Here is a 144,179-nt window from a genome sequence, read left to right on the forward strand (position 1 = left end):
ATCCTTGACAGGTTAGTGTAAAAGCAACACTCTTCCCCTAAGAAGGTGCAAAGTCCTCCTTTCTCACCAGTGAGGAGGTCTAGGCCTCAGTGGTTTTGGAGAGTCAATGCTGCCCAACAGTTTATTTGGGATTGTAGAGTAAGAATAGATTTTGTTATTTCTTGCAAACTGTCTGAGAAATCCTTTGAGAATGTGTGGAGGTAGGATAGTGAAGTGGACAGTTCCTGTAGTAGTGACCATTGTATGGCCCTGCACTGATGGACTTGAGCTTTGAGGAGCACTGATAGGGTCTGATTTCCTGTGGCAATGTCAATCTTGGGACTTAGGAAGACTAAGGCGCCAGTGCCTGTCCAGTTGGTGGGGAGGCAGATATTGGTTGAAGTTCCACATAAGAAGAATATGCCTCGATTAGGTAAACAGAACTGGTTGTGTATGTTAAAAAGGTGTGTGAGTTTGTTGTTTTCATTTTACCATACTCCTAGAGTAGTTGCCAAAGTAGCTCTGGTGAGCAGATGGAAAGGAATGTTGGGCACAAAATGAGTGGCTCCAAGTGTTCTATTTTCCCATTGGAGAAGAAACATTTTGTATCTACTAGAAACCATTCAAGAGAATAATTAAAAGAGGGGATGAGAAGGCACTCACTAGTGGTGGGGGTGTTGCTGCAGAGGGTCCAGGGGAGAATGGTTATGCAGTGACTATGTTTGCCATTACAAAACCTGGATGTTTGCTAAGCAGGGAGGAGGTGATGATTTTTGGGGGCCCTGAGAAGCAGACAAGCCATCTGAATGGAGCTGTATAACAGGCCGTGTTGGGTGCATAAAGGGACTTGGAAAGTTAAACTTGTGTCACGTCCTGTTAGGCTATTTTTGGTCCAATCAGAGTTGAGGAAGAAGCCCAAATCTGGGAATTATTTCATGAATTGGGACTTTAACTACTTCCTAAGCCTTCTCTGTCTTGCAGGGGAAGGCTTCTATCCAATTTGTAAAGGTATCAACACAGACCAACAATTATTGAAATCCCCTTGACTTAGGCATATGGGTGAAGTCTAACTGCCAGTCCTCTCTGGGATAGTGACCTATTTTTGTTCCCCCAGTGGGGCCTTATGATGGACCAAGGGATTATTCCTTTGGCACACCTCACAGGCTTTGACTACTTGTCGGATGGTCCGGAGGAGATTTGGCCCTGTAAATAGGAATTTGGCCATTTGATGAGTGTTCTCAATGCCCATATGAAAAGTTTGGTGAAGGGTCTTAAGTATTTTCCACTGGCTGGCTTTGGGTATGAGTACCTTTCCCTCTTCTGTCATTAACCACCATGAGGGGAAAAACTATGCCCCCATGAAAGTCTCCAATCTGTTTCAGTCAGGGAATACTGGAGCTTAATCTCTTGGAGAGGGTTGTTACATACCAAGGGTCCTTCCATAGGTATTTCTAATGGGAGGTTCCACCTGGCAGCAATTCTGGACTCAGCACGTCTGCCTGATGGATTCCTTCTGCCTTTTCTCCTTCACCTTTTTGATGGCTTTTTGACTGCTTCCTCCTTGGGTTTTTGCACTGTGTGCAGTAACTCCATGATTTCCTTGTGGTATTTAATGGGGGTTCCCCTAGAGGTTAGGAAGTCCCTTTCTTTCCATATGGCAGCATGGGCATGTAGGTAAACATACTTGCTATCTGTATACACATTCATTCTTATTCCCTTTCCCAGTTCTAAGGTTCGGGTAAATGCCACTAGTTCTGCTAACTGGGTGCTGGTCCCTGGGGGAAGAGGCTTACTTTCAAGTACTGTTACATCACTAACTATGGCATAACCTGCCCTTTATATCCTATTCTCCACAAATGACCTTCCATCAGTATATAGGTTAAGGTCAGGATTAGTTAAGGTGACTTCTAAGAGATCCTCTCAGGTGGCATAAGTCTGAGCTAAAATTTGTTGGCAGTCATGCTCAATTCATTCCCCATCCTCAGGGAGAAAAGTGGCAAGGTTGAGGGCTGCACATGTGCATATTTGAAGCACCAATCCCCCAAGGAGTAGCCCCTGGTATCTAAGCAGGTGGTTGTCTGATAGCCATAAGCTTCCTTTCTCACCTAGTATGCCATTTACATCATGAGTAGTCCAGATGGTGAGATCCTTTCTTTGTATTATTTTGATAGCCTCTGATACTAAGTTGGCCACCACGGCAACTACCCATAAACAGTGGAGCCAGCCTTTTGCTACTACATCAATTTCCTTACTTAGGTATGCCACTGGTTGTGGGATTGTCCCACAAGCCTAAGGACTCCAAAAGCTATTCCCTCTCTCTCTGTGATGTGTAAAGAGAAGTTCTGTCCTTTGGGAAGGCTTAAGGCTGGAGCTTGTACTAGGGCCTGCTTTAAGGTATTGAAGGCTGTTTCTGCCTCTGGTTCCCATTCTGTTAGATGAGTATTTGCCCTCTGGGTCTCCTTGATTAGAGTACAGAGTGGCCTGGCTATTTCACTGTATCTGGGGATCTATAGTCAGCAAAAGCCAGTGATTCCAAGGAACCCCCACAGCTGTTTTATTGTCTTAGGGTGAGGACAAACCAATATAAGCTGTATTCATTCTTTGCTGAGGGCCCTGATTCCTCTGGCTAAGATTAGGCCTAGATATTTGACTTGTTGTAAGCAGAGCTGGGCCTTCAATTTAGACACCTTGTACCCTTGATTAGCTAGAAAGTTCAAGAGATCTAGAGTAACCTGCTGGCATGAGGCTTCTGAACTGGTAGCCAAAAGTAAATCATCCACATACTGAAGGACCAGAATACCTGGACTTGAGAAGTGGCCTAGATCTTGGGCCTGTGCCTGACCAAAGAGATGAGGGCTATCCCCAAACCCTTGAGGCAAGACCATCCACGTAAGTTGAAACATGTAGTCCGTGGGATCCTCAAAGGCAAAGAAAAACTGGGAGTCACAGTGCAGGGGAATGCAGAAGAAGCCATACTTGAGGTCCAGAACTGTGAACCATTCTGCTTCCTCTGGGATTTGAGAGAGCAGGTTATAGGGATTGGGTACAACTGGATATAGAGGAATTACTGCCTCATTGATGAGTCTAAGATCTTGCACTAGTCTCTAGTAACCATTCAGTTTTGTACTTCTAGAATTGGGGTGTTGCAGGAACTGTTGCATTTTCTTACTAAGCCTTGAACTTTTAAATGTCTAACAGTATCCTGTAATCCTTTATGAGCTTCAGGCCTTAAGGGGTCTTTTAGCCTGATTTGGACAGGGTGGGCATTTTTTCCCCTTCTGAATTGTCCTTCCAATGCCCAGACTTCAGGATTGATTCCCTCCTTAGGCAGAGGACAACAAATGGGTAACTTGTTCCTCATATTCATGTAGATAATAGCTCCAGCTATGGCTAATATATCCCTCCCTAATAAGGGTGTGGGATTTTCATACATAACAAGGAAGGAATGTGAAAACAGCAACATCTCCCAATTTCAACTGAGGAGGTGAGCAGAACCCTCAGAATTACATTGCCCAAGTGAGAGTCAACCATCTATCCTATCTATCCTGACCCTTGCCTCCAGGGTCCTAAAACCTGTCAGACAAACTTCCTCCCATCTCTCTTCTCCAAGTTTAGTCCCACTTCTAAATACCACTCCCTGTCCCTGTGTTCTTCTAGTTTCTCCTATAAGAATGATTTCTAGTATAAATTTTGGGACTCTGTTCTCTTCTTTAGGCACATGGGCTCACCAATCAGAAAGACATAATTTTTGCCCAAAGCCCCAGCACAGGGGGTAGTGGGGTCGGTGGACTATCTGGAATTTTAGGATACCTCCTCAGTCTAGCAGGCCTAACAAAGGCTATTCCTGAAGCTAGGATATGGGGAGCCTCAGAAATTATAGACTCCCAAATTAGGAGAATATCCTTCCTATTCATATGATGAGAAGTGAGGACAAAAGGCATCACTCTTCCAACCCTGGAGATCCATTCCCTCCCTCAGGGTATGGCCCTCCACTCCATTTTGAGGCATATCATCTTTATAGCACAAGGATAAGGTCCCAATATCAACAGGAGAAAATGCTTAGGACTCTAACAGGTTTTTGAGAATGCATTGGTAAGGGCCACTAAATCCAATTTTTCTCAGTCCTCTTTGTGGTCTAAGAAGAAAGGCAGGGGTGCAGGTTTTCAAGAATGCATTGGTAAGGGTCACTAAATCCAGTCTTCCTCAGTCCCCTTTGTGGTCTAAGAGGAAAACTAGTGCCTGGTGTTTAGCCCCTGAATTCTAAGGAAAAATAGGACAGAATAGCAAGTAACAGGAGTCCAATGGTACTTGCCACATGGCGATATCCTGGACAAGCCCCTAAGAAGTGTCTGGACTTGGTTCCTGCTGGTGGGTTCACGGTCTTGCTGACCTCAAGAATGGAGCTGTGTACCTTCACAGTGAGTGTTACAGGTCTTAAAGGTGGCACGGATCCAAAGAGTGAGCAGCAGCAAGATTTATTGTGAAGAGTGAAAGAACAAAGCTTCCACAGCGTGGAAAGGGACCTGAGAGGGTTGCCCCAATTTATTATTAATTAGAACTAGATTGATACAAATTTAGGATGTTAACTGTCATCTCCATGGTAACCACTAAGAAGGTAACAAAAAAATACTGAAAAGTAAATAAAGAGGGAATCAAATGTGGTACACCAAAAAAAAAAAATCGAAAACAAAAGAAGACAGTATTAAAATAATTGAGGGACAAAAAGATATATACACTTATATACACACACACACACACACACACACAAACATATATATGTATAATAGCATAATGGCAAAAATAAGTTCTTCATTATTAGTAATCTGGTTAAATATGAACGGATTAAACTCACCAGTTAAAAGTCCATAATTGGCAGATTGTAGTTTAAAACACAAATAGGTGTGAAAGGAAGAAAAATATCCATGTAAATATTAAACAAAAGACGACCTCCTCTTACTTAAAAAGTCAATCCTCCTATCTCCCTCCTTCTCATAAAGAAATAAAGTATCACTTTTTAAAAAATTTCCCCTTCTCTTTATTTCTTCCTGATTTTTCCCCTGTTGTTCACCTTTCTAGGATATGGCCCCAGCCCCTGTTCACTGCTCTGATGGTCAGAATCTTCTGTGATCTGTGGCAGGTCTTGGGGAATGTACTGATGGCTGGTTTTCAAAAAGCAGCATTAAGGCTTAAGGGTGATAATAGAAGAATGTAGAGCTATCAGCAATTTTTATTTCCTTGACAGAGCCAGGGACTTCCTATATGTTTCTGGCCACCACCTACTGAGAAGAAGTACTTTGTATGGGTATTCATTCCATTTTAATGTTTAAACCACAGCAACTCCATCTTGAACAGGGGCTGGGTACAATAAGGCTAAGACCTGCTGTGCTGCATTCCCAGTGAGTTAAGGCATTCTAAGTCACAGGATGAGCTAGGAGGTTGGCACAAGATGATACAGGTCATAAAGACCTTGCCGATAAAATAGGTAGCAGTAAAGAAGCTGGCTAAAACCCATCAAAACCAAGATGACAATGAGAGTGACCTCTGGTTTTCCTCACTGCTACACTCTCACCAGCACCATGACAGTTTACAAATACCATGGCAATGTCAGGAAGTTACCCTATATGGTCTAAAAAGTGGAAACATGAATAATCCACCCTTGTTGAGTATATAATCAAATAATCATAAAAATGGGTAACTAGCAGCCCTTAGGGCTGATCTGCCTATGGAGTAGCCATTCTTTTATTTCTTTACTTTCTTAATAAACTTGCTTTCACTTTACTGTATGCACTTGTCCTGAATTCTTTCTTGTCCAAAATCCAAGAACCTTCTTTTGGGGTCTGGATTGGGACCTCTTTCTGGTATCATCTTTTTGGTGACTACTGAAGAGACAATACTGAGGAAACTCCTGACCCAGAGGCTAACTTTGGTTAAGTGGTAGAGTCCGGTAACATCTGTCTGGTGAACCCTGAAGGGCAAAACTGAGGAGACCCCCTAACCCCAAGAGTAATTATCTGTGTGCACCAATTGGCTGACTTTGGGTAAGTGGGGTGCATAAACTTGGGTAAAGGATAGGGCTGAGTTACAGGCCCAACTTAGGTGAGATAGATTCCTTCTTAAGACAGGGAGGGTTAAGGGCTCCTCTTAATAAAAGGCAAAAACGCTTGATGAAACTTGGACTCAAGGCCTAACTTATGAAGGTTAGAGTGCTTCCTAAGATTTAGGGGGTTGGAGGCCCCTCTCAGTAAAGTCCTTCTCAACTAAGAATGGTTTTGGCACTACAGGATATTAACTACTATTCTGTTTGGATTAATCTGCCTTGCACTTTTTGCTTATGGCTATGAGTAATGGAATTAGGCATATACAGGACCATAGGACATGGTTTGCTTTTTCCTCCCCAAAAAGGGAAACTTGAGAATTAATGGAACTGCTGGAAAAGATCCCTTCGCTAGTGATAAGTGGCCACCTGAACTTTTCAGTGTTGCTGCAATGGATGGGTCTTTCTCTGGCCTCCCTGAGCTCTTTGCCTTCCCTACCCTGCCACAGGCAATGCTTTTCTCTCTCTTCTCCCCATTTCCTATCTTTTATGTTATTCAGGACAACCATCTTGCCCAGAGACCACATGTTGAAACTCCTGGTAGGAAGTTGGTTTAACGATGATGGGGCCCAACTGGGGGCAAGTTTGAGTCTTGCCAGTTTGATTTTGGGTGCTAAGCAGAGTGGCTAATGTCTATGTTTTATCCAATATATTTTGCTCTGGCCAGAACAGGAAAAGATAATATTCTTTTGTGTTGGGTCCTGGCCCCTAGGGCTATGGTGCAGCCAGCTAAGTCACTAGGGCCACTCAGAGAAAGGTAACCCAGAAGCCTGGCATGCTGGCAAAATGGTAAGAATTTCTTACTAGTCAGACTTCTGGCCTATCTCTCTGTGCAAACTGCTTGAATGAATGGTAAAAAAATCACTTTTTATCTACTCTGCAAGGTTTTGATTAATAGAAAAAAGGATTCATGAAGCTAATCTTAAGCTTTAGTGAATCTGGTGTGCTTTCTGTGTCTTTCGGTATTGTTGTCATAAAGAGGGATACCTTAGGACAAAATGTGGGCCTAGGATCCCATAAGCCTGGTGTTCAAGATGGCCCAGCCAAGTGGTCACTTACAAACTTTGCTACAGGTCCCCCTGCACCACCCGCCCCTAAAAGAAAAAAAACTGGTTGAAGTTTCCCTCTTGTCTTGTATGTCTTTGGGAGCTTGACCTTGTAATCATGTGGCAATACTTTGTCTTGGTCTCCACCATCACAATGGCAGCGCAGGTTCAGGGTTCAATTCTCGGCTTAGGAAATGAGTCCTTTACCTTCTGTGTGTGTATTTATATGTGTTGTGTGTGTGATATAAAAAAGCTTTAATTGGTTTAAAATAATAAGTGCTTAAATTAAATATTTTGTCAGAAAAGTAAAAAGTGTAATGTCTTTTGATTCACTTAAGTAATCTTTGGGAAACAAAAACAGTTTTAAAGATTATTGGTAAAATAAAAATATATTCAAAAATGTAAACATTTGGTCTAAATTATGCAGGTCAAATATTAAGTTTGCTAAATGCTTAAAAGGTCATAAACTGCTCCTTTAACTTTTGAAAATTGTTCAATTGACCTACTTTGGAGCATTAGGTTTTAGGTAAGGCCCAGAAACATGTGGTGTTAGCCATACCCATAGCAATACTGGAAAAAGTTGTACATATCTGGTTTCCTAAGCTCTGCACCTAGTACATAATTATAATCCCTTACTTATCAAGGTTTTCACCAAAAGTAAAAGTTGCTAACAGTTAACAGTGTAATATATGTAATTGAAACTACTGAAGAAACAGTTTTACATGTAACACTTGTAAGGAAAGTGAAATGTGTTTTTGGTGAAAGATTATAAGAAGTCATGGAAATGTGGATGTTCTTGGCCATATTAAAAGTTAAAAAGTTGGTTTTAAGTTAGATAGAATAAAGCTGAAGCTTTAAGCAAGTTGTGGAAGGTGTGTAAAAAATTAATCTTGTAAAAAATTATTGGCTAAAGTTAAAGGGTTATTATTCAGTTTTTCCTTAAATTAAACATTGGAATAAAAGCATAAAAGATTTTTCTTTAGCAAAAACCTGCTTATGATCTGCTTTTTAACAAAGATTTGTAAAGGTTTATAAAAGGTTTATGAGAAACTTACCTTATGGTCAACAATTAAAATAAAAATATTATAGATATGTTTATAAGGTTTTATTAAGAATTGGGTTTGATATCAATAATGTACAAATGCAACAGTGAAATTTGGCTCATTTAGTATGAAAATCACCTAGGAAACATTGTCAAATATAAAATGGTGTTTGGCTTTCTTTGGGCTGTGTTATATAAATATGTTATTAGCATCTGTTCCAAAATTATGTAAAACTCCTATAATCCTGATATAACTTAGTGTATGTTATTAAAAGTTGTAATTGTTAGGTACAATTGTTGTATGCCACAGAAGTAAACAAAATTTTCTTGTCAATTGTGGCTTTAAGAGTGGCTGTCCTGTGACTTTTTTTTTTTTTTTTTATCATCCACAGACAAATGTTGTCTGGTTTTTTTCCTCTTCAAATTGTGGTTGATAGTCAGCTATGGGGCTTTGATAGGTGTTCTTAAATGCAGGTTTTTGATAACTTTGGAGATTGTAACATTAGCATAGGGAAAAACCTTTCAGGACTCTCATGGAGTGCTGAAATGTTCATGAATATCAAACAGAACAGGAGTTAACTGAGTGGACTAAACTAATAGAAGACTGAAATAATCTTTGTGATGCTTTTTTTTTTATTGTACTTTAAGTTCTAGGGTACATGTGCACAATGTGCAGATTTGTTACATAGGTATACATGTGCCATGTTGGTTTACTGCACCTATCAACTCGTCATTTACATTGGGTATTTCCCCTAAAGCTATCCCTCGCCCAGCCCCCCACCCCTGACAGGCCCCCTTGTGTGATGTTCCCCACCCTGTGTCCATGTGTTCTCATTGGTCAACTGCCACCTATGAGTGAGAACATGCGGTGTTTGGTTTTCTGTCCCTGTGACAGTTTGCTTCGAATATGGTTTCCAGCTTCATCCATGTCCCTGTAAAGGACATGAACCCCTCCTTTTTTATGGCTGCATAGTATTCCATGGTGTATATGTGCCACATTTTCGTATATCATTGATGGACATTTGGGTTGGTTCTAAGTCTGTGCTATTGTGAATAGTGCTTCAGTAAACATATATGTGCATGTGTCTTTATAGTAGCATGATTAATAATCCTTTGGGTATATACCCAGTAATGGGATTGCTGGGTCAAATGGTATTTCTTGTTCTAGATCCTTGAGGTATTGCCAAACTGTCTTCCAAAATGGTTGAACTAATTTACACTCCCATCAACAGTGTAAAAGTTTCTATTTCTCCACATCCATTCCAGCATCTGTTGTTTCCTGACTTTTTAATGATAGCCATTCTAACTGGTATGAGATGGTATCTCACTGTGTTTTTGATTTGCATTTCTCTGACGACCAGTGATGATGAGTATTTTTTCATATGTTTGTTGCCCGCATAAATGTCTTCTTTTGAGAAATGTCTGTTCATATACTTTGCCCACTTTTTTGATAAGGTTGTTTGTTTTTTCTTGCAAATTTGTTTAAGTTCTTTGTAGATTCTGGATATTAGCCCTTTGTCAGATGGGTAGATTGCAAAGATTTCCTTCCATTCTGTAGGTTGCCTGTTCACTCTGATGATAGTTTCTTTTGCTGTGCAGAAGCTCTTTAGTTTAATTAGATCCCATTTGTCGACTTTGGCTTTTGTTGCTATTGCTTTTGGGTTTTAGTCATGCAGTCTTTGCACATTCCTATGTCCTGAATGGTATTGCCTAGGTTTTCTTCTAGGGTTTTTATGGTGTTAGGTCTTACATTTAAGTCTTTAATCCATCTTGAATTAATTTTTGTATAAGGTGTAAGGAAGGGATCCAGTTTCAGCTTTCTACATATGGCTAGCCAGTTTTCCCGACACCATTTATTAAATTGGGAATCCTTTCCCCATTGCTTGTTTTTGTCAAGTTTGTCAAACATAAGATGATTGTAGATGTGTGGTGTTATTTCTGAGGCCTCTGTTCTGCTCCATTGGTCTATATATCTGTTTTGGTACCAGTACCATGTTGTTTGGGTTACTATAGCCTTGTAGTATAGCTTGAAGTCAGGTAGCATGATGCCACCAGATTTGTTCTTTTTGCTTAGGATTGTATTGGTTATGTGGGCTCTATTTTGGTTCCATATGAACTTTCAAGTAGTTTTTTTCCAATTCTGTGAGAAATGTCAGTGGTAGATTGATGGGGAATAGCACTGAATCTATAAATTACCTTGGGCAGTATGGCCATTTTCATGATATTGATTCTTTCTATCCATGAGCATGTAATGTTCTTCCATTTGTTTGTGTCCTCTTTTATTTCCTTGAGCAGTGGTTTGTAGATGTCCTTGAAGAGGTCCTTCACATCCTTGTAAGTTGAATTCCTAGGTAATTTATTCTCTTTGTAGTAATTGTGAATGGGAGTTCACTCATGATTTGGCTCTTTGTTTGTCTATCATTTGTGTATAGGAATGCATATGATTTTTGCACATTGATTTTGTATCCTGAGACTTTGTTGAAGTTGCTTAACAGATTAAGGAGATTTGGGGATGAGATGATGAGGTTTTCTAAATATACATTTGTGTCATCTGCGACAGAAAAAGTTTGACTTCCTCTTTTCCTAATTGAATACACTTTATTTCTTTCTCTTGCCTGATTGCCCTAGCCAGAACTTCCAAAACTATGTTGAATAGGAGTGGTGAGAGAGGGCATCCTTGTCTTGGGCCAGTTTTCAAAGGGAATGCTTCCAGTTTTTGCCCATTCAGTATGATATTAGCTGTGGGTTTGTCATAAATAGCTCTTGTTATTTTGAGATACGTTCCATCAATACCTAGCATATTGAGAATGTTTCCATTTCTTATAGATTTTCTAGTTTCTTTGTGTAGAGGTATTTATAGTATTCTCTGATGGCAGTTTATTTCTGTGGGATTGGTGGTGATATTCTCTTGAATTTTGTTGAAGGCCTTTTCTGCATCTATTGAGGTGTGGTTTTTGTCATTGGTTCTGTTTATGTGATATATTACATTTATTGATTTGCGTATGTTGAACCAGCCTTGCTTCCCCAGGATGAAGCTGACTTGAACATGGTGGATAAGCTTTTTGATTTGCTGCTGGATTCAGTTTGCCAGTATTTTTTTTTCTTTTTTTTTGTGATGGAGTCTCACTCTGTCACCCAGGCTGGAGTGCAGTGGCCCAATCCCAGCTCACTGCAAGCTCCTTCTCCTGAGTTCCTGCCATTCTCCTGCCTCATCCTCCAGAGTAGCAGGGACTGCAGGTGCCCACCACCACACCTGGCTAATTTTTTGTATTTTTAGTAGAGACAGGTTTTCACTGCATTAGCCAGGATGATCTCGATATTTTGACCTTGTGATCTGCCAGCCTCGGCCTCCCAAAGTGCTGGGATTACAGGCCTGAGCCACCATGCCCTGCAGCCAGTATTTTATTGAGGATTTAAGTGTCAATGTTCATCAGGGATATTGGCCTAAATTTCTCTTTTTTTGGTTGTGTCTCTACCAGGCTTTGGTATCAGGATGATGCTAGCCTTATAAAATGAGTTAGGGAGGATTTTCTCTTTTTCTATTGATTGAAATCATTTCCAAAGGAATAGTACCAGCTCCTGTTTGTACCTCTAATTGAATTTGGCTGTGAATCCGACTGGTCCTGGACTTTTTTTGGTTGGTAGGCTATTAATTATTGCCTCAATTTCAGAAACTGTTATTGGTCTATTCAGAGATTCAACTTCTTCCTTGTTTAGTCTTGGGATGGTGTATTTGTCCAGGAATTTTTCCATTTCTTATAGATTTTCTAGTTTCTTTGTGTAGAGGTATTTATAGTATTCTCTGATGGTAGTTTGTATTTCTGTGGGATCGGTGGTGATATTCCCTTTATCATTTTTTATTGCATCTATTTGATTCTTCTCTTCTTTCTTCTTTATTAGTATTGCTATTGGCCTATTTTGTTGATCTTTTCAAAAAACCAGCTCCTGGATTCATTGATTTTTTTGAAGGGTTTTTTGGGTCTCTGTCTCTTTCAATTCTGCTCTGATTTTAGTTATTTCTTGCCTTCTGCTAGCTTTGGAATTTCTTTGCTCTTGCTTCTCTAGTTCTTTTAATTGTGATGTTAGGGTGTCGATTTTAGATCTTTCTTGCTTTCTCTTGTGGGCATTTAGTTCTATAAATTTCCCACTACACAGTGCTCTAAATGTGTCCCAGAGTTTCTTGTGCATTGTGTCTTTATTCTCATTGGTTTCAAAGAACATCTTTATTTCACCTTCATTGCATTATTTACCCAGTAGTCTTTCAGGAGCATGTTGTTCAGTTTCCATGTAGTTGTGCAGTTTTGAGTGAGTTTCTTAATCCTCACTTCTAATTTGATTGCACTGTGGTCTGAGAGGCAGTTTATTGTGATTTCTGTTCTTTTACATTTGCTGGGGAGTGTTTTACTACCAACTATGTGGTCAATTTTGAATAAGTGTGACATGGTGTTGAGAAGAATATATATTCTGTTGATTTGGGGTGTAGAGTTCTATAGATGTCTATTAGGTCCACTTGGTCCAGAGCTGAGTTCAATTCCTGGATATCCTTGTTAGCCTTCTGTCTCATTGATTTGTCTAATATTGACAGCGGGGTGTTAAAGTTTCCCATTATTATTGTGTGGGAGTCTAAGTCTCTTTGTAGGTCTCTAAGGACTTGCTTTATGAATCTGGGTGCTCCTGTATTGGGTGCATATATATTTAGAATAGTTAACTCTTCTTGGTTAATTGATCACTTTACCATTATGTAGTGGCCTTTTTTGTCTCTTTTGGTCTGTGTTGGCTTTAAGTCTGTTTTATCAGAGACTAGGATTGTGACCCCTGCTTTTTTTTTGCTTTCAATTTGCTTGGTAGATCTTCCTCCATTCCTTTATTTTGAGCCTATGTGCATCTTTGCACTTGAGATTGGTCTCCTGAATACAGCACACCAATGGGTCTTGACTCTTTATCAAATTTGCCAGTCTGTGTCTTTTAATTGGGGCATTTAGCCCATTTACATTTGAAGTTAATATTGTTGTGTTTGAATTTGATCCTTTCATTATGATTTTAGCTGGTTATTTTGCCCATTAATTGATGCAGTTTCTTCATAATGTCGATGGTCTTTACCATTTGGTATGTTTTTGCAGCAGCTGGTACTGGTTCTTTCTTTCCATGTTTAGTGCTTCCTTCAGAAGCTCTTGTAAAGCAGTCCTAGTGTTGACAAAATCTCTCAGCATTTGCCTGTCTGTAAAGTATTTTATTTCTACTTCCCTTATGAAGCTTAGTTTGGCTGGATATGAGATCCTGGGTTGAAAATTCTTTTCTTTAATAATGTTGAATATTGGTCCCCACTCTCTTCTGGCATGTAGGGTTTCTGCCAAGAGATCTGCTGTTAGTCTGATGGGCTTTGCTTTGTGGGTAACTCGACCTTTCCCTCTGGATGCCCTTAACATTTTTTCTTTCATTTCAACCTTGGTGAATCTGACAATTATGTGTCTCAGGGTTGCTCTTCTTGAGGACTGTCTTTGTGGTGTTCCCTGCATTTCCTGAATTTGAATGTGGCCTGCCTTGCTAGGTTAGAGAATTTCTCCTGGATAATATCCTCAAGAGTGTTTTCTAACTTGCTTCCATTCTCCCCATCACTTTCCAGTCCACCAATCAGAAGTAGATTTGGTCTTTTCACATAGTCCCATATTTCTTGGAGGCTTTGTTTGTTTCTTTTCACTCTTTTTTCTCTAATCTTATCTTCTGTCTTTATTTCATTAATTTGATCTTTAATCACTGGTAACCTTTCTTCCACTTGATTGAATTGGCTATTGACGCTTGTGCATGTGTCACAAAGTTCTTGTGCCATGGTTTTCAGCCCCATCAGGTCATTTAGATCTTCTGTACACTGTTTATTCTAGTTAGTCATTCATCTAACCTTTTTTCTTTTTTTTTTTTTTTTTTTTTTTTTTAGCATGAGTATATATACATTTCTTTATTTTCTCAGGTAGACATGTAGGAAATAAATTGCTGGGTCACATGCTAAATTTATGTTTAACTTTTTAAGATATTGTCAAAGTGGCTGCACCTTTTCACATTCTTGTGGTAATGTGCAGTCCAGTTCCCCCATACATATGCATTCCAGTTTCTCCACATCTCCTATATTGCTATAGTCAGTCAAACAGTGATATTTCATTATGACTTTTAATTTATATTTCCCAAACCAAAGATGTTGAGGATCTTTTCATATGTTCATTAGCCATTCATATAGCTTTTTTGTGTGAAGTATCTGTCAAATCTTCTGCCCATTTGTTAATAGGGTAATTTGTCTTATTAGTTATAAGTGTTTTTTTTTTACTCTTGATACAAGTGTTTCATCAGATATATGATTTGCAAATATCTTCTTTTAGTCTGTAGCTTGTTTTGTTTTTTGTTATTGTTGTTCATTTTTTGTTTGTTTGTTTTGTTTTTTTAAGACAGAATCTTGCTCTGTCCCCCAGGCTGGAGTGCAGTGGCTCAATCTCGGCTCACTGCAACCTCCGCCTCCCAGCTTCAAGCAATTCTTGTGCCTCAGCCTCCTAGGTAATTAGGATTACCACCACGCCTGGGTAATTTTTCGTATTTTTGGTAGAGACAAGGTTTCGCCATGTTGGTCAAGCTGGTCTCGAATTCCTGGCCTTGAGTGACCCACCCACCTCAGCCTTCCAAAGTGCTGGGATTACAGGTGTGAGCCACCATGCCTGGCCATCTTTTCCTTCTGTTGTTGAGATGGAGTCTCACTCTGGTGCCCAGGCTGGAGTGCAGTGACGCTATCTCAGCTCACTGCAACCTCCGCCTCCCAGGTTCAAGCGATTCTCCTGCCCCAGCCTCCCGAGTAGCTGGTATTACAGGTGCACACCACCACATCTGGCTAATTTTTGTATTTTTTTTTTAATAGAGATAGGGTTTCACCACAAGTGATCTGCCCGCTTCAGCCTCCCAAAGTGCTGGGATTACAGGCATGAACCATAGCCCCGGCCTTGTTTTTTTATTCTCTTAATTGTACCTTTTGAAAAGCAAAGGTTTTTAATTTTGATGAATTCACATTTATCAGTTTTTCTTTTATAGATTTGCTTTTGGTGTTGTAACCCTTTTTGTTCTTTTTCTTTTTCTTTTTTTGCTTTATGTTTTTTCTTAATAGTTTTATACCGTCATTTTTTTATTTCTTGCATCTATATTTATGCCTAAGTTAAACTAAATCCACATTTCAAAACAAAATGTTTATCTGATTGTTCCCCTCTTTCATAAAATTACTTGTAAAAAGAACCTCACTGGGTATTTTTTAAGTGAGGTGGACCCATTTAATGGTTTCAGTAAATATTATGTTGCCCCATAGGCCAAGATAATAATAGCTATTTATCAAGGGCATACTGTTTTTCAGGCACTGTTTTAAACTCTTTGCTGGTATTAATTCATTTTGTTCTTTTTTTTTTTTTTTTTTTGAGATGGAGTCAGGCTCAGTTGCCCAGGCTGGAGTGCAGTGGTGCGATCTCGGCTCACTGCAACCTCCGCCTCCTAAGTTCAAGCGATTTCCTGCTTCAACTTCCCGAGTAGCTGGGATTACAGGCACACACCACCATGCCCAGCTAATTTTTGTATTTTTAGTAGAGACAGCGTTTCACTATGCTGGCCAGGCTGGTCTCAAACTCCTACTTCGTGATCCAACCACCTCCGCCTCCCAAAGTACTGGGATTACAGGTGTGGGCCACTGCACCCGGCATAATTCACTTAGTTCTAATGCTCTCAGGTAGTAGGTACTACTATTATCACTACTCTAGAGGTATGCAAACAGATACACAAAATACTTCAGTAGATTGCCCAGGAAGTAGCAGAGCTGGTATTTGAACTCAGGCAATCTAGCTCTAAAGTATGCATACTCTTAGCCACTATGCTAGACTATGCCAAAGCAATTTCCCCTACAAAATAACTCCCCAGAGAAGATCTGTTTCTGTGAAGGTATGTGGCGGGTGTCCCATAGTGTCACCCCAGCCCCTCTTCTCTGAAACTGCCTAGTTTGCCCACAAGGAAGGTTCCTGTTTCTTTTGTGTGAACTTCCCATGGGACCTCACCCTGCCCCTCCCCATAACACAGCCATTGCTGAGTAAGCCAACAGTGAACAATAATCTAAGATGAACATATCATATTCTCATTCTTACTTGAGGTTTGAGAAACACTGGGATTGGAAATCAAGTCGGATCATTGGATGGTCAGAGGCTGGGGCCTCCATCAACTGCCACTGCAGTCCCAGGACTTTCCTTCGTTCCATCCTTCCTGAGGCCTGGCCATTCAATAATTCCATCATTTCCTGAGATACCTCTGCATTTTTCTTTCTTTTTTTTTTCTTTTTATTATTATTATTATTATTATTATACTTTAGGCTCTATGGTACATGTGCGCAATGTGCAGGTAAGTTACATATGTATACATGGGCCATGCTGGTGCGCTGCCCCCACCAACTCGTCATCTAGCATTAGGTATATCTCCCAATGCTGTCCCTCCCCCCTCCCCCCATCCCACAACAGTCCACGAAGTGTGATGTTCCCCTTCCTGTGACCATGTGTTCTCATTGTTCAATTCCCACCTATGAGTGAGAATATGCGGTGTTTGGTTTTTTGTTCTTGCGATAGTTTACTGAGAATGATGATTTCCAATTTCATCCATGTCCCTACAAAGGACATGAACTCATCATTTTTTATGGCTGCATAGTATTCCATGGTGTATATGTGCCACATTTTCTTAATCCAGTCTATCATTGTTGGACATTTGGGTTGGTTCCAAGTCTTTGCTATTGTGAATAATGCTGCAATAAACATACGTGTGCATGTGTCTTTATAGCAGCATGATTTATAGTCCTTTGGGTATATACCCAGTAATGGGATGGCTGGGTCAAATGGAATTTGTAGTTCTAGATCCCTGAGGAATCGCCACACTGACTTCCACAAGGGTTGAACTAGTTTACAGTCCCACCAACAGTGTATAAGTGTTCCTATTTCTCCACATCCTCTCCAGCACCTGTTGTTTCCTGACTTTTTAATGATTGCCATTCTAACTGGTGTGAGATGGTATCTCATTGTGGTTTTGATTTGCATTTCTGTGATGGCCAGTGATGGTGAGCATTTTTTCATGTGTTTTTTGGCTGCATAAATGTCTTCTTTTGAGAAGTGTCTGTTCATGTCCTTCGCCCACTTTTTGATGGGGTTGTTTGTTTTTTTCTTGTAAATTTGATGGAGTTCATTGTAGATTCTGGATATTAGCCCTTTGTCAGATGAGTAGGTTGCGAAAATTTTCTCCCATTTTGTAGGTTGCCTGTTCACTCTGATGGTAGTTTCCTTTGCTGTGCAGAAGCTCTTTAGTTTAATTAGATCCCATTTGACAATTTTGGCTTTTGTTGCCATTGCTTTTGGTGTTTCAGACATGAAGTCCTTGCCCATGCCTATGTCCTGAATGGTAATGCCTAGGTTTTCTTCTAGGGTTTTTATGGTTTTAGGTCTAACATTTAAGTCTTTAATCCATCTTGAATTGATTTTTGTATAAGATGTAAGGAAGGGATCCAGTTTCAGCTTTCTACATATGGCTAGCCAGTTTTCCCAGCACCATTTATTGACTAGGGAATCCTTTCCCCATTTCTTGTTTTTGTCAGGTTTGACAAAGATCAGATAGTTGTAGATATATGGCATTATTTCTGACGGCTCTGTTCTATTCCATTGATCTATATCTCTGTTTTGGTACCAGTACCATGCTGTTTTGGTTACTGTAGCCTTGTAGTATAGTTTGAAGTCAGGTAGTGTGATGCCTCCAGCTTTGTTCTTTCGGCTTAGGATTGACTTGGTGATGCGGGCTCTTTTTTGGTTCCATATAAACTTTAAAGTAGTTTTTTCCAATTCTGTGAAGAAAGTCATTGGTAACTTGATGGGGATGGCATTGAATCTATAAATTACCTTGGGAAGGATGGCCATTCTCATGATATTGATTCTTCCTACCCATGAGCATGGAATATTCTTCCATTTGTTTGTATCCTCTTTTATTTCCTTGAGTAGTGGTTTGTAGTTCTCCTTGAAGAGGTCCTTCACATCCCTTGTAAGTTGGATTCCTAGGTATTTTATTCTCTTTGAAGCAATTGTGAATGGGAGTTCACTCATGATTTGGCTCTCTGTTTGTCTGTTATTGATGTATAAGAATGCTTGTGATTTTTGTACATTGATTTTGTATCCTGAGACTTTGCTGAAGTTGCTTATCAGCTTAAGGAGATTTTGGGCTGAGACAATGGGGTTTTCTAGATATACTATCATGTCATCTGCAAACAGGGACAATTTGACTTCCTCTTTTCCTACTTGATTACCCTTGATTTCCTTCTCCTGCCTAATTGCCCTGGCCAGAACTTCCAACACTATGTTGAATAGAAGTGGTGAGAGAGGGCATCCCTGTCTTGTGCCAGTTTTCAAAGGGAATGCTTCCAGTTTTTGCCCATTCAGTATGATATTGGCTGTGGGTTTGTCATAAATAGCTCTTATTATTTTGAGATACGTCCCATCAATACCTAATTTATTGAGAGTTTTTAGCATGAAGGGTTGTTGAATTTTGTCAAAGGCCTTTTCTGCATCTATTGAGATAATCATGTGGTTTTTGTCTTTGGTTCTGTTTATATGCTGGATTACATTTATTGATTTGCGTATATAGAACCAGCCTTGCATCCCAGGGATGAAGCCCACTTGATCATGGTGGATAAGCTTTTTGATGTGCTGCTGGATTCTGTTTGCCAGTATTTTATTGAGGATTTTTGCATCAATGTTCATCAGGGATATTGGTCTAAAATTCTCTTTTTTTGTTGTGTCTCTGCCAGGCTTTGGTATCAGGATGATGCTGGCCTCATAAAATGAGTTAGGGAGGATTCCCTCTTTTTCTATTGATTGGAATAGTTTCAGAAGGAATGGTACCAGCTCCTCCTTGTACCTCTGGTAGAATTCGGCTGTGAACCCATCTGGTCCTGGACTTTTTTTGGTTGGTAAGCTATTGATTATTGACACAATTTCAGCTCCTGTTATTGGTCTATTCAGAGATTCAACTTCTTCCTGGTTTAGTCTTGGGAGGGTGTATGTGTTGAGGAATTTATCCATTTCTTCTAGATTTTCTAGTTTATTTGCATAGAGGTGTTTGTAATATTCTCTGATGGTAGTTTGTATTTCTGTGGGATCGGTGGTGATATCCCCTTTATCATTTTTTATTGCATCTATTTGATTCTTCTCTCTTTTTTTCTTTATTAATCTTGCTAGCGGTCTATCAATTTTGTTGATCCTTTCAAAAAACCAGCTCCTGGATTCATTTATTTTTTGAAGGGTTTTTTGTGTCTCTATTTCCTTCAGTTGTGCTCTGATTTTAGTTATTTCTTGCCTTCTGCTAGCTTTTGAATGTGTTTGCTCTTGCTTTTCTAGTTCTTTTAATTGTGATGTTAGGGTGTCAATTTTCGATCTTTCCTGCTTTCTCTTGTGGGCATTTAGTGCTATAAATTTCCCTCTACACACTGCTTTGAATGCATCCCAGAGATTCTGGTATGTTGTGTCTTGGTTCTCGTTGGTTTCAAAGAACATCTTTATTTCTGCCTTCATTTCGTGATGTACCCAGTAGTCATTCAGGAGCAGGTTGTTCAGTTTCCATGTAGTTGAGCAGTTTTGAGTGAGATTCTTAATCCTGAGTTCTAGCTTGATTGCACTGTGATCTGAGAGATAGTTTGTTATAATTTCTGTTCTTTTACATTTATTGAGGAGACCTTTACTTCCAAGTATATGGTCAATTTTGGAATAGGTGTGGTGTGGTGCTGAAAAAAATGTATATTCTGTTGACTTGGGGTGGAGAGTTCTGTAGATGTCTATTAGGTCTGCTTGGTGCAGAGCTGAGTTCAATTCCTGGGTATCCTTGTTGACTTTCTGTCTCGTTGATCTGTCTAATGTTGACAGTGGGGTGTTAAAGTCTCCCATTATTAATGTGTGGGAGTCTAAGTCTCTTTGTAGGTCACTCAGGACTTGCTTTATGAATCTGGGTGCTCCTGTATTGGGTGCATATATATTTAGGATAGTTAGCTCTTCTTGTTGAATTAATCCCTTTACCATTATGTAATGGCCTTCTTTGTCTCTTTTGATCTTTGTTGGTTTAAAGTCTGTTTTATCAGAGACTAGGATTGCAACCCCTGCCTTTTTTTGTTTTCCATTTGCTTGGTAGATCTTCCTCCATCCTTTTATTTTGAGCCTATGTGTGTCTCTGCATGTGAGATGGGTTTCCTGAATACAGCACACTGATGGGTCTTGAGTCTTTATCCAATTTGCCAGTCTGTGTCTTTTAATTGGAGCATTTAGTCCATTTACATTTAAAGTTAATATTGTTATGTGTGAATCTGATCGTGTCATTATGATGTTAGCTGGTTATTTTGCTCGTTAGTTGATGCAGTCTGTTCCTAGTCTCGATGGTCTTTACTTTTCGTTATGATTTTGCAGTGGCTGGTACCAGTTGTGCCTTTCCATGTTTAGCGCTTCCTTCAGGAGCTCTTTTAGGGCAGGCCTGGTGGTGACAAAATCTCTCAGCATTTGCTTGTCTGTAAAGTATTTTATTTCTCCTTCACTTATGAAGCTTAGTTTGGCAGGATATGAAATTCTGGGTTGAAAATTCTTTTCTTTAAGAATGTTGAATATTGGCCCCCACTCTCTTCTGGCTTGTAGGGTTTCTGCCGAGAGATCCGCTGTTAGTCTGATGGGCTTCCCTTTGATGGTAACCCGACCTTTCTCTCTGGCTGCCCTTAACATTTTTTCCTTCATTTCAACTTTGGTGAATCTGACAATTATGTGTCTTGGAGTTGCTCTTCTCGAGGAGTATCTTTGTGGCGTTCTCTGTATTTCCTGAATCTGAATGTTGGCCTGCCTTGCTAGATTGGGGAAGTTCTCCTGGATAATATCCTGCAGAGTGTTTTCCAACTTGTTTCCATTCTCCCCGTCACTTTCAGGTACACCAATCAGACGTAGATTTGGTCTTTTCACATAGTCCCACATTTCTTGGAGGCTTTGCTCGTTTCTTTTTATTCTTTTTTCTCTAAACTTCCCTTCTCACTTCATTTCATTCATTTCGTCTTCCAGGGCTGATACCCTTTCTTCCATTTGATCGCATCGGCTCCTGAGGCTTCTGCATTCTTCATGTAATTCTCGAGCCTTGGTTTTCAGCTCCATCAGCTCCTTTAAGCACTTCTCTGTATTGGTTATTCTAGTTATACATTCTTCTAAATTTTTTTCAAAGTTTTCAACTTCTTTGCCTTTGGTTTGAATATCCTCCCGTAGCTCGGAGTAATTTGATCGTCTGAAGCCTTCTTCTCTCAGCTCATCAAAGTCATTCTCCGTCCAGCTTTGTTCCATTGCTGGTGAGGAACTGCATTCCTTTGGAAGAGGAGAGGTACTCTGCTTTTTAGAGTTTCCAGTTTTTCTGCTCTATTTTTTCCCCATCTTTGTGGTTTTATCTCCTTTTGGTCTTTGATGATGGTGATGTACAGATGGGTTTTTGGTGTGGGTGTCCTTTCTCTTAGTTTTCCTTCTAACAGAGAGGACTCTCAGCTGCAGGTCTGTTGGAGTACCTGGCAGGCCGTGTGAGGTGTCAGTCTGCCCCTGCTGGGGGGTGCCTCCCAGTTAGGCTGCTCGGGGGTCAGGGGTCAGGGACCCACTTGAGGAGGCAGTCAGCCTGTTCTCAGATCTCCAGCTGCGTGCTGGGAGAACCACTGCTCTCCTCAAAGCTGTCAGACAGGGACATTTAAGTCTGCAGAGGTTACTGTTGTCTTTTTGTTTGTCTGTGCCCTGCCCCCACAGGTGGAGCCTACAGAGGCAGGCAGGCCTCCTTGAGCTGTGGTAGGCTCCACCCAGTTCAAGCTTCCTGGCTGCTTTGTTTACCTAAGCGAGCCTGGGCAATGGCGGGCGCCCCTCCCCCAGCCTCGCTGCTGACTTGCTGTTTGATCTCAGACTGCTGTGCTAGCAATCAGTGAGACTCCGTGGGCGTAGGACCCTCTGAACCAGGTGTGGGCTATATTCTCCTGGGGCACTGTTTCCTAAGCCTGTCGGAAAAGCACAGTATTCGGGTGGGAGTGGCCTGATTTTCCAGGTGCCGTTTGTCACCCCTGGAAAGGGAACTCCCTGACCCCTTGCTCTTCCCGAGTGAGGCAATGCCTCGCCCCTGCTTTGGCTGGTGCACGGTGCACTCACCCACTGACCTGCGCCCACTCTCTGGCACTCCCTAGTGAGATGAACACGGTACCTCAGATGGAAATGCAGAAATCAACCGTCTTCTGCGTGGCTCGCACTGGGAGCTGTAGACTGGAGCTGTTCCTATTCGGCCATCTTCTAACCTTTTTTCAAAAGGGGTTAGAACATGCTCCTTTACCTTGGAGAAGTTTGTTATTACAGACCTTCTGAAGCCTACTTCTGTCAACTTGTCAAACTCATTCTCTGTCCAGTTTTGTTCCCTTGCTGGCAAAGAGTTGCAATCCTTTGGAGGAGAAGAGGTGTTCTGTTTTTTGGAAGTTTCAGCTTTTCTGCTCCGGTTTCTCTCCATCTTTGTGGCTTTATCTACCTTTGGTCTTTGGTATTGGTGACCTACGGATGTCCTTTTGGTGTGGGAGTACTTTTTGTTGATGTTCATGCTATTCCTTTCTGTTTGTTAGTTTTCCTTCTAACAGTCAGACCCCTCAGCTGTAGGTCTGTTCAAGTTTGCTGGAGGTCCACTGCAGACCCTGTTTGCCTGGGTATCACTGGCGGAGGCTGTAGAACAGCAAATATTGTTGCCTGATCCTTCTTCTGGAAGCTTCATCCCAGAGGGGCATCCGTCTGTTTGAGGTGTTTGTTGACCCCTACTGGGGAGGTGTTTTCCAGTCAGGCTACATGGGGGTTAGGGACTGGCTTGAGGAGGCAGTCTGTCTGTTCTTCAATCTCAAACGCTGTGCTGAGAGAACCACTGCTCTCTTCAGAGCTGTCAGTCAGGGATGTTTCAATCTGCAGAAGCTTTCTGCTGCCTTTTGTTCTACTATGCCCTGTCCCCAGAGGTAGAATTTATAGAAGCTCTAGGCCTTGCTAAGCTGTTGTGGGCTCCATGCAGTTCATGCTTCCTGGCCTCTTTGTTTATGCTGTGAGCTACTCAAGCCTGAGCAATGGCGGATGCCCCTCCCTGCACCAATCTGCAGCATCACAGGTTGATCTCAGACTGCTGCGCTAGCTGTGAGCAAGGCTCCATGGGCATGGGACTCACCGAGCCAGGCATTGGGGAATATCTCCTGGTCTGCTGGTTGCTAAGACTGTGGGAAAAGCACAGTAATTGGTCAAGAGTGTACCGTTTCTCCGGGTACAGTCTGTCACAGCTTCCGTTGGCTAGCAAAGGGAAATCCCCTGACCCCTTGCACTTCCTGGATTAGGCAATGCCACACCCTGCTTCACCTCACCCTCCATGGGCTGCACCCACTGTCCAACCAGTCAGTGAGATGAACCAGGTACCTCAGTTGGAAATGCAGAAATCACCCATGTTCTGCGTTGATCTTGCCGGGAGCTGTAGACTGGAGCTCTTCCTATGCGGCCATCTCAGACACATCCACTTTGACCCTTCTGATAATGTTGCTGATCCTTTGTTTTTCAGAGTAGAAGAAACTTTTTTTTTTTAGCTATTTACAGCTTTTAACAATTGAGTAAAGTATATTCCTGTAAAGAATATTTGGAGCATATTTATTTATTTCTACCTGATTTCTCCAGAATTTGGAAACTAGTTGTGAGTATTCTTCATTTATGGCAATATAATTATTTGTATAAGTGCAATAAGAATTGTTTTTTTCAACAGAACACAATTGGAGAAACTGGTTATTTTCCCAAGGCTTTGGCTGGAATGCTGTGCTTTCCTTTAAAAAAATCAAACTTTACTTGTAAAGCCAATAAAAGCCCTTTGGGAAAACCGGCCTCATGCCTTATCTACACAGTCCATGTACAGGGTTTCTGACCTGTGATAAGTAAAGAATGTCACGAAATGGCACTTTATGACAGGCCTAGGAGCCCAAGTTATTTTGGGACCTCAAGAGCAGAGGAATTTACACAACTCATAGTTATTTGAGGGTACAAACCCATGGCTGGGTTCACCTTTAAATAAAAAGTCTTATTTGAGATTCCTTATGGAACAGAGTTCCATCAAAGCCAATTTTAAAATCTATGTGAAAAGTAATTATTTTTGATGAACTTTATACAAATAATCAGGCCAAGTATCATAAAGAAAATCAGTCTTACCATGATTTATCTTTAGCAAAAATGGGAAACTGTAGAGAGAAATTACGTTTCAAGAACTATGGTACACTTGTTATTAGAGTCTAGTCTCATCAGTTGTTTTTGAGTTTTTTCCTGAAATTTAGGTTGACCTTGCTTATTCCTGTAAACCAATCAGTGATCTCTGGCTTCTGCTCAAAAGAAGCAAAAAAGATGGGTAATGTAAAAATCTGGAGTCAATATTCTAATTATGGGAACATTGGAATCAGCTAGCAACCCCATATCAGCATGATTCCAACCATTACCCAGTTCATGGAAAGCCTTCAAATTCAGTTACCTTGGGATAATTTCTCATGTGGGATATATTGCTGCTGTACTCTTTGTGTAGGAATGCAGAATAAGCTTACTCAACATTTTCTTAAATTGAACATATTAATCTTTCAGATATCAAACTTTTATTGGAACTCAGGAGTTCTGAATAGCCCTTGACATACCAATGCTTTCTGACCGGCTCCTCTCTACCCCAAATACAACAGACCCTCATAGTTAGGCAGAAATATCATTGCCCCTGTTCAGCTTAAAGAAGTTACAGAAGATGGATCTTCATCCCTCTGCAATGCTTAGGTTTACCGGTTCTCTTATAAAAGGGAGAGGTAAAATGCCAGAGGCATTTGAACCACAGCAACTCCATCTTGAATAGTGGCTGGGTAAAATGAGGCTGAGATCTACTGGGCTGCATTTTCAGATAGTTAAGGTATTCTAAGTCACAGAACGAGATAGGAGATTGGCACAAGATATGGGTAATAAAGACCTTGCTGATAAAACAGGTAGCAGTAAAGAAGCCAGGTAAAACCCAACAAAACCAAGATGGCAACAAGAGAGGCCTCTGGTGATCCTCACAGCTATACACCCACCAGCACCATGATAGTTTACAAATGTCATCGCAACATCAGGAAATTACTCTCTGTGGTCTAAAAGGGGGAGGCATGAATAATCCGCCCCTTGTTTAGCATATAATCAAGAAATAACCATAAAAATGGGCAACCAGCAGCCCTCAGGGCTGTTCTGCCTGTAGAGTAGCCATTCTTTTATTTCTTTACTTTCTTAATAAACTTGCCTTCACTTTGCTATATGGATTTGCCTCAAATTCTTTCTTGTGTGAAATCCAAGAACCCTCTCTTGAGTTCTGGATCCAGACCCCTTTCTGGTAATATCTTTCTGGTGACCACTAAAGGGACAATACTGAGGAAACCCCCAATCCAAAGGCTAACTTTGGGTATGTGGTGGGGTCTGGTAACAACTATGGATGCTCTTTTTTTGTAGAAGAAACATCTGAGACTCTCTGTTGCTTCTGACCACTGTGTTCTCTACAACATATCACCTAGTGGCATTAATATTAATGTAATTTTTCTCATTCACAAAACTTGTAAAAAAAAGTATCATATTCTTTTCTTTGTAAATGTCTCAATACCTACAAAATTACCTTTTATAAAATACCCCATATTTCATCAGTTCTATGATGCCATTTTTTTCAAAGTTTACCATCTTAAAATTGTGAAATTTCATTTGCCCAACTTACCAGCATGTTTTCTTTTTTTCTTAGTGGCACATAAAATATTAAAGTATGTTATAATTGTTATACTGTAAACTTGATAAAGTAGGTAGACAGTAATATTATTATAGATGAATAAGTTAATGAGTATGTTCTATAAGTATATAGGAAGGAAACCCTAGGAGAATAGAAAAGTATTGATATACATATGAATATAAATATAGATATAGAAAATCATTGATATAAATATATCTCAACCACTTAACACTTAGAAATAATGGATGGGAATGAAACTTTTTCACCTTTTAAAGAAGAAAGCAAATTTCTTTCTTTATTTGCAGTGGATGATGGGTCCGAATTTCACTGAGGGTCTGATATTTGGAGTATGTTGTTTCAAGCTTAATAAACAGTCAGTAGTCCACTTCAGAAATTCCCATTTCAAGGGTGGTCAGCTGGGGTTTAATCTCAAGAACAGAGTTGGCTATTTTAATTGTTTCAACTTTATTTATCTCCATCAATACTAGAAGATTTGCAAATGCTGTAATGGATGCTAGCAACAGGTTCTTGAAATTAGTTGTATCCAATATATATTCATTATAAACAGGACATACAAATACAGTAAACTTTGTAGTTTTAAATTGCATTGTAAATTTGTTCTCTAAACATTTCTGGTCAAGATGTTGCTTTGAAGATTTTTGTGGTCATTTTATTCTGACAAACAGCTAATTTATGTTTCTGAAATATTATCTATGATAGTTTCATCTGCTTATAAATAAAGGTTTGTACATGCAGCTAAAATTTGATTTATACATTTCTTTCATTACAATCTTCTATGAAGTAAGTAGTGCTTAATGTGCATAATATTCATTTAGTTCCTACTGGTGGCTTCAGAAATCTATCAAAAATAATCTCTAAGTCTTGAGCATCCGAACTTGACTTATCACAGGTCACAACGAATATGAAGGTATATATATGTATGTGTATACCTACATATTCTTCTCTATTTATGCTGATATTTAATGAGAAGAAGAGCACAAAATAAGTACAAGGGAGTCAGAAACTGCTGTGGGTTAAATGTGAGTCTCCTTCAAAATTTATGTTGAATCTTTATCCTGATTTTGGTGTTATTAAGTGGTAGGCCCATTTGGGAAGTGATTAAATCATAAGGGTCTCTGCTCTCATGAATGGATTAATGCCCTTATAAAAGAGGCTACAAGGGGAGTTTGCCCTCTTTCCTTTTCATCCTTCCACCGTGTGAGATCACAGCAATAAGGCATCATCATAGAAACAGAGAGACTGGCTGGGACCTTACTAGACCCTGAACTTGGCAGCATTTTGATCTTAGACTTCCAGCCTGCCCAACTATGAGAAAGCAATTTCTATGGTTTATAACTAATCTGTGGTATTTTGTTATAGTTGCATAAACAGATTAAGACAGAAACAAAAACTGAAACACAATTTTATAGATTGCATTTTTGCTCTTTCTTTGTAGTCTAGGAGATGAGAGAAGAGCAAAGTATGTGGCTTGGCAAGACTCATAGTGAAACTTGCTTGCAATTGACTATAATTTGGTTCCTTGCAGCACAACTATGAAGGTTACTGGCGTGAGTGTTGGCCATGGGTCTGAGCACTCCACTTTCAGAATGTTCAGTAAGGGACCCCTCAGACAACTCATTGGGGATCTTGTCCTTACAAAGTTGTATCTGCATGAACCCCCAAGTCATTTATTTTGTACTTTAGAGTACTCTAAGTGCTTGTTAAAATACAGCTTTGTAGACCCTAGTTTCAAAGGTTTTGCATTAGTGTGGCTAAGGTGACATTTAGAAATCTTTATTCTAAGCACCTACACTCCACGGTTTCGTGGCAGTGGTCTGGGCTCACATTTGAAGTGCTGTCTTTACCTGTTTAGGTATTATTTATTCTGATTAGTACAAAGGTCTATATATGAAATGACTACTTCTTACTGTGGTAGTGCACACTGTAGTCACAGAAGAGTATAAAACTGTGGGGCTTTAGGGCCTTTGAAATTTCAGATGCCCTAAAGCCATAATTGGTGTACCCTGAAAGACTTGACTCTAAGGTGAGAAGAGTAGAGTAGGTAAGAGAAGAGTGTTAGTTACAAAAGCCTCCAGTTCTGAAAGCATGTTGACTGGCACTTAGCAGATAATAAATATTAATTTCCTTCCTTACTCCTCAGAAATGATTAATGGCTCTTTATTTGTAAACAAATTCACTTCAAACTACCAAATGAATAAATTTCAAACCTCTTATCTTGATCATTTCAGAGAAGAAATGTCTCTATTTGGGAGTGTTGGCTGTTTGGCATGTTCATCCTGCCCCCTCTGCCCAGTCTGTCCCCTCTGTCTCCCTCTGGAAAACACTGCTTCTCCTTGACATAAAATGCTTGTTATGCAAATGGAAGCTAGTTGAACTGAGAGAGGACTAAAAACAATTGTATGATGGGAAAAAGGTTTTTTTTTAAAATGATATTAACTCTACTAAAAATGTCGTTTTCAAGCTTTACTTGCAATATTACATTGAGTACCCCCCTTGAGCTGGCAGATGTCATGAGTCTAACAAATTCTCATTATGTTGGTGTCAGAGCTGGCTGGCACTGCCCTTTTTATGTTATCCAGAAAACCCAGTGAGACAGCTGCTACTAAGTAGGGTATCTTGGTTAAAAACTTTTTGGTAAATAACAACAAAAATTAACATAAAATAGGTTAAAAATGAGTAATAATGGCATCTCATTACACTTTGAGCACTCTCTTGTGCTGAATTTACATCTAGTTTTTTAGTCAGTATTTTCAATTTTCATCAAATGTTCATTTTTATTTAAGAAATTCTTTATTTCATATAAACTCTGAAGTGGTTGCGCATCAGAATCACCTTTGGAGATTTATTTAAAAAGATATGTACCTGATCTTGTCAGCAACTGAACTAAGCACTGAGGATGAAAAAAATAAAATCATCCTAGGTCCTTACCATCAAGAAGTTAAAAATCTCTCTGAGAAGCAAAACTATATAAAATAAGCTAGAAGGCAACATAAAACATATTAACAGCATGAATATGGTGCCATAGAAACAGAAAAAAGAGAACAAATGAGTTTGAGTGGGAGTATCAATGAAGGCTTCAATATGAATATAACATTTAACCTGAACCTAGAAGATGAGAAGTATTTCATCAGTCAGAGAAAGGAGTAGTGAGTGGCTTCTTAGAATAGATAAACTCTTATGAGCATCTTATTTTCCACCTGTAATTTAGTAAAAACTACCATGTAAAATGTGAAAGAATAATAATTTGGGGTAATTTCTTTTACTATTGTCAGATTATTTTGTGTATCCAAGGCCTTCACTATGGGTTAAATTTTTTCTTAGAGAAAATTCTCAATTATTCTTATGCAGATTACCCACACTGCAGATTCTATAATGGACATTTGTATTTTTAAGTTGGCTTCGCCTGTCTAGTTTCTAGTCTACAAATGCAAATAGTCAACCAGCAAATGCTTTGGGGTTACCAGCAGCCTGCACATAGTATATGTGAGGACAGTAATTCTGAATTAGGGAGCTAGCACATTTTTGGGAATAAAAAGAGACATGTGTGGCTTGAGATAAATTACTCAATATTACAACACAATTTTAATATGTAAGAAATGTAAAAGAAAGCTCTTGTTTTTATAATTCAAATTATAAAAAGTAATCTCTCTCTGAGTAATCATAGATGGTGAGCATACTTAGAAGACAGATACAGTGAGAAAGAATTCAGGGCTAGCAGTGTGAGATACATGTTAGTTACCTGAAATGCTTGCTAAGTGTGTTCAGTATCATATATACTGTCATTTTTGTTTTAACTTTTATTTTAAGTTCAGGGATACACGTTCAGGTTTGTTATACAGGTCAACTTGTGTCATGGGAGTTTGTTTTATGTATTATTTTGTCACCCAGGTATTAAGCCTAGTATACATTAGTTATTTTTCCTAAGCCTCCCCTCCTGTCACCCTCCACTCTCCAATAGGCCCACATAAAGCTCCCCTTTATGTGTCCATGTGCTCTCATCATTAACTCCCTCTTATAAGTAAGAGCATGCAGTATTTGGTTTTCTGTTCCTGCATTAGTTTGCTAAGTATAATGGCCTCCAGCTCCATCCATGTTCCTGCTATATATATAAATATATAAGTATATATATAAATATATAAAAATATATAAGTATATATATAAATATATATAAGTATATATAAATATATATAAATATATATAAGTATATATAAATATATATAAATATATATAAGTATATATATAAATATATATAAATATATATAAGTATATATATAAATATATATAAATATATAAGTATATATAAATATATATAAATATATATAAGTATATATATACATATATATAAATATATATGTATATATATACATATATAAATATATATAAGTATATATATAAATGTATATAAATATATATAAATATATATAAATATTTATATATATAAATATATATTTATATATATATATTTATATATAAATATATATATAAAGATATATATTTATATATATAAATATATAAATAAAGATACATATTTATATATATAAATATATATAAAGATATATAAAGATATATATTTATATATAGATATATAAAGATATATAAAGATATATATTTATATATATAGATATATAAAGATATATATTTATATATATAAATATATATAATTATATATATAGATATATAAAGATATATATTTATATATATAAATATATATAAAGATATATAAAGATATATATTTATATATATAAATATATAAATATATATAAAGATATATATTTATATATATAAATATATAAATATATATAAAGATATATATAAATATATATAAAGATATATATAAATATATATAAAGATATATATTTATATATATATAAAGATATATATTTATATATAAATACATATAAATATGTATAAAGATATATATTTATATATAAATATATATAAATATGTATAAAGATATATATTTATATAAATATATATAAATATATATAAATATATGAATATATATTTATATATATAAATATATATAAACATATATAAATATATATATATAAATATATAAAAATATATATAAATAGATATGTATAAATATATATAAAGTATATATATAATTATATATAAAGTATATATATAATTATATATATAAAGTATATATAATTTATATATATATACTCACATCATTTTTTATTGCTGCATAGCATTACATGGTGTATATGTATCACATTTTCTTTACACAGTATATCACTGATGGGCATTTAGGTTGATTCCATGTCTTTGCTATTGTGAATAGTACTGCAATGAACTTATGAGTGCATGGTGTCTTCATGATAGAACAATTTATATTCCTTTGGGTATATACCCAGTAATGGGATTACTGGGTTAATTGGTAGATCTATTGTTAGGTCTTTGAGAAATTGCCACACTATTTTCCTCAATGGTTGAACAAAATATACATCAATTTACCAAGAGGGTATAAGTGTTTCTTTTTCTCTGCAACCTCTCTAGCACTCATTATTTTTTGACTTTATAGCCATTCTGACTGACGTGGGATGATATCTCATTGTGTTTCTGATTTGCATTTCTGTAATGATTAGTGGTGTTGAGATTTTTTTCATATGCTTGTTGGTCATACAGACATCTTTTGAAAAGTATCTGTTCATGTCCTTTGCCCACTTTTTAATGGGGTTGTCTTTTTTTTTCTTGCAAATTTAAGTTTCTTATAGATGCTGGATATTAGATCTTTGTCAGATACATAATTTGCAAAAAAATACTGTCATTTCTACTGCATATCTTGCAAATATAAATATGTTTTTTCTGAAACTGTGCATAGTATTTTATTGAAACATAAAGTTTAAGTGTTGTCTATGAGTAGGATGGAGTAAGCACAGTCCATTGCCTTTACCAATGAATACAGGCATAAAACAAGGAGAGAAGGCATGGGACAGTTATTTGATGATTTAGGATAGCTATTTGATGAGTCTGAGAAGTAAATAGTTGTAGGTGGATTAGGGAAGAATACGAGAATTCAAAGTTTCACCACACTGGAGATAATTTTAACACTTTTTCCTTCAGGTCTCCCACTGCTTGTTCAAAAACCTGGCTGCAGTTGCAGATGTACATGACAGAGAGAACTAAGCCTGGATGGAAGACTGAAAAGATTTTTCAGGTAAATGGAAGGTATTGGGGAGATTGTAGAGAGTGATAAGTGTGGAAATACAATCCTGCAATCCTGCATAGGTTTAATTCTAATAAGCAGGCAAAAGGCATTGGAAACTGAAATGATAGACCACTGCTAGGCCCCAGACTGAACCACTGAATGACACATATGACACAGATCTAGATGGAAGTAAAAAGGATTTGAAAGGGTTTGAAATTGAGCTGATATTAGAACTGCAGCTCAAAGAAGAATTTGCTACTTGAGCTTAAATTTGTCAAAAAAATCACATGCTCAAAGAAAAATACAAATATTTATCACAGGATTTAAACAAGACTGAGAATCTTATAATAACCAAACTGTTCAGCATACTACCTAAAATTTCTTGGCATTGGAAGAACCACAGAAATCTCAACTTGCGTAGGAAAAGACAATTAATAGATGCCAAAGCTGAGATACCCAAGATGTTGGAATTATCTGAGAAGAATTTTAAACACCTATTATAGTAATGCTCCAAGAAGTACAGCCAAAGGCTTTTAAAAGAATAGAAAGCAAATTTCTGTTAAAATAAAAGAAGAAATAAAGAAGAACCAATTGGAAATTTCAAAAATGAAAAAATACTTACACAAAAAAATTACGGGATGAACTTTATAGCAGAATTGAGTTGAGAGAAGATAAAGTCAGTGAACATAAAGATAGATTAAGATAAATTATTCTGTCTGTGAAACAGGGATAAATAATTTTAAAATGTAAACTGATCCTCGGACACTTGTGGAGACACTTATAAAAAGCTGTAAAACTTGGGTTATTAGAGTTCCAGAAGAGGAGAAAGAGTGTAGTGCTAAAACAATATTTCAAGTAATATGGCTGAAAACTTCCCAAATTTGACAAAGACATACAAAATCAAACTCAACAATCTCACTGAATCTCAATGAGGGGAGAGGGAGAAGGAAGGCAAGGAAAGAAAAGAAACCCAGACTCAGACAATCAAACTGCTAAAAATTAAAGAATATAATCTAGAAAGCAACAATATTACTTCTAGGGAATCGATGATTTGAATATCTATAATTTTCACATCAGACACCGTGGAGACCAGAAGGATTCTGCCATAAAGGGTGGAACATAACATTTCTACATTACATGGAAAATGGTAAAGCATGTGTTCTAAGAAGACTGTGAAGAGTTAGGTTTCCATATTGTAATCCCTAGAGCAATGATTTAAAAAAATGTGAAAAGATATAGCAAAAAACACAATCAATAAATAAAAATAGCATTCTAAAACGTGTTCAAATAACAAAAAAGAAGTAAAGAAATGGGAAACAGGAAGAGAAAAAAGGCTGAGTAAACAAACTAAAAAAAGATAGACTTGAATTCAAATATACAGTAATTACTTTAAATGTGTATGCACTAAACACCCCAATAGCAACAACAATAAAACACTTATACAGACATTACAAGAAAATTAGAGCCTAATATCCCTTATCAATACAGACGAAAATTCATCAACTAAATATTTAATAATTAAAGGTAGAAATACAATATCATGACCAACATGTTTACAGCAGGAATCCAAAGTATAATGACATACAGTTAATGTAATTCATGATATTAACACACAAAAGAAGCCAATGGAATAGTCACAAAAATGCATTCAAGGGATATAGTTTTGGAAGAAATAATAAAATTGTGTCTACATTGGTGACTTGGCTTTAGATATTAAAAAACTCCCCAAATCTACAAAACAGATACCAGAACTAAGTGAGTTTAGCAAGTTCACAGGATATGAGATCAATTTATTAACATCACTTGTATTTATGTATGCTAGCAATGAGCAATTAGAATTCAAATTTTTTTCAAGTGCCATTGAAAATGGCAACAATAACAAAAATAGATAGTTATAGATTTCATAAAATATGTACAAGATCTGTAAGCTGAAAGCTGCAGAGCAATAATGAAAGAAATAAAAAAGACATAAGTGGAGATCGTTATTATGTTCATAGATTGGAAGACTAAATTTGTTAAGATGTCAATTCTCCCAAATTTACCTATAAAGTCAATACAATTCTGTTCAGAATGCCAGCAGGATATTTTTCTCCTTCCAGCAGAAATGAACAGCTGAGTCTGAAATATATAGGGAAAGAAAAATGAACTAGAATAGCCAAAGTAATTGTGAAAATCATTAACAAAGTTTGAGGGCTCATATTACTCAAACCCAAGAATTTTCACAGAGGTCCATCAATCAAGACAGTGTGCTATTGGCAAAAAGATGTATACATAGATAAAAGGAACAGAGTTTAGAAATAGACGCACATAAATTTCATCAATTAATTGTTGACAAAAGTGCAAAGCTAACTCAGATGAAGAATTGTCTTTCAACAAATGATCCTAAGATGATTGGACATCCAGATAGAAAGAGGGAAAAAATGAACCACAAACAGACTTAACACTACGTACAAAAATTAAATGTAAAATTAAAAATGGATCATAGACCTATACTAATACAACTTCTAGAATACAAAATAGGAAAAAATTATTGTAACCTTGAGTTAGATATAGAGTTTCTAGGTATGAGACCAAAAGCACAATTTATAAGGAAAATTTGGTAAATTTGTCCCCATCAAAATTTAAATATTGGCTCTTTGAAAAATACTGCTTTGAGAATAGAGACAAGCTGCAGCCTGGGAGAAAAACATCTACAAAACACATATCTGACAACAGATTTGTTTCCAGCATATATAAATGTTTCACAAAACTCAGTAATGAAAAAACAACCTGATTTAACAATTGGCCCAAGATTTGAACAGACACCTTAACAAAGAAGATATATGAATAGCAAACAAGCACATCAAAACAGGAAAAATATCACTGGTCTTTAAGGAAGCAAAATTTAAATCATGGCAATACCAAGTGCTAGCAAGGACTTGGAGCAACTGTGATGTTAATACAATAAAGGGGAGAATGTAAAATGCTGTAACCATTTTGGAAAACAGTTCAGCACTTTCCTACAAAGTTAGAACTACACTTAATCATATGACCTCCTCATGAGTATTCACAAAAGAGAAATGAAAACATGCTCTCACAAAAATTATTACACAAATATTTGTAGCATCTTTATCCATAATTATAAATAACTAGAAGTAGTCCAGATGTTCTTAAAAACTGAGTGAAATAAATCTTAAAATGGAATATTACTCATTGATAAAAATGAGCAAGTACTAATGTACATAAAAACATGGATGAATGTTAAATGTATTACACTAAACGAGAGAGGCCTGACTCCAAAGTTTACTTACTACATGTGATTCAATTTGTTTGACATTGCCAAAAACGCAAAACAACAAACCGGTCCAGTAATTGCCAGGTGCTGGGGGTGGGGTGTCCACAAAGGGGCCAGCAATGATTTAGGGGAGGTGGTTCGATGATAGTCACCTAACTGTACATTGTTGTCAAACCTCAAAGAAATATACCCTAAAGAAGGTGAATTTTACTGAATGTAAATTATGCTACAATAAAGTTGTCTAAATATTTTTAAACTGGTGTTTTATCTGAAGTTGCACCAAACATCTTAAAAACTGAGTTGGACTGAGAAAAGTATAATTGTGATATACATCAATAGTAATGCAGCAGGAGGGGGCAGAGCAAGATGGTCAAGTAAAAGCCTCCATGGATTATCACCCCAGTCTCCACAGGAACACAAAATTTGACAAATATCTACACAAAAATAGGACTCTCATAAGAACCAAAAATCACAATACTTGGTTTTAAGCAATCACAGTACTTGGTTTCAATTTCATTTCGCTGAAAGAGACCTTGAAGAGGGGAGGAAAGATAGTCTTGAATCACTAATGCCACCTCTCTTCCATTTACTGGCAGTAACCAGTAACCGCATGACACAGAGAGAATCTGTGCACTTGGGAGAGAGAGTACAACAGTTGTGGGATTTTGCATTGAACTCAGTGCTGCCCTATCACAGCGGAAAGTAAACCAGGCTGAATTCAGCTGATACCTGCCCATGGAGGGAGCATTTATAGCAGCCCTAGCCAGAGGGGAATTGCTCATCCCAGTGGTGGGAACTTGAATTTCAGCAAACTTCACCACTGTGAGCTACAGTGCTCTGGGGCCTAAAATAAATGCAAAATACAATCTAGGCCATAAAGACTGCAATTCCTGGGGAAGTCCTAGTGCTGAGCTGGGCTCAGAGCCAGTGGTCTTGGGGGGCATGTGACCTATGAGACACCAGCTGAAGCAGCTAAGAGAATGCTTGTGCTACCCCTTCCCCTACTCCAGGCAGTGCAGCTTGAGGCAACAAAACTGACTCCTTCTTTCTGCTTAAGGAGAGGAAAGTGAAGAGTGAAGAGGACTTTGTCTTCCATCTAGAATACCAGATCAACCACAGTAGGTTACAGCACTGGCAGAGTTGAGAGGTCCCCATTCCAGGCGCTAGCTCCCAGACTACATTTCAAGACACACGCTGGCCAAGAAGCGAACCTGCACCTTGAAGGCAAGGACCTAGTCCTGGCAGGATTCATCACCTGCTGAATAAAGAGCACTTGCACCCTGAGTAACCAGCAGCAATACCCAGGCAGTAAGCTGTGGTCTACTGGTGAGACTTTGATACATGCTGGCTTTAAGTAAGACCCAGCACATGCCCAGCTGTCGTGGCTAACATCAGAAAGCTCTACTGCTTTTCTCAAGCAGAAGGAAAAGAAAAAGAGACTTTGTTTTACAACCTTACATCTTAGGTACTAACTTAGCCACAGGAGGGTAGAGTGCCAAGTAGGCTTTTCAGGTACCTGATTACAGGCCTTGGCACGTGGACATCATTTCTGGACCTGCCCTGATTCGGAGGGGAGTCCATTATCCTGAAGGGTGAGTCCTAGGCCTGGAAGCATTCACCACAAGCTGAGTGAAGAGAACTTGAGCCTTAGGTGAACATTGGTAGTAGCCTGGCAGTACCCCCTGTGGGTTTGTGGTGGTGGTAGGTGTGTGGAGAGACTCCTCTGCCTGTGGAAAGGGGAAGAAAGATTGGGAAGGATTTTGTCTTGTGGTTGGAGTGCCAGCTTAGTAGTATAGAGCACCAGGTAGATTTCCAAGGTTTTAACTCCAGTCCCTGGCTCCCAAGTGGCATCTCTGGACCCACTTAAGGCCTGAGGGAACTCATCATCCTGAAGTAAAGAATGCAAGCCTCACTGGCTTTGCCACCTGCTTCTCATGAACATCACTTTTGCAAAAATTAAAAATAGAAAACCTCATAGGACAAAAGAAACAAGAGATTATCTTGCCACCTGCTGCTGATTGTAGAGCTTTAGGGCCTTGAGAGAAAAGAGGCAGTAGCCAGGAAGTGGTTGCAGTGGGTCATGAGCAAGATTCAGTGCTGTTCTGGCTTCAGGTCTGAATCAGTACAGTCCCAGTAGTGGTGGTCACAACAGGGCTTGTGTCACCCCACTCCCAGTTCCAGGTGGCTCAGCACATAGAGAGAGAGAAAGAGAGAGAGAGAGAGAGAGAGAAAGACCATTTGTTAGGAGAAAATGGAAGACAGCAAGAGACTTGGCCTGGTAATTCAGAGGATTCTTTTTGATCTTATCCAAGACCACCAAGTCAGCACTTCTATGTACTTCTATGAATCTGTACTATGTACTTCTATGAATTTATAAGAACCACAGCATTACTGGACTTGGGGTGTCCCCTAATGCAGATAGAGCTTAGATCACACAAGCCACATCCCTTCAAATACCTGGAAAGCCTTCCCAAGAAAGACAAGTACAAACAAGCCCAGACCATAAAGACAAGAGTAAATATCTAAGTCTTTAGTGCCCAAACAACAACAAAGATCCACAGGCATCAAGACCATTCAGGAAAACATGGCATCACTAAACAAACTAAATAATGCACTAGGAACCAATCCTGGAGAACCAGAGATCTGTGACTTTTCAGAAAGAGAATTTAAAATAGGTGTGTTGACGGATCTCAAAGAAATTCAAGATAACACAGGATAAATTCATTAATCTATCAGATAAATTTAACAAAGAGATCAAAATAATTGAAAAGAATCAAGCAAAAATTCTAGAGTTGAAAAATTAAATTGACATACTGAAGAATGCATCAGAGTCTCTCAATAACAGAATAGCTTAATAAGAAGAAAGAAATAGTGAGCTGGAATACAGGCTATTTGAAAATACACAGTCAGAGAATACAAAAGAAAAAAGAATACAAAACAATGAAGCACTACTACAGGATTTTGAAAATAGCCTTGGCTGGTTGTGGTGGCTTATGCCTGTAATCCCAGCACTTTGGTAGGTCAAGTCAGGTAGATAACAACGTCAGCAGATTGAGACTATCCTGGCTAAAATGGTGAAACCCTGTCTCTACTAAAAATACAAAAAATTAGCTGGGCGTGGTGGTACACACCTTTAGTCCCAGCTACTCTGGAGGCTGAGGCAGGAGAATCGGTTAAACCCAAGAGGCAGTGGTGGCAGTGAGCTGAGATAGTGCCATTGCACTCCAGCCTGGGCGACAGAACAAGACTCTGTCTCAAAAAAAAAAAAAAAAAGTTGCCTGTTCACTCTGATGGTAGTTTCTTTTGCTGTGCAGAAGCTCTTTAGTTTAATTAGATCCCATTTGTCAATTTTGGCTTTTGTTGCCATTGCTTTTGGTGTTTTAGACATGCCCTACAAAATGGGAGAAAATTTTCGCAACCTACTCATCTGACAAAGGGCTAATATCCAGAATCTACAATGAACTCAAACAAATTTACAAGAAAAAAACAAACAACCCCATCAAAAAGTGGGCAAAGGACATGAACAGACACTTCTCAAAAGAAGACATTTATGCAGCCGAAAAACACATGAAAAAATGCTCACCATCACTGGCCATCACAGAAATGCAAATCAAAACCACAATGAGATACCATCTCACACCAGTTAGAATGGCAATCATTAAAAAGTCAGGAAACAACAGGTGCTGGAGAGGATGTGGAGAAATAGGAACACTTTTACACTGTTGGTGGGACTGTAAACTAGTTCAACCCTTGTGGAAGTCAGTGTGGCGATTCCTCAGGGATCTAGAACTAGAAATTCCATTTGACCCAGCCATCCCATTACTGGGTATATACCCAAAGGACTGTAAATCATGCTGCTATAAAGACACATGCACACATATGTTTATTGCGGCATTATTCACAATAGCAAAGACTTGGAACCAACCCAAATGTCCAACAATGATAGACTGGATTAAGAAAATGTGGCACATATACACCATGGAATACTATGCAGCCATAAAAAATGATGAGTTCATGTCCTTTGTAGGGACATGGATGAAATTGGAAGTCATCATTCTCAGTAAACTATCGCAAGAACAAAAAACCAAACACCGCATATTCTCATTCATAGATGGGAATTGAACAATGAGAACACATGGACACAGGAAGGGGAACATCACACTCTGGGGACTGTTGTGGGGTGGGGGGAGGGGGGAGGGATAGCATTGGGAGATATACCTAATGCTAGATGACGAGTTGGTGGGTGCAGTGCACCAGCATGGCACATGTATACATATGTAACTGACCTGCACATTGCACACATGTACCATAAAACCTAAAGTATAATAATAATAATAATAATAAAAAAGATTTGTCAAAAAATCACACATTCAGCCCAACACATGACTGTCTAGAGTAGACCAAATTCTTAACTTTTGACTAGAATATTATCAACTCAAAACAGCTGTAATTTAATTACAAGCCTCAGAAGCTTCCGAACAAATATTTACATGTATGTTTTGACTACTAAATGGCTATACTTATAAATGGCTATAGCTAATCAGGAAAAAACTTTTCAAAATTTTTGTTTTTTATTATACTTCAAGTTCTAGAGTACATGTGCACAACAAGCAGGTTTGTTGCATATGTATACATGTGCCATGTTGGTGTGCTGCACCCATTAACTCAATCATTCTCAAAATGCTTGAATTAAAAAGAAATAAAAATTAAATCTTTATCTCACATATTACATCAGATAAAATTTGGGTGCCAAGAGAAAAAAAAAGAAAAAAGAAAAATAAAATAGCCTCAAAAGGGCAACTCTAAGAGTTATTGGGTTATCGACCTTAAAGAGGAGGTAGAGAGAGAAAGATTGGGTTAGAAAATTAATTCAAAGGGATAATAGCAGAGAACCTCCCAAATGTAGAGAAAGAGATCAACATTAAAGGACAAGAAGGTTATAGAACACCAAGCAGATTTAACTCAAAGAAAAGTAAAGGCATTTAATAATCAAATTCCCAAAGGTCAAGGATAAAGAAAGGATTCTAAAAGCAGCAAGAGAAGAAAAACAAATAATGTACAATGGAGCTCCAATATGTCTGGAGTAGACTTCTCAGTAGAAACCTTACAGGCCAGGAAAGAGTGGTATGACATATTTAAAGTACTGAAGGAAAAAAACCCTTTTAGCCTAGAATAGTGTGTTCAGTGAAAATATCCTCCAAATATGAAGGAGAAATAAAGGCATCAAAAGATGAATAAAAGCTGAGGGATTTCATCAATACCAAATCTGTCCTACAAAGAATGCTGAGGGGAGTTCTTCAATCAAAAAAAAAAAAAGGATGTTAATGGGCAATAAGAAATCATATGAATATACAAAACTCACTGGCAATAGTAAGCACACAGAAAAACACAGAATATTATAACACTGTAATTGTAGTGTGTAAACTACTCTTAAGTAGAAAGATTAAAAGATAAATCAGTTAACACTAATAACTACAGGTCTTCAAGACATAGACAGTAGAGTAATAAATAAAGAGAAACAACAAATGTTAAAATGTGGGGAACAAAGTTAAAGTGTAGAAGTGTAGAATTTTTATTAGTTTTCTTTCTGAATATTTGTTTATGCAATTAGTGTTAACTTGTTATCAGTTTAATATAATGGATTATAAAATAATATTTGCAAACCTCATGGTAACCCCAAATCAAAAGTATACTATGGGTACACAAAAAATAAAAAGCAAGAAATTACATCATACCACCAGAGAAAATATCCTACACTAAAAGGAAGACAAGAAGGAAAGAAAGAAGGGAGAGAAGACCACGAATCAACCCCAAAACACATATCAAAATTGCATGATTAGGTCCTTAATTATCAATATTAGCAGTGAATGTAAATGGAATAAACTCTCCAATAAAACGACATAGAGTGGTTGAATAGATAATAAATCATAGCTGAATGATCTGTTGCCTACAGGAACAACACTTCACCTATAAAGACACACACAGACTGAAAATACAGGGCTACAAAAGAAATATTTCATGCCAATGGAAACCAAAAAAAGAGCAGGAGTAGCTATACTTACATAAAAAATATATTTCAATACAAAAACTATAAGAAGAGACAAAGAAGGTCATTATATAACGATAATGAGGTCAATTCAGCAAGAGGGTATACTAATTTTAAATATATATGCATCCAACACTGGAGCAGCCAGATATATAAAGCAAATAATATTAAAGCTAAAGAGAGATATAATCCAATACAATAATAGCTGGGGACTTCAACAACCCACTTTCAGCATTGGACAGATCTCCCAGACGGAAAATTAACAAAGAAATATTAGACTTAATCTGCACTATGGTCCAAATGGTCCTAATAGATATTTACAGAACACTTCATGCAACAGCTGCAGAATACACCTTATTTTCCTCAGCACATGGATCATTCTCAAGGGTAGATCATGTTAGGTCACAAAACGTCTTAAAACTTTCAAAATAATTGAAGTAACATAAAGCATCTTCTCTGACCACAATGGAATAAAACTATTAATCAACAATGAGAGGACATTTGGAAAGTGCATAAGCACTGAAAAATTGATATTCTCCTGAATGAACAGTGGCTTAATAAGGAAATTAAGAGAGAAATTGAAAAAATTATTGAAACAAATGATAATGAAAACACAACATACCAAAACCTGTGAGATATAATGACAGCAGTTCTAATAGGAAAGTTTATAGCTATAAGTGCCTACATTAAAAAAGAAGAAAAACTTCAAGTAAATAACCTAACAATACATCTCAAAGAACTAGAAGTGCAAACCCAAAATTAGCAAAAGAAAAAGTACAATTAAAAAGAAGATACAAAATACCAATGAAAGGAAAGATTGTTTTTTTAAAAGATAAACAAAATTGACAAATCTCTAGCCAGACTAAGATAAAAGGAGAGAAGACCCAAGTAAGTAAAATCAGAAATAAAAAAGGAGATGTTTATACCAATACTGCAGAAATTAAAAGAATCATTCGTGACTACTATGAGTAACTATATTCCAATAAATTAAAAGACCCAGAAAAATGGATGAATTCCTAGGCATATACAAATTACCAAGACTGAACCATGAAGAAGTCCAAAACCTGAACAGACCACTAACAAGTAATGGGATCAAAGCCATAATAAAAAGTCTTCCAGGAAATAAAAGCCCAGGATCCGTTGGCTTCACTGCTGAATTCTACCAAACATTTAAAGAAAATCTAATACCAATCCTATTCAGACTCTTCCAAGGAACAGAGGAGAAGGGAATACTTCCAAACTCATCTACAAGGCTGCTACTACCTTATATCGAAATTAGACAAAGACAAACTAAAAAAAAATATATCCTACAGGCCAATATTGCTAATGAATATTGATGCAAACATACTCAACAAAATACTAGCAAATTGAATTCAATAATACATTAAAAAATCATTCATTATGACCAAGTGAGATTTATCCCAAGGCTGCAAGGATCATTCAACATATGCAAATCAACCAATGAGATACATCATATTAACAGAATGAAGAACAAAAACCATAAGATCATTTCAATTGATTATTAAAAAGCATTTGATAAAATTTAACATTCCTTTGTGATAAAAACCTTTAAAGAACTGGCTGTAGAAGGAGTACCTCAATATGCCATATATAACAGACCCACATCTGCTATCATACTGAATGGGGAAAAGCTAAAAGCCTTTCTTCTAAGATCTAGAAAATGCCAAGGATGCCCACATTCACCACTCTTATTCAAAATAGTACTGGAAGTCCTAGCTAGAGCAATCATGCAAGATAAAGAAATAAAGGGCAACCAAAATGGAATGGAAGAATTCAAATTATCCTTTTTCCAGAAGATATGTTCTTACATTTGGAAAAACTGAAAGACACCACCAAAAAGCTACTAGAACTGATTAACAAATTTAGTAAAATTGCAGGATACAAAAATCAAAATACAAAAATCAGTAGCATTTCTATATGCCAACAGTAAACAATGTGAAAAGAAATCAAGAAAAAATCCTAGTTTTAATAGCTACAAATAAAATTAAATACCTAGGAATTACTTAACCAATGAAGTGAAAGATTACTACAATGGAAACTTTAGAACATTGATTAAAAAATTGAAAAGGACACAAAAAATGGAAAGATATTCTATGTTCATAGATTGGAAGAATAAATATTGTTAAAATGTCCATACACCCCAAGCAGTCTACAGATCCAATATGATACCTATCAAAATACTGATGACATTCTTTGCAGAAATAGAAAAAATCCTAAAATTTATATAAAACCACAAAAGACCCAGAATAGTCCAAGCCATCTGTAGCAAAAAGAACAAAACTGGAGGAATCAAATTACTTGACTTCAAATTATAGTACAGAGCTATAGTAACCAAAACAGTATGGTACTGGCATAAAAACAGATACATAAACCAATGAAACAAAATATAGAACCCAGAAATAAATCCATACATCTACAGTGAATTCATTTTTGACAAAGGTACCAACAAAATACACTGGAGAAAGGACAGTCCCATCAATAAATGGTGCTAGGAAAACTGGTATCCATATGCACAAGAATGAAACTAGACCCTTATCTCTCACCACATACAAAAATCAAATCGAAATGGATTAAAGACTTAAATCTATGGAATCAAGCTATGAAAATACTACAAGAAAACATTGAGGGAATTCTCCAGGACAGGACATTGGAGTGGGCAAATATTTCTTGAGTGATACCCTACAAGCACAGGCAAAATGGACAAATGCAAAAATGGACAAATGAGATCACATTAAATTAAAAAGCCTCTGCACAGTAAAGAGAACAATCAACAAGGTGAAGAGACAACATACAGAATGGGATAATATATTAATATTTGCAAACTACCCATCTGACAAGGAGTTAATAACCAGAATATATAAGGAGCTCAAACAACTCTATAGGAAAAAAAATCTAATAATCTGATCAAAAATGGGCAAAAGTTTCTGGCAGGGTTGGGGGAGAAGTGGGGATGGTTAATGGGCAGCATAAAATAGGTAGAATGAATAAGATCTAGTATTTGATAGCACAACAGGGTGGCTATAAACAATAATTTAATTGTACATTTTAAAATAACTAAATGAGTGTAATTGAATTATTTGTAACAGAAAGGATAAATGCTTCCAGTGACGGATACCTCATTTACTCTGACGTGTTTATTATGGATTGCATACCTACATCAAAATATCTAATATATCCTATAAATATGTACATCTACAATGTACCCCCAAATTTTAAAAATTAATAATAATGCAGCAATGTTAGGCTCATGAACATCATTTTTGCAAAAATTAAAAAAAAAAAATCTCATAGGACAAAGGAAGCAAGCGATTATCTTGCATGGTTGACCTCTAAGCATTGGCTTCCAAAACAGCCCAGTAATCTATAAGAACACATCATTTCATCATAAAGAAGTAAATTACATGCAAAACTGTTACACACCAGGTATCTGCCTTACTCTATGAAGATTTGAATCAAGCAACAATTCTTTACGATATTTTAGCCATAGTGTTCTTTGTCAAATAGTTTTTCATGTGAAGAAACTGACACATAAAGAAATAAAATGATGGGGTTTTTTTTGACCAAAGAAACATACATTTCTTCACAATTAACGATATAGTTTTATTAATACATATTATTTTTGCCTAAATGGGTCAACATGATCATAATTTTAAAAGTCACTAAAAATAAAATACAATTGATGACTGGTTGAGTTGAAAATGGGGCAGTGGCTTAGAAATGTCTGAAGGCAAGAGGCTGTTAAATTTCTCATACAAGCTAACATATTTTCTATGTATTTCATTCTGTATGGAATTTCTTTCAGGAGTCTTTTCCAAAAATAGCTAAGGGCAAATTAGCTATACTATAACATTCTTTTAAATTCATAGTGTTAAAATATAGTATTCTCTGTTAATTATTTTAAATTGAAAAAGGACAAGTTATCAATAAGGATTGAAAGTCAAGTTTTTAACATAATCACATATTGAATTGTCCATTGCAATACAAAAACACCTACTTCATGGGGTTGGTTGGTTAATGGCTACAAAATATAGTTAGGTAAAATAAATAAGGTGCAGTATTTGATAGCACAATAAGGTGACAAAAGTCAACAATAATTTATCATATATTTTAAAAAACTTAAAGAGTAAAATTGGAATGTTTGTAACACAAAGAAATGATAAATGCTTGAGGAGACAGATACCTCATTTACCCTGATGTGAATATTACTTGTTGTGTCTGTATCAAAATATCTCATGTACCGCATAAATATATACACCTACCATGTACCCACAGAAATTAAAAATGTTATAAATAAAAACACCTACTTTAATTCTGCATAGTATATAAAACAGGAGGCAGAGCGCCATTTGGGCACAGTATATCAAAAAGAATAAAATTTAAAGAAGAAAATCTCAAAAATGTTTGAATGCTCTCAGTTATTCTGTCTAATACTCTGTTATCAAAGGGTGACAGCCTGGCTGGATTTAAAAGTTGAGGTACACTTTTTTCCTGCTTTTCTAAAACCAGGCGTAAGACTAAGTTCTTCAAACTATCAAAAAAGTATAACTTTTAGCAAAGCTGGGAATATGTGGCTGATATATTGAAGTTTTGTATAAATTGAATCTAAAACACCAGCATTATTTCTCTTTATGATTTATTTACCTCTAACAGAAACAGACTCCAGCTATGAATTTAGTAATTTTTCTCTTAAAATGCCTCCTCATTTTCTTGTCTTAATGAAGCTTATAAAGACAAGAGTCTTAAAAATTATTTCAAAGAAAATATCCAAATCCAATTTCTGCAGAATGAATTCAGGCAATATTTTCCTAATGTTGCTTCTGAAAATGCCATTTAGATGATTATGAGGAAGGCTTTTCTTACTAATGTTGAGTCATTGCCAGATTTTAAGAGAAATTTTAGAATTCAACTTTGATGTATCTATCAGAAAGAATATATGGAATGCCGCTTTGGAGATTTGGGGGGCAAAATATCTGTCTGTCACAAGAGAATAGGATTTGCCTGTCATCTGTTTTCATCAGAATGCATTTGCAAAGATATATTTTTTCCTGCACTTCTGCCTCTGAAAGCAAAGTAATACAGTCGGTTCAGTACAGTCATTTTATTTTTTCCTGCACTTCTGCCTCTGAAAGCAAAGTAATACAGCGGGCTCAGTGTAGTCATTAGTACTGTTGCCAAATATTTCTGGTTCTCTGCTTCTTGACACATGATAGGATTGCACTTTTTGACACCATTTTGGTTGTGTGGGGCTGTGTAAGTCATTTTGGCTAACAAGTTATGAGTGGAAAGGAAGCAGGACACTTCTGTGTTGAGCCAAAGTGAGACACACTCTGGAACTCAGTTACCCATTGCCTAAGTCACCAGCTGTATGAGTTTCCTAAGGCTGCCATAACAAATTATCACAAACTAGGTGGCTTAAAACAACAGAAATTTAACCTCCTATAGTTTTGAAGACCAGGAGTACAAAGTGAAGGGATTAAAAGTGTTGGTTCTTTCCAGAGGCTCCAAGGGAGAAGCCATGCCTCCCTCCTGGTTTCTGGTGGTTAACAGTGCTTGACATTCTTTGCCTTGTAGATGTGTCATTTCAATCTCTACCTCCATCTTCACATCACTTTCTGTGTCTCTGTGTCCTCTCCTCATATAAAAACATGAGTCATTATATTTAGGACCCACCTTAAATCTGGGATGATTTTATCTAAATATGCTTAACTAATTAATTCTGCAAAGATCCTATTTCCAGATATGATCACATTCTGAAGTTCTAGATGGACATGAAATTTTAAAGAACACTATGCAGCCCAGTACACCAGCCATTGTCCAGATTCTTGAAGCTCCATACACCTGAGATCCAGAGTAAAGACAGCATTAAGCCTCAGCCAAGCTACAATGTACCTTTAACATAAGCGAGAAAGAGGCTGCTGCAAGCCACCAAAAGGGGGGATTCGTTACTGCAGCAGTTAACTCTATGTAGATAGACACGGATTTGATGTTGAAAGTGATCCTCTTAGAGTTCAACTTTCCAGTTTCCTGGTGTGTGGAAGTCTACTGGAAGCAGACTCAATGGTCACATTAACATCAAATGATTACAGTAAAAATGAGTACATAAGCTTAAATGTTATTTGAAAATAGGGTGGCTCATCCAAAGGAGATTTGGATTAACAAATTTAAGTAGTAATAGTTAAAAGAAGAGAATATTGTTTTAGCATTAAGAAAGCTAAAAAGTACTTCAGGTAAATAAATTTGTTACTCAAAGATCAATCTATCATTTAAATAAAATATTAATCAAAATTCCAGTAAGTTTTTTTAAACTAACAAACAAGTTCATTAGACAAAAAGTAGAATAGTGTTGACAGTTTATTCTTTTAAGTAATTTATTTTGAATTTAGGATTTTTGCATCTGTATCTCAGACAGGTCTGTGTGGTTTTCTGAGTTCTCTTTTTAAGATTTTGGTTTTGCTCTCATTAATTAAATCCATTTTTTTTCAGTTCCCTGAAATAGTTAAAACATTACATAAAAATATTTTCAAAGAATATAGAAATATTCTGTACTCATCTGGGTATGGTATTTATTATAGGTGGAGTTTTTTCACAAAATAGAGAGCAGAGGAGGACTCTGTGTGTGTACACACTCACATATATATGTGTATATATAATCTTTGATCTATTCTTCATGCCTCTTTGCCTCTTTTACTTTTTATCACTATGTGAATCTCTTCATTATTTGCCTTGGAGTTCTAGGACATTCTAAGAATTCTCTAGATGGTCATCTAATTCAACATGCTATTTACAACTTCCAGTAGACTCCTTTCTACCTCCATTTCTCTTTTTAGTTGAGCAATTATATATTTAACCTGTAAGCAATATTCCCAATCTCTATTTGCTTAGTGTCTATTACTTGACTACTACCTGGGAAAGCAGGGAGACTTCCAGCCTTACCTCCAGCCCATGTCACTGGGACTGGTTGCTTTGCTGACCTCCTTCTGGAGTCTCCTATTACACACAATCCTTAGGCAAGTTATCTGTATCCAGTGACTTGGGGGTTGGAAACTTTTCCTTTAAAAAATTTTGTGGGTTTCCAGCATTTTCATTCTTTGTCTTTTTGACAAAATTTACTCATTGGAAGGGGCTAAGGGTGAAGAACACAAAAGAGAATTAAACACATAGGCTGAATTCAGTACCCCAAACCAAAATTCTCCCTACTTGATATTAAATGATTTCTTTACATTTGTTGTAGGCCCAGTCAAGTGCCTGGTGTATAGTAAGCCATTAAGAAATAAGTAATGATTGACTTTTAGCAGGTTGAAAACAATCACTTTATACAACAGATTGAATCTATTAAATATAACAATACTAAAATTTAAGTATTCTTCTTTTTCATAGATTTTGAAAGTTTTCTCTCATTTAGCAAACGTGTAAGAATCACTTCATTTCAGCCAATATCTGGAGCATGGAATCATACAATGACATGATTCTTGTTATTGAGGTCTTTCTAAGCTTTTAAGTCTCTGCTTTGTATTCAGCTCCTGATGCTATGCTTCCTACCATAGTAAATAGTATTGCACAATTGTAAATCCTTCAACAGTTTCCAAGGCACTTTTTCAGATTCTGGTATCTCATTTGGTCCACACAGCAACTCCCACAGGTTATTTTGTTTTTACTGGTGAGCAAAAGGAGACTCAAAGTAAAAGAAAAAATTACCAAAGTTTTACAGACAGCAAGATGTGATGATAAGGAACATAAATTCAAGGTAGACTGGATGGCCAAATATATATTCATCTCTCTCTTTATCATAAAGATCAAAAGCACTAAAGATGTTATTAATTTGGGAAATTTACTGAGTGTTCAGAGCTTTGCACACATTTTATCTGTTGGACAGATACATTTACACCCCAAACTCACACGAAGAGCCCTGGAAGAATGCCAACATCAATTACATGTGGGGAAGCCTATTAACAATTTATCAGTTGCTTGAATCCTCAACCAACGTTAAGTCCTATGGAGGAAGGAAGATGAGACTCTGGCAGAGAGAAATGCATGTCATTCTGGAAGAAAATTCTGCTCACCCAATAGCTGTTATTATAGATGAATAAGAAGGGAAATAAGAATAGTGAAAAGGACAAAATATGGAGAAAAGATATAAAAAAAGGAAGTAAAGTGAAAATTCAGTCATCCATTCAGCTCTTTGGGCACTCCCAGGTGATTGACATTTAGTAACTATCCAGATGGCCAGCTGAGGTGTTCACCTGTCATCAGATGTTTTGGCATCCTGTAGACAGTGGGCTACACGCCATTTTGCAGAAAAGTTAAATTAGATTTGAACCATTTCTAACTGCCTGCATAATCCTGTAATATTTGCCACTAGGCATAAAATGAAGTAGAGTCCTCAAGGATTTTTAATTTTTTATTCAGTGGCTGTGGTTTTTCTTAATGCAAAATGAATTGCTGAAAAGATGCTAAATTTATTTGTAACTCTGTAAAAACTTGTCACTCTCCATAGAGAGATGATGAAAAGATTAATTTCTGGTTACCTGAGAAGCCAGAATACCTGGGCTTTAGGTAACAAGGGAGCTTCCTTTGAATCCAGAGGGCTCACTTACAATCTATCTGAAGGAACTTGAAGCCTAATTGAGAAAAGTTTAATAATGTGGAAGAGGGAATAATATGGAGGACTACAGAAGTTCCAATCTTCACCCATTCTGCCATGTGGGAAATAGGGAATACTGTGGTCTGATTGTGTAGAGCATGGGTTTTAAAGAGAACCCACATGAACAAAATGAGAGGAAGGAAAGAGCCACTTATTCCTCATCACCTTTGACCAGTGATTTCCAAGTTCCCACTCTAATGCTTTGTCATCAATGCATAACAGAGATTAAAAACAAATTAATGTCTGTTCTGAATGTTCACAAGAATTAAGGTATGTTTAGATTTTAAATATGCACATTTTTTCAAAGTGCTAAAAATTAACATAAAGAAAGCTAATGTTATTATCAAGTATTATACATCAAGTACTATTTAAATCAATTTAAGTGGATTGTCTCATGAAATCATTACTACAAAATCTACTATATACCTTCTCAGTTCCAGCTGGATTATACATCTTTCATGCTTCTTTCTGGGCATATGATTAGTATAAACAAATTTTCAGCCGGGTGCAGTGGCTCACACCTGTAATCCCAGCACTTTGGGAGGCAGAGGCGGGCAGATCACAAGGTCAGGAGTTTGAGACCAGCCGGGCCAATATGCTGAACCCCATCTCTCTAAAAGTACAAAAAAATTAGCCGGATGTGGTGGCACATGCCTGTAATCCCAGCTACTTGGGAGGCTGAGGCCGGAGAATTGCTTGAACCCAGGAGGCTGAGGTTGCAGTGAGCTGAGATTGCACCACTGCACTCCAGCCTGGGCAACAGAGCAAGACTCTGTCTAAAAAAAAAAAAATTTCCCTCATTTTTTCCTGAAATGCTTTCACATAAATGATTCTGTTTAATCTGCACAACAAGCCTGTGTGGAATGTACTGATATACCCACTTTTGCAGATGAGGAAACTGAGCTTAGAGAGATGGAGTAACTTGCCTCTGGACTCCCAGCATAGACCTGGTGATCACAGGATTTGAGCCTGAGCAACCTGACTCTAGAACTGGTACTCTTGAAACTACGCTAAGTTGCTTATATGCTGCCAGGAGGATTATTGCCATTATTCATTCTCAAAAGTATCCACTACCAGATCAAAGCAAGACAAGAGGAAAAGTTGGTATAATAATTCCATTGAGCTCAGAATCAGTCACAAAACCATTAAAACAGCACCTCTGTTCTCACATCTCATCTACTTAATTGTCCCAGAGATTCCAGCTGTCTACTTTCTAGTAGAGGTGATCTTTCACAGGGTGGTGTATATTTAGCTGAACTTTTAAAGAAACTTCAACTGATCTTTTCAAAGGGATAAAATGTGTTGTGTTTTTAAAGAGAAAACATTAGCACAATTCACTAGCGTGAATATAGCCACTACTTTCTTGTATGATGAAAATGCTTCCAAAAATGTCATTAGTCAGCCATCTCAATGTCAACAGAAATACCTGGGTAAGGTCATAAATGAAAATGATTATTCTTAATAAATTATTTATCTAGGCAAATTGTTTATCTGGAGGGGAAAGAGCAATAAAATTCAGAGTTGGACACTTTGATGTTTCCCTTCATATCTCCTCATTGTGTCTTCAGCACAACCCTTCATGAAGACCAAGGATCAGTTTCACAGCTCAAAAACTTAGAAACAGTAACACCCAAAATATGTATGCACTGCTGAACAGGACTATAGGGAAGTACCTCATTTTAACCAACATTAGGTTATGGAAAGATAACATAAACCCAAAATAGTGTATGTTAAGTCGGTTTCATATAAACTGATTTTTGGATTTTTCTAAATAAGAAAAACTGGATATTTATTTTATTTTCTTTTTTAATTTAGGTATAGCTTTACATAGAATGCACAAATCTCAGGTGTACAGATTGATGACATTTTATATTTGTATATACCCAGGAAACCACTACTCAGGTCAAGACATAGAACATTTTCAGCACATCAGAGGGTTTCCTCATGCCAATCAATCTTATTACTAATCATTCTCTCCCACAAGTAACCATGGCCTGGTATCTATCATCCAAGGTTAATTTTGTCTCTTATTAAACTTTATATAATTTAAATCAAACAGTATGTACACCTTTTTGTCTGGATTTTTTCACTCAACGTTATGTCATGTGATTTATTCATGTTTTCCTGTGTATCAGTTCTTTTCTATTGCTGTGTGTATATCACTGCATGAGTGCACCAAAGTTTAGTTATCAATATTCCTATTGAGAGACATTTGGGTTATTTTCAGTTTTTGTCTGTGATTATTGAAGATGCTATGAATACTTCGTGCATGTCTTATGTTGGACTACACACTCACCTAATTTCTGTTGGGTGTATACTTAGGAGTAGAATTACTATGTCTTAGAGCCCCATGTGTTCAAGTTTGGTAGTATGTGCTGCTAAAACATTTTCCAAAGTGGCTTTATTAACCAATTAACACTCCTACTAATAAGGTATAAGAATTCCAGTTCGTCTATGTTCTTGCAAAACTTGCTATTGTCATTCTTTTAAATTTTAACAATTTTGCTGGATTTAAGGAGGCATTTAATTATGGTTTTACAATGCATTTTCATACTGAGCAATGATGTTGCATACTTGTTCGAAGTCAAATCTGTTTGAGTATTTTTTTTTTTTTTTTTTTTTTGAGACAGAGTCTCACTCTGTAGCCTAGGCTGGAGTGCAGTGGTGCTATCTCGGCTCACTGCAAGTTCCACCTCCTGGGTTCAGGCCATTCTCCTGACTCAGCCTCCTGAGTAGCTGGGACTACAAGTGCCTGCCACCACACCTGGCTAATTTTTTGTATTTTTAGTAGAGATGGGGGTTTCACTGTGTTACCCAGGATGGTCTTGATCTCCTGACCTCTTGATCCACCAGCATCAGCATCCCAAAGTGCTGGGATTACAGGCTGACTGAATGTTTTTTAAAGCTCCAACTATATGCTGTTTACAAGGAACACACTTGAAATAAAAATACATATAGGTTAAAAATAAAAAAATGGAAAAGATATGCTATGTATGATAAATACTAAGCAAAAGAATACTGATATGACTATAATAGTATCAGACAAAGTACACCTAAACAACAAGTGTTATGAGTGAAAAATAAGGGTATTTTATGATAAAATCTCTTTTTCACAGGAAGATATAACCATCTTTAACCTACAGTTCATGAAGAACAGCAAGAAAAAAATAATTAAAAAAAATCTTAAATGTATTTTCCTTAATAACATAGCTTCAAAATATGTAAACAAAAGATGACAGAACCCAAAAAAGGAATAGGTGAATCTGCAATAATTGTTTGAGATTTTAATATTTCCCTGTCAATAACTTACATTAACAGGGAGATCAATCAGCATGAAGAGACTGTGAACATATAATTAGCCAACTTGACCTAATTGATATTTATAGGGCAGTATAACCAAAATTGCACAATACAATTATTTTCGATTGCTAACTGGAATTTACCAAACATAACCATACTCTGACATTTTTAACTGTTTTGTAAAATTAAAGAACTTGCAGTTGATAAAAAAGTTATCAAACTCTAATAGTTAATATATTATTATATATTATCCATAACTTTTTCTTTGCACATACAAATAAAATATATATAGTATGTTCATGTATACACACACACACATATGTGTGTGTTTCCATTTTATATGTTATATATATATGTGTACTTTTAAAAAGGTATGGAATATGTGTGTGTGTGTGTGTGTGTGTTTCTAAAGTACCGTGAATATTCTTCTATGTTATGTAACACAGATCTTCTATATTAATGCTTTATCCATATTCCTTGTCCATGTTTCTAGAATTAATTTTTATTTGTTACTTATTCATAAGAACTCTTTGTACATTATGGATGTCTATTCCTTGTCTATAAATCATCATTTTTTCAACAAAGTATTATATATCTATTATCCTTCTTCCATGGTAGGTTTTCTATAGAGAGCTTTTAGATTTTATGTAATCAAATTTGTTCCCTTCTTTTACAATTTCTGGGTTGTCTCGTTTGCTTAAAGGATTCCACACTCCAAGAATATCACAATAGTCTTTTTATTTTGCATGTCTTACTGTAACTGCCTCAGGTAGGATGAGCCAGGTGATGACCTAGTAAAGAGCAACCTCCAGATCTCAATAGCTTGACAAAATAAACTTCTTTGCTCATATTTTATACCCAGTGCAGGTCAGTAAGGGATATCTACTCAGAACAGTGACTGTAGGACCCAGGATGATGAAGTCTTCAACTGTGCATATTCATGTACTCACTCTCTCATATGTATCTTCATAAGGCTTATTCTTATAATATTTTACATTGTAATTTGCTCCATTCCCATGCAGCACCAGCAATCTAACACCCCTTACCCTGTTTAATTTTTTCTTTTTTTAACTGATAGAACTTATTAATTTATAAAATACATCATAGTTTACCTTTGTATTTTTATTGCCTGTTTCCCCTTTCACTTTCAACACTAGAAGGTGTCTAAGAGCAGAGAATATTTACTTAGGGATATGTGTATTTTGTGTGTGTTCTAATGATGTAGCTCAAGTGTCTAGAACAGGGCCTGGAACATAGAAAGTGCCCAATAGTTTTAGAATTAATAACAATGAAATATTATAAACAAGAAAAATATGGGCAGCCCAATATGGTAAAAGTTTGAATAAAAAATTCGCAAAAAAAGGCAACCCAAATGACTTATAAACTACAAAAAGTTTGTATCATTTGTAATCAAATAAATTCAGATGAAAGCCATGATGAGATAATTTTACATAAATGCAAGATTAAGCTTTAAACTTTAATGATTCAAGACCAGGTGTGGTGGGTCATGCCTTTAATCCCAGCACGTTGGAAGGCCAAGGCAGGAGGATCACTTGAAATCAGGAGTTCAACACCAGCCTGGCCAACATGGCAAAACTCATGGTGCACGCCTGTAATCCCAGCTACTTGGGAGGTTGAGGCAGGAGAATCACTTGAACCTGGGAGGTGTAGGTTACAGTGAGTGAAGATCGCACCACTGCACTTCAGCCTGGGTGACAGAACAAGACTCCATCTCAAAAAAAAAAAAAAAAAAAAAACTTTAATGACTCAAATGATGGCAAGAAATGCAAAGCAACAGAATATCACTTATACATCTGGTGGGAGTGTAAATTGGTACAAGTATTTTGAAAATAGGTTGGCATGCCCTAAGAAAGTTGAGCATATGAATATTTTACTCTGATGTGTATAACAAAGGGAATTGTTTACACATGTGCATCAGGCTTTATTACAAAAATATTTATAGCAGTACCGTTCATCAAAGTTAAAAAATGGAAGCAATCTAAATACTCTTCAACAGGAATTGGTTTAAAAATGGTTGTATATCTATAAACTAGATTATTATCTATCAGTGAAAAGGAATGAATTGCAGGTACATACATCAACAAGTTTGAAACTAACAAATATAGTGTTGAGTGAGAAAAGTAATCACAAAAGAGTAGATACACTATGATTCCACGTATATCAAAGTCCCAAAAGAGTAAAAACCAAATAATATTTATAGTTGTGATCTTAGAAGGTTACTTTTTTTTTTTTTTTTTGAGACGGAGTCTTGCTCTGTCACCCAGGCTGGAGTGCAGTGGCTCGATGTTAGCTCACTGCAAGCTCCGCCTCCCAGGTTCACGCCATTTTCCTGCCTCAGCCTCCCGAGTAGCTGGGACTACAGGTGCCCGCCACCATGCCCGGCTAATTTTTTTGTATCTTTTTTTAGTAGAGACGGGATTTCACCGTGTTAGCCAGGATGGTCTTGATCTCCTGACCTCATGATCCACCCACCTCGGCCTCGCAAAGTGGTGGGATTACAGGCGTGAGCCACCGTGCCCGGCCTAGTAGTTACTTTTAGGGGAAAGAGAAGTTGTTATCCAAAAGAGGCATTTTAATGTACTAGCAATGTTCTATTCTTAACTGGAGTCATGGTCACATGGGTATTCATTTATTCTTAAACTGAGTTTGTATATTTTAACATTCTCTTTATATGAAAAATATCTATTCCCATCACTTTTTCAGCACTTCTAGCATCCTATGTTGCCAGATGCTCTGCGAGCCAGAGACAGAGTAGCTATTTTGCAGTCTTTAATTAATTACTTGCTGAATTTTCTACTTCTGGCTCTTGCTTCTATTTCCTGCTGCCTCTCATCATTTGTTATTCCAGAGTTTTAAGGGGGAAAACTTACTTTTTCATTAGTCACATCTCAAGCATGTACTAAGTCTCAGTTTCTTCGTCATATCTACTTTTTATCTTCCAGAAATTCCTCATTATTTTGATATGTGGAATAGGATGCTTCTCAGTTTCCTTGGACTGTTATGTATTTATAACTCCCATCATTTCTTTTGGATTTGGAGGAAGAAGACAGGTAATGATTATTCTCAGATATTTTGATTCAGAAGCCTTCTATACTCGTGGGCGAATATTTTAGAACATTTTTGAATATCTTTACTTTCATTCCAAAGTAATCTTTAATAAGCAATGATTCTGAATCTCAACTTTAGATTTTTCTACCAATCCAAATAAACCATTGGGACCCTGTTTTGTAGTTGATGATATTTTAATGTGCTGTGGAAATTGCAACTCAGAATGCACATTAGAATTAACTGTGAGATTTGGAAATACTAGCATCCAAGGTGTAACCTAGAACAGTTAAATCACAATTTCTTGGTAGAGCTCTAAAATATTTATTTAAAATAAAAATTTCCAGTTTGTTTAATACACACTGGAGATTAAAAACCATTAATTTAGTGAGTGAGATAAAAGCATAAAGATGTATTAAGTAAGGTAATTATAAGATAAAATTATAAAATAAGATAAAATGTCATTGGATCAGCATTTAGGGTACTTGCTTACCTAAACCATTGGGAGTAGTTTTTTTTTTTTTCTTTTTTTTTGAGACAGGTTCTCACTCTGTCACTTAGGCTGGAGTGCAGTGGTGCGATCTCGGTTCACTGCAACCTCCGCCTCCCAGGTTCAAGCGATTCTCTTGGCTCAGCCTCCTAAGTAGCTGGGATTACAGGCATGAACCATCACGCCCAGCTAATTTTTGTATTTTTAGTACAGACGGGGTTTCACCATGTTGGCCAGGCTGGTCTAGAACTCCTGACCTCAGATGATCCGCCCGCCTCTGCCTCTGAAAGTGCTGGGATTACAGGTGTGAGCCATTGCGCCCAGCCAGGAGTAGATATTAATGCTTATGCCAACAATAGTCATGCCAACACTTCTGTAATGAAACTGGGACCCATTTTTTATTCTATATTTTCAGGGAACAAGTCTCTCCCGGTTCCATATATTTGGACATCTAAGGTTTCTCTGTTCTCCTAGTACATTGTTTATTTGAAGTGAATCTCTGCTGTGTACACGAATTATTAGATGATGATCTTTCTCTCCTATTTTTAATCCAAGATTCATTTTCTGGAGATTATGTCTTACTCTTATTTGGACAATACCCTTATAATTATCTTGGTTCTGGCTTAAACAATAAATTTATCCACTCCAGAATTTACAAACTATGTTCATGTCATTATCATTCCAACGAAATGGGTCTTCCCTTGAAATTCTAACACAGGGATGGAAGCCAACTGAACTTTTCTTACAGATTACTGATGGTCATTTTATCTTTTCACCAACTCCTCCAACTCCTTCTATTCCTTTTTTTGTCCCCTTTTGCTTCCACCCTCTAACATAAGCCATAATGCCCTTCTGGTGGAGGAGCTGTGTGGATTACCTCTACAAATTATAGTGAGTCTTTATTTTATTTATTTATTTATTTATTTATTTTAGACAGTGTCTTACTCTGTCACCCAGGGTGGAGTGCAGTGGTGCCATCTTGGCTCACTGCAACCTCTGCTGCCTGGGTTCAAGTGATTCTCCTGCCTCAGCCTCCTGAGTAGCTGGGATTACAGGCACACACCACCACACCCAGCTAATTTTTGTATTTTTAGTAGAGACAGGGTTTCACTAAGTTGGCCAGGGTCTCAAACTCCTGACCTCAAGTGATCTGCTCACTTTGGTCTCCCAAAATGCTGGGATTACAGGTGTGAGCCACTGTGCTCAGCCTGTAGTCAGTCTTTAAACCCAGCTAGTAACTTACCTCTTCTAAACCTTACCTAGTGCTTTGGGCTTGAATTCTTAGACCTCAGCTTAGTGTTACTTCTGACCTTTGACTTACTGCTCACCTTTATTTTTTTTTTGGTTTGATTTTCTACTCTGAAGTGTAACCATTTCTCAAATACATCCCTAAACCATTCCTATACTTTTTAGGATCTCCATACCCTGCTCTGGCCCTTTATGATCCATTCCAGGCCCTGCCATCTGGCACTAGAAATGCCATATCAAGACCTTCCCTGGTTTTCCCCAATGCAGGTAGCCTCCTCTTGTTCTCCGAGAAAGAAGACATGCTGCATAGAAGCCCTCAGAATGCCTTGTCTAAGCCTAGAAATGCCCAAAATGTCTCCTTTCACTGGGCATTCTCCTCTTATTCTTTATTAGAAAATGAATATTTTGATATACCTCTTTTCCTCATCATAATGATCTGTTTCACGAGTGCTTCACATATTAAATATTTAGTAAACATCTGTTAAATAGATGACTGAATGATTGAATGAATGATTTGGGGTAAGTGTCAGCCCATCTTGGCCTCCACATTATTATTCCTAGGCAATATTCTCACTTTTTATACCATGTTCTTCTCCAGAGGTCATGATCCTATTTGACTGTCAGGCCCACATTTTCTCCAAAAAGCCTCCTCTGACACGCATAAGGAAGTGTTCTGTTTGCACATGTTTCATATTAGAGTTAGTTGCATCAATGTCTCCTTCATAAACTGTAAGTTGTTAGCAAGAATCATACCTTATTCATAGTTGTACTTTCAAGTTCTTGGTAAAAATATATTTCATGTTTTAGGAAAATAATAAATGTCAAAGTGAATTAAAGGATTAAACTACCTTTAAAAACTTTATTGCTTTATTTCTCTCTCATTGACTCAATGAGCATTTATTAAACACTTAAACACTTACACATCATGGCAAGAATAACCTTGAAACCAGGAGTACTGAGATGAAAATGGCATGATTCTTTCTCTGGAGAAACTTGTAGTACAGAAGAAAAAGTTGAAAAGAAAGTACATGAACTCCAATATTCTAGACTTCACCTGCCTTTGACTACAAAATGAGATCATAGTTCTTTTTCGTATTCAAATTATAATAGTTGTATTAGTCCGTTTTCATGCTGCTGATAAAGACATACTCAAGACTGGGTAATTTATAAAGAAAAAGAGGTTTAATAGACTCACAGTTCCACATGGCTGGGAGACCTCACAATCATGGTGGAGGGAAAAAGACATGTCTTACATGGCAGCAGGCAAGAGAGAATGAGAGCCAAGTGAAAGGGGAAACCCCTTATAAAACCATCAGATCTTGTGAGACTTATTTACTCCCAAGAGAACAGTATTGGGGGAAACTCAATTATCTCCCACCTGGTCCCTCCCACAACATGTGGGAATTATGGGCGCTACAATTCAAGATGAGATTTGAGTGGGGACAAAGTCAAACCATATCAATGGTACAAGTTAATATCTCTCTCTTTTTCTTCCTTTCTCTTCAGATGTAGCTGTCCTCTGTTAATGATAGCTACCACCTGCCTTCACCATTCTCTACTATAGGAAGAAGGAGGACTACTCAAGAAAGGGGAAATTGCTTCCTTTTGTATCACTTTACCCTACATGGGCATAGTACTTTTCTAATTTTCTGCATGTCATTATAGTCAGGCTGCAACTATTAATAACACTTTACTGAATAGTCTTGGATAATGGAAAGGCCATACAACATATAGAATTATTATTATACAAATACAGAGCCTGAAATACTTCCTAGGCTGGTTTACTATGTCTTTCTGATATATTTATCCAAGGCTTAACCCCTCTATTTGATCTTGTCTAGGACTCTCTTTGGCTCAGAATCCAGGTTATATTGAGCCCTGGCTCATGGAAGTGAGAAAATCTTTCCTGAACTCACATCTAAGGTTTATTTATCTCCAACTTCATTTCTTCATAGACCCAAGGCTAACTTTTTCCAAAGGTAGTATGTTTGGACATCTGATAAATTCATATTTAGTGTCTACTCCTAAGACGTACCAGATACTGAATTAAACAGATATCAAAGGATTCTCAATATATTCTGCCACAGTGGCTCAACAAAGGTAAATCCCTAATTCACCCTTAGCCAGAATGTTGGAATGAAAGGGGGACTGTTCTCTTTTGGTACTTAGGATGCAGGTCCTTAGTTAGTTATGAAAAAAAAATGAAACAAGAAACAGAAATGTGAGATAGGGGCAAGGTCAAAATTAGTGAACAGTTATCAGAAGTAGATGACCTATCATAAGCAAATTGAGAAAAGTTCACTCTATGGGTTCTAGTTTAATAAGAAAAATAAGACAGTTTAAAGTCTGCGAGACTATATTCCAATGTTTTGGGTTTAGAGTGTGCAAGTGTGTGCAGGAACAAACACACACACTATGGTGTGCTTTAGGCTTGGGTCTTGCAACATTTTGTATAGAGTCACAGAAAAGACTTTAATCCTTTATGTAGTTGGCCAGGTCTCACTAACAACAGTTTCAGTACTGACTGAGTGGTTAAGTTAAATATTAAAAGCCAGTGTCCTTATACAAAGGCCAGAATGTAAGAAAAGCCCATCAAGAGTCTTGTCTAGGCCTTTCTTGGGCCTTAAAGCATGAAAAAATAAAGAACGAATTCTTAACAGACCTATTTAGGATTAAGCAAGTTTTACTGGGGTTCTGAAGAAACTCCCCAGGCCTCCACAAACAAGTTTATTGGAGGTCTGAAGGAATTTCCCAAATGCCCTTGATTTTGCAGGAGACAAGATAAAGGTAATCACCCCAGCACCTGGAACCATTTAGATTAAGTTGATTTACTGAGGCTCCAGAGAAAGGTCTTCAAGACTCAGACCTTAGTTGTAGATTAAAATAAGTTAATCACTTATGTCTTTAGATGAATGTGTACTTACATGTAGATGTATAGCTTAGATGGTACATAAGCTCTGCAAAACTGTAATTTTGAGTTGGTCTGGCAATAATTTCCAGGTCTTCTCCCTGTAACTGGTTACAGAAATAAAAAATTTTCTTCCTCCTCAGTTCATCTACATCTCACTATTGGACCATGAGAAATAGCAGCACAAACCTCAGTTTGGTCTGGGAACATTTAGAAAGACTAATTCTGTGTTCTCATGAACTTTCATTATATTGATGATTAACAACAAAGATTTCAATACTCAGCAAGACTCACAAAGTTGTGGTCTGAATATGGGATCCTGGAAAAAAAAAAATGTTCAAATACTGTGACATTGGTGCATTTCTGAATTATTCAGTTTTCCCTTGGTCATTTCAATATACAAAGGAAATGATGATTGCTGTAACATATGTTTTTAAAAGGGCCACTGAAATTCAAAAGAGAAAGACTAAATCTACCTGAAGAAGCCCAGAAAGGATGAAGAGAAAATGGAACAGTTGACTTCAGTCTTGAAAAATGAGAGGGCATTCACTAGGAAGGAAGAGGAGAAAGGCTGTGTCCAGAGTTTGTTCCTTCCGATGGGTTCGTGGTCTCACTGACTTCAAGAATGAAGCTATGGACCTTTGCAGTGAGTGTTATAGCTCTTAAATGTGACATGGACCCAAAGAGTGAGCAGCAGCAAGATTTATTGTGAAGAGCAAAAGAACAAAGCTTCCACAGCATGGAAGAGGACCTGAGTGGGTTGCTGCTGCTGGCTGGGGTGGCCAGCTTTTATTCCCTTATTTGTCCACACCCATCCTGCTGATTTATCCATTTTACAGAGTGCTGATTGGTCCATTTTACAGAATGCTGATTGGTCCATTTTACAAACCTCTATCTGGCCACAGAATGCTGCTTGGTGCATTTTTACAGAGCACTGATTGGCACATTTTACAAACCTCTAGCTAGCCACAGGGCGCTGATTGGTGCTTTTTACAATGCTAGCTACACAGTGCTGATTGGTGCATTTTACAATCCTCTTGTAAGACTGGAAAGTTCTCCGAGTCCCCACCCAACCCAGAAGTCCAGCTGGCTTCACCTCTCAATTCCCCTTCTAAACAGGATACCTCAACTGCTGTTGGGAATTGGGCAATGACCATTCTAGCTACTTCCTGCTGGATAGTGGTGAAGAAGGGGCCCTGCAGTGGTAGTGTCCTCCAGAGGGGAAATCTCTAGGCCAGCCAAAGGGTCAGTGGGTTGATCCAGGTGTCCTTGGTAGAAGTTGTTAGTTGAGCTCTTTTGGGGTTTCATTTGTAAGGCCATCTGTAGCTTGATGGCCTCAATCCTAGAGGAAACAAATTTGACAAGGAGGTTAAAAATACAGGGCCTGAAGGTGAGTAATAGCAAGATGGCTGTCACGGGACCTAGAAAGGGAAGAATCCATGTCACCTAACTCCAGAGGTTGGTATAAGAGTTTGAAAGGCGTTTTCTGATTTCAGAAGACTTTTCTCGTAAATGCCGGGCATCTCTTACTATTCCTGACTGGTTAGTGTAAAAGCAACACTCTTTCGTTAAGAAGATGCAGAGTCCTCCTTTCTCAGCAGTGAAGAGGTCTAGGCCTCAGCGATTTTGGAGAGTCACTGCTGCCAAAGAGTCTGTTTGCGATTTTAGAGTAATGATAGATTTTGTTATGTCTTGCAAACTCTCTGAGAAATCCTTTGAGACTGTGTGGTAGTAGGATCATGAAGTAGATAAACTGGCTATTCCAGTTCCTGTAGCAGTAACCATTCCTAACCCTATAAGTAGGGGTATTAGTTGTATGGCTCTGCGCTGACAGACTTGAGCTTTGAGGGACACTGATAGTGTCTGATTTCCTGTGGCAATGTCAATGTTGGGACTTAGGAAGACTAAGGTGCAGGTGCCTGTTCAGTTAGTGGGGAGGCAGATATAGGTTGAAGTTCCATATAAGAAGAATATGCGTTGGCTGGGTAGACAGAACTCGTTGTGTATGTTAAAAGGTGTGTGAGTTTGTTGTTTTCATTTTCCCATACTCCTAGAGTACTTGCCAAGGTAGCTCTGGTGAGTGGCTGGAAAGGGGTATTGGGAGAAAACTGAGTGGCTCCCTGTATTCTGTTTTCCCATTGGAGAAAAAAACCATTTTGTATTTACTAGGAATCTTTTGAGAGTGATTGAAAGAGGGGATGAGAAGGCATTCACTAGTGGTGGGGGCACTGCTGCAGGGGCCCCAGGGGTAATGGTCATGCAGGGAGTATATTTGCCATTACAAAACCTGGGCTGATTGTTAAGCAGGAAGGAGGTGATGATTTTTGGAAGTGGTGAGAAGTGGACAAGCCATCTGAATGGAACTGTTTGGGTGACCTGGAAGTTACTATGATCAGCTGGGGCTTGAAGTTGTAGGGTGTAATTACACTGATGGGATAGTAGGTGCCCCAGGGGCAGGCCTGATAACAGGTTGCATTGGATGCCTAAAGGGGCTTGGAAAGTTAAGATGGTATTCATAGTTACAGGGCTGTGTTTGGGCTTTTCATTGCTTGTGTAATAGGTGAGGTTGGAAATGTAAGAACGTAAAAGTTGGATTGCACATCCTGTTAGGGTATTCTTGGTCCTATCAGAGATGGGGAAGTGAGCTAATGATTGCATATTTAGAAGTTGGAAAGGGTCTTTTCCTTCATAATGAGGGTGGTAGGTTAAGTTGGTAAGGACCCAGTTTTTTGCAGGAATGGGAGTGGAATGTAAGCAGTGGTTGATAGAGAGATACAAAGCCAACAGTCGTTTGCCAGGGGAAGGATTGGAGTGGTTTAACAGAGAGTGGGTTGAAAGTCTTGTAGAGGTAATTAGGAGCTAGTGGAAGGGTAGGGGTCATTGTGTGGGATATCCAAGATAGCAGGAGGGATAGATAGGCAAAGAGTAAGTAGGAAAGGAAAGAGGGTAGCCTGGAAGATGAAATCATTTTATCCAGTCTGTTAAAGGTAGCAGTAAATTGCTGTCAGAAGGAAGGACGATAGAAAGAAGGTTGATGTGATTAGGATTTTCATCTCTGCAAGAGCTACAGTATATAGTCCTATTGCAAAGAGTATGGTTAGTATGCTGCTTAATAATATGATGAACTAGTAAAAGGATTCCATTAAAGGGGGAAGGAGAGGTGTTAAAGATTATGTAGGTTTTCACTTATCTTTTTTAAGGAGGAAGGTGTTTTTCTTCAGGATCATTGGTAGGAGCCTTTTTAGTCTGGGATGTTTCCTTCTGAAATAGGAGACTCAAGTCCTCCAATGGTTCACAGGTGTATCAGGGTTGGTCTGGCTGATCTTGGGACTCCTGAGATGACGGTCCCACAGGTTCCTCAGGGGGTGTCCAAAGTTTAATTCGGGTCTGGTGAATCCAAGATTCCACTCCTGCCACCTTAACTGCAGTGGGGGTAGAGAGGATTACTGAGTATGGTCCTTCCCACAAAGAATCCACAGATGGGGAGGTAAAAGGGAGGGATTTAACCAACACTAGAACCCCCGGTTGAAACAACTCCATTCCCTTCTCTGTGAAAATCTTCAGGTAGATTTTTAAGGTTTCATTGATATTTTGCCAAAGGAGTTATATCTTTGATGAAGTTGGCCTTTACCTGATCAAGCAGGAGGTCATTTGTGAGAAAAGCTCACCATACAGCATTTCATATGGACTGAGCCCATTTTGTGAGGAGAATTTTGGATTCTCAACAAGGCCATGGGCAAAAGAGTAAGCCATGGGAGATGAGATTCTTGTGTTAGTTTCTTTAAGTGCCTCCTGAGTGTTTCATTTGCCTTCTCAACCCTCCCTGAGGATTGTGGCCTCCAGGTGCAGTGAAGGTGATATCGTATCCCTAGTGCCCTGGAAATTCCCTGAGCTATCGTGGCTTTAAAAGCAGGACTGTTGTCACTTTGTAAGCTTTGGGGAAGCCTAAACCCAGGAATTATTTCATGAATTAGGACTTTAACCATTTCTTGATCCCTCTCTGTCTTGCAGGGGAAGCCTTTTATCCAATTTGTAAAGGTATCAACACAGACCAACAAGTATTGAAATCCTTTTGACTTAGGCATATGGGTGATGTCTAACTGTCAGTCCTCTCCAGGATAGTGATCCATTCTTTGTTCCCCCGGAAGGGCCTTATGATGGACCAAGGGATTATTCCTTTGGCACACCTCACAGGCTTTGACTATCTGTCGGATGGTCCAGAGGAGATTTGGCCCTGTAAATAGGGATTTGGCCATTGGATGAGTGTTCTCAATACTCATATGAAAAGCTTGTTGGAGGGTTGTAAGTATTTTCTACTGGCTGGCTTCAGGTATGAGTACCTTTCTTTCTTCTGTCATTAACCACCCTGAGGGGAGAAAACTATGACCCTGTGAAAGTCCCCATTCTGTTTCAGTCAGGGAATACTGGGGCTTAATCTCTCGGAGGGGATTGTTCCATACCAAGGGTCTTTCCATAGGTATTTCTAATGGGAGGTTCCACCTGGCAGCAATTTTGGCCTCAGCGTCTGCCTGATGATTTCCTTCTGCCTTCTCTCCTTCACCTTTTTGATGGCTTTGAAGACTGCCACCTCCTTGGGGTTTTGCATTGCGTGCAATAACTCCATGATTTCCTTGTGGTATTTAATGGGGGTTCCCCCGAGGTTAGGAGCTCCTTTTATTTCTATATTGCAGCATGGGCATGTAGGATTAGATAAGCATACTTGCTATCTGTATACACATTTATTCTTTTTCCCTTTCCCAGTTCTAAGGCTCAGGTAAGTGCCACTAGTTCTGCTAACTCAGCGCTGGTCCCTTGGGGAAGAGGCTTACTTTCAAGTACTGTTACATCACTAACTGTGGCATAACCTGCCTTTCGTATCCCATTTTCCACAAATGAACTTCCACTGGTATATAGGTCAGGATTAGCTAAGGGGATTTCTAAGAGATCCTCTTGGGCAGCATAAGTCTGGACTATAATTTGTTGTTAGTCATGCTCAATTAGTTCCCTATCCTCTGGGAGAAAAGTGGCAGGGTTGAGGGCCAGAAATATGTGTATTTGAAGCACCAGTCCTTCAAGGAGTAGTGCCTAGTATTTAAGCAGGCAGTTGTCTGATAGCCATAAACTTCCTTTAGCATATAGTATGCTATTTATATCATGAGTAGTCCAGATGGTGAGATTTGTTTGTTGTATTATTTTGATAGCCTCTGATACTAAGAGGGCCACTGCCGCAACTACCTGTAAACAGTGAGGCCAGCCTTTTCTACTATATCAATTTCCTTACTTAGGTATGCCACTGGTTGTGGGGTTGTCCCACAAGTCTGAGTAAGGATGCCAAGAGCTATTCCTGCTCTCTCTGTGACAAATAAGAGAAGTTTTGTCCTGTGGGAAGGCTTGAGGCTGGAGCTTGTACTAGGGCCTGCTTTAAGATTTTGAAGGCTGCTTCTGCCTCTGGTTCCCATTCTACTAGATGAGTAGTTGCCCTCTGGGTTTTCTCGATTAGAGTATAGAGTGGTCTGGCCATCTTGCTGTATCTGGGGATCCATAATCGGCAAAAGCCGGTGATCCCAAGGAACCCCCACAACTGTTTTAAAGTCTTAGAGTGAGGATAAGCCAGTATAGGCTCTTTTCACTCCTTGCTGAGGGCCCTAGTTCCTGTGGCTAAGATTAGGCCTAGATATTTGACCTGTTGTAGGCAGAGCTGGGCCTTCCATTTAGATGCCTTGTACCCTTGTTTAGCTAGAAAGTTTAAGAGATCTAGAGTAGCCTACTGGCACGAGGCTTCCGAACCAGTAGCCAAAAGTAAATCATCCACATACTGAGGTACCAGAGTGCCTGGATTTGAGAAGTGGCCTAGATCTTGGGCCAGTGCCTGAACAAACTGATGATGGCTGTCTCTAAACCCTTAGAGCAAGACCATCCTTGTAAGTTGGGATGTGTGGTCTGTGGGATCCTCAAAAGCAAAGAGAAACTGGGAGTCAGAGTGTGGGAGAATACAGAAGTCATACTTGAGTTCCAGAACTGTGAACCATTCTGCTTCCTCTGGTATTTGAGAGAGCAGAGTATAGGGGTTTGATACTGCCTCATTGATGAGTTTAAGATCTTGTACTAGTCTCCACTGACCATTCAGTTTTTGTTCTCCTAGAATTGTGGTGTTGCAGGGACTGTTGCATTTTCTTATGAAGCCTTGAGCTTTTAAATGTCTAACAATATCCTGTAATCCTTTATGAGCTTCAGGCCTTAAGGGATATTGCCTTTGATAAGGAAAAGTGGTGGGCTATTTTAGCCTGATTTGGACTGGGCAGGCATTTTTTACCCTTCCAAATTCTTTCCAATGTCCAGACTTCAGGGTTGATTCCATCTTCAAGTAGGAGACAACAAAAGGGTAACTTGTTCCCCATATTCATATAGATAATAACTCCAGCTTTGGCTAATATGTCCCTCTCTAATAAGGGTGTGGGACTTTCAGGCATAACAAGGAAGGAATGTGAAAACAGCAAAGTCTCCCAATTACAGCTGAGGAGGTGGGATAAATACCTGGTTACAGGCTGTTCCAGGACTCCTCGGATGGTAACAGACCTTGAGGACAGCCATCTGGAGCAGGAGATTAACACTGAGAATGCTGCACCAGCGTTCAGGAGGAAGTCAATTTCCTGGCCCTCAACGGTTAAACATACCCAGGGCTCAGTGAGGGTGATGACCTGAGCTGATGCTTACCCCGGGAACCCTCAGTCCTATTGTTGGATCATCTGGTTGGGGGCTTCTGGCCCAGAGAACCTTTGTCCTCTGGGGCAGTGTGCCTCCCAGTGATTGCCTCAGCATAGTGGACATGGGTGAGAGGGCAGCTTGTTTCTCGTTGGACAATCTTTTTCTTTTTTTGAGATGGAGTCTTGCTCTGTGGCCCAGGCTGGAGTGCAGTGGTGTGATCTCGGCTCACTGCAAGCTCCACCTCCCGGGTTCATGCCATTCTCCTGCCTCAGCCTCCCAAGTAGCTGGGACTACAGGCACCTGCCACCACACCCAGCTAATTTTTTGGGGGGGAGATTTTTAGTAGAGACGGGGTTTCACTGTGTTAGCCAGGATGGTCTCAATCTCCTGACCTCGTGATCTGCCCACCTTGGCCTCCCAAAGTGCTGGGATTAAAGGGACAATATTCTTTAAAGTGTCCTTGCAAACCACACTGATAACAAGCCCTACAAGGTGATTGGCCTGCTCCATTTTCTGTCCTCTCTGAACCACCGAGGTTTGTTTGTCTGAGGGCCATGACTAAGGCTGTGGCCTTTCTCTGATTTTGCTTTTCTTTTTTGGCCTGTTCCTATTGGTCGCTATTATAGAACATCGATGTTGCCAGGTTTAATAATGCCTCCAGATTTGTTCAGGGCTCAGGGCTCGCTTTTGGAGCTTTCTCCTGATATCTGCAGCTGATTGGGTAATAAACTTATCTTTTAGGATCAATTCACCTTTGAGGGAGTCGGGTGACAGGGGAGTATATTTTCTTAAGGCCTCCTGTAGCTGCTCAGGGAAGGCAGAAGGATTTTCTTCCTTTCCCTGAGTTATGGTGGACATCATTGAATAATTCATGGGCTTTTTCCTAATTCTCCTTAGTCCTTCTAGAACACAGGTCAACAGACGTTTGCGTCTCCAGTCTCTATGATCTGAGTCGAGGTCCCAGTTGGGATCCATACTGGGGATGGCTTGCTGACCTGTAGCAAATTTGTCCCTTTCTTTGGCTGTCATTGTACCATTTACCTGACTAAGATACCAGGTATCTCCAAACTCTCAGGCTGCAGCTAAAGCCGCATTCTTTTCATTAAAGGCCAGTGTTTGATCTAAAAATAGCATGACATCTCTCCAATTGAGGTTGAAGGTTTGCCCTAGACCCTGTAGGACATCTATATACCTACCAGGATCATCTGAAAACTTCCCCAGTTCTACCTTGATCTGCTTTAAATCAGAGAGGGTGAAGGGGACGTGTACCCGGGTTGGGCCAAGTTCCCCTCACCAAGTTCCCAGCTCGAAGGGGACATAACCGATAGCCGGGGTTTTTTGTGGTCCTTTGGAGATTTCTTTGCTTGTTTCCTTCTGGGTAGGGGAGATTAGAGGAGGCTTATCATTAATAGGAAGGGGAGCTATAGGAAGGCTACGATATGGAGGTAAGCTGAGAGGTCCTCCTGTGGGATATAAATTGCAAGCTTTGCCTGTGGGATATAAATTGCAAGCTTTGCATAGTTGTGGATTATCCTTCAATGAAAAGAAAGCTTGGATATAAGTATTTCACTCCATTTGCCTTCCCTCTTACAGAAAAGGTCAAGCTGCAGGATAATATTGTAATTTATACTTCCCTCAGGTGGCCATTCTTCCCCATCAGAGAGAGAATATTGGGGCCAGGACATAGTGCAGAAAAAAATGAGCCATCTCTTTTTCAGGGTTCGCAGGTCAAATTGGTCCCAATGGCTTAGGATGCATTTCAAGGGTGAGCCTGTTGATGCTTGAGTGTTTCCCATCTGAAAGAAAAAACTTCCTGTGGTTTTGGTTTGTTTGTCACCCCCCCCCCATGCCCCATCTAAGAACCCACAATGGTCCCTGGACCCTGCTGAGCAGAATAGTTGTGGTCACCAATGCAGCAGCAGATCCTCTCTTGCCCAAGAACCTGCTACGGTCCCTGGACCCTGCTTATCAGAATAGTTGCACTCACTGATGCAGAAGCGGAAACACTAGTTTTCCTCTTAGACCACAAAGGGGACCAAGGAAAGTTAGATTTAGTGGCCCTTTCCAATGTATTCTCAAAAATCTGCACCGTTGCCTTTCTTCTTAGACCACAAAGAGGACCGAGGAAAATCGGATTTAGTGGCACTTATTGACATATTCTCAAAAATCTGTTAGAGTCCTAAGCATTTTTTCCTGTTAGTATTGGGACCTTATCCTTGTCCTATAAAGATGTTATGCCTTAAAATGGAGTGGAGGTCCATACCCTGAGGGAGGAAAGGGATCTCCAGGGTTGGAAGAGTGACCCCTTTTGTCCTCACTTCTCATCATATGAAAAAGAAGGATACCATTTCTGAGGCTCCCAATGTCCTAGCTTCAGGAATAGCCTTTGTTAGGCCTGCTTGTCTGAGGAGGGATCCTAAAATTCCAGATAGTGCCCCCCAATGGGGCTTTGGGCAAAAATTATGTCTCTCTGATTGGTGATTCTGGATGCCTAAAGAATGGAACAGAGTCCCAAAACTTATAGTAGAAATAATTCTTATAGGAGAAACTAGAAAAGCACCAGAGGCAGGGAGTGGTTTGTAGAAGCAAGACTAGCCTCGGAGAAGAGGGATGAGGGGAAGTTGGTCTGACAGACATTAAGACCCAGGAGGCAAGGGTCAGGATAGATAGGATAGCTGGGCGAGTCTTGCTTGGGCAACGTGACTTTGAGAGTTCTGCTTATGGATGCAGGGTCAACCAACTTTTTTTCGGGACCCTGGAAGTGAATGGCTTTCCTCTCTGTCGACCCTTGGCTCAGCCCGGAAGTACAGGAAAAGTGGAAGCTGTCTCCAGGCAAACCAACACTCCCAACTCCGAAGAGTCGGGGGTCATTAGAGAGCCCTTTCAAAGAAATCCTGACACCCATATCTTTAGTCCAGCAGCCACGCTAGTCACTTTTAACTGACCAACAGGTGCCCTGTGCTTAGCCCCCAAATTCTAAGGAAAAATAGGACAGAATAGCAAGTGAAAGGGGTCCGATGGTACTCTCCACGTGGTGGTATTCTGGATGAGCCCCAAAGATGTATCTGGAGTTTGTTCCTTCCAGTGGGTTCGTGGTCTCACTGACTTCAAGAATGAAGCTGTGCACCTTTGTGGTGAGTGTTACAGTTCTTAAAGGTGGCTCAGACCCAAAGAGTGAGCAGCAGCAAGATTTATTGTGAAGAGCAAAAGAACAAAGCTTCCATAGTATGGAAGGGGACCCGAGTGGGTTGCCGCTGCTGGCTAGGTGGCCAGCTTTTATTCCCTTACTTGTCCACGCCCACATCCTGCTGATTGACCCATTTTACAGAGCACTGATTGGTCCATTTTACAGAGTGCTGATTGGTCCATTTTACAGAGTGCTGATTGGTCCATTTTACAAACCTCTAGCTAGCCACAGAGCACTGATTGCTGCATTTTATGATCCTAGCTACAGATTGCTGATTGGTGCATTTTACAATCCTCTTGTAAGACAGAAAAGTTCTCTGAGTCCCCACCCAACCCAGAAGTCCAAGCTCTGGAAAACTTTGTAATTTTGAGTTGGTCTGGCAATAATTTCCAGGCCTTCTCCCTGTAACTGGTTACAGAAATAAAAAACTCTCTTTCTCCAGTTCATCTGCATCTCATTATTGGGCCATGAGAAATAGCAGCCCAAACCTCAGTTTTGTCCAGGAACATTTACAAAGACTAATTCTGTGTTCTCATGAACTTGCATTATATTGATGATTAACAATGAAGATTTCAATACTCAGCAAGACCCACAAAGTTGTGGTCTGAATATGGGATCCTGGAAAAAAAAAATGTTCAAATATTGTGACATTGGTGCATTTCTGAATTATTCAGTTTTCCCTTGGTCATTTCAATATACAAAAGAAGTGATGATTGCTGTAATATATGTTTTTAAAAGGGCCATTGAAATTCAAAAGAGAAAGACTAAATCTACCTGAAGAAGCCCAGAAAGGATGAAGAGAAAATGGAACAGTTGACTTCGGTCTTGAAAAATGAGAGGGCATTCAGTAGGAAGGAAGAGGAGAAAGGTTATTTAGGAAGAGAATAAAATGACATTATCAATTCTGTGTTTTAGAAAGACAGCATAGGGAATGATTTGGAAAAGGAAGTGGTAGGATGTGGGAAGATAAAGGAGACAGCTACTGGTCAAGTTAAAAAAAAGACATGGAGGGCTTAGAGAAAACCGTTAACAATGGAGATATAATAGAAACACAGAGATTTGAATAACATGTCTGGGAGAGCCTTGACAGTTTGTAGTTTGAGAGGGGCTTAGGAAAAAGGAATGAACCAAGGATGGCTCTGAAATTTATTTGGGGAGAAAAATTGGGGGTAAAAAAGCAAATTTGGATGAGTTGAGAGAAAGTATTTCTGTTTTTAACAGTAGGGTACTTGTGAGTCCCTAAGAGGAGAGAGTCAGTGGGTGTATATTAAACAGCTGGGATGATGGGGGGAAACTGAAGGCTAAATATAAAGATTTCTAAGTCACTGACATGGAGACAGTCCATGCCACATCAGGAAATGTTATGACTCAAGTATAACTTGTTAACTAAAAAGGCAAGAAAGGTAAGGTGTAAATAAAGAAGAAAATTGAAATGCATACATGATAAAAAGCAATGACAGTGGGGAAGAGATCCTTTGGACTAAGAATTCTCATATAATTATTTCATCTCTGGGTATTATATCTCCTGTGGAGGAGGGGATTTGAATATTGCATCAAAATGCATTGGCTGCTTCTGATTATTGCAGGAGATTGGATGAGACTCTCCACATTCCCAATGTAGGACATATCTGTGTTCATCAATTAGCAACAGCTCATCACCATATAATGAGGCTTAATAGCCCTGCATTGATGTTATCAGTCTGCCTGATGATGCTGTCTCAGTTTTAAGTGGTAACTAATATACAAATGCTTGCTGGTTAACAACAGACCTGCATGTCACTCCAGCATTTAACACACTTCAAAGAATAAAGAGAAATATCTCTCCCCAAAATGTGAAAAGATGCAATGGTATCTATTAATATACTATGACTGAAAGTGTTTTATTGAAGTCTGGCACAATCAACACATCCTTATTTCATGGCAAATCACTAGTTCCTATCAGAAAAGATCATACATGGTATTCAGTTAATAAAAAATGAAAGAAAAGCCATAAGAGATGAAGCTGTACAGTCATAGAGGATCCCAAAGTTCATATGAAATCTATATACCAACACATCTTTACAAGTGCTTGCAATACACTTTTTAAAATTATTTCTCCTTAATTAGTAATTAAATATTTCCAGAGAAATAACATAGTATAATAAAAATAGAAAACAAGTATATCATCACTAGTGTTTGAGAAGATCTGAGATCCAGTGTGAATTTAGGCACTGTAATATTGGTAACTGTTGCTGAACCAGAGAATGACAAATCTCTCAAAGGTGTGCCACCTCATTTTGATCCATATTAAAATTAGTATGTTTCTGCAATTTACACATGCTGATGTCAAAGTGTTTGAGCTGAGAGAATTGATGTACACATTCATTGGTCAAATGAAGTGTTGACATGAGTGGATTGTGCAATGCTTGTGCAGACAGGGCCCAACATCTAGAAATTAAGTAATAGAAGAGAATATCAAGCCAACACCAAAAAGGTTGTGAATTATCTCACTGTAGTCAGATTGTAGCTTGGGTTTGTATTCCAACCTTTGTCTATGTGTTTATGAATAACTGTGGTGTGGTAGATAAACACTGAACTTGGAGTCAGATGATTTGTGTTTTTCTGTTTCTGTTACCCTGTATCTGTCACTTATGTGTTATGTGACCTTGAAAACTAATTTAACTGCTCTCAGCCTGATTTCTCCAAATGTGCCATGAATGGTAAGGATTAAATGAAATTTTCCTGGTGAAAGTTTGCAGTATGAAAGCACTCTGAAATGCAAAAGTCTACCAATGTGTTCTTGTCATCATAAACCCACATTTTGGACATCTAGTATTTCTTCACAGTGATCCATATGAAAATAATAACAACAGTTAACACAAACATGGTAGCTACTGTGTGTTTGGCATTTCTGTAAGTGGTTTACATATATTAATGAATTTAGTCATTACAATAACCCCATGGTCTGAATATTATTATTATTACTATTATTATTATTATTGTTATTATTTTTAGAGACAGGGTCTCGCTCTGTTGCACAGGCTGGAGTGTATTGGTGTAATCATGGTTCACTTATTATTTTTCTCCCCACTTTACAGGTACACAGACTAATCACAGTAGATAGAATTTGAACACCAAAAATCTGGCTCTGGTGTCTGTTGTAAATTTAGATTTATGTAGTTGTAAGGATTGTTATTGATAATGTGTGGCTTCTATACTTTGTGTACATACAACGCTGACATGAGTTAGAAGCAATAAGGTTTTGAGTTTGTTGATTAAGAAAGCAACGCATTTCAAAGGCACAACATTGGTTTTCAAGTGAAATTTCAGGTAAAGCAGACTTAATTTGGGGCTGGTCTAGAATGCATGGAAGAAAATGTCTTTCAACTTCAATGCAAGCTAAAGAAAACAATGGTTCACTATTATTTAAAGGTAGATTGCTTCACAGTGTTGTAAATGATTCATGGAGAAGATTTCAAAAGCAAATCTACCTGCAGGCAAATATTTCAATAAGAAATGATTGACATAAAAAGGGGGAAAAGAACAAATACGTGTTGAATGAACACAAAATCTCAGATTCTGATAGGTTCTTGACATATATCCTACAACTTAAACCTCAATAAGAAAGTGCAATATTTTATAGATCAAGAAAATGGGGATTAGAGGGATTAAGTTTGGGAGGGTGACAAATTGCTTGTTACTAAGGAATGAAGGAAGATAGAAACATCCTAAATGACAATAAAAAGTACTACTCTAGTTCACATTCACTTATTTTTTCTTCATTTAGCAAATATTTACTGAACACTTTCTGGGCAGTGTTATACTAAGGAGGCACTGTGACCATAACTTTAATAATGGCACACAGAGGTCTTCTCTTCAGGAAGAGACAGAATAAAAAGGCCATGCTGTCCTGCTATATGGATAAGACAGTATCTATAAGCCAGAACATGTAGGAGGGAGGCTTGATCCAGCCTTGGGTGGTGGGGAAATTTTTCTGAAGGATATAATAATGGCTATCTTGGAGAGAAAGGCACTGGTCAGCATGGCACCAAAGGTGTCTGCCATTTTTCTTTTTTCTTATGATAATTTATTTCAAGTCTGTTGAAACCCTATGACTATTGGCAGAGAGGAGGTGGAGGTGGAGGATTTTGAGTAAATTACAACATACTTTTGGAAAGCTCTGGGTTTTAAACTAAATTTTGAGAATTGATGCTGAGAGTTCCTTTGGAGCCATGCCTTTTTACTTTTTGTATCTTTCTCTCTAGGTGCAAATACTCTTATTCCTCCCCACCCATCTTGCATACCCTTTTCTTGTTCACCACAAACTGATAGGGTTCCAGCTGTGTTTTTTTATTGTAGATGATGAACTTCCAATTAGATAGTCCCCCGCTGGCAATAATAATACAGTCTGTTGTTTTAAATCTACTAAACTCTGCTCAAGATAGTAGGTAACTCATTTTAAAAATTAAAACCCCTGCACTTTTATGTGGTATCTTTCTCCATTGAATTTATGTGGATAATATATTCTCCAAATTTTCCCTGAAGGCCTTTTGACCCACTTTGAAAACAGATCAGAATGTTTGAGCCAAATTCACTAATGCAATTTCCATATTTCCTTTGGTAATGTGTAGAAAGGACAGGAACTTCTGTTTACTGAGTAGCTAGTCTGTACTCGATCACTTTACCTATGTGGTTCTTTGACTCTGGGAGGTAAAAATTTGGTCAAAGAGGATAAGTAACTTGTCCCAGGTTACTCTTAAATGTCAGAGCTGGGACATAGACTCATCTATCTGCTTCAAAGCTATTGGCTATTGCTCTTTCCTTTGATCAATAAATGCAGGGACTAGCCAGTTGCCTGTTTTTGTAAATAAAATTTATTGGAACACAGCCATGCACATCTACTTACGGCTGCTTTCAGGTTACAATGGCAGAGTTGACTTGCTATAACAGACATCATATGGCTCGCCAGTGCTTAACAGTGCTGAATAGCCACATTTGGCTAGTGACTATCACTATTGGACATTATACTTCTCAATGCACCAGTGAATTAGATGAGGGTTGGAAAAATGGGGTGAACAGAACAAACATATAATTATCATCTCCTATCCATTATGCATCATCCTACTTGTTTCCACATTGTGTTGCTTCAATATACTTTTGAGGTTATTTCTTGGGTTTGTAAATGTATTATCTCTTGTATTTATCTTGGTGGCCAAAACATTTACTTATCACTCTTGTTACATGTTAGCACCTGCAGGTCAGTTGCCATGTTCCTGCTCCCTGTGTCTTCTTATTCAAGGAGCTAGCTGAATGAGACACCCCAGTTTGGATATGCTATTCTCATAGCAGAAGAAAGACAGCAAGAGAACAACAAGAAACATACAATTACTCTTAAAGGCTTCTTTGCAGGCATGGTTTCTGCCTCTCATTCCATTGGCCTAAGCAAGTTGCATGGGCAAGCTTAACATTACCGTGCCAGAGAAGTATCCTGCATCCACACGGGACATGACAGTGGGTGGATAAGTGCATCCTCATCTAGGAAAGGGGTCAGCAAATGCTTGGAAACAATAAAACAGCCTACCACATTTTCCTGTTTCTGATGAGGAAATTAAGACCTGGAGATGACTGTATAACTTACGCATTGCCAACCAACTAGGCAGTGCCAGAAATAAGAAGGAAACTCAGGTTTATCTTACTCTAAATCCATGTTTTCCCATTACACATTTTGTAGGGTTCCCAAGGTATTTTGGCTGATAGGAGAAAAGTGTGCTGAACATCTTCTATTTGTCCTGTGAATACCCACTCTCCTTCTTCATCTCTCCCTTGCCTTGGGAGGCTGATATATACTGACTTCATCAATAGCTTCTCTCGCTCCCTAGTTTCCAGGTGAGTTTGGCATAGGGAAGCCCTGGCAACAGATTGGAGGGAAGCAGAGGAGTGAGACTGCATGTTTTATTACCCCATCTCCCTCCCAGTAGAGTCACCAAGGGCTGGCTGTGTCTCTTCACAAAAAGTCTTAGCTTCTAGCAGGCAGCTCTCTACACAGCCCCTCCCTGTGGGTTCTGGAAGCACCTTCTCTTCACTTCACCTCTTCATGTCTAAGAGTATAAGACAGCTGAGCTGTCACTAAACTGAGTACTATCCCTGTGGCTCTTCGACACTATCCCTAGACCTTTAAAAATAATCCTTAAAGTTGAGCTCAATGGCTTATACCTTTAATCCCAGCACTTTGGGAGGCTGAGGCAAGAGGATCGCTTGAGCCCAGAAGTTCAAGAAAGAAAGAAAAGAGAAAAAATAATAACCCTTAAATTCTGCTTGAATTGTCATAATTTTAGAGTGCTCCCTTCTTCTTGCTGGGACTCAGTTCACAAAGAGCTCATAGCTGTAACCCAAGGCAGAACTAAAGAGAGATAATCACAGTTTTGCACTGCTTTTTCCTCTGTTTTCCCCTTAAACATGGAGAAAAAAGTTATTGCAAAGCACTTAAGAAATTTAGACACAGGTTAAATGAGTATAGAAGCATAGAAAAAAATTTAAGGAGGCTTGGGATCTAAGAAAGTAAGACTTTCTTGGCTTTATTTCTTGACACTATGATTGACTGGTAACAATATTCAGATTCTCTGAGCTATCTATTTCCATGACTGGAAAGATAACTCAAAATACATGATGCATTGAGATGATAGTGACTCATTCATTCATTCATTCATTCAAGAAATATTTATTATGCATTTACTTTAAGCAAGAATACCAATTTAGAGTAACAATAAAGTAAGTGATTGAGTTACTGGTTTTATTAAAACATTTTTACTATTTTCTACCCATAGTATAAACTCCCTTAAAATGGATTTTTAAAAGGGAAATTTTGAGGCACTGTTGAGATGAAGAAATCAACAATTGTCTTTCACCTTTCTTGTCAAATAGTCATATTCATGAGATGTCTTCAGAAATTATGTACTTCTATGTTCAAATGAATCCCAGAATTTCTAAGGGATAACTCAAAAAAGAAAATGTTCTGTTAACAGTGACGATCAAGTGAGAGAATCATAAGGAAATATGAAACTCAAGGCAATACAGTGGGGGTCCCTTCCTCATAAAGGCTACTCCTTCTGCAGAGAAACTGAACACACTGGGGTTTATTTCAAAAGAGGAAAGAATGTTACCTCACAGATGGCAGAGGCCTTTTTACAGGTGGGGAGGATGAGTCTAATAAAACCTTAGGAATAGAAAGAATCTCAAGATATTTATATTTAACAATACCTCCTAGAGAATCTAAGGATCAGATTTATTCATGTCACTTTGTTAAAGTTGTCAAGTGGGTCCACACTACCAAGAGCTGTTAGATACTGTATTGAGATGGTGACAAGCACGGATCCTGGACCAAGGCTAGCTGGCTTCAAGGCCTGCCTCTACTACCTTCTAACAGTGTGGAATAGGCAAGTTACTAACTGTGGTGGATAGGGAAGTGTACCACTCAAAACGTCCTTAAGAAGATTATGATGTCCAGAAGCAGAGAGTGTGGTCTGAGATAGTCTGTAGCTCTTAGCTCCTTCAGGGTCAGCTTCAATCCATAGAGATCATTTTGCCTGAAGTCATACCTTTCCTGGGTCAGCCTGCACCTGCTGACAGAGTGAGGCAGGGTTACAAAGGTCTGACTACTTTTGCTCAACATGGAACGCTGTGATAGGCAGTGTTAGCGTTAGAACTCCTTGGTGAATTGGCCAAATCTTTGTCAAGCCTGCATCTAAGTCAACTTCTCTGTTCAATCCTGTTTCCTCCTTACTTCCTTCACTCAGGTTGACCCCTGCTACACATCTGATTCTCCAAACTCTATCTCAATCTCTGCTTCCAGAGAGCCTAGCCTGTGATAGTACTGGAAGTGGTATGAGAAATTAAGTGAGACAATAGTGGCATTTTGGAGCTGGATCATTCAGCTCCTCGTTGATGAGGAGGACTCCGTCACTGAAGATAGATGGAACACAGAAGGGCTCTGGTTCCAGGCAATGGTCTTTTAACTTTTAGCAGTGGGGAGCTGGGAGGGAGTGCCATGGGTGGAAATGCACTAGCAAGTTCAATATATTAAATACTTGAAATATAAGAAGAAAATAGTAAATATAAGGATATTAGGGTAAGATAGTTATTGCAAAGCATCATTGATGCACTACTGTAGCAGTCCTCAAACTGTGGTGTATATCAGAATCACTGGAAGGGCTTTTAAAAACACGGACTGCTATGTCCCAATGCCACAATTTCTGACTGAATAGGTCTGGGGTGGGACTCAGTAATTTCCATTTCTAACACATTTCCAGGTGATGCTAATTCTGCTGGTCCACAAACATGCTTTAAGAATCTTGCTCCCAGAAAAATAGCTGAGGAGAATTTACAGGTCATCAAAAGCCAACCATGAAAGCCAGAGGGCTTTTCTGGTTGCATATTTATTAAATAAATAAATAAATAAATGCTCATCTCTGAGTCAGAGGGCAGACAAAGCCAGGACCAAGCCTAGGGCATAATAGTCAGAAGAGCTGAATTTCCAAGATGGTTAAACACCCAATAAGGCAAGTCTTTATGCCAAGGTCAATCCCTTCATTAGGAAAACCTGAAATCTTTGCCCACTCCTTGGAATGGGATATCTGATGGCTTTCCTGGAATACTCTGAAAATTCAGACTCCTCTGCACCTCCTAAATTTTCTGTGGTGCCCCACACCATTCTTGTAAGAGTCAACTTTTTTCACTCTCGTGTTACCCCCACTGAAATACAGCTGCAGAAGCCTCTTCCACAAGGCAGCATATGGTCCCTCAAGACTTGCCCCTATTTCTATACCATACCATTCCAGGTTATCAGATTCCAGCCCTGCTTGTTATTTTTAGCTACTTTGCACCTCTTTATAAATTTGGGATAACTGATGATACACAAACTCTGCCTGATGGATATTTAATTTACTGCTTCCCCCACCAAAAAACACAACAGTACAAAACTCAATTTTGGTACCCATCTAGTAAATCCTTACCTTGCCCAAATTATCAATCCTTTCCAAGTTTTCAATTCTTCCAGTTTTCCTCAATATGTGGTTATAATCTTCCAAACTTACTTTTTCTGATGATTCACCTTCCTTCTTCAATCAAGATTACTAAATAATAAAATCTTAATGCCTAGATCCCTGTTGGAACACTAGATTGCTGTGTGGCTGGCCCCTATCTGCAGGATCTAAAAAAGTTTTGCAGGCCAGGTGCAGTCACTCATGCTTGTAATTCCAGCATTTTGGAGGCCAAAGCGAGAGGTCAAGAGTTCAAGACCAGCCTGGCCAACATAGTGAAACCCCATCTCTACTAAAAATACCAAAAAAAAAAAAAATTACCCGGGCATGGTGGCAGGTTTCTGTAATACCAGCTACTTGAGAGGCTGAGGCAGGAGAATCGCTTAAACCCGGGAGGCAGAGGTTACAGTGAGCTGAGATTGCGCCATTGCACACCAGCCTGGGTGACAAGAGCAATACGCTGCTCCCCCGCCCCCGCCCCCAGAAAAAAAAAAAAGAAGAAGCTCTGCAAACTGAAGCTTCATAAGTTAGTAAAAACTTAGAAAGACTCATTCTGGCAGCCAGACTAAGCATAAGCTGCATTCTTTTTGTATTGTCTGGATCACAAAGGAAGTTGCATGAAATGCTCAGTCAGTCATGCCTGCCCTTATAGGAGAGGTAACCGAGACCTTGGACCATATCACCAAGATGTTGGTGCATCAACAATCCTAGCTTGAGAGCTTCAAGAAATCAGTGAGGGCTGCTGTTTCACCAATTTCCCTCCACAGAACTCTTGGCACCCATTAGACTGGTTACCTTCAGAATTTACATCCTGTTTCTTTATTTTAATACAACTTTTTATGCTAATATTTCTGAGGCATCTCTTAATATTACCTAAGGCATCCCTCTAATGAGATATCTGATCTCCAGAATCCTAAAGCAACTAATCATTGTTTCTCCCTCTTAATAGCTAGTTCAACTGGTTTTGCTAACAAGAGTCCTTGAGAGGCAATTTTTTAGACCCTGCTTTGCCCACTCAAGAGGTTTATTATGACCTCTGAGATGTTCAGTCATGAATGATATTTTTTTCTCGAACAAAAGCGGGGGACTAACAATGCTGAACTTTACCTGAGTCCCATGCTTACAGAGAACGCAATGGCTAAGAAATGCTGCTCCCTCTGCCCCCCACACCTCCAACCTTTTTGTGTTCTGGAAAATGGGCAACCACAAGGGAACATCTGCTCTCCCTTATTCTGAAATTAAGACTTACCTCCACTCTTCCTCAATGGCACTCTTGTTTTATGAAACTAGATTTTCTCTCTCTTATTTGAGACAGTTATCATTAATAAATATTCTCCCCATTAGAATGACCTGAATAAAATTACCTCCTTAATTATCTGGTTCATTTTGTTTTTGTATCTGCTTCTTCCTCTTCTTTCTTTTCACTGATGTTGATCCCCAATAAAACATTTTGCAGTCTGAATTCTGTCTCAATGTCTGTTTCTGAGGAAATCAACCTATAACATTAATTTCCTGCCTCAATTCCCTCTCTTACATATAGTGGTAATCATAATACCATTCCTACCTCATTGACTTTTTGTGAAGATTTCTTATGTTAACATATGTAAAGTGCTTAAAATTATGTCTAGCAAATAGTCCTAAATAAATGCTAGCCATTAATATTATTGAAGAGCTTGCAATAGGAGAGGGAAAAGGTATATAAATAACTTTTTTTGGGACTACACAAAATTTCTGCAGACCCCATTGTGACTGCATACCACTGACTAGCCACATGATTAATCACATGTGTCATGCAGTTACCCCCTTGCCTTACAGCAAGAACATCTTTGAATGAAAAGAGTGCATGCTCATCAAATGGCATGTGACCCTCTCCATGACACAGCTGCTACCCACCTCTCAGGATGTTCATCTCCACCCTTGTCCTGCTGCATTCTACCCTCGCATAATTATCAAGGGCTATTAGTTTACTTCACACAGGTCAGGGCCTTGGTATATGTCTTTGTAATGCTAGAAATGAATCTCCACCTACCTTCTTAAATTTACTAAATCCTACTCTAAGATTCAGTTTATAAAGTCTTTTGCCCAGACACACTCATATACACAATAGGCAAATAACTGAATTATGTACTCCTTTTATGTGTCTTCACAGGACCCTAGGCATACTTCCAACATGGTGCCTGCCGCATTGTAAGTGCTGTTGAAATTACTTATTTATGTGTCTCTCTTCCTTACTATAAGTTTTTAGAGAGCAGGAACCATATTGCGGTACAAATCCATTTTGGTGCTTTGTATAGAGGTGGTATCCAATAAATTCATATTGGATGATTACACTGAAATAAATGTAGAGAGCTCTATGCACTTTTAAGTAGCTGAAAATTTCAAAGACCTTGCAATTCTTTTATTATTACGAGAGGACTGGTGGTGGTGAGTTCAAGAACACGTGCATGCATGTGTACACACAGACATGTATGCACCACCACTATTTTTTTTGTAAATCAGAATCATTAGCAAGACTATTAAGAAATGTTATTTACTTTTATATTATCTATTTTCACAGATATTTCTTGTATTTTTGTTAAAAACTCATATACAAAATGCTCTAATTATACTATCTTATATTATACATTCTTATATTCTTATATTATACATTCTCTATATTTCTAAACATTTTTAGTAATATATAATCCTTCAAAATTACAGGTTTTTAGCACTTTAAATTGAGATTTTTAAATGTTGAAAGAATGATATACAGAAGGTTCAATTTTAATAACTACATTAGTTTAATTTGAAAATTTGATAAAAATATACTAATGGGGCTGATTTTGGTGTCTCACGCCTGTAATCCCAGCACTTTGAGAGGAGGCTGAGGCAGGTGGATTACTTGAGGTCAGGAGTTTGAGAACAGCCTGGCCAGCATGGTGAAACCCCGTCTCTATTAAAAATACAAAAATTAGCCGAGCGTGGTGGTGGGCACCTGTAATCCCAGCTACTCGGGAGGCTGGGGCAGGAGAATCTCTTGAACCCAGGAGCTGAGGTTGTGCCGCTGCAATCCAGCCTGGGCCTGGGTGATGGAGAGAGGCTCTGTCTCAAAATAAGTAAATAAAATTAAATAAATAAATAAATAAATAAATAAATAAGAAATGAACTAATGGGACGAGGGAAAAAAAGATTGCTTCTTTTACTTTATGAAATGAAATTTCAGAGGCCAAATATTACTGAAAAAATTTTAAAGGTAAAATGTTGATATCCTAAGGAGATCCACCCTTTAACTGTATATCACGATTTTCTCTCATAACCTTCTCAATAAATAAAATTCATGCAATAAACAAATCTATTTCTGTATTCAATGTTCCATGATTGAGTTTGTACTCTGCCAGGTAATACCAGAAGGGGTGGGTTATAGCTATAAATCAGATAGGCTGCTTAAAGCTCAGTGGAGAAGACAGGCAAGTAAACATTGATTAGAGTTCAAGGTGACAAGCGCTAAGAGATAAAGTATTAGGTACTACTAGTGCAAATTAGAAGGTGACTTCCTCTGCTGATGGGGCCAGGGATGGAAAAGAATGGGTGGAGAGAATGATATTTCTATAATGTTCCTCCTTTGCCTCAGCTGTCACTTGTACTTACTGTTAAACTGCCTTCTTTTAGTTCCTCATTCACTTCTGATCACGTGTGTGTTCTAAGCCTTTAATTAGTTTGCAAATTTTCCAAGGTTGTGGGACAAACTTTCCTTTTAATTTCTGGCAGTCCTAAAGTCTCTGCACACAGTGGGTACTCAATAAATGCCATCAGCCAACTCTAGCCAGTAATTGCCTCTTACCCATGCTTTCCCTGAGTCTTGCTATGTAGCTAACTAGGTGGCATCCCTCTGGTTTACCATCAAAGCTGACTAGGAGGGCACTAAGGGAGCCATTCCAGAGCTTCTCAGCAGATTAGCAGTGCAACTCCTATCATTGTTAATAAGATTTACAGAGGCAATCTACCTGGCTTGGTAGAGAAACCCTGCTATTAAAATAAAAAGGGCAATACCTTCAGAACAGAACAAAGTCAACTGTTTTACCTTTTAAGACATTAACATGATAATGTCACTGTTCCTCCAAGGGTGCCTGGCTTGCTAACAAATATGCTGGTGCCATTCAGAAAGACACAAAGGTCAGACTATTAGGTGAAACGTTTATATTCTGTTGCTTGAGGGAAAAATAGGCTTTCTCTTATGACCCTTTTTTCCAGAGCTACATTCTCATAGACGTATCTAAGGATGGGTCTCCTGAAGTTCAAGAAGTCATGGAAGCCAAAAATTGAGGGTTGTATACAGGCAATAGTGAGTAGTTTCACATAGACCTAAAATTAGGAGCCCTGAAAAGGAGTAGTGAAGTACTGTTAGAAATAAGAATTATGGCTAGTTCTCTGAGTAACTTGCAATGGTTGCCAAAAAAAATTGATTTTCCTCTAAGTAGTGTGGAGTTTTCTGAAGGATTTTAAGCAGAAGAGAGGTGTAGATAGATATGTGTTTCAGGAAATTTAAACTAGGCTGAATGTATTGGAATAACTGTAGGTGTTTATTATTATAATAATGACCCTCCATATCTATAGATTTAGCATTCATGTATTCAACTAACCACAGGTTGAAAAGTGTTTTTTAAAAAGGATGGTTGCATCTGTACTGAATACATATAGACATTTTTCTTTATTATTATTCCCTAAATAACACATTATAACAACTATTTACATAGTACTTATATTTTATTATATAGTATAAGTAATCTAGAGATTAAAGTATATGGGAGGATGCGCATAAGTTATGTGCAATACTATGCCATTTTATATAAGAGACTTAAGCATCTGTGGATTTTGATCTCTGATGGGCATTCTAAAACCAATTCCCCATGAATATGGAAGAACGGCTGTAGTTTTTCTTTATTTGAACTTTTGTCTAAAAAAAAATTTTTGCCAACACAGTATAACTACAAGTCAGATCATATTAATCTCAAAGTTCTTCTTTACTATATCAGAGATGTGTAGTGGACCACCATAGAAAGTGATTCTCACTAACACTGGTAATAACAATGTATCAAAAGAAAAGTTGAAAGACCTGACTTCAGGCAGAGCAAGAGAAAGGTTAGTTATAGAGACCTGAGAATCAGGTCTTCTCTAGGACTCTGCCTTTGAACAAGTCAGCTTCAGTCATGATCAATTTTTATAAGGCTCTGCTCAAAATGCAAATTTCTAGGCCAGGGCAACTGATTTCTAGGCAAAGACAACTTGATTAAGTTGAATAATCACCCCTGGGATTAGCAGATATTGTCTCATGATTAAAAATCCCACCAGAATAATACGGCATAGGGAACGATGTTGAGCAGACAAACCTTGAAATCAGTGAAGAACACAAGTAAAACAAAACCATGTCCACAAGGACATCCCTAAAAAGAAAGTTCACACTCTGACACCTCCATCAAGGTTCTCTAAGAAGGCCCTACTCTACCTTTCAAATCTTAGTTCTTAGTATAACCATCTTTGCATAAGTTATTTCAGACATTTTCCTTCTTATACAAAGCATAGATTTTCACATCATCTTGCATTTGTTTATGATACTGTATTACTTATGAATACTCTATTTATACTATTCATTGCTCACCTTTCCATACTTCATAACCAAAATTTCACTCATCTTCACTAGCTTAGCTTAAATATTATTTCCACAAATCTTCAGCTGTATTCAAATAACACTTTACTTGTATCTCTATTGTCGTTTATTTTATTTTGCCTTTAATAATTTATTGATAATAATATTATTATCAACAACTAAGAAACTGTACAGAAACTTACAATAAAAAATATTGTAAATGTTATTTCACTTGACCCTGGTAGTGCTCTCTGTTTTATTGTACTTCATCTTTCATAGGTCAAGAAATGTTAGATAGATAGCTTAAGTTTATGCATCTAGTAACTGGCGAGATTGAATCCCAATTCAGGCTCTTTTAGTTCATGCCTCCCTATGTTATTTGAAAGTATCTACTCAACTAGATTTCAATTTCCAAAGGCAGAGACCTTTGTCTATCTGTGTGTCTCCCATGGTGCCTACCAAAGGTTTGCAATTGTGGGTAGTCAGTAAATGTGTGTTGAATAAAAGAATGACAGCATCAAATTTTAAAATGTATTGTCAAATGATAAGTAGTTTTGGATTCAGAAAAAGAGAAATCAATGAAAGCTAGATAATGGAATGAGTCTTCTTCTTGAAGGTAAGAGTTGAACTTCAGACATGAATGTTTGAAAAGTCAGGAAATGACAAAGAAATTCCATGGTAGTAAAAATCTGTAAGCTGAGGCTTTCTCACTGTCTGGATTGGTACATCTTTGTTGTTTGGTTTATAAACATAAAGAATCCTTTCAAATGGGATGCTGACCTGTTTAGGGGATGTGGGAGGTGGTATGAGGCCAAGATGCACTAAACAGTGATTTATCATTTACTCCCTGATTCTTCTAATCAGGTTGATTTACGAGGCAGCTGTCAGGCCTAGCTCTGTGATCTGTGATAGACTTTGAGCTTCAGGCTTCTTCAGTCAAATTAAATTTGACATTCAATTTAAAATCTGGGATACAGTATGGGCAACTGTAACTATAACAGTGATATAGCAATGAGCATTCTGCTTAACATGGGGTTTCTACAGCTCCCTGGGTCTTCTCCACTATAATAGAGCATTTAATTCATTTCACCGAATCATACCCTTTAAGAACTAAAAGACATCTTACAAATGCTTGAGGACAAAGAGGATCTTGCAATTCTTGTATCAGTCATAGCAACTAACATCTTCCTGTGTGAGATCATGTGCATAACAACTAGCATCCAGGATTTTGAGTCAGACGGATTCATGTTTCATTCATAAGTCTGCTGCTGACTTCTTGGGTAAAATTGGGCAGAATATCTAACCTATTTAGGTTTCAGGTTCCTTATCTCTAAAATGAGAATAATACCTATCTCAGAAGTTATTGTAATGATTCATCAAGCTAGAGTATGTAATTCGCTCTGCACACAGTACACCCTTAAAACATCTTGGCCCCACTCCACTTATAACACTTAGTGCATTGGGTTAAAATGACTTGCCTAGTGGCATAGAAAAGTAGTCCTGTAATATTCTGTCATTTAAGCCCTCCTGAAAGCAGACATTGAGATGGTCTTAGGAATGTAAGAGGTTTATTGAGCAGGGAAAAGATTACCATACTCAAGTCAACCTGAAACCTGTGAAAGAAAAGGAAAGAAGAGGTGAGATTGGGCAAGGAGAGCCTCAACTTCAAATGAAGGTCTGACAGCGTCTGCCAACTCACTGGATAGTTCTGAAGCAGAGATGAATTGTTAGAGGATTCCAGCTAGGGAGGAATGGTGCCCAGATATTTGTTGAGGGTTGCCTGGGATGAGAGTGGGCTTGATTCAAACTCTGAGACAATTCTTGCAGATGCCAGTAGCTGAGGGCTGCCAGCTAACTACATTCTTTACAACTGAATTTCTTGCAAGTTCTTTCTTGAAGGGAGATCTGAGTTGTACATTCCAAGCCTGCCACAACTAGGAGCATAGTGTTCTGTTGATCAAAAAGCAGTTGTGACCTTTAAAGTTTCATATAATTCAAAGCCAAGAAAGACTTGATAACTAAAAGATAAAATTTTAAAAATAGAAAGCAAACTTTGAAGTATATGTTCAAACTGTATTCAGAACTGTATGGGACTAAAGAGGCAACAATTTCTATATTTCAAGACTCAAAGAGATCAAAAAAGCCATAGAAAAACACAGATGAATGTTGACAGCAATAGAGAGAAAAAATGAGAATGTTGGAAACAGAAAGAAAAAAATATCAATTCTCTTTTTCTAATGGCAATGTAGTATAAAGAAGACAAATGCTTAGAGGAGTCAGATAAGTTGTGAGTGCATTCCCAGCTCTGGTAACTGCTAGGTCTTTTACCTTGGGCAAGTTATTGAGCCTCTCTGAAAGTTAGTTAGTTCATACTTTTCTGTTTCTATGTTAATTAATTCTTGTATAAATAATACTTTCCCATTTCTGTGCCAAACAGCACTGAGACCAGGCTAAAAAATCACTTAGCTCCTTCTTCCAAGAAATATTTGCTCTTGGATAAGACTGAAACAACTGAATAGCTTATTTATCATGACTAGCAACTTGCTTATAATACTGCAAGACCTTCATTTCACTGTGTTCACCAATCTAAAGCTAGTGTGTCATAAATTCTGCCATTCCCAAATATTTCCCCATCCTTTAAAACTTGCCTTAAATCACCCCATCTAAGCATAAATTTGATAAATGCATTTTCCTGACTTTTGTGAGATACTATAAATACACTGTCAAGATCATCCTCTTCTTTACTTCATTCATCTAAATAAGCTTAGCTTTGTTCAATCAATAAATGTTTCTGGTGGTCTTTTTAGGGGGTGTGATGGTTAATATTGAGTGTCAACTTCATTGGAATGAAGGATGCAAAGTGTTGTTCCTGGGTGTATCTGTGAGGGTGTCACCAAAGGAGATTAAAATTTGAGTTAGTGGACTAGGAAAGGCAGACCCACTCTCAATCTGGGTGGGCACCATCTAATCAGCTGCCAGCACAGCTAAGATAAAAGCAGGCAGAAGAACATGGAGGGACTAGACTGGCTAATTTTCTGGCCTCTATCTTTCTCCGTGCTGGGTGCTTCCTGCCCTCAAACATTGGACTCCAAGCTTTTCAGTTTTTGGACTCTTGATCTTACACCAGTGGTTTGCCAGGAACTCTCGGTCCTTCATCCACAACTGAATGCTGCACTGTCAGCTTCCCTACTTTTGAGGTTTTGGAACCTGGACTGGCTTCCTTGCTCCTCAGCTTGCAGACAGCCTATTGTGGGACTTGACTTTGTGATCATGTGAGTCAATACTCTTTAATAAACTCCCCTTCATATATACATCTATCCTATTACTCTTGTCCCTCTAGAGAACCCTGACTAATACAGGGAGTCAACAACCAACACAAGATTGGAAGTTTTGCAAAGAGTGGTAATGGAAGGTAATATGGGCAAAAGAATTGAGGAAATTAGCAAGAAAGAGATGTTGTGATGGACTGTTGAGCCTACCATGGAAGACTAAGAAAATGAAAACAATCAGGGGACTAGATGTAGGGATTTTCAACCTTGGCATTCTTGATATTTGAGGCTGGAAAATTCTGTTGTGGGAGATGTCCTGTGTATGATATTAGCAGCATCACTGGCCTCTACCCACTTGATAACAATACTACATACCCAGTGGTAACTACCAGAAATATCTTCTGACATTTTCTTGTTCTTTAGAAGGCACAAGTTCCCACTTGAGAGACACTGGGCTAGAGAGAGAATGGAGAGATGAATTTATTGGTTACTAAAGTACATCAAACAACTATTTTGGCAGGATTACTTGAGTAAGTAAGTGGGCAGGGTAGGTGAGTTTGGTTGGGAGGGAGAATGCTTAGTTAGTGATTTCAAATATAGTGTCATTTTAGGCTTTATTATTTTTCAGAGTATAAGCAGAGGGATGGATGAGTGATACATAGAGTAGAAGGATGCTACATAAGAGAAGCCCAGACTTGATGGGAACAGTCGGTGTTCTAATGCATATCAAGTAATTAGTTCAGAGGCTGCCACAAGATGAATAGTTAAAAAGCCTGATTGTCTTCTCAATTTGATTTGTGGCAAAGGTGGTTAAAAATAGAAAAGAAGCTGAAACTTTACATGTAAATATGTCCCTGCTTGAGTAAAAACAATGAAAGTGATCCTGATAAAATGAGTCTCCAATGAATAACAACAAGATTTTATTTTAATAGCACTGACATGTTCCTGTTTCTAAAATAAATGTTTAATAGGGGCGAGATGACTTCCATACTAAGGTACGTTGAAAGAAAAGGGCTCCTTTACTTACTACTGAGGTAGGAGTTATTAAGAAATTATTTTAGGCAGATAGAGAGGAAAAAAGGGGTCCTTGGAAAATTTTTCGAAGCTCTTGTCTAGCATGAAAGCCCTGGCTTTAGACCCAAGCTGGCAATGTTTGATATGCAAATACAAGCCATTAGAAACTGGGTCCACTCAACATGGCGATTACCATGATTGTCTTCTTGCCCTTGCCCCAAAGTGTGCCTGGCAGCATGCGCATGCCCACATATCCCCACGTGTGTGGAACATCATGGCATCCTGCATTTGCACATTAAAAGGCTAGGGTGGGAAGGCCAGATTTTTCACGGGCTACACGAATGACATGACTGGTGAAACCAATACCCTGAGCCCTATGCAAATCAAATTGAATATAGCTGGCTGATATTACCTAAATGTGGGGTCCTGTCTCTTCGCTTTGGAGCCCGCCTCCCTCTGTCTTCGGGCAGCTTCTTCTTTCTTTCTCCTCCCTTCTTTCTTGCCTATTAAACTCCCTGCTCCTTAAAACTACTCCATGTGTGTCATGTCGGTTTTTCTAATTCCACTCCAGACTAAGAACCTGGTGTTCCTCCACTCATCAAAGCCATATCATTACCTTGGGTCAATTATAGTGAGACAATAAACAAAGCTGAAGTATTTATTTGATAGTACAGAATGAGATTCAGGAATGATCTTCATGAGTCTTAATTATTCAGAAAATTTTATTATTTATCATAAATTATCTTAATAAGTAAAGCAATGACAAAAGTAGTATAGCTAAACAGAAAAATAAGTAATGCAGACTTATGTGTGAAATATGATTAGACTGCTACTATCATCCAGGAGTTAATTTTATTTCAACAGGCCATTATTCTATTCTTATAACATACACAAACACTGATCCACAACAAAAAATTGAATCAAAGATTGTACCAAGTAAATGATTGGATAATATCACCACAAATCTCAATCTCATATCTTTTTGTACCTTCATCTGAAGCTATCTGGAAAAAGTCTGCCATCTACTTCTTACCCATCACTGAACTCTGATTTTAGCCTTTCTTCCCGTCACTCCCAGACTTAGAGTTGTGGCCCATATCATGCTGACTAGGTCACCAGGGCATTTTTGGCTTTTTGAAGTACTTTTGAATGAACCCTCACTACAATTTTAAAGACATAATTTCAATTACAAAGGCAGATTTGAACAGAGGCAATCTGGCATTAGGCTATGGTGATTGAAAGCAAAGCTTTTAACCCTCTACACCTTTCCTAGAGACTAATGGCTTTATTGGAAAGGATCAAGCAAGCCAGTTGATAAAGGCTTTTTCATCCTACCTGCTGGTGGCTGCCTTTTTGTAGCTAAAGTGGGAGTCTAGATGAGAAACGTGCATTGTGTCCCATAACCTGTAGTTTTTCTTAATTATAAGGATATTTTTTTCTTAAGCTTGAGCCCTCCATAATGCCAGCAGAATTACACCATTCAAGTTGTGGTATCACAGAGGTGGGCAACTATTTTTCCCCAAAATGTCTGCATTGTGCTTCAGGGAAAAAAAAAAAAAGTACCAGAGAGACTCTAATGGCACTTTTCCTTATAAAGAATTGAGAAACAAAGAAAAACATTTCAGAAAAAGACTTCCTCACCTGATCTTACTCTGCCTAACGCAGCTTCATAAAACTGTACCTCTTCTGAAATGCATGATTGTCTTTTCTTCAAACAACCTACTTAAATTTTTTATTTCTTCTTCGTTTTTTGTTTGTTTTTTAATGAAGAAAAGGAGACTAAGGACTTAAAAATAGACTCAACTTACCAGGCATCTGTGAAATACATTCAGAGCCTCATCTTTAGGCCTGAAGATTCGAAGAAAGCAGTTTCTTTACAAATTTTTATTTGAAATAAATTTCTTAATGATAGTCAGTTTTCCCTAGAATTTAAAGTAAGGATAATAGAAGAAAATGGACTCATCCTCTGTTGCGGGAAGTCAGGGACCCCGAACAGAGGGACCAACTGGAGCCGAAGCAGAGGAACATAAATTGTGAAGATTTCATGGACATTTATCAGTTCCCAAAATTAATACTTTTCTAATTTCTTATGCCTGTCTTGACTGCAATCTCTGAACATAAATTGTGAAGATTTCATGGACATTCATCTGTTCCCCAAATTAATACTCATAATTTCTTATGCCTGTCTTTGCTTTAATCTCTTAATCCTGTTATCTTTGTAAGCTGAGAATGAACATCACCTCAGGACCACTATTGTACAAATTGATTGTAAAACGTGTGTTTGAACAATATGAAATCAGAGCACCTTTAAAATGAACAGAATAACAGAGATTTTAGGGAACAAGGGAAGACAACCAAAGGTCTGACGGCCTGCAGGGTTGGGCAGAATATAGCCATATTTTTCTTCTTGCAGAGAGCCTATAAACGGACGTGCAAGTAGGAGAGATATCGCTGAATTCTTTTCCCAGCAAGGAATATTAATAATTAATACCCTGGGGAAGGAATGCATTCCTTGGGGGAGGTCTATAAATGGCTGCTTTGGGAGCATCTGTCTTATGTGATTGAGATAAGGACGGAAATACGCCCTGGTCTGCTGCAGTACCCTCAGGCATACTAGGGTGGGGAAAAATCCCACCCTGGTGAATTCGAGGTCAGACCAGTTCTCTGCTCTTGAACCTTGTTTTCTGTTGCTTAAGATGTTTATCAAGACAATATGTGCATAGCCAAACATAGACCCTCATCAGTAATTCTAATTTTTCTCTTTGCCTTGTGATCTTTGCTTTGCCCTTTGCCTTGTGATCTTTATTGCCTTTTAAAGCATTTGATCTTTGTGACCTACTCCCTGTTCGTACACCCTCTCTCCTTTTAAAGTCCTTAATAAAAACCTGCTGGTTTTGCGGCTCAGGTTGGACATCACGGATCTACCAGTATGTGATGTCATCCCCGGAGGCCCAGCTGTAAAATTCCTCTTTTTGTACTCTTTTTCTTTATTTCTCAGACCAGCCAGCACTTAGGGAAAATAGAAAGAAGAATGTATGTTAAAATATTGGTGTTGGGTTCCCCTGATAATCCTCCATATTTGAATCCCAACCGAAAATATTCTTACTCCCAGATTTCTTCATCTACTCATTTTTTAACTCTGGGTTTTACAGAGAAAATCAAAGGAAAGTCAAAGGACAGAGGATAAAAGACATTGTGGTCCATTCATTCAGTGCTACAAGTAAGACATCACAAACCCAGGTGTGCAAGATATGGGACTTCTTTTTTTTTGAGATGGAGTTTTTGCTCTTGTTGCTCAGGCTGGAGTGCTGTGGTGTGATCTTGGCTCACTGCAACCTCTGCCTCCAGAGTTCAAGCGATTCTCCTGCCTCAGCCTCCTGAGTAGCTGGGATTACAGGTGCGCACCACCACACCTGGCGAATTTTTTGTATTTTTAGTAGAGATGGGATTTCATCATGTTGGCCAGGGTGGTCTTGAACTCCTGACCTTAGGTGATCCACCTGACTCGGCCTCCCAAAGAGCAGGGATTACAGGCGTGAGCCACTGCTCCTAGCCAATATGGGACTTCTTTAATTTTTCCTGTTTCTCGTTCAAGCCACCATGTGACTGAGTTCTGGAAACTGAATCTCACTTTATTTAGAGTAATCTCAGTCATGTCAGGGCTTTTGTTCCTCTCTTAGAAATTGTGTTCAACGTCTTGTGGGAGTCAGGGAGAGCCAATGTGTGAATATTGGCACTAGTCCTATACCATTATCATCCATGCTAGCCTATGTAGAAAGTCTCCTGTTCTTACTTGGCCTTTAGTCATGAGACACATTGATCACTGTGGTGTCTCCTTCATACAGTACTTCCAGGTCTCTATACCCAGCTATTTCCTAGTTAGTCCTGTACTACTTTTGGATGCGCAGAGAACAACTGGAAACTCTGGAGCTGATCAGATCAATCTGCCTAGAAACTCAGTGAACATCTTTGTTCTGTGCCTCTTGTGGTATATCAACTTCTAAGAGGCTTTCCACCCGCTCAGGTTCTCCCTGGGAGGTAAGGCGCAGGTCAGCTCTGCTCTTTGATCCCCCAAACTTCCTCATATTTTCTACTGGGTATGCCCCCATCTCCCTTCTAATAGGTGGTATTTACACATCTCTGTGACCATGATATAATCCGATTTATATTTTATTAAGCTTTTTTTAATGAAATTATGATAGACTCACAAGAAACCAAAAATAGTATAGGAAGTTTCCATGTACCCTTCCCAATGATAACATTTTACATAACCATAGCACATTTTCAAAACCAAGAAATTGTTGCGATATGATTAACTAAACTAAGGACTTTATTCTGATTTTACCAGTTTTTACATTTACTCACACATTTTCTTCTTTTTTGGTGTATAGTTTTATAAAATTTTGTCACATGTATAGATAAAATTTGTGTAACCACCATTGTAGTAGCCAGAGTAATCCAGAGAAACAGAATCAATAGGATATGTGAAAACAACAACAAAAACAACAAATATATGCGTGTGTGTGTATATATATATATATATATATATATATGAGATATATATGAGAGATATATATATGAGAGAGAGAGAGAGAGAGATTTATTTTTAAGGAATTGGCTTATGTGATTATAAAACCCAAAAAAAAGCTAATGTTGCTGTTTAAGTCCAAAGACTGTCTACTGTCAGAATTCACTTTTGCATGGTGGAGGTCATTCTTTTGTGCCATTCAGGTCTCCAAATGATTGGATGAGGTCCATCTGCATTATAATGGATACTTTGCTTTCCTCAAAGTTCACCAAGTTAAATGTTAATTTCATCCAAAACACCCTTGCAGAAACATCCAGAATAATATTTAATCAAATATCTGGATACCATGGCCCAGCCAAGTTGATACATAAAATTAACAGCCACAGCCACCACAATTAGAATACTGAATTGTTTCATCATCACAAAGAAACTTCTTGGTGCAACTCCTTTAAAATTTTGTCTTCCTTTTTATAACAATAAAAATAGCTAATATATATTTATTAAATGTTTACTAAATGCCCATGCTCTATTCTAAACATTTTATATGCATTACTACAGGCAATACTAAAAGTAACCTAATAAGGTAGGTATTAAGATAAACCCATTCAGGCCACAAAAGAGTTCCAAAATAGATTAAATTAAAATGATAAGTTGAAGAACTGCATGTATAGGGTAACAATTATATAAATACATATGTATGCACATATATACTCATACCCCACAAAATATAAATTTTTTTTCTCTCTCTCTTTCAGAGACTAGAATTGGTAGTGGTATTCAGGAAAGAATTTCATTTTATTTGTATGCTTTATTAAATAAAAACAGAGTAAGAATAGTTTTGTATTACTTGTAAAATTAATACAAATAAAAATTTGAAAACTCAATTATACTAATATTACTTTGTATATTGTCTTACTTGAACAACTTAAAACTTATTACAAAGGGGGCAGAATTCATTCTCTGTATTGCTTCTCCTTCTTTGGAAAAACATCCCCAAATTATTGCATCTAATTTAAGTTTCTAAATATAAATACAAGAAGTTGACTTGTTATTACATGGAATAAGCTTTAATGTCTTCCCCTTAACCAAACTACATTCAGAAAGGTAGAAAATAAATTAATACCTAATTTTATGCATTTATTTTGAACAGTTAGTGAGCATCTCTTATATGCAAAGCACTGGGGATACCATGTGAAAAGCCCCCATACTTCCACTTCCTGTATGTAGAAGGTAGCTGCTGAGATGACACCCAATGATCCATACCTCCTGGTAGTCATACCCTCATGTAATTATCTTCCCTTGAATGAGAGCAAGGCTTATTGACTGGTTTCTAATAAACAGAAAACAACAAAAATGAAGGGCTCTAACTTCTGAGAGCAGATTATACACTGTGGCCTTTACCTTAGGCAGTCTCTTTTGATCTCTCTTGAATTGCTCTGTCTGGAGAGAGTCAGCTGCCATGTCATGAGGTGGCCCTGTGGAAAGGCCCAAGTGGTGAAGGGCTAATACTTACCCACAACCACATCAGTAAGAGTAGAAACAGATCTCCTCCCCACTCCACACTGATTGGGTCTTCAGATAAGACCACAGCCCCTGCTAACAGCATGACTACAATCTCTTCAGAGATCTTGAGCCAGAGGTATACAGTTAAGCCATGCCCAGATTCCTGACACATACAAACTTTGAGATAGCAGATGTTTGATGATTTAAGTTTCAAATTTGTGGAATAAACAGTGTTTCTTCTGTGCTCCCAAGATACCTTGTATTCTTCCTCTATTAAAATCTTTAACAGAAATTATTGTGCTGACCATATGGCAGGCATTGTTCTAAGCACTTTACATATGTTAATTTACTCAACTTTCTCACCACATCTGTAGAGATATCAAGTTCATTCTTCTGGCTGCTCTGACAAAGTACCACAAACTGGGTGTCTTAAAACAATAGATATATTGTTTCAATTTTGGGATCTAGAATTCTGAAATCAAGTTGTTCCAGGGCCATGCTGCTGTGTGACATTCTGAGATTCTGGGCTGAATCCTTCTTTACCTGCTCCTGTCTTCTATGGGGGCTGGCAGTCCTTGGTGTTCCCTAGCTTGCATCAGTTCAGTCTCTGCCTCTGTGTTCCCATGGTGTTTTTCTTGCATGTCTTTACATTTTCTTTCTTCTGAGTGTGCCTGTCTGTGTATCCAAATTTCCCTTTTGTAAGAACCAGTCGTGTTGGATTAGGGCCCACCCTAATGACTTTATTTAAACTTGATTATTTTCATACAGACCCTATTTTCAAGTAAGGTCATATTGTAAGTTACTAGGGGTTAGGACTTCAACATATGTTTTTTAGGGGGACACAATTCAGCCCATAGCAGGTAAGTTCTATCATCATTATTATTCCTATTTTAAAGAAAGAGTTTAAATACTTGCCAGCATTGCACAGATAATAAATGCTAGAGGAAAGATTTGAATTTAGGCATTCTGGCTCCAAAACCTGTGCTGACAACCATTTCCTTACACCACCTATAATATGGTCACATTCTACTTAATGACAGGGATACATTCTAAGGAATGCATCATTAGGTGATTTATTTGTTGTACAGATATCATAGAGTGCACTTACACAACCCTAGATGGTACAGTCTTCTACACACTTAGGCTATCTGATATAGCTATGACTCCAAGGCTACAAACCCATACAACATGTTACTTTACTAAATGCTGTAGGCAACTGTAACACAATGATACATATTTGTGTATCTAAACATAGAAGATTTACAGTAAAAATACAGTATTATAATCTTAAGGGACTTCTATCATATTTGCAGTCATTAACCAAAACATTCTTATGCATCACATAACTACATTTATTTCTTTGTATTTTTATTTTCCATAAGTAGCAGCTAGTTAGCACTAGCACGCAGTATCTGATATGTGCTGAAGAAATATTTGTTAGTTTTAAATTTCAGTGATATTTGAGATGGGTTTTAAATCATAGCTGTTCTTTGTCAGATGGGAAAGATAGAAGGGAAGTGTCCTTACTGAAGTTCTTACTCAAGTTTTATTTGATTAGAAGCTTAGAACTGACAGATTATACGTATTATAATAAATACACCTTCAGTTGTTCCTGAAGAGCATCTTCTATTTCCTAAAGCACTTTTGGTCATCGTACGATATATAATAGTTCTCTTTGAGACTATCTGACTGGCAAATAAATAAAAATGTAAAACACGTTTAAAAAGGTTCCAAACAAAATAACAAGAGGCACATTTTGAAATGTACAATTGCTAGGTTAATTCTTCTTCTGAGCCTCAACATGACAGAGGGTCCTACTGCATCAGATGATCATGCCTGTGATGACTGATGAGAGCTAAAATGTAACTTTACAAGTTTATCCAAATAATGACCTCAGTACGTTGAAGGTAAGTCAATTCATGTTTCCCTGAAACAGTATTGTTGTTTCTTAATTGTAGGTGCGTTAGCAAGTTCCCTTTGGAGCGTGAGTTATTAAACAATTAAATATATGTTGCCCATCTGTGCACCAGCGATTTAAATGACTTACTGTACAGTTAATCAGTCATGCTTAATCAGCATGTCAACGGTTACCCACTTGGCTTAGGGGCACAGGCATTTTATTTGTGCTGGGAATTGCAGAAATGGAGTCAGATAGAATAATTTCACCATGAGAGCAGAGGAAGTCAGAGATTAAGTGTTTTGTTGTTTTTGCTGATGCGAAGTGAAGAATATGTAGCTTTTGGTTTTTGGGTTCCCCTCCCCCCAACATTTGCTTCAATCTAAGCAATAGCATTAGAAATGTACATGACAAGCATCTGGTCATTTCCTCCAGGGTGTTGTCAGATTCTCTCAGCATCCCATTTGACTCTGTCTGTAAAAACACTTTGCATTTACATTATACCGTTACGTAATGATACCAAGGAAGTAAAAATCATAATAATTATGTGAACCTGGGAAGAAATAGAAATTCTTATGCACAGTTGTGAGACTAAAAAGAATGCTTCATTAATGTTGGCTGGTTGTCTGAAACTCAATTTTCATTTCATTAATAACTTAAGGAATGTACTGACGCTAATAACATCTTGCAGCCCTGTTCTTTTCAAAGGTGCCAAAATATTAGTGCTTACGTACACTGATGGTGTGCTAAAGGCAGAATATTCACCTCCCTTTATTCCAAAGATTCATGAGAAGATAGCCTAAGAGAGCTGTCCACATGATGAAACTATTTAACCAAAGCAAGCATTGCCCTTCATCCACGATCTCATTATCAAGAGACTGATGTTAAAAATATAAATATTAAAAAAAAAAAGAGAAAAGAGAGTGTGAAGATTGAGAAAATAAAAAGAAAGTAAAATCGATGGCAGATGTACATTTGTTTTTTAATAAAATATATATGGATTAGAATAAATTTTAGATGCATATGCAGAAAACTCAAAATAACTTGATTTATACCAAAGTCAAGAGCTTATTTCTCTCTCATGTTAAAGTTTGGAGCTATGCAGATTAGGGCCAATATGCCAGTTTTTTCCCACTACCTTCTCAAAGACCCTGGCTGCTTCCTGAATATGCTTTCTCTAGTGTATGTCTTTCACACTTATGTTCCAAGACAGTATCTATGTTTCAGGCAGCAAGGAAAAAGTTCATGTAGTAAAAAGGGGCAAAGGGGCAAAAAGTACCCACTAATGTCTTTTAATGATGGTTTCTGAAAGTTGCCACACATTTCTGAGCATACTCCATTGACCAAAACCTAGTCACATAACCACATTGCAATGCAAAGGAAACAGGAAAGTGTAGTCTATTTTGGATGACCATGTACTCTACTAAATATCCAAGAACCTGGCCAGGAGTAGTGGGTCACACCTGTAATTGCAACAGTTTGGGGGGCCGAGGTGGGCAGATCACCTCAGGTCAGGGGTTCGAGACCAGCCTGGCCAGCATGGCAAAACCCTGTCTCTACTAAAAATAATTTTAAAAAAATTAGCCAGGTGCGGTGGCATGCTACTGTAATCCCAGCTACTTGGGAGGCTGAGGCAGGAGAGAATCACTTGAGTCTGAGAGGTGAAGGTTGCAGTGAGTCGAGATTCCACCACTGCACTCTGGCCTGCACGATGGAGTTAGACTCCATCTCAAAAAACAAACAAACAAACAAAACAAACAAACAAACTAAAATTCCAAGAATCTATGTTAATGGAAATAATCTTTTAAAAAGTAGAGTAGGACAACACATTTCTGCACTCCATGATTTCATCCCACTCCAAAAAGGTAATTACTTTTGATTTTTTTCTCTTTAGTTATTCAAAAAGTTATATATATAACTAAAATATTTGTTAATTCCTTTATTTTTTGATTTATCAATAATATACTCTTCTCTGACTGCCATTATAAATTATATTGTTAGTATAGATTATCTGGTGTGGCCGAAAGCCCCCAGATAAACAAAGATGCTCTTATCAGGCAGGATATTCCAAGGAATAAAAGATTTCCTCCCAGAAGCTGACGGCAAAGGGCCAAACTTATCTTTGGGCAAGGTTAATCCTTTCTGCACAAAATTCATAATGTGACTAGGCAGGTTACTCAACTCTTTAAAGAATGGTTCTTTGGTTCCACCTGGGAGCAAACAGTACAATTGTATATGCAGGAATAAAGGGGCATCATGACCATTCAGTCTCTGCTCCCCTTCCTGCTTTTACTTTCTTTAATTTTCTTACATGAGTGTGGTTCTGCAGGTTCCACCTGAACATTCCTTTAGCATACGCTGCACTGATTCTATTTCTGTTCAGTTTTCCTATCAATATGATGCTATATAACTTTAATATTTCAATGCTTCACCTTCCATACTTACAGTACAGATAAGCGCATCACCTTAATCTACTCCTCTAATGATCCTTCTTCCCTCTCTGCACTTTCATGAATGTATTCCTTTTTTACCTTCCTTACCATCATTTTAATTGGATTTTGGTAGGATACGAGATAAATACAACATATGAGATAAATACTCAGAGTTCAGTTCACTGTGCCAAACTGTGAGCTCACACATAAATTTCAACTCACTAACTTTGGAAGAGATTTTTAAAAATAATCTCTACCAAAACATTCAATTGGTTGGAAGTGCATTTCTGACTCTTTGGGAGGGGTGAACTGTTGTATAAATGAAAGCCTATATGAAGTCATATCACAGAGTCCTACTAAAATCTTCCAGGTTCTGGTAAATCATCATGGTGGAAATGAGGTTCTTTAGCATATCAAAAATGGTTGCAAATTCTTTGACAAGCCTTGCCTTGAGAGATGGAAATCTATGTCCTCTTTCCTTGAATCTTGGCATATTTTCACCAGAAAATATTGTAGAATTATACTTGTGGTGGTTTCCTTGTCCAAGCCTTCATAGACTGTCCACTTCCCCATCCTTCTCATGAAAATGTTTGCTCTGGGAAAGTAAGCCACTATGCAAGGATTGCCCTAAGATTATCATGCTGTGAGGAAGCTCAAGCTAGCCATGGGGGAGGCTGCATGGGAAAAAGAAGAGAGATGGCCATTCAACTCCAGCTATTCCAACCATCCTAGCCTACATGCAAGGCTGTCAGTGAAGAAGCCATCTTAGACATTTTATCTTAAGCAGATGCAACATGGAAAAAAACCAAAGAAACTGGTCGACAGCCAGAACTGAAGCCCCAGATACATGACCGTAGTTAAATTGCCCAATTAACTTCCACTCATTTAAGTTATCCCAGCTGTGGTCTCAGTCACAGTGGAGTAGAGACAAGATACCCTCTCTGTGTCATTCTCAATTTTCTGACCAACAAAATTGTGAGCAGAATAAAATATTTACCTTTTTACTTGAAAAGTTTGGGGTGGTGTGTTATGCAGCAGTAGATAACTAGCACAGGTTTTATAAGCCAGGATTTTTCTTTTTTGATAAGCACCTTGACTACTCTATTAGTGATAGAAAGTTAAATATGTTTATCTTTCTTTCCTGTGTCTCTGGAGAAAAAAGTATTGGAGCTTGGCTCTAAGGAAGGCATTTTCTAAATGTAGGTCTTTATTGCCTTTTATCCACTGAAGCTTATTATATTTGTAGTCCAATAGATAGTTTGTTTTCTAAGATTTATATTTAGTTTATCAATCAATGGATTAGGATATTACTTCATTTATAACATGTTAAATGATCCATAAATGTAATATAATACAAATGAAATGTGATAAACTGTAGAAATATAAATACAAATTTGATTCAATATGTTCGCAGTTTCTTTTGCCCTCTGTCAGTGTGATTGCTTTTGCATAATCCATGTCTCTAATTATCCCTTCCCCTGCTTTGCATATAAATAGCTAATTAGATAGTGTCCCTGTCAGCTATGAAGTATATAATATCCAAAGACACACTCCTTTAGAAATTTAATTTGGGGTAACAGATTGTACTAACCAATTGAAAAACCTCAAGATTCATGTTTGGCGAATAATTTGATGTTTTAATTTGAAGTCAGAAATGTCACATGTGAATCAAAATATCAGTCCAAGTAATTTACTTATTTTGAAAAATTCCACTTTTTGCAAAGATTTTTCAAGTCTTCTTCTTGCTTTATATCAACTCAATGGGTGGCAATGAAAACAATGAGAATGAAGGCTAAAATTTATTTTCTTTAAGAAAATATAATTTAAGAAAGTTAATGGGTGGGGGTGGGGGAAAGAATAACTATGTCCTACTTACCAGGTGTAAGAAACAGCAGGCCTGTTTTCTGGCAATTGAATAAATATTCATAATATGTGAAGCTTTCACTAAATGCTATTTGTTTACAGGCACAATTTCATCCAAGCATTATTGCCTTAAGAAATAGCTGCTGAACATGATTGGTGTAGCCTGTGCTAAGGGTACAGGAGAATGTCAGGCTATCAGTGAACTCTGTTCAGGAACACAGCCATGGGAAAGCATCAAGAATTCTAAAACTAAAAAAGCATACTGTATTAGTTCATTTTTCTGCTGCTTATAACAGAGTACCTGAAACTGGGTAATTTACAAATAAAAGAAATTTATTTCTTACGGTTATGAAGGCCTAGAGGTTTCAAGTTGAGAACCCATATCTAGTGAGAATTTTCTTTCTGGTGGGGACTCTCTGAAGAGTCCTGAGGAGGTGCAGGATGTCACATGATGAGGGGACTGAGTGTGCTAATGTACTTGTTCAGGTATCTCTCCTTCTTTTAAAGCCACCAGTTCCACTCACATGATAACCCATTAATCCATTAACCCATCAATCCATTCATCCATAAATGGATTAGTCCATTTACAAGGGCTCTGCCCTATGACCCAGTTACCTTTTAATAGCCTTACCTTTCAATACTGCCATATTAAGGGTTGTTTCCAACATGTGAAATTTGGGGGGCATATTCAAACCATAGCACACACTGCCTTTCCTTGAGGAAAGGACTAGAGTCAGTTTCTAAAAGTGCACAAGCTTGAAAACTAGATAGATCTTGTTCATATCCAGGGATATACTATTTGCTGAAAATATCAGAAGCTTACTTTGGTTTATTTAAAAAATAGAAGGCTGCAAATATCAGAAGCTTATTTGATTTACTTAAAAATAAGAGGATTTCACTTTGGGAGGCTGAGGTGGGCAGATCACCTGAGGTCAGGAGTTTGAGACCAGCCTGGCCGGCATAGTGAAACCGTGTCTCCACTGAAAATACAAAATTAGTTGAATATGGTGGCGGGCACCTGTAATCCCAGCTACTTGGGAGGCTGAGGCAGGAGAATTGCTTGAACCTGGGAGACAGAGGTTGCAGTGAGCCGAGATTGCGCCGTTGCACTCCAGTGTGGGCAAGGAGCAAAACTCTGTCTTCAAACAAACAACAACAACAAAAAAGAGGGCTGGGCATGGTGGCTCATGCCTGTAATTCCAGCACTTTGAGAGGCTGAGGCAGGCAGATTGCCTGAGCTCAAGAGTTCGCAACCAGCTTGGGCAACATGGTGAAACCCCGTCTCTACTAAAATGCAAAAAAAAAAGGAAAAATTAGGCGGGCGTGGTGGCATGCACCTGTAGTCCCGGCGGCTACTTGGGAGGCTGAGGCAGGCGAATAGTTTGAACCAGGGAGGCAGAAGTTGTGGTGAGTCAAGATCGCATCATTGCACTCCAGCCTGGGCAACAGAGCGAGACTCCAGCTCAAAAAAAAGGATTTATGAGAAGAGTTGTGGGAAGTATTCCTATTAGAAGTTTGGTGAATGACTCTTAAGTAGAAACCAAGGGAGGCCACATGCAGCCAAACTCAAAAAGTTTGCTCAAGAAACCACTATGAGAAACTGTCACTCTTGCTGGCCCTCTATGAAGATTGACTACCCTGAATACTCATTGCTGATACAAACAGGAGACAGGGAAATACTGTACTGAAAGGGGTGGTTCCCCGTCAAAGGCCCCACCCTCAACCCTGGATACCGATGGCCCTAAATGAGAGCAGGCATTTCTGTTTTGACACCCAAAAATTGCCTTTTGGCCTGCTGCATACCCTATCCTGCCTCCATATAAACTCCAAACCCTAAGCTCCAGAAGAGACCAGCAGACCAGCGATGGTAGAACAATGCAGTGGAAAAGAGAGAAGAGGAGGGACATCTGGAGGCTGAGGGGAGTTCAGCTGGGGACGGTTGGAAAAGAGGTCACTGGGCAGCCCGATTCCAAGGGAAGACAACCTTCCCACTCCATTCCATCCTCTGGCTCCCCATCGATCTCGCTGAGAGCCACCTCCACCACTCAGTAAAACCTTGCACTCACCCTTCGAGCCCACGTGTGATCCGATTCTTAGGGGATACAGGGCAAAAGCTCGGGATACATAAGGCTATGACACTGGCCCTCTGCCCTTGTGATAAGGCTGAGAGTCCATTGAGTTGATTAACACACAAGCCATCTGTAGACAGCAAAGCTGAAAGAGCTTGGTAACACTGTGGTTGCAGACAACCACTCCTAGACGCTGCCATGGGGCTGGTGTCCCAAAGTGCTAGCCCTGGTTCCTACATCTGCCCATCTGCGTGTTCCCCCTCCTGTAAAGGGTTTGGGCTTGCAGTGGCCAAACAGAGAGCCACTTCCCTGTTGCATGTCCTGCGAGGGGGGCCAGAGAACTCTCCCATTTCATTGCCACATTCTTAATTTGGTGGATGAATTCCATGTGACCCTGAGCATTTGCATCACTACTCCAGTATTCAGCTTGAGAGTGCTTAAACGGCTGCACTTAGATTACTTGATCAAATTCTAAGTTTCTCCATCTTCAGACTCCCTAATACAAGTTAAGCATTCAGGGCCATTAGAAATCAACTCCTTCAAAAGAGCTCAAGCAGGGGTCCTGGTCATTGGAATTTAATGAAACTCATCCCCTACTTGGTTAAGAACAACCCCAAAAACAGATCTCAGCCCCCTGCCACCTGCACTTTCCATGGATTGGGATAAAAAAATTAATGTCTTTTCCCAGGGGAATTCAGTTTCATCATCTTGGTAATGGAGAATGCCAAGCTCAAGCTCCAGCTCCAGGTAAATTTTGTTCATCCCATACAGGCATTGAGATTAACATCTCATTCTCTTAGACACTGAACCCAGCATTGATAAGGTCAGAGAGCTCCGGAACCATCATTTGCCATCTCCCTACAGATTTAACCTCTTTAACACAATCTTCCTTGAGAAAACCAAAATCATCTCATTTTGCCCTTTCTTCCCTTATTGTCATTTTATATCAGTTCTCACAACCTCAGGCACTTCTCATTTTTAAAATTCTAACCTGTATATAGTCTGAAAATTTCCTTTTCTTCTATCCTCCACTCACTCTCAACTCCTGAATCCTTTTTCACTGGGACCAATGTAATTCACTGTTCATCACCAGTGAAATCCTCTATGTATTCAAACTCTGTCATGATTTTATTTTCTCTTTCTTGCTGTAACTTGAACCTGGATCTCTTTTGGGGTATTGCATTCCCCAACTTCTCTTAAGTGGTGGTTATTTCTATCTCTATATCTTTTACCATTAAGCACATCCTTCATATTTCCAGAGCCTTCTTCCTTCCTCTTCCTTAAAATTTTAGCTTAAAATCTCAAGCCCTTTAGACTATGTTATCCATTATCTGTAATTAGTGATGTAATTTACCTACCCTATCTACCCCCATTTCTCCACATTTTAGTTCCTTCTGAGCAGTTTGCCTATCTTATTTCTTATTGTCTTCAATATATACATACATGATATTTGCAATTCAGATACCTGTCTGTTACTTGATCTCCTATTTTATGATCATCTTGTCAACTGCTCTACTTAAATCACTACTCTATGGCCACACTCTGGACTTGTTATTACCCATAATTGAAACTTGGACATAATTTCAATTTTGTGCACAACCTCACTTTTCAGCTCACTCCTCTATGACCACAATTTCAACAATTCCACCATTCAAATGAGACCTCCCATCCATTTGTCTTACCACCTCTTCTCTGTTCTTCAATGTACCACTGGATGTCCTTTTTTTCCTCCTTATCCAAATTCAATTACATGGCCAATCATTTTATTTATTCCTTTGAATATATTCTTTATTCCATTGTTCTTTCAATTTGGAAACTTACTTAACAAAATCACAACTCTGGTAAATCCAACCTTTTGCCAGCTTTGCATCTGTACCAATGCAAATAATTATGGTTGCATAGAAATATGAAATCATGTTGATAGGTCTCATTTAAAATAACTACAAGTGCCAGATATGCTCTTAAAATTGCTATGCAAATCATAGAATATCTCCCTGGTTCATTCACTTCCTAGTTTCTTATAAGTCCATTCACACTTTGTTCTTTCTTCTCAAACCTCTAACACAAGCTCCACCAGCCTTATCATCAGATGATTATCTTTTTTACTGAGGTGAGTAAAAAAAAAAAAGAAAGAAAATAACTTCCATAGACTTCTACCATCATTATCTACCTACTTATTGGCATCTATGCCCACATATCCATCCTTTTTACTTTTTAGTATGGATTAACTATTCACACACTTATCCAAAGCTAATTCCCTGAGTTGGGCAATTAATTTCATTTCCTCTTAACTGCTTAATAAATTCTTAAGGAATTTCTACTCCAGCAATTTTCCACTTGGTCTCCCCTGCATTATCAATTTTCCCCCTTGTACTGGATCATTCACTCCAGCCTACAAACATGCTGTTATTTCTTGCATCTAAATCAAACAAATAAAAAACACCTTTAAAACTTACACCTCCCCCACTATGCACACTGCCCTTTTCAGAGATTGACATTGCAGCCAAACTCCTCAAAAGAGACCTCTCTCTTCCCAATTTCCAGTTCATCTCCCCTCGCTACACATTAGCTGGTAAACTACTTGGAGAGTTTTAGCTCACCTACTAAACCAAAATGCTTTAAAGGTCATGAAGAACTTCCTTATGCTAAATCCAGTGATATATTATTAGTATTTATTATATTTGATCTTGCTAAACATCTTTTATTATAGTTGATTACATTTTCCTTCTTAAACCATTAGCTTCTCTTGGCTTCCGAGACGTCACCTCTGTTTTCTTTCCTCCTTACTGATTACTCCTTCTTGGCCTTCTTTTGTGAGTCTTTCTCATTTTCTCATCCTCTTAGATGTATTAATGTTGTAGTAATTCAAGGCTCTCTCTCTAACCCTCTTCTCTTCTTTATCTACACTCTCTTCCTTGAGTTTACCAGTTTCATGTCTTTAAATTCCATTCTCATGTTCCGACCCAGCCCAATCCAGCCCAGGCCTCTCTTCTGACTTCAAAAGTTTTAAATCCAACTCTTTATTTGGCATATCTACTTGGATGTCTAATAATCATCTTTAACTACTGTTGATCTTTCCTGAAAATCCTCCTCTATCCACTGACTTGTCTTTTTGGCTGATGGTAACTGTCCTTCCACGTTCTCAGGCCCAAACCCTTGAAGTCAATCTTAACTCTCTTCTCTCATACTCAAATCCATCGCAAATTTCTGTTGGCATGACCTTTAAAAAATAATGAGAAACTGATAGCTTCTGGTTATCTTCACTGTAACTTCTTGCCTAGAAACACATTCTCATTTAGAGTGCCATAGGTGCCTCTTAATACAGCAGCCAGAGTAATTGTTTTAAAACACGTCACATCTGTAATTCCTCTCCTGAAAAAGCTCAATGGTGTTACATCTGGCTGGCTGAGCATAAAAAACAAATACATATAACGACTTCTAATTTCCCATGGCTTACACCTGGCACATCTATACTACTCCCTTAGTCACTTCTACTTAAGGCCATGGAACTGGCTCTTTCCTGTGTCTGAATCGCTCTTCCCCTAGAGAGCAGCATCTCCTTCCCTCCTGTGTTTAAGTGTGCCTTCTCACTGAGGATTGACAGCTCTATGTAAAATTTCACCCACCCGCCTTTCTACACCCCACTTCCATCCCTATCCTGAAACTTCTAATCCATTTTTTCTCCTTTGATTCTGTCACCTTTTAACATAATGTTAATTAACGTGCTATATTTAGAGTTTAAAGTCTTTTCTTCTGGTATAATGCAAGCCTCTAAGGGCAAAGATTTCTATCCTTTCCTTTTATTTTTTACATAGCCAATCGTCAATAAATGTGGTTGAATAAATGAATAACAGTCCAAACCTATTCTAATTTTTTTTTCCAGGATATTTTATGGTCATTTGAGTGACTTTGGCTAGATAATTCATCTATAATTTAATTTTTAATATTTTAAAATATGGCTTTAGCTCTATTTCCTCCAATAGATAACTATCACATCCACATTTATGGAATAATTTAGCTTTCTACACCAAATGCCAAATTCATCACATCCTTATGTGAATAAATGTGATAGATCTTTTTCAGAATTCTATATTTTTCTTTATTTATTTATCAACTAGTATACCTTACATGGACTGTAGTAGTAATAACTGTGGTGTCAGAGTATTTGTCCTGTCTGGTAGGACAAATGTCTGTTTGTTGTATAATTGACAATTCTTGCACATTTAATGTTTTAGACAAACTTTAAGTCAGCTTAAAGAGTTTCTTAAAAACCACATTGAACTTTTCTTTGAAATTGAATTATTTACATTCATAGATTTTGGAGAAATCATCATCCATTTTTCATTAATTCACTAAGCATATCATTTTTGATTGATGTCTATATGTCAGAATTGAATTACATATAGAATTTAAAATTTTCTAAAAGTCAACTGAAAAAAGAGAAACAGGTAAAATTAATTTTAACAATATCTTATTTAACTAAATATGATAAAAATATTAATCATTTCAACATGTAATCAATATACAAACTAATGCCACAAGGCACTGAAGTAGACAGTGGGGTATGATGGTTGAAGAAAGCAGACAGAATATTGTCCTTCTGTACCTCATGTCTTCTTTACGGTACTGAAACTTCAGATTCTCAGCATTGTAAAATGTCTCCTTATTTACACAATTCTTCTTTTAAGCTCTATAAAATTAATAAATTCTCAAATACCTCTAGCACATTTTTTTGTTTATTCCTAGAGTTCTGTCTTTGTTGTCTTTAACAGCTGATGTACCAAGTAGGTGGTGTTAATTTTTTAAGATTTATTTTCTACTTGATTATTGCAATATAAAATGAGTAAAATAAATATAAAATCAGTTATTTTACTTTTTTTGTACTCAATCACGTTATTACATTCTTTATATTTTTAATCGCTGTTTAGCTATCTGGAAATTCATAGAAAAAAATCATATCACTTACAAATGTGAGATAAATCTTTTCCCTGCTAATATTTTTTTATAGTGGTTTGGTTGAAAATGTTACAAAATGTTTTGATGTTTGTTGTAGAATTCCGATAGTTATCTTATATTAAGATGAGAAATTTTGTATTTCTTTCTAGACTGGTAACTTTTAATAAAAAACAGAAAAACGCGTATCTAAGAACACACATTTTAAAAGCTAATTTTAAAGCTAAGTTCCATGCTTATGACTGAGTGTTCTACTTGTGGCTTCAGCTGTAGGATGTTGAGGCTGGAAATTTCCCATTTTGCTGCAGAATCTTCAAGTGCCAATATGCTAAGTTCCCCGCTTCCTCGGGGATTATTCAACTGGGGTGAGAGAAAAGGAATAATTGATCAACATCTTGGGGTATAAATGCCCAATTGCTGGCATTCTGTGTATCTTAGGGAATTAAGATCTAAGACTTCAACTTAAATCTCTGGTTTTCAGATTTTCTTAGAGCCTTGAGTCTTTGCTCAATTTCTCCTGAAGAAACACCTTTGATTTTGTACCTAAAAAGAGAGCCAGGGTGGTAGCTGGCTGAGGTGAGGAGGGTTAGCCTGTGCTGTATACTGACTTCTAAGTGAATCCTCCTGATTTCAGCCTGTCAGCTAATTTCGGCCTTCTCCTATATCAAATTTCTGAATTCTAAAATAGAAGATTTTGCCAGGCTACTATGATAAATTCTTTTCTTTCCATATTCTGTACAGCATGCCCTGCAACGGGGGTCCCCATCCCCCTATCCATGGCCTGTTATGAACTGGACTGCACAGCAGGAGGTGACTGGCTGGAAGCCGCAAGTGAGCAAAGCTTCATTTGTATTTACAGCCACTGCCCATCACTCACATTACCACCTGAGCTTCGCCTCCTGTCAGATCAGTGGCGGCATTACCTTCTCATAGGAGCACGAGCCCTGTTGTGAACGGCACATGCAAGAGATCTAGGTTATGTGCTCCTTACGAGAATCTAATGCCTGATGATCTGCCACTGTTTCTCATTACCCCCAGATGGGACTGTCTAGTTGCAGGGTGGCAGGGAAAAGAGTTCAGGGCTCCCACTGATTCTACATTATGGTGAGTTGTATAATTATTTCACTATATATTATAGTGCAATAATAGAAATAAAGTACACAATAAATGTAATATGCTTGAATCATCCTGAAACTATCTGCCTCCATCACTCCAGTCCACGGAAAAATTGTCTTCCATGAAATTGGCCCCTGGTGCCAAAAAGGTTGGGCCCATGTCTCTGTAGTCTATGGCTGCCTCTGCCATTGTAAATCAGTTCCTGTTTCTCTACTTGCTTTTAGTCATTAAAAATTTTGGTTAAAATCTTCAAATCTACAAAAATGTAGATAACTTTTTTCCCCATTTCTTGTGCACTGATGCCTTTGTATTTATTTGTCATAATTCTAGTGAGGTCTCCAGAGAAATGGAGAAATGAGTGATAACACATGTTCAGTCAATCTGCTATTTGAAACTGAAGTTGCTTCCATTTTATGAGCTTCATAAATGAGTTATCCATATAGTTTGGAGTTAATTATGTCTTTTACTATTTATATGTTCTTCTTCATTCTCTTTTCTTCGATTCAGTTTTTTGTTTTGCTGGAGAGCATACTTTAATAATTAATCAAGGGGAAGGAATTAGTTTTCAGCTGCCTGATTCCTTGAATTTCTGAAAATGTATTTCTTTTGCATTCATATTTGAACATAATTTAGATGAGTCTAAAATATTTTTCATAAGCCCTTTATAGGCATGATTTAATGTTTTCTGTAATACTGGAAATTTTTATTATTTTCTTACTCTGTCTGTTAGTTTATGGAATTTTCCATTTGTTCCTGGGCATTGAAAAATTTCATCACAATGTCTCTAGGTGTTTTTTTATAAATTATAATTTTAGTACTCATTGGCCCTTTTCACATAAAGACTCAAAACTGTTCAGATTAGTAATTTTAAAAATTATTTTTCCAGTTGTTTATTTGGTGGGAAATAAATATTCATTGACTTCTTACATCTATTCTTCACATCTCTTAACTTCATATATAATATCTATATGTAATTTTCTAATACATATATACATATATACACATACATATATACAAAATTAAATATACATATATACATATTTATATGCATATGTATTTATATATTATATATGTATATATGTCATATAATCACATGTGTGTATATATCATATACATGTGTATATATCATATATTATCTATGTATATATCATATATTATTTATGTGTATATCTCATATATATTATCTATGTATATATAATATATTATATGTATATATGTATATGTATATGTATATATACATGTAATATATATACATATATAATATATATACATGAATATATATACATATATAATATATACATGTAATATATATACAGATATAATATATACATATACATAGATAATATATACATATATTATATACATATACATAGATAATATATAATATATAATATATATTATATATACATGTATGTGTATATATACATAGATAATATATATACATGTATGTGTATATATACATATATAATATATATACATATGTATGTGTATATATACATCTATACATATGTATGTGTATATACATCTATAATATATACACATATGTATGTGTATATACATCTATTATATATACATATGTATGTGTATATATACATCTATAATATATACATATGTGTGTGTATATATACATCTATAATATATACATATGTGTGTGTATATATACATCTATAATATATACATATGTGTGTGTATATATACATCTATAATATATACATATATGTGTATATATACATCTATAATATATACATATGTATGTGCGTATATACACATATATAATATATACATATGCATGTGCATATATACATATATAATATATACATATGCATGTGCATATATACATATAATATATATACATATGTATGTGTGTATATAATATATAATATATACATATGTATGTGTATATATAATATATAATATATATACATACGTATGTGTATATATACATATATACATTAATATATGATGTATATGTATATAATTAATGTATATCTATTTATATATGTATATATGTAGTTTTTCTGATTTTTTTTCTTTTGCCTGTGTTTTGAGGAAATTGCCTGTCTTAATCTTCTGGTTCATTAACTTAATTTTCAGCTACAGTCATTCTACCATTTGACTTTGAGTGAAGTTTCCACCTGCCTGCTCTCTTTTTTTCCATCTACCCATATGACTTATCTGCTGCTTCAGAACAAATTGCTCCAAAACCTGATATCTTCAAAAAGAAATCAGTTATCTCACAGTTTCTGTGTTTCTGGAATACAGGCATGGTTTAACTTGCTTCCTCTGCCTTAAATTATCCCGCAAGACCGCAGTGAAGATGTGGCCAGGGCTGAAGTCTCATTTAAAGGCTCAATTGAAGGAGTACGTACTTTCAAGCTCACTCATGTGATTGTTAGCAAGGTTCAGTTTTTCATGGGCTGTTGGAGAGAGATCCTCAGTTTTTCACTAACTATTGGCTGGAGGACTCCGTCAGCTTTTTGCAATGTGTGCTTCTTCGTAGGGCAACTCACAACATGGCAGCTGACTTCCCTTATAGTAAGCAAGTAAGACAGCAAAAGAAGCACCACACGCTGGAAACTGCAGTCTCTTTGTAACCTAGCTTTGCAAGTGTTATCTATCATGTTGGCTATATCCATTTATTAGAATTGCTAAATCCAAACAATACTCAAAGTTAAGAAATTACATAAAGGCATAAATACCAGGAGGGGGGAATCATTGGGAGACATCTTAAAGGTTCCCTACCATACACCCCCTCCCCATTATGTTCATTTTAATAGCAAAAGATTCTGATTGGTTTTTAAATAGTGATCAGTTAATTTTTAATAAATGTGAAATTCTGAATTTCTCAGAGGATGCTATTTATAATTAATTTGAGCACGTCTTCTGATTCTTGCAATAACTGTTTTGTTCAGTGGTCAGTTCTGATTGTTTAATATGACTGCTTAGTGATTATGGCATAGTTTTTCACATTTACAACTGAGACTAGTTTGGTCAGTATTGCATGTACCCAACAAGAGAAAAATCTATATTGTGCTGGTAGAGAATACAAATACTGATTTTAAGATTCTGCTAGTATGGTCATGCAGAGAGGGGCTGGACAAAGATGGAGCCTGGCAGGTCCACACAGCATCTGTCTCCTGAGTGCAGTTGAAAAGTTATTTGAGGAACTCCTCTTTTTCTCTCTAGAATCAAAACTCATGCTGGGTGTTTTCTGCCATTAAATAGAGAAGACTATGAGATTTAACCTGAGGGCAGCTTCTCAGAGAGGAGCCTCCTGCAGCTGTTCCTGTGGTCTTTAATTAATTACATGGTACCTGCCCGATGGCTCACTGAATTTTTTCAATCTGACTGGCTTTGATTTGAGGTTAGGACATGGCTTTTTCAGGAAAAACTTTCTTCTTTAGTTTCTCTCTCTTTCCTATAGAGATTCTCAGGCTGCACTGTCTATTGAGTTTTCTGGTGAAGTCAATATATTTCCTTTTGTTATCTAGAATTTCTTTAACTCTTGGTCTCTTAGTGAAACAATTTCTGGTTTTCTAGTGACCAAGATGGTGTTAATTCCCCTCAGCTTTACTAAACTTTAGACAGGCTTCTTCCTGACTCTGGATCCCTGACCTCCTTTTTCTTAGAGCGTCTACTTCAGAAAACTTAAAATTGCATTTTTTTTCTCTGCTTAGTTAAGATATGAATTTTCCTTGAACCTCTAGTTACTCTTAAAACCCAGGAATGTCTTGCTCAAGGCCCTGAGAGCCACTTCCTAGAAACATAATCATGGAAGGAAGGAAATAGTGCTCCTATATCCCAATCTCTGTGAGAAGCTAGGAGCCTAATTTCAATAATTAGTTAGCAAACACTGATGTCCTAATCACACTCACCAACCTCTTGGATGTCCTGGAGTACCCTTTCCACTAGCTTAGCACAGCATTTAAAAACTCCTATTTTTTCTTTAAGCACAGTTGAATTCAGTCTATCTCCCCTATTGCAATAGTCTTAAATAAAATCTTCCCCATTTAACTCCATCCTGTGTAATTTTTCTTTGACATCAGAGCTGCTCTAAATTTATAGCTGTTTTTAGAGTTTGTTCTATCATTTCAATGAAATGTTGTACAAGCCAGAGGTAAGTGTGCGTAGTGAGACTTCTGGAATTGGCAGTGCTAATTCAATTATTATATTTTAAAAATTCATTTGTCACTGATTAATAAATTGCTAATGTTTCCATTTTATATAGCTCCTGGATTCTCCCAATGTTCTTCTTTAATTACAGCACTTTATTTTTTTTCAGAGCAAGTTCATAGTAATATATTATTTTTATAATAAGGTATATTTTCGTAAAATATTTTTCAGTTTAACTTCAAAATTTAGAAAATCAACTCATAAAATTTAGGATATCTAAAATTACATGTTACATCATATACTTCTCTATGAGTCTAAACTTTCTATCAAAGATATCTGAATATAACACAGATAAAAATTATAGAGGTGTGGCAACTTCTGCTTAAAATTTTATCATAATACTCCAGGTCTTTATGCCAATTTGAAACTAGACCCTCTGAATTTAGTGGTGTCAGGTCTATTTTTAGTTTGGTACTATTATACATTTGGCTTAACCCCTCTAGCCCATATCTTGTATGAGCTCAAATATTCTTGCCTAAATATTTTCTAGTTCCTGTGGATTTCTCATGAGAATGTTAGTTCTGGCTTTCAGTTTATTTGCATTTTACTTCCCAAATGATGCTCTTCCTCAACTACCCACTAACCCAGATATAGAAATCACTTTCTCTTGGTTATCTCTTGATCTCCACACCCACAAACCACATGTACCTCATATTTGTGTGTATAGGAAACATCCTTAAGGAGTTTTGGTTTTACATTAAAGCAGAACAAATAATCTAAACCTTATTGTTAGACATTTATTTCCATAAAAGTCTATAAACTTCTCAAAAGCAAGAATCTTTCATAAGATATCTGTTTATTATATACTCCAAGTTTCTATTAGTGTGCTTCTCTCTGCTCTGTCTCTCAATGTCCTTCATATAATTTTTGTTTTTCTAGGTTTTGCATTCCTTCTAGTCAGGGTCCTCTTCAACCTCTTTTCCAAAGAAATTTAACTCTCAATTCATTGTGCAGTTCTAGAACCAATTTTATATAGCCAGGATCCTTTATTGGCTCAAAGTCTTATTCTTTAGTTGGTACAAACTGATTAAATTTTTTTTTAATTCTGGTTTTCAGTTCTACTTTTGAAAATTAGTAGCTATGATCAGTTTGAATTATAAACGTTATTTTGCTGTGTTACAATTGAAATTGTCTAAACATTCGTATAAGGTCATTTTTAAAATGCCTATAACTAAGGGCCAGAGAATATTTCAGCTTTAATTTTCCTGCTAATTATTCTGTTGCTGAATATGGTATGTTGTCATAGGATCAGTGGAACAGAATATTTCCCTAAATCTCCTTTTGTAAAATTATGAGCTTTCTTTGTTTTTACATGGATATGTCTACTTTGCTTGGCCAACTTATTCCCATATATTTTTCAAATGAAAACCTATATTAAATACATTTAGAAATTAATTTCTGTTGTCTTAACTAAAGGGAAAATAAATCATTACTTAAAAATACAAAGAAATCTGTATCATTTGAAAAGCAAAAGACTAAAATTAATGAAGCATTTATTCTTAGGAAACTAGGAGGACAAATACAACAAAATCATGATAAGGAAAGGAAGAGATAAAAACTGATAGTTATAAAACAGATAATATTCAGAAAAAGTAGAAGGGAAATAGAAGCGAGTGGAGATAAAACCTGAAACTAGTAAAAGAGAAAAAGGACAATACAATAGATTAATATATGAATCTCTGAACTAGTTCTTTTGAAAAATATAATTAATACATGATGAATTATTTAATCAAGATAAAATATTGGAGGGAGTGGAGAAAGTACAGAGGCACAAAATAAGAAATAGGAAGGAGAATTTAACTACAGATTGTAAAATGTAATTTGGTCAATTTATCCAAATTAATTGAAAACCTGCATGAAATGGATGATTTTCTAGAAAGAGGATAAATTATTTTATACTTCTGGAATTTGGAGAATTTTTCTCAGCAAGAAACAAACCTCAAAAGATGAAAAAAATAAATATTGATATACTTATCTATAAGTTTTTGTCAATAGGAAAATAAGATAAAGAAATTTGAAAGACTAATAAGCAATTGAAGTAAAAATCCTTGCTGACAATAGCAAAAACAAAAACAAATAAACAAAAAAGCTACTTTCTTTAATAGACGAAAAACTCATACAATCAATGAGAAAAAGAATATCAATCTAGTAGAAAAATTGACAAAGAACACAAACTAGTAGTACACAATATACACAGAATAAATGGTTAGAAAAAATAAAGTCAATGTCATTATGAAATAAATACATGCCATCCATTTTTTATCTATCAGATTGACAAAAAATTACTTGACAAATTATATTTGGAGACAGTTTGGGAAACAAACTTTAGTGAAATGTGCATGTAAATTCTCATCCTTTATTACAATTTGCAATATTTACCAAAATTGAAAAGACACATAGCCTTTAACCCAAGCAATGCTACTTCTAATGAGCTAACTGATCTTCAAAGATACTGACACATTTGAGCACAATTACATGTACTAAGTAGTTCATGGTAGCAGTGATTTATGGAAAATGCAAATTGGTTTGTCTAATTCTCCTACATTTGTTGAAAAATATATCTAAAAACACATATATGGTTGTATAAACATAATATTTCTGGAAGGACACAGAAAAAATGGCAATACTAGGTACTTCTACAGAGAGAGTTTGAGGGGGACTCATTGGGGGAAACAAGATTGAATTTTTACTATCCTTTTGGTTCTAAATGTTTTCTATTTGCATATGTTGTTTTTACATAACAATCAATATATAACAAAACCAAAATGAATGAGATAATGTGAAATGCACAAGTATATTTTACACTGAAATCCTGTGAAGTGTTTAGCACTAGTGACTCAATGGTTCCTTAAAACATTAGCTAAGAATTTGTTTTTCAGCACCTATTCCTGTGTCTACAAGCTCTATCAATACAACTCCAATTAAACTCCTCTTAAGCTAATTTAGAGAGTCAAATACCTTGAGTGTTTTAAAAGAGAAACTCGATCATTGGTCGTTTGCTTTTATTACTTAAGGTTTATTTTACTTGAATTATTTATTATTCCTGGGCAATGCACTAGGACTGATAAGTCATTCTATTTTAAATCACGTTCAATTCATGTGGTCATGTTTGTTAACACAAATGAAATTTTAGGTCTGTTAGAATCTAACATGGGTAAAATTTATGAAAATATTTTAGTTCACATAAAACTTTCTAAAGAGGGACATTTGGGGCTTGAATACTTGGCTTTACCGATTTGAGTACAAATGATGGTTATATCCCTGTGCCAGATTAATTAATGATTTCAATATATTTGAGTTCCAAGTACACTCTGAATTGGTCTTAGGCAAAATTGTGAAGTATGGAGTTTGTCCTCATCACATTCTTATTTGAGTTTCACATTGTCACTTACGCATTTAGTGAATCTTATTAAACTGCCCGATTCTTCCAAATTCTATTCTCCCATGAAACCAAACTATCAGAAAATTGTTCATTTTTATCTTATTCTAGTAATAAGATCTAACATTTATTGAACACTTTAATACATGCCAAGGACTGCACTAGGCACTTTATCCACATAACTTTATTTAATCCCAACCAATTCTTCACTGCTGAGGGGAGTATAGATTGATATGGTCATTTTGGCAGCCTGTATTAAAATAAGAACGTTTAGTTTATGTTGCATCAATTCTTTTCTTTGTTTTAACTCTAGAAAAAATGCTTACATTTGCATATTAAGATATCTTTAAGGAAGTTCATTTCAATATTGTTTACTATAGTTAAAAATAAAAAACAGAATACGTTCTTTTTAATTTGAATGTCCACAGGAAGCAATGTGGGAATGAAAATATTATAGGACAGCTTAAAAAATAATATTACCCTATATGTACTAACCTGAATATAATTCCAGAAAATATGATGAATAATAAAAAAGTAAAAGAACATTATATAGAGTATAATGGTATCTATCTAAACACATGTAAGACAAAATGATCTATAAAATTAGTTATAATTGCCTAGCAAAGTTCTGAAATAATATATTTTAAAAACTCAATAAAAGTAGTATCACTCAGATTATAACTAGGACTGGTGACGGTGATCACAGGGAATTTTTATCTATGATGCTTGAATTTTTACAAAAATAATATATTTACATATTTTAAATTAAAAAAATTGTTTGAGAGCTGCTGTCCCTGACTTATGAAAGAATCATAAAAGAAAGACTATTTTCTTTCAAATATTATTGCTGAAGATACATAATTTCCCCCTTTTGTCTTTGTTGCTTGAGACTCTACTGGTAAATTTAGTGCACAGTTAACATTTTATTTTCAGGAGGAAGTGGCCCAGGGTAAAGAGGAGGAGCAACTCTAAAGCCAGTTTCTTTTTTATCTCTGGGATTATTTAATCTAGATAGCAAAACTGACAATAAGGTATGTTTATTATTCATTTTACAGATCAATCAACTGAAGTTATATAATTTTCCCAAGATTCCATTGCTTATTAGTGTGAATACATAACAACAAAACATGGGTGTAGAATAAGGCTTCTAGCCTGTGGATCATGCTTACTCTTCAGCAGAATTCATGGAAATTAGACAAGCCTGCTACTTTTCTCTCTTCCTCAAACGTTCTTGCTGTTTATTGACCAAAGTGACTATTTGGGGCATACACACACATACACACACACACACACACACACACACACACGAATTTGTGGAATTCTCTTCCCTTGAGTGTAAATGGGACCCATGACTTACTTCTGATCAATAGAATGTTGCAAAGGTGAGGGGGATGCCACTCCTATGGCCACATTACCTAATATAAGAATCCATATTGCTAGCAAGCTCAATGTAGAGATCCTTCTTTCTGGCCCAATGAGACGAGCCATGTTGAAAAAGTCTATGTGACAAGAAACTGTGGATGGCATCCAGGAGCCAGCAGCAGCCTCTGGTCAAAAGCCAGCAAAAACAAAAACAAAAAACCCAAAAAAAAACCCAAAAAAACCTATAAATTCTTAATCCTATGGCTGTAAGAAAATACATTCTACTAACTGAATGATCTTGGAAGCAGATTCTTCCCCAAATAAGAATGTAGCCCAGCCAACACATTTTTGGCAGCCTTGGGAGACCCTAAGCAGAGAATCCTGCTAAGCCTGGTGTCCAGAAACTGTGAGATAATAAGTGTATTGTTTTAAGCCAGCGAATTTGTGGTAATTTATTACATAGCAATAGACAACTAATACAATCAATCAACCATAGATTACCATAAACGAGATCCAAATCTCCTGAGAATTAGTCTTGGCAATTTGAAAGGGTAGCAGGAGGCAGAAACTAGCTCACTGGACAGCAAAGGGTGTAAGTAGAGCTGCCCCTAAGAGGATAACAAGTGTGGAAAGAGGATTTTGACTAAAGATTGCTGATGATGAACTTTGCTCACTTCACAATTTTACCCAAGGCCCTGTAGTGAATACTGATTGGATGTCTTGATTCCAGTTTTGAATAGAAATAAAAGCCTCCAGGAAAGGAAGTGTTTGTGTGTGTGTGTGTTTTTTTTCTGTGTAAGTATTAAATCTCTCCACCAGTTCAAGTAATATGAGTAAGGATTGGCAGCTGAAGGTTATAGAAGCATTTGCTTTTGAACTTGTTATCAAGATATTACAAATCACAGATACCATGAGATACCATGGCCCATTGGTCAAAAACTTTAATTATTTTCTGGTATCACACTGACCCTGATCATTTTATTCCATCCCTCCTAAGGTGATGTCTGTGCTTTGGCATAATTATTCTGCCACTGTGGATTTTCAGAACTGCTTCATTGAATCTCTTTCTCAGTGATGACAGGGAAATTATACTTCTCTTAAGCAGTCTCCTCTTTCATTACACAGTGCAATGCTACTGGCAAATTTTCCAGATCCTATTAAATGTCAGATAATCAACTTTATCATCGTATCAAGGATCTCAAAGTTTAAGCCTACTTGTCAGCCCTATTCCTTCAATTTTTGAGAAATGCAGAAATAATTACTCATGGATCTGGTATAAGAGAGGTTTATGTATCATTTGTACTTAGTAAATACATGAAATGGAAAATGAGTAAGTCTTGCCTGTAAAAGTCTTCATCTGTCAGCCTAATGTCGTATGAGGTAGAAAGAACACGGAATTTGGAATAAGGTAGACCAGGAATTGAACTTGGTTCTGCCACTTGCTTTCTGTGTCTGTTCACCTTCAGCATCGGTTTCCTTATTTGTAAATAATGATGACAATATCTACCTCAGATATTGTGCTTGAAGACTGGTGAAGGCAAGAATATTAACACTGTAGATGACTAGTCTTAATTCAAAAGGAGCCCAAGAGTCAAACAGAATTGGATTAAATGGCATTGAAGGGCACATGCTTGTTAAATCTCTATCTTTTTGCTTTCTGAATCCTAAGTTAGAAATTACATAAATAGTTACTTTTACTGAAGCCTTAATAGTCACTGTCCCCTCTGGCTTCTATCTAAAATCTTTTTGTGATCTGGAATAACTTCCTCCAAGTACTACATTTTTATTTATCTCAAAGAGGAGGCCTGACAGTATTTCCTGTTGGGTTGATGCTTATAAGTCTGATAAAAAACCCGAAGGATAAAAAGTGCCTATTTATTTTGTCTTATATATAAATCTGTGCAACTTCAAATTTTTGATGTAAATGTTCTAGATGATGGGAGAACTCAAAGACTTAAAATATTATCATGGTGAGGAGTGATAAATCTGGAACAGCTTGAGGTTATAATTTAGTTGAAGCTGTTTTCAGTCATAGAATGGAATGTCAAGAAAAAAAAAGAAAGGAAAAAATAAAACCTGGGAAGGCAAATGTAACAAACGCTCCTCCTGTCTCTTGTTGAAGGCTCTAGTTGTTCCACATAGAATGTGGAATGCCTGGGATGCAGAAGTATGCCTGGAATCAAGAAGATGGTAGATTAAATGTGTAAGGGCTGATTTACAAAATCTCTGTCAATTATGCTTCCCTTGCTCCCAGATCTATTATTTGCCCTTCTCTGTCTTTTGTGTGCGCTACAGCCTATGTCTAAGCACTATGTCACCTGTTCTGTCAAATACAGTGCTTAATAAATCTAAACTTTTCCTTTCTTTGGTCTAGTTTTTCCACTGTTAAGAAATAGTATAATTTTTCCAAAAGTCAATAATCTCGTGAGATAAGAGTCTTAAAAACTTAAAAATGAGAACCCAAAATGTGTTCATAACTCAAATTTATTCACTAGTTTCCACATCTATGGTGTCACACACATATTTCAGGTTGAGCAAATGCTTATTTTGTGAATGAATAAATAGCCTGTCATTTGAGCTTTAATGGGCTCTGCTGTGTTTTAATGAGAAGAGGATCCAACCAGCCTGTGTCTAGAAAAAAGTTAACAGGATGTAGCTGACCATATCTGGAGCCATATGGCAAAGCAAAACATTTTCACATGAAAGCTTGCCAAGATGTGAATTGCCTTGCTACCATGTGAAGCTACATTCTAGCTTAAAAAAAAGACTTTACGTCTTTCAGGTATATCAGTTAAATTATATTCATGATGCTTCAGATAATGAGAGATGATACTTTTATACAAATGTAGACAGTGACTCAGATAAGCACATTTATACATACATTCATGGACCTATAAATACAATCAAATAAACGCTAGAGAGAAACTGTTACAGTGAATCTTGGTGTTTACGACATCATTTCAATTGTGTTGACTGAGACTTGGGCAAAAAGAGAGAAAGACAAACAGGACTTAATCACATAACACTGAGTAGTTGAAAAAAATTTGTGTCTCATTTGGGCCAGGTTTTTTCAAATATGTGTGACTTAACTCCCACGACAATCCTTAAAAATAAGCATTATTTTTTTCATTTCCAGATACAGTTCAGGGGTGTTAAAATGATTTGGCCAAGGGCACACAGCATATATATACAGAATTTGTATCTGACTTGGTGCCCATGGCTCTAAACACAACACTCGTCTGTTTTCAGAGCATTAAAATACCATGTATCTACAGCCATACTACTCAAACTAGGTTTGGGGGTTGTTCATTACCCTCCCTGTTCTCATAATACCTTTGAAAAGCAGTATTTGAGTTCATTCCTGCTGCTATAGCAAAATACTATAAACTGGCTAATTTATAAGTAATAGAAACTTATTTCTTATAGTTCTGGAGGTTGGGAAGTCCAAACAAGATCATGGTGCTAGCAGATTCAGTATCTGATGAGAGCCTGTCTCATCCTAATGGCATCTACTCACAGTATTCTCACATGGCAGAAGGCAAGAGGGTAAAAGGGGAGAACAAGGAATGAATGATCTTCCTCAAGCCCTTTTATAAGAGCACCAATATTATCAATGAAGGCAGAGCGTAGTCATGGCCTAATCAGCTCCCAAGGACCCCACCTCTTAATACCATCACCTTGAGGGGGTAGGTTCCAACATAAAATTTTGAAGGAATGCATACATTTGAGCCACAGCAGACAGTAATTAATCTATTTCATGGAGTCCTCGTAATTCATGTAGTCTGGGTGGAAATGAATACAAGTCTAATGGGAATGAGTAGGTTGAAAAAAACTGCCCAATGGGGCAACAGGATGAAACCAGTCTATCTACAACACAATTATTCAATTTTATCACCAAAGATAATAGAAAGGACAAAAGGACCTATATTCAAATTCTGGCTTATTGTCAGTTCTTCTGATCCAGAATGAGACTTCCCATGCCCTAGAATGAATATATTATATATAATATACTATATATAATATTAATATTATGCTGCATGTTCAACTGCAAAGCACAGAATCTATGAAAGTAAAAATATATAAACGTAACTTAAAGAGAAAAAATGGCTTCCATAATTGAGATTTGGTAGTAACCCACTCATGTGTTGGGGATTAATCAGCCATGGAATATGGAGAAAAGAGGGTCAAAGGGTGTGTATTAGATACCTATTCATGTACTCAGGTTCCCTCAACTGTATCCACCATCCAGACCCATGGACACCACCAGGGACTGACAAGTCACTTGACCAGAGTTGCTAACCAGGCCCTCTTTTGTGCCTCTACTGCACAGCTATGGTGAGCAGCTTCAACCTGGGGCTTCTGGCTTTTCCTGCTATTTCCACATTTAAATGAGGCCTACTCTACAGAGTGTGAGGTTTGGCATCTCAAATGACTTCCAAAGTTTCCAGATGACAAAACCCAGTAGTGTGGGAGATTCCTTGTGGTAAGAACATTGATCAATGGAAAACAAACAGTGGGAGGGAACCAGGCAGATGTGTTCTCCCTTATTTATTTTTACATGGATGTCTCTGAGACATGGTTACTCCAAGACACATGCCACCCTGCTGTCAAGCAGGTTCTCAACACCCTGGTTTCCATTCGACCTGTCTGATACTCAGAGAATTGTTTCCTGTGGCCCTCTCCCAACCCACACCAAGCCATAGACCACCTCCTGTGAGCACGCTCCACACACCCTTTCTCTTCATGCCTGCCTGCCATACTGAATTTGTGCTCACTCCATGGTTGCTTCCTGGTTTTACAGTGACTGTGAACCAAGTCTGGCTTGTGGAAACTAGTGAACTTCTACACTATCCAATGCACCGCAAACACATCTTCAACAAATTTCAAATTCCTGCCTTGTTGTGGGGGTCCCCTTTCTTCTTGTCCTCTCTGGGGTACTCTTCCTCAGCCACAGGGTATTCTTAAGAGTTCTCTCCATATTTTTATAGTTACTTTCCTGTTATAGTTACTAATTCTTTATATTAAACTTTTCCTGTTGAAATTAATGTGTAATTTCTATCCACTGATTGAACTTTGACTGAATCACCAGGTAATATGACCCAATATCACCACAAGACAAAATGGGAATATAAAGTTATTTGAACCTCACTCTCAGAGGCTGAACCTGAATTTTCTCATCTGCAAATGGAAAAAATAATACCTAATTCATTGCTGTAAAAATTAAAGGAGATGATGTCTATAAAACTTTATAAATTTCAAGGTACTCTATTATGGTTTGGAGAAAGCTTGACCTTTTAATGGAAATGAGATTCCCTACAATTTATCCAGTTAACTCCTTCTTATCCTTCAGACCTCTGCTTGGATATCCCTAGCAGAGACTTATTCATATTGTAGCACCAAAGATGTTTCTCTATCACAGCAATCGTTATCATTACCTATTTAGTCAAGGTAGTCATCTTCTTGAGGTCAGAGGGTCTGTTCTTTTTACTGTTGTGTCTCCAACTTTTAATGTTTGATGGATGGGAGGCATCTTAGAAATGTTTATTAGGTGCATAAAATACATCTGACGGGGCAAGTCAATGTGTCACTGGAAAAAAGCTAATATAGAATAATTAATATAATTTTTTCAAAAGAAAAATTTCAGAATGCTATTCTAAGTACTGAGAATATTGTAAATGAAAGCACAAAAGCATCAAAGTGTATGACATTTGTGAGAAATGTAGAGTGGCCGATTGTGCTCAGAGCTTAACTGTGCCTGGAAGGTGATATGTGTCAGGAAGAGATGTCGGAAAAATAAACTGATATCAGGCTGAATGCTGAGCTAATCAGTCTGGACTTAATCATTAGGGCTTCAAGTACCATCAAAGATTTAAAGCAAGATGTAGCGTGAAAAGACATAAAACTATGATTCAATTGGTAATTCATAGAGTGTGCAGCAGTTTTCTTTGGCATGGGAGAAGAAGAGGGCTTTAAAGGAAAAAAAATTTATATAATTATGATTATAATATAATGTAGTATATATTATAAAATATATATTTCATATTATATATATAAGCACATAATCCAAGGGTTGCCATCCTATGCTATACACTGGGAAAAATTTTATATATATATGTTTAATGTATACATGTTTAATATATAATATAGATTATATATAATATTATATATATGCACATAATCCAACGGTTGCCATTCTATGCTATACACAAAGTAAAACAAAAAAAAAAAACAAAATCATAAGAAATAGGGACATCCTTCAAGACTTCAAAGACAGCCAAAAAAGAATAAAATCATGAAATTAATGAACTGCTTCAGTGCTAGAATCCTGGGTGAAATGATCCTAATTGTGTTAGTTTGCCCTGGGGACACCTGGGCAGTTGGGTCTGGGGCAATATTCAAATAGAATACAATATGATTGGTGTATTACTGAGTTGCACAACTTAGTATCCCTGGGCATCAAAGAGGCAAGATTCTAGGATTTAATTTGTTCTCTTTATGATATGTCACTATAACATAAATGTTAACCAGACCTAAACTTTTTGTTTGTTACTTGCCGGTTGCCATGAAGATTTGTGGGTTTTTGACAACTGCAGAGAACTAAGATGATTTCTGATGACAAGGCTGCATGCAAAGAGAAACATTTGGAAATTTTAATAAAGTCAGGTTATCTCTATTTAAGGCACTAATCTGTGATTTTTAGAATGAACTATTTTGGGGGTGTCCTATTTATGAGATGGGAAGGATAAATGTGTGAAAATAACTATAGATTTTAATCTACTGATATTTAGTTTTAAAAGAGTCCATTTCATCGTCTGTTTAAGTGTATCACAGGAACAATCTAACAAGATGGGAAGTGAAGGGAATTGCTATGTTCACATCTTGCTTTGTATTCTAAAATGTGACATTTAAAACTAAAAGACCTTCAATATTTTACAATTAGTATTAAATACTGGCATTGGAGAAAGGACATCTGTTCTTAATCAGCATTTCAGATTTTTTTTGTAGGTGTGTATGTCTGTGCAGAAGGAAAAAGTGGATCTTTGAATCTGTGAAAATATTGGTGATAGTATAACAATAAGTAGACAACTATTAATTACTATGTCATTAATGCAGGCTTCTTGATTAAAGTCAATTTGATTCTATCATTATGATTTATCACATGCCTGAGGCATGCATTAAAGACTTCAAAGCATACATGCTCAGACTTGTTTTATTGTTTAATTATTTATAACTACTATTGCTTGTTGTAACAAAAATATCTTAATAAAATTTAATAGAAGTTTACTCTTTTCTTCATATAAAGTTGTCCTTCTCAAACTTAATTTGGGAAGCTGCCTATTCTCTGCCACTCACCAACTTATTCTCTCACAAACCACATTAGATAAGAAAAATGATGACAGAACTTTTCAATGTATTTACTCACTGAGAGTCTCAAAGCAATTTACAAACATTGATTAATTATGTTTCAATACATCCCCGTGGGTTACATGGCTGCTAATTTTTTCAGCTATGTGCAGGATGTATGAAACTTGTTTACACAATCTTTTTTATTCCCAATTTTGCCCTTGGCTACTTAGAGTGTGCAATTCTGTGGAGTTAAAAGGGGTTAAGAAGAACATGTTTAGTAAGAAAGCAAGAAGAATCTGAATATAATTAAACAGCCAAGGTAGAGTGAGTTCTCTGTATATAAATATATACATTTCCATGTCTGGGACCATCCTTCTTCCCCAAATACCATGATTTTTAAAAATCTACCTAACTTTATACTTGCTATTTTGTCTGCCTAGGATGCCTTTTTGGTTCTTCAGTCTCACTCCAATCTTCTACAAACTCAACCTTTTAGACCCAAAGTGAGGCTTTCTCTCATGGTATCCCCATAAACAGAATAATGATTTTTTTTTTCTGTGCCAATTACATCCATATAACTTGGTTTACAACATTTACATCAATTTACTGGATATATGTTGTAATAACTTATGTCCAGTCTTGAAAATGGAAACAGTAATTATTAGGTTGGTGTGAAAGTAATTGCGAGTTTCAACATTACTTTAATGGCATAAACTGCAATTACTTTTGCACCCTAATAATATAAGGAACTAAAGTTGAGAGAGAGAAAGGTAGAAGGGGCTTTCTCCAAAAATCAGAATGCTGCCATAGTTCCTTTTGTAGCCCATAGGCCTGTCTTTGCTGCAGAACTGCTAGTGCATCTGGAGTCACTGCTGTAGATTTTATAAGAAGCATTGCAACCACCACTGAGTAGAAGTTACCTCTATTGCTAATTCTGGAATCACCAATAAAACTGGAATTACCAATGATGTTGGAGCCTACAGTTCCCTCAAGTCTATTCCTGCTGCTGCTATAGAGGCCAGAGCAGAGAACATACATTCTTTTTTTCTCCAAAATGCTAAAATCTCACCAATGCATTTTATTTTATTAAGCCTTTTATTGGAAAAACCCAATAAGAGTACAATTAGCAAGAGGGGTTTGGAAATGTAGTTTTCTTGCTTTTAGCCTAGCAACAGAGTGGAGAATATAGCACAAGTATAGGGCTAAGCACCAACAAAGAAACCACTGGCACATATCTGTCTGTATTTTAGACTAGGATGATTCTTCCTGTTGTAATTGATAATTTGCTATAAGGTGCCCAGTCAAGGGAACAACTTATAGCCATAATTTAGGAAAGGAATTCTGGTGACTCAAAAGTAGTAGTGATCTCTAAGAAGTGGTCAGATATTGGACATATTTCATGACAGGTTAGGAATTTATGATTGATTGGATGTAGGCACGAGAGAAGAAGATGGTAGAAAGATATATTTGCCATCACCTGAGATGGGGTGCATTGTAAAAAGAACTGGTTAAGGAGGAGGTGTTGATCATGAACTCAGTTTTGGACTTCGTTATATTTAAGATGCTGCTTAGATATCCAAGTGAAGACATTTAGTTGGTCATATAAATGTGGAGTTCCGGAGGAAAATTCATGCCAAATTAGTAATAAAAACAGGTTGAGGTTACAAGGGAAGTGAGACTAGATAAAAAAGAAAAGAGAGCCAAGAACTGATCTCTGTGACACCTTAATACTATAAAGTCAAAGAGATTAGGAAACATCCATAAAGAAGAATAAAAGGAGTATCAGTGAGTAAGAAGAAAAGTAGGAGAAAGTGGTATCCTGAAAGGCATATAAAGAAAGAAAAATTGAAGAAAGTGTTTGTATTAGCCCATTTTCATTCTGCTGATAAAGATATACCTGAGACTGTACAATTTTCAAAAGAAAGAGGTTTAATTGGACTCACAGTTCTACGTGGCTGGGGAGGCCTCACAATCACGGCAGAAGGCAAGGAGGAGCAAATCACATCTTACACTGATAGCGGCAGGCAAAAAGAGAGCTTCTGCAGGGAAATGCCCCCGTAAAATACCATCAGATCTCATAAGACTTATTCACTATCATGAGAACAGCACAGGAAAGACCTACCCCCATGATTCAATTACCTCCCACTAGGTCCCTCTCACAACACATAGGAATTCAAGATGAGATTTGGGTGGGGACACAGCCAAACCATATCATTCCACCCCTGGCCCCTCCCAAATCTCATGTCCTCACATTTCAAAACCAATCATGCCTTCTCAACAGTCCCCCAAAGTCTTAACTCACTTCAGCATTACACAAAAGTTCACAGTCCGACATCCTACCTGAGACAAGACAAGTCTCTTCCACCTATGAACCTGTAAAATCAAAAGCAAGTTAGTTACTTCCTAGATACAATGAGGGTACAGGTATTGGGTAAATACAGCCATTCCAAATGGGAGAGATTGACCAAAACAAAGGGGCTACAGGTTCCACACAAGTCCAAAATCCAGCAGGGCAGTCAAATCTTAAAGCTCCAAAATGATCTCCTTTGACTCCATGTCTCACATCCAGGTCACACCGATGCAATAGGTGGATTCCCATGGTTTTGGGCAGCTCCACCCCTGTGGCTTTGTAGGGTAAAGCCTCCTCCTGGCTGCCTTCACTGGCTGGCATTGAGTGTGTGTGGCGTTTCGAGGTGCACAGTGCAAACTGTCAGTGGATCTAACCTTCTCACAGCTCCACTAGGCGGTGCTCCAGTAGGGACTCCATGTGGGGGCCTTCACCTCACATTTCCCTTCTGCACTGCCCTAGCAGAGGTTCTCCATGAGGAACCCACCTCTGCAGCAAATTTCTTCCTGGGCATCCAGGCATTTCCATATAACTTCTGAAATCTAGACAGAGGTTCCCAAACCTTAATTCTTGACTTCTATGCACCTGTAGGCTCAACACCACTTGAAAGCTGCCAAGGCTTGGGGCTTGTGCCCTCTGAAGCTACATCTCAAGCTCTACATTGGCCCCTTTAGTCACAGCTGGAGTGGCTAGGATGCAGGACACCAAGTCCCTAGACTGATACAGCAGAGGGACCCTGGGCCTGGCCCACGAAACCATTTTTTTCTTTTAAACCTCTGGGCCTGTGATGGGAGGGATTGCCATGAAGACCTCTGACATGTCCTGGAGACATTTTCCCTATTGTCTTGGGGGTTAGCACTCAGCTTCTCATTACTTATGCAAATTTCTGCAGCTGGCTTGAATTTCTCCTCAGAAAATAGGATTTTCTTTTCTATCACATTATCAGTCTGCAAATTTTCCAAACTTTTATTCTCTGCTTCCCTTATAAAACTAAATGCCTTTAATAGCACCCAAGTCACCTCTTGAATGCTTTGCTGCTTAGAAATTTCTTCTGCCAGATACCCTAAATCATCTCTCTCAAGTTCAAAGTTCTGCAAATCTCCAGGGCAGTGGCAAAATGCCACCACTCTCTTTGCTAAAGCATAACAAGAGTCACCCTTCTCCATTTCTCAACAAGTTCTTCATTTCCATCTGAGACCACCTCAGGCTGGATTTTATTGCTCATATTGCTATCAGCATTTTGGTTGAAGTCATTCAACAAGTCTCTAGGAAGTTCCAAACTTTCTCACATTTTCCTGTCTTCTTCTGAGCCTTTCAAACTGTTCCAACCTCTGCCTGTTACCCAGTTCCAAAGTCACTTCCACATTTTCAGGTATGTTTTCAGCAATGACCCACTCTACTGGAACCAAATTACCTTGTTAGTCTGTTTTCATGCTGCTGAGAAAGATATACCCAAGACTGGGCAATTTACAAAAGAAAGAGGTTTAATTGGATTCACAATTCCACATGGCTGGGGAGGCCTCACCATCATGGTGGAAGGCAAGGAGGAGCAAGTCACATCTTACATGGATGGTAGCAGGCAAAAAGAGAGCTTGTGCAGGGAAACTCCCCGCTGTAAAACCATCAGATCTCCTGAAACTTATTTACTATCATGAGAACAGCATGGGAAAAACCTGCCCCCATGATTCAGTTACCTCATACTGGGTCCCTCCCAGAACATGTTGGAATTCAAGATGAAATTTGGGTGAGGATACAGCCAAACCATATTAGTGTTTCAAGGAAAAGAAGTGATAAATAGTGCTAAATGCCACTAGTAGGTTAAGCAAGATGACATTTAAGCATTCATCGTGGATCAAAGAGATAATAGATGGTGGAGTGAGGATCTGAACCTAAGAACTCTGACACTAGTGGCATGTACTTAACTATGACATTGAATTTTAACATTATTACCAGCTTCTAGACAACTCCTGAAGATGGAGACAGCTATAGGAGCTTCTCTTTCATACATGAACTAAAAAAACCATATATATATAGTTAAAAACTAGATATAGAAAATTTAAGGAGCAATTTTTTTTCTACATACTTTTACCTGCTGTAGCTGGGGTACAAAACAGAGAACAATGGTGTTTTACCTATGACTATTTAGGTAATTAGGAAATGGATATCCAAGAACAAGGACATACATTTTTGTGTGTGTTTGGAAACATAAAAAGATGAAATTTTTCACTAATTAAATAATGGAAAGGTTACCTGTCTTATGAGCATCTTGATTGATTGCATTACACACTAGCTCTTCTGTTTAAACATAGTTTATTCAGCCAGCAACTGGCTTTGTATAGACTCAGGATTGGTATCTTATGCTGACAGAGTGTCAGGCAATATTGATAGCCAACAGCTATTTCCAAAGGAAATTTTTCACTTATTCCTAGAACAAGATTATAAAAAGTATTATTTGAAAACCTGAATTGAGTGTAGTCACTTCTATTTTCTGATGTGGGGATCTAGGATGAGAGTTGCATCTCATCATTGCAACCTCCCACTAAGAGTGATTTATGTGGGAGGAAGAAAAGATAGATGAATTTCAAAGGTTTCGGCAGCTCCTCTGTCCTACCAAAGAGGGAACCTGGATTATATGACATTTATTTTGGCAGAGTACATTAAAAAATATTTTTTCTTTTTTTTCCTTTTTCTTTTTATAGATTTAAGGAATACAAGTGTGGATTTCTTAACATGCATACACTGTGTAGTGGTGAAGTCTGGAATTTTAGTGTACCCACCACCAAATAATGAACATTGTACCCAAAAGGTAAATTTTCAAGGCTTGCCCCATTTCCACCCACCCACCTTCCATAGTCTGCAATGTCTATTATTCCAACCTTTATGTTAATGAGAGTAAATTCAAGAATCTTTGAATGTACAAAGGTAGATAAAATATGGATGGAAAGAAAAAATTATTCTGAGGACTTTTTTTAATGAAAATTGAGCTATGAGGAGAGAAAGAGTGGGGCCCCAAAGAAACATGACCAATTAAGTGGCCTTAATGAGAAATCCCCTAGTGTGGGGGTGATTAAAGAGATTTTCTTAATAGGCATTGCTAATATTTTAAGTAATGTGCTTTTCTGAGATACAAATCCTTCCAATCACACAAGGCCTTCAGTAAGTTTCTTACTTATAAGTGTTTTGCATAATCTATTTTTGAAAAATTAAAGGAAAAAGAGCTTAGCCTTCCATCTGGGTTGGTGCAGGGCAGATAAGAGAATGGTTGCTGGAGTGATAAGTGAGTGAAATTGATAGTCCAAGAGAGCGCAGAAAATCAAGCTATGAAAACAGCCCCTGGCAATTTACAGAAATGTTGGGGAATGCACTGGACTTTCTAGAGAATAGGATTAGTAGGCCAAGACAACTATGTTTAAGCTATATGGAACAGGATAATGGTTAACATCTAGGTGATACAGATACCTAAATTTGTGTGTGTGTGTGTGTGTGTGTGTGTTTTGCATGTGTACATGTGTTGGCTATTGGTTATGCCAGGGACTAAGATAAAGTGATACTTCTCCAGCATTGAGGCAGCACAATATGAATAGTCATAATTGTGTAATGTCTGATCTAGGAGTTAGGGTAACAGGTTTGGATCTCAGTTAATTAACTGAATGCATGATTTTTGGTGAGTCCTTCACTGCTAGGGGCATATATTTCCTTAATTGAATAATCATAAAATTAGAGCTTGTTAACTGATATACAAGAATTTATGTGTCAAATCCTATGACGTACCATTCAAGCAATTTCGACACAAATTCTGCCCTTGAGAGAGTAAATGACAGAGTTAAAATCAATAATTTAAATTTTGGTTATGAAAGTGTTTTGTAAACTCTGAGGCATTCTCTCAACGTAAAGTTTGCTATGTTTCACTAAGTGATCACTTGGCTTCCATTCTGCTAGAAGCCCTCTCTTGATTTCATTAGATTGCTCATAGGATGATAGTGTTGGGTAGGAAAATGCCCCAGCACAAGACGGAAAGTCCTACATCTTAGCTAATTACAAGTCTGACTCTGAGAGTTCATACAACACACGATTGTTTGGAGATTCTTTCAATTCATATGAAAAGGCTTGGCTCAAGAGCCAAAAGACCTGTCTTAACAAGCTCTGAGACCTTAGACAAGTTTGCCTTAACTATCCTGAGCCTTGGTTTTTTCATCCATAGAAGAAGTTAGAAAATGCCTGCATTGCCTAATTTACAAGTTTGTAGTGACTTGAGAGTGAGCATGAAACCACTTTGTAAGACAGAGAACACTACTACATCAATGTTAGAAATTATTACAGTATTTCTGTTTTAATCACTTGCTTATCTCTCTCTAGTAACTATTGCCTACTGTCTTTTGATTGGTGATATAGTGATATTGCTACATTTGAAGATGGTTTAGAACAAGATGGATGTATCCATATGTAAATGAGATTTATAGCATTCCTTGATTTCATGATGCTAATAAGTACAGCTCTTGACAGTTGTGGTTTTCCTAGTGGCATATTTATATGGCTTGACTGACTTTTATCAAGATTTATGTTTGCTTGAGCAGGCTCCCTGAACCACAATCATGGATAGTCCCCATAAATCTCCAGCATATTTGCTTTGACAATAGCCACATCTCCTGCCACCTTAAGATACTGCAGAAGGGTCTCTTAGATGCTGTGTTTCTTGTGGTTGGCAAAGATTTCTTTGAGTTTTGCTATGTTTGCTGGGAGGGCAGAAGTTTTGGGGGGAAACTGAATGGCACTAAATTAAGGTCAATCCCAGTGCAAATGCTGTTAAAAGCCAAATGGTCCTTCCTGATGATTCCTTGAACAGTTGGGACTTGAAAAAGTCAGAGGAATATCAGACTGCTGCTTCCTTTCTTTTCCTATGACTTAGGGCCCCTAATGCCAAATTAAAAGATAAAAGTCGGCCAGGCATGGTGGCTCACGCCTGTAATCCCAGCACTTTGGGAGGCTGAGGCAGGTGGATCACATGAGGTGGGATTTTGAGACCAGCCTGACCAACATGGAGAAACCCTGTCTCTACTAAAAATACAAAAATTAGCCAGGCATGGTGCTGCATGCCTGTAATCCCAGCTACTTGGGAGGCTGAGGCAGGAGAATGACTTGAACCCTGGAGGCGGAGGTTGCGGTGATTCAAGATCGTGCCACTGCACTCCAGCCTGGGCAACGAGAGAGAAACTCCACCTCAAAAAAAAAAAAAAAAGAAAAAAGATAAAAGTCATTCAGAACTTGCTGTGTGAAGGTTTTTGGCCCAAACAGCAAGTGTTTAATCAAGAAAACCATTCCACTGTGTAGCTGGATAAGGGGTAAATCAGTTAAATACTCAACCTTGGGTCTATGCTTTGGGAAACACATAAGAGGGCCCCTTAACTTTTATAATGGACGGGAGAACCCACGGAGTAATTGTGTTATTTCACTCCATAAAAATTTCTACTCATTACTTAGGGAATACATTCCAAATTTTTTTAACAATGTAATCTCAACCAACATTTGCAGTTTAATGTTAAGCTGCTCACTACACACACCCTGTATATTGGCAACATCTAATTACTTGATACTTTGTAAACATATCATGCAATTTATTACTTTCATTCTGTTTTTTTTTTTTTTTACATGCTGCTACATCTATCTGGAATATCTTTCTTTTTCCTTAAAAATTCTTATTTGTGTTTTGAAACCCAGCTTAAATATTGTATTAGACAGCCTTACATAAAAAAATGAACTCAGTGGTTTGCAACAACTAGCATTTATTCTAATGTTCAGAGACCTGCAGTTTGACTGTAGTTTGAGTACTCTAGACTGAGCTTAAGTTAGTGGCTCTGCTTCAGACTGTAGCCAGCTAGGCTTGGTCCTAGACTGCCAGTTTTACCTGGAGCACCTGCTGAAATGACAGCAGCTCTTCAGCGTATATTCATCTGGAATGCAAGGGCAACTCCAAATTCACAAACAAGTTTTAAGATTCTGCTAGTCTTACGTCCACTGACATCTGCTCTTCTAAAGCAAGTGACATGGCCAGGGCCAATGTTAAGGGATAATGGTTATACTCAAACCATCAAAAAGTATGTCAAAGTGTAGCTATATAATTCTATCACAGTGAAGTTAGCTTGAATACAGTTATTTAATCTAATGCAAATGTAAAGCTTTCTTCATCCTCATAGACAAAGTTAGCCATCCCCTCTTCAGTGTTCTTTGAATACATTTCATAATGCTTACCTCATTGAATTGTTCTTATTTAATTATGCTTATCTTTCCCAGATATGTGGCAAATTGTAAGGAATCCTCTAATATTTATTTTTGTTAGTATATCACACCATACTTTGCTTATAATAGAAGATCAATAAATATTTGTTTGAACAGAGGAATGAATGATCTGCATCTCAAACTCTCACTTATGAATCCTTTCTACAGAGTCTTTCTGTTGGTTTCAAACAGATTTCACTCTTTCTAGGCAGTACAAAATAAATCCAATGTGAAAATATATTATTATAGTAATTTTCTCTTTAATTCATTAGGTCTCTGATCTCACCAGAACAATTAAGTTCACAGAGTCTGGGATCATTTCAGGTGGGACTAGTGGCATTGTTTTTCAAGCCCATGCTTAAGTATTTTAACTGAGGAATAAGTGATTTTACTGCATTAGTCCACTAGCTGTGTGATTCTGGCTATAAGTATAGTGGTCTGAGAGATTAATATGTAGTCATACACTTCATGTCTGAGCTCATAAAATGTAATATTCACTGGTTGGTTTTAAGCCAACAAGAAATGCTAGCATGAAATGAGAATCTCCTTTCTATGGCAATTTAAAGCAAATTAACAATGACACTAATGCCGTTTTGCTTGGCAAAACACTTCTTCATCCTTTTTGTCAACAGCTTTCTAAGGTTTTGAAGTTTAAACTGATTTTGGGTCTTTTATGTGGAGACGGAGGTGGATAAACACATTTTCATCATTATATATTTCAGCTTTAGTGAAAGAATAAATGAAACATTTGCGTTTTATTTAAAAGCCCAACTTTTACAAAATTGTCAATGAAAAATGACAGGATATATATTATATTTATATTAAAGCTAGAACTATTTAAATTCAATAAAGCAAGAAAGTCAATTTACAATGGAAACTAGCTTCTAATCCCTTTGGAGGAAGAAGATTGGAACAAAAGACTCTAATTCATGATTTTCTAACAAGATTGGAAGAAGCTAAAAAGCAAAGCAGCTGCTATATTAATCAGATGTTGAGAATTACTGTTACAATATGGGTTTTATGAAAGCACATGACTAATGTAATTTTAAGGTATCAAGTGTTCTTAATTCATGTTTTGCCTAAATGAGCAAGGGGTTTATATTCTTAATAAGATTTTCTTCTTTTACTCTATACTGGTCTCTTTATTATTTCTTTGTCATGCATATTACAGCCCAGCTATACTGTATTCGTCCTCATCTAAAGCACAACCAGATTGAATTATTTGCTGGCTTTAAAACATGTCTTCATGACTTTGCAAATAAGAGGTTTTGTCTTGTTTTGTTTTGTTTTGCTTGCAAACCCATTCTTCATTCCTGCACTAATGCTTCCAGCTACAATTGCAACTTTTCTGCATAAATGTATGAACTCTGCTTTCTGCTTTCATCGGCCTTGATATGTTCCTTTATCACAGCACTTAGGGCACGGCATTGTAATAGCCTCTTTGCATACCTATCATCCCAAGTAAACCATTTTAGTCTTGTGCCTCATGCAATGTCTGGACCAGAGAAGCACTCAATAAATTTTTTTAAATAAATAGATTTTTAGAAAGACATAATACATTATTTCTACTATGAATTTCATAATGTTTCATGGTTGCAGTAGCCTAAAAAGAAAAGCCTGTGATGTCAGTCAGCTATTGTTTGCCCTAATTCTCTCCCAGTGCTTTTCAAAGTGGTGAATTTTCTCTATCATATTCACCAATCTTAAAAATAGGATCTGTGCTGTAGCCTTTGCTTGTCTTAGTTAAGCATGGTGAGATTCTCAGTAATTACTGCTTGTAAAACACCGCCAGGTTCTCAGATGAATTAAAGTGTGAAATCTTATTACAGGCTGTATATTGCTGGAGTAACAAACAGGCATGGCAAATTACACCATTTCCTAGTCTCTATTGCTTTTAAGGAACAACACAATTCATAATTATTCACAAGTATTGATTCAATTGTCTCCTGCTATCTTGACTGCCAGATTAGCAATCCTCCCTGAACTTGGTTGGTTTGAGGGTATGTAGAAAAGTTTCTTTTTCCAAATGATGGGGTTTTTTTGGCAGCTTCAGATGTTCACATCTGTAGAAAAAGCATTCTGCATAAGCACAGTGAAATTATTATGCCCATCAGGGACAGAATAGTTTAAAATTATACAGAATTTCTCTAATTGCCATCAGTGAGTAGTTGCAGGTTCACAACAGCAATAGATATTTTAGGCTGCCTCCTCACCTCTAAAGGGAGGGGGGTCTAGTAATTTTTGTTTCCAGTAAGCAATTTGCCATATTAAAACTATAAGCAATTTGCCATATTAAAACTATACACCATCTATACACCCTGCAAGATGGGAACAGAGAGATTAGTTCTGAACTGAATTTTGCTATTAGACTGAATTGGGGGGTTGGGTGGATATAGAAGTGTCTAGCAAATCAGCTTGGCCTTGCATGCCAACCAACCCAAATGCTGAAGCTGCAGCTATATAAAGATTTAATTTCATGCTGTGGGGAGAAAAAAGGAAACACTTAAAACCCAGGAATCATGGATAAATTAATTTAGTAATTACAGTAAAGCACAGCAAGCTTGTAATGATTAATAGTCATAATGGCTTTTGTTTCTGTTTGTGCAAATAACCACCTACGTCAACGAATCTGGTAACAACCATTTTCTTAAAGAGTAAAGTTTCTTGAATTTCTTCTGCTTTTTTCTGACTCCCAGTAGTCATCATTAATATAATAAAACCCTCATTATAAACTCATTAGTGTAAATGCAAAAAAGGTCTTGCGTTGTGAATGCCCCCACCAGACCCTTAATCATTTGAAATGTCACGCTGCATTAAGTATAACATTGATTACCTATGATAAAAACACACAATACAAAAAATATTAAAGTGGTATTTTCAAGCTGTTATCTAGAGCAGAAGGGCTTTAAAATAAATTTCTTTCCAGAGCTTTGAACATTTTGGAGTCTAAAAACTTCATTAATTTATCAGTAAAAGCCTTGAGTCCCAAAATAACCTTTTGGCTTTTTCTTATTTTTTTAGTTGTGTCCCTCAACCCTCAGTCATTCACTCTTCTTTCCTTTTTAACAGCTTTTCTCATTAAATGATAGATGTTTGGAGGAACATTTTGACAATGTACTAAACATACTAAAGTAGTTTAATCTTGAAGTTGTTTTAAACACCTTAATATTATTTTCTTGAGGGAGTGGATGGTGTGTTCTCAGATATGGGAGAAGTGAAAATTTGATGGCGATAGTTCTTCCAGAATGAAGCTTTGCTGAGTATGATGGAATAATAAATACTCTGCACTAAAACCAAGAGCTTACAATCATAAAGCCTATTAGAATTTATGCAGCATTGCCTTCTACATTATCTGATTGACCACTTGTAAAATAAATCACAACATTGATCATTTGAGGTTTAACTAACTTTTCTTAAGGTCATTGAAAGTTATTTAATTTGCCTGGAAAAAATGGTTAGAATCTTCAGAATGGGCCAAAAAAAGAAAAAGAAAAAAAAGAAAGAGATGGAAAAAAATAATTACCAATTGTCTTGTATTGTTCATCCTTCTAGATTATAGCCACATTTTATTGCATTTGAGATAATTTGCAACTCTATAAATGGTAGAAAGCTGAAAGTAATGCAAATAATTCTGGTACATAGGAATGCAATTAGTTGTGTCTAGTGAAATGCAATTGATTATTTCCCTGTGGACAGATCCACTGTAATTCTGTTTGTAAATTCATTTCAGCATTCCTTATATGCCTATATGTATGTGGTACTCTGAAAACTCCTTTGAACCTTCTAACACTTGACTAATGTACTCATTCATTAATGAATTAGTTGAAATGTTTGATACTAGTTTATTTTATATGTATGAGAGTCATGATTATACCCTTAAAACTATGTTCATAGTGGAGAATACCTATGAAACATCCTAATGAAATTCAAGGAAAAAATTATATTTCATCTTATACCCTACCCTGGTCCCACATGTCTTTGCTTCTCATCAGTGCCTCTGCAAAACCTTCTGCCAGCAGTGGATCTAATCCCCCATGACCCCACCCTCCCCTGAATTTTTTATCTATAGAAGTCATGAGACACCAGATAACCCAAAGAAATACTTAGAATATCATGGTGGGACTGCTGTCAGGAATTTCAAGATTTGCTGTCAGGGATTTCAAGATTCTGCCTCACCAAAGAGCCCTTTCTTGCCTTTCTACATCTTTTGTAATCAGAGTCGTATTTATGCTTTTTCAGGGCACAATGACTTTGACAGCAGTGATAACAGAGTGCCGGAAGGTAGATTCAGATGATTTTCTGCTTGGCCCTCCTTTTTATGTCCTTGGTTTTTATAAAATGTAAGTCTATCATTTGACCTGGCATTATCTAAAATTCTTGCAGCTCTTCTGTTGTAGTCACAAAGTCAGGAGCAGAGAATGGATAAAAACTTACTTCTTTCAAAAATGGAAAGAGACAATTTTCAAAGAATTATTGAGGGAAAGTAAAAATGCTAGGATGGGAGTCCTCAACTTCCTTTCAGGAAAAATTCCTAGATTGGCCTTTTGCACATAGAGGTAGAGGCATCCATCCTTTTGTACATAGAGGACTTTGTAAACAATGGGCAACTATTCTATGGCATTGGTAAAATGCTTATTCTGAAGCTGCATCAGATATTGCTATACTGTAGGTCCTATATTGGGAACAAGGTGGCACCTCTGTAGTTGGCAGACAAGAAACAATTCAAAGGCGACATTGTTCCTAGTATTTATTTCACAATGATACTTGAATTTCATACTGGACATTCAGAATGAAAACTGTTAGACTGGTAGAAAAAACCTCTACCCCTGTTGTTGGTTCTTGACTAAAGGTCAATGTGGACAGATTGCCCTGTGGACAGATCCACTGTAATTCTGTTTTTAAATTCATTTCAGCATTCCTTATATGCCTTCTATCATCTCTTCTTAGAGGTAAGTTACAAGCCGCTGGTGAAGTTGGGCAACAACTAAACACAAGAAAACCTAGTAAGACTCTCTGTCCTAGAAACTTGGTACCTAAAACGACGGCAGAATCTTATAATTTGTAAGCCAAGTGGTTGAGAGTTCTTGGAGCCATTGTGTTTATTTTACTTATGTTATCCCTATGTGTTTAGAAAATCTTTTGGAAGGCTCCAGCATGTATTAGCTGGACTAAGAGGCATCAAGAAAGAGATTGGGTTTGGGTTCAATCAAAGTGTTAAAAGGATTGAAATAAACAGTGGGGCCAATGTGCAATGGCAGCAGGAGAGCAAAATAGAAAATAATCTCAAAGGAAAGAGAAAGTCGGGATGGCAGAGTAAATTCCTATTTGGTACTCATTTCTTCCTAGAAAAATTTTCCCTTACTAATCAGAATATCTGAATTCATGGCATCATCCAAAAGACCACTAGGGTGGCTAAATAAGTAGAGCTTTATTGGCAATATTGGTTTGTAAGCCAGGAAGAGAAAGTCTATAATGTGTACAGGAGGTGCTCTCTCTTTGGAAAGGGGAGAGACAGGCTGGATTTTATGCCTCACAGGGACTGTATTACACAATAAAGTCATACATGTTTAGCATGTTTAAAGGAAAAGCTGTACAGATTTATGAGGGAAGCCAAGCACATGTGCAATGGGTAATCATACATGTATCATATCATATTCACTTTGGGGAGGGGGTGTAGCATTAAAATAAGGTAGAATTTGCCTCTTAACATCAAAAGATAAACTATAGGACACAAAGAGTTTGAGCACAGCCTCTATAAGCTGACCGAAACTGACCTCAGATCTGTAGTAGTTTATCACAAAAGAATGTTTGTCATCTGTCCATTCAGAGTTGTAGTGGCCTGGGTTGCAAATCAAAGTTAGGAGAGGTCTGATAGCTCCTATTGTTAGAGAGTTTAGAGAAATAAGAATTCAGAAATTTGCCATGCCAGATGACCCCTGAACCCTTGACCCTCAGGTTACTTGGTTTCTTTATCCTTAGTATTAAGTAGAGTCTCAATTGACGAGGGGTATCTATTTTGGTCTCTCAGATCACAATTGTATTAAGAAAGTTCTTACTAACTTTAGCATCTCTATCACAGTAAAAAAGTGGGTATGAGTGGATAGAGAAGTATGTGTAATGGTCTGGAATGTATAGTATGTTTGTACAACAAAACATTTTTAAAATCAAGAAAAATGTAAAACAAATATTTCTGCTGGCATTGAGCATTATGTATTTGCAAGATTCATTATTAAGCATGAAGTCAGAGAACAGATAAATTAGCCATGGTGCTGTTCCTGGTCAGTAGATGTCGCAACATAGAAGATAAAATACTGCTGCAAGATATTGATGAAAATGTTGCTCTGTGGGGAGAAGGATGAATAAAAGTGAAAGTTACTTCAATTTCTTTTGTTCCCCAACTCTAAGATTCTATGATAAGGAGCAGGTTGCACAGTAAATCTGGAAAACAAAGGACACAACTGAGAATATCCCTGGGTCACAGAGTTCACTGTGAGTGCTAAAAAATTTTGCAAATGAAGCATCTCACCAAACCCTCGAAAAGTAGAGTTTGAAAGATATACCAACTTTTTAGTACCCCAAGCAAGAAGGAAATTCAGAAGTTTGTAATGTAGTATTCCAGAAATTTCCAGCTTTTATGTTTCTTTTAAATTTTGTGTTTCTTTTAAATTGCCAGCTTCTATTGGGCAGATTGAAGAGATTTATTGAATTTATTAAAGATTTGTTAAACTTCGTAGAAATGGTTTCTTTCAAGGTGGAGAAAAATGAAGTTTAGAAGAGAGGAATACATTCCCATACAATATTTCAGACAATCACAGAATGTTAGAACTAAAATAGTTCCTGGAAAAAGTCTTCAGAGATTTTATGCCTTTCTTTTGCCTAATAGATTCATTTTTAAAAACTAAATCTTTTTTGTTACCTCTGCAGGTTGTTCTCTATTTGGTCTCACTCCTCCTTGTCCTCCAGACTCTGGGTTTTTTTTCTCATTGTCCAAATCCAACCAGAGGCAGAAAGCAAGGAACACGAGGGTTATATCCCACAGGACTCAGCTCTCTAGGGCCAAAGCAGGGCTGGGAAGGTTGGAGAATGGATGGGAGAGGCCAAATAGAGAAGAGGTTATTGCATTCTCTGCCTTTCTCCCCTAGCTCCTGTCCTGTTTGGCTGTGTCTTCCTGCAGCCCTAGTGCACTCCTACAGCTTCCTCTGAACTCCTCCTCCTTCACAGCGCCAGCTCTCATTTAGTTCCCATAAAGATAAGGCTGTCTCTTTGTTTCTTCGTGGTTAAAGGTGGCAAAGCTTCCTGCTTGCTCTTGTCCTTCTCAGAGTGCCTATTTGGATCCTCCAATCTTGCCTGAACCCTCTTGCAAAAGTATCTTTATGAAAGTCTCTTTTGATACCTGTGGGAACTTAACTATTCATTTCTAGTGGTCACAGTAACACATTACCGTCAACTTGGTGGTTAAAACCACAGAAATTTATTCTTTTATAATTCTGGGGGACAGAAGTCTGAAATCAATGTATTGGCAGGACTATGGAGGGGGGGATCCATTCTTGCCACTTCTCAGCCTCTAGTGACTTCAGGCATACTTTGGCTTGTGCCTGCATCACTCCAGTCTCTGCCGTTGTCATCAAAGGATGTTCTTCTCTGTGCTTTCCTCTCTTCTATCTCCTATAAGGACACTTGTCATTGAATTTAAGGGTCACTTGGGTAATCCAGGATGATCTCAACTCAAGGTCCTTAATTGAACCTGCAATATTTTTTCTAAATAAGGTAATATTTACAGTTTTTAAAACATACGGGTATATTTATTGGGAACTTCCATTCAACGCACTACATTGACTCACACAAGTTCTTCATACTTAAAACACATAATAAAAGTGCTTTAAGGGAGGGTACTTGAACCACACCAGCTGGGCTTCCCCTCATCTATGCTACGCATAAGGAAATAGAAGCCTAGAGATCAGGAGTTATTTTCCCAATATCACAAACTTAGTTAGTAGTACTCCTAGACTTGGCTTTCTCTGTGAAACTTTCTCATTCCTGATATTTGAGTAGCTGGGAAGGTAATCATATGGTCAGTATCATTTACTGGGCTAGTAGGACAATTAGGTATTTCTGGCAAGGTTAAGTTTTGCCTTCCAGGCATTTTCTGTTTAGCTGGGTAAAATATTATGATTAATGCCTCTTACTCTCATGATTTTTTAAAAGCTATAACTAAGGTAAAGAAACATGAAAGATATTCTTGAGCCGAATTACTGTCAAATTTAGAGTACTAAACACATTACTTTCCCCTCACAGTTCTGTAAATTAAGGAAAATTGAAGTAAAGAATGTCAAAGCAACTTCTGAATTTCTTTTGGCAATAGACAACAGGGCTTCTAAAGTTATATGAAAAGAATACCCTCTAGTTGTGTAATGGAGTGATTCTTAACATATGGTGTTTGCTATTTCCAGTGGGATTTCCAAAACTTAAAATCAGAGAAAGTAGCACTTTTTTAGACTGTCAGCGTGGCTCAGGTATGAAAAAGAACTGTTTCCACATCTGTTATAATATATGTGAAATAGGCAGGTGAGGGGGCAGTGAGAAATTCTTATTAGTCTCTCTTTAGTTTGGATCCCAGCAGTGTCACTTATGCTTTATGTATTCCAACATGTTTGAATCAACTTTCTGGATCATGGTCTACTAATCTGGATGAAATCAAATACCACAAGGAATTGTCAAATAGCTTGGACTACAATCCTAGGAGTTCATATCCTTTTTATTATGTTTAAAAATATACCAGGCTTGCCTCTCTTGATCTTCAGTGGCCTGGTTTTGGTTTTTTTGATGTGCTTTGGCTCAACTGCATGTTCTATCAGGCAGTGTAGATGGAAGCTCCTTAGTTAAAATATTCAGGAGAGAAGAGAGAATTAAGCCCACGATAGTATTTTTTAAGCAGGCTGGAAAATGCTAAGAAT

The sequence above is a fragment of the Pongo pygmaeus genome, chromosome 19 (assembly GCF_028885625.2).
Source record: "Pongo pygmaeus isolate AG05252 chromosome 19, NHGRI_mPonPyg2-v2.0_pri, whole genome shotgun sequence".
Taxonomy (NCBI): domain Eukaryota; kingdom Metazoa; phylum Chordata; class Mammalia; order Primates; family Hominidae; genus Pongo; species Pongo pygmaeus.